At 33.3% G+C, this 144,179-nt stretch overlaps 9 protein-coding genes and 1 long non-coding RNA gene across 15 annotated transcripts in view; 6 read left to right on the plus strand and 4 right to left on the minus strand.

Annotated features, from left to right (window-relative positions):
• The first annotated feature begins 2,556 nt into the window (after positions 1–2,556).
• On the plus strand, positions 2,557–3,303 carry LOC142635828 (F-box protein At2g21930-like). Its single transcript, XM_075809898.1, has one exon. The coding sequence runs from the start codon at positions 2,557–2,559 to the stop codon at positions 3,301–3,303; it is 747 nt and encodes a 248-aa protein (XP_075666013.1).
• A 16,553-nt stretch (positions 3,304–19,856) lies between these two features.
• LOC142636196 (F-box protein At3g07870-like) lies at positions 19,857–27,649 on the plus strand. 2 transcript variants are annotated; one of them, XR_012844269.1, is made up of 3 exons: positions 19,857–19,984; positions 20,099–20,160; positions 24,219–24,309. XR_012844269.1 is itself a non-coding variant. In XM_075810325.1 (3 exons), the coding sequence occupies exon 3, from the start codon at positions 26,396–26,398 to the stop codon at positions 27,560–27,562; it is 1,167 nt and encodes a 388-aa protein (XP_075666440.1). In that variant the 5' UTR covers positions 19,857–19,984; positions 20,099–20,160; positions 26,373–26,395; the 3' UTR covers positions 27,563–27,649. The 2 variants fall into 2 exon arrangements, 1 of the variants encoding a protein (XP_075666440.1); XM_075810325.1 differs by lacking the exon at positions 24,219–24,309 and adding an exon at positions 26,373–27,649.
• Positions 27,650–45,287: 17,638 nt separating this feature from the next.
• LOC142636195 (sphingosine kinase 1) lies at positions 45,288–52,160 on the plus strand. Its single transcript, XM_075810324.1, has 10 exons — positions 45,288–45,805; positions 46,689–46,811; positions 46,921–47,021; positions 47,918–47,990; positions 48,709–48,795; positions 48,905–48,982; positions 49,280–49,350; positions 50,240–50,536; positions 51,020–51,142; positions 51,685–52,160. The coding sequence occupies exons 1-10, from the start codon at positions 45,472–45,474 to the stop codon at positions 51,874–51,876; spliced, it is 1,479 nt and encodes a 492-aa protein (XP_075666439.1). The 5' UTR covers positions 45,288–45,471; the 3' UTR covers positions 51,877–52,160.
• Positions 52,161–64,678: 12,518 nt separating this feature from the next.
• Positions 64,679–82,946, plus strand: LOC142634332 (B3 domain-containing protein Os07g0563300-like). 3 transcript variants are annotated; one of them, XM_075808629.1, is made up of 16 exons: positions 64,721–65,100; positions 68,527–68,605; positions 74,309–74,390; positions 74,527–74,625; positions 75,929–76,265; positions 76,451–76,584; positions 76,681–76,784; positions 77,026–77,122; positions 77,919–78,093; positions 78,476–78,555; positions 78,958–79,005; positions 79,102–79,365; positions 80,284–80,333; positions 80,824–80,937; positions 81,474–81,544; positions 81,793–82,946. In XM_075808629.1, exons 1-16 carry the CDS (start codon positions 65,067–65,069, stop codon positions 82,578–82,580), a joined length of 2,556 nt encoding a protein of 851 aa, XP_075664744.1. In that variant the 5' UTR covers positions 64,721–65,066; the 3' UTR covers positions 82,581–82,946. The 3 variants fall into 3 exon arrangements, with proteins under 3 accessions (XP_075664743.1, XP_075664744.1, XP_075664742.1); XM_075808627.1 differs by having other exon boundaries at positions 64,976–65,100; positions 68,478–68,605; XM_075808628.1 differs by lacking the exon at positions 68,527–68,605 and having other exon boundaries at positions 64,679–65,100.
• A 2,471-nt stretch (positions 82,947–85,417) lies between these two features.
• On the minus strand, positions 85,418–87,500 carry LOC142636321 (vacuolar protein sorting-associated protein 28 homolog 2-like). 2 transcript variants are annotated; one of them, XM_075810502.1, is made up of 2 exons: positions 87,336–87,500; positions 85,418–86,436 (listed from the first exon to the last, which is right to left on the minus strand). In XM_075810502.1, exon 2 carries the CDS (start codon positions 86,304–86,306, stop codon positions 85,683–85,685), a length of 624 nt encoding a protein of 207 aa, XP_075666617.1. In that variant the 5' UTR covers positions 86,307–86,436; positions 87,336–87,500; the 3' UTR covers positions 85,418–85,682. The 2 variants fall into 2 exon arrangements, with proteins under 2 accessions (XP_075666617.1, XP_075666618.1); XM_075810503.1 differs by having other exon boundaries at positions 87,232–87,373.
• A 14,142-nt stretch (positions 87,501–101,642) lies between these two features.
• On the plus strand, positions 101,643–107,661 carry LOC142636340 (uncharacterized). The gene is made up of 5 exons (XM_075810529.1): positions 101,643–103,249; positions 103,835–104,019; positions 104,120–104,290; positions 106,091–106,543; positions 106,990–107,661. The coding sequence occupies exons 1-5, from the start codon at positions 101,719–101,721 to the stop codon at positions 107,443–107,445; spliced, it is 2,796 nt and encodes a 931-aa protein (XP_075666644.1). The 5' UTR covers positions 101,643–101,718; the 3' UTR covers positions 107,446–107,661.
• A 144-nt stretch (positions 107,662–107,805) lies between these two features.
• LOC142635829 (uncharacterized) lies at positions 107,806–109,103 on the minus strand. The gene is made up of 3 exons (XM_075809899.1): positions 109,028–109,103; positions 108,668–108,929; positions 107,806–108,583 (listed from the first exon to the last, which is right to left on the minus strand). The coding sequence occupies exons 1-3, from the start codon at positions 109,101–109,103 to the stop codon at positions 107,806–107,808; spliced, it is 1,116 nt and encodes a 371-aa protein (XP_075666014.1).
• An 883-nt stretch (positions 109,104–109,986) lies between these two features.
• LOC142633910 (uncharacterized) lies at positions 109,987–115,548 on the plus strand. Its single transcript, XR_012843989.1, has 5 exons — positions 109,987–110,175; positions 111,791–111,915; positions 112,379–112,472; positions 114,894–114,947; positions 115,038–115,548. It is a non-coding gene; the product is annotated as an uncharacterized LOC142633910 (long non-coding RNA).
• Positions 115,549–131,618: 16,070 nt separating this feature from the next.
• LOC142634080 (uncharacterized) lies at positions 131,619–133,812 on the minus strand. Its single transcript, XM_075808357.1, has 2 exons — positions 133,178–133,812; positions 131,619–132,401 (listed from the first exon to the last, which is right to left on the minus strand). The coding sequence occupies exons 1-2, from the start codon at positions 133,707–133,709 to the stop codon at positions 131,989–131,991; spliced, it is 945 nt and encodes a 314-aa protein (XP_075664472.1). The 5' UTR covers positions 133,710–133,812; the 3' UTR covers positions 131,619–131,988.
• Positions 133,813–143,454: 9,642 nt separating this feature from the next.
• Positions 143,455–144,179, minus strand: part of LOC142636599 (ADP-ribosylation factor GTPase-activating protein AGD5-like) — a 6,489-nt gene continuing 5,764 nt past the window's right edge. For both annotated transcript variants that reach the window (XM_075810866.1, XM_075810867.1), the window contains exons 9-11: positions 144,178–144,179; positions 144,031–144,086; positions 143,455–143,788 (exon numbers count right to left, since the gene is read on the minus strand). The exon at positions 144,178–144,179 is cut by the window's right edge and continues 226 nt beyond it. In XM_075810866.1, the coding sequence (XP_075666981.1) occupies positions 143,629–143,788; positions 144,031–144,086; positions 144,178–144,179 (218 nt within the window). In that variant the 3' untranslated portion in view covers positions 143,455–143,628. The remainder of the gene's footprint in view (positions 143,789–144,030; positions 144,087–144,177) is intronic.

The raw sequence follows: 144,179 nt of genomic DNA on the forward strand, positions 1-144,179 counted from the left end.
AAAGCACTATATGTCTATTTTCTGTGTGATCATCCATTCAACTAGACCTGTCTCCCTATCTTGAAGGGAAATTAAACCTAAACCTATTTCATAGGATTTTTTTTTTTTTTACACATCTATTCAAACTTTTGGTAAACCGTAAGTTAAACGAAAGATAGAAAATGCACAACTTCTAATGACCATCAATTTCAAATAATGTATGTTTTCAAAATTTGAGTCCTAAAAATTGTGAATGTGCCAAGTAACCATCTTCTCTAAAGAGATTATACTCTCATAAAGATAATTAACCTAAGATTAAACTCCATTATATCAAAATATCAAGTGACAAGTACTTGAGTAGTGTTATTGGCGCAACATTTTCATGACAAAACTTAAATGACATGCTATTACAAACCCAAATATGACCTGCTTTTATTTGCAAGACACCAAAAACGCAAATGATTTAACAAGCAAGTATATGTTTTCTAAATTAAATAAATAAACAAAAACAAAGACCATGGTTTCTTCATTTTCAAACATACCATTGTTCTATTAATTTTAGACCCCGCTTGTTTCAAACCCCTAATGTATTATAATCAAGGGAAGGCATGAAGGAGCCCTTGACCATTATCATCAAGACTTTTGAGTTGATGCCATCATTGAGGAGACCAAGAAGGATGGAGGGATAGGGGATTGTACAAGGATTTCTATAACCAATAATTGAAACTCGATTTGCAAAATTAGAGAAATCATTGTCCGGCTTACAATATTTCTTCAACCTGATTTGCCTTTCTTTGGATCAAGCACAACGGACGTTGATCTTGAGGGGCCGAGGCATGGTACAAATAAAGATAATGATCAGTGACCAAGAGATAATGTGCAGCCACCAAACTCAAAGGATTATTATAATCACATTCAAGTGGAAGAGATAAGATCACGTACTGAAGCTAAATCCTATACATTATATCTGTTGATTTTTTTTTTTTTTTGGTTGAATTTAAATTCTAAAATCTGTACAATAACTGTTTTGTTGTAATTTGAAATTCACGTTGACGTATACAAAATAGCTTCGTACCTTTTGGTACGGTTGAACAATACTCTATTATATATCTTCATTTATTTACAATGGTGAAGTGAGTTAACAATTTTTTTTTGTTAATTTTATTAGTGCTCTTTATCGGTACTGCTTTTATATTTGAACCCAATTGCATTGTTGATTTGGGCATTATCCATGCCTATTATTAAGATGCCTTATTTTCTTCTGTCTGTTTGTTGAGAAAATGTTTCGGACGAGAAGGTAACAATTATACTTATTTTTTAAGAAAAATAAACCAATGGAACCAGTTATCACAGTATGTTGTTAAAATTATTTATGGCAATTGTTATTAGAGATTTGGACTTTGGATACTGAAAAAAAATTATAAAAAAAAAAAAAGAATTACTGGGCTTGTGATTGCTTTAATTTCGCAATAAATGAGACCATGAGACATTGCTTTGACATGCTGTGGAAAATACATCGGGATTACTTAGGCTGAAAGTTTCATACTTAAGTGTGTGACAAATCTAATCTTTGTGAGAGAACTACACCAGATTCTATTTCTAGAATTCAGTCTCCAATTTCTTCACGAGAATTATTTGATTCACGAATTATATATATGTTACCTGATTATTACAATCGATTACAATAGTATGAGAACAAGAATAACAAAATATTCCTTCTTCAAGAAAAGCTCACTAGTGATGTTACTTTGTTGCTATTGTTGTTGCCGACTATCTTTGTTTTTGAGAGCCCTCTTCCTTAATTCTTATATGACGGCCTTGGGGCCGTGTGAGCTGAACTGCCTCCTCTTCAATTTCTTCCACCATTGCAGCTTCTCAAGGACATAGCACTAGCTGTTGATTGTTGTGTGGTTTTTTACTTTGCAGAGTTTGTGGTTAATAGGCTGGTTCGGGTTTTCTTGGGTGGGTATTGGTAATGGCGTATTTGGTCCAGCCCAAAATAATTAAATGGGTTTTTTTATGGGTTATAAAAATTAAGCGTCCATTTATTTAGAGATTTTTAGTATTGTTATTCAGTTTTTAGTATTGTAAAAATATATATTTGAGTGTTATATAAATACTTATCAGAAGTGTTATTGTTATTTAAACATTGAAAGAGAAGCGCTACGTCTACAACATTTTTACAATAAATTATAGGTGGTTAGTTGTTATTGGTTCAAATTTGAATTTAATAGTGAGATTACTTTTTTAACCTTACAATAACAACTAGTAACAACTGTTGTAAAAATGTTGTGGACATATCATTTCTCAACACTGAAAACTGTTGTTTAAACATCGATACCAAACAACCCTTAAGACTTTGAAATATGCTATGCGCCTATGCCACCACTAAAGTTTTAGCTAAATATAAATGATAAGAGTGTTTTTTTTTTTTTTAGAAGAATAAATTATGAGAGTTTGAGGTGGGTTTTACTTTGTAGACCCAAACATTATTACGTGCTACTCTTGCTAAGCCAACTATATAAACGAACCCTAATATGCACCATCTCTCATCTTCTCCCAAAAAGAAAAAGAAAAATGCAGCATCTTTCAGATTTGTCAAACTATTTGCCCCTAGAGGTAATTGAAGAAATTCTTGTAAGACTATCGGCGAAGTCATTGCTGAGATTCAGGTCCGTTTGCAAGAAATGGTATTCTCTCATCTCTAACTCTCGCTTTGCCACCACTCACCTCGATCGCAACAACCAACGCCCATCACTCTATTTTTTATTTGGGCGTGGTTACGACAGAAAACAACGTTTAACTTTGCACAGCAACCCAGCCATAGACTCATCTGATTTCATTGAGTTCCACTGTCCGTATGAGCATGGATGGACCAACTTCAAAATAGTCAGTTCAGTCAATGGACTAATTTGTCTGGTTAACAATACAAAATTTATTCTTTGGAACCCTTCTATTAATAGATCCGTGCAGCTTCCAAATCTCCATAGTAGGCGATATATTTATTGTCATGGATTTGGATATCATGCCCCAACTAAAGAATACAAAGCGGTGAGAATTACATATCTGGAGGTACATGAGCCCGTGGCTGAGATTTATAATTATACTCTTAATAATGGTGAATGTCACCTTTTTACTCTCTCATCAAGTGCTCACTTTTTTGTTCAACACGAGACTGTCTCGGTTTCTATGAATGGGGCATTGCACTGGCTTGCTGCTACGAAGAGTCAAAATCCCGAGCAGCATGCTTATCACAATTTTATTTTGTCTTTCAATTTGGGTGATGAGAATGTTTTTCATGAAGTGCTTGTGTCTAAGGCCTAGTTTGGGAGGAGGGAACAGAATAGAATGGAAATGAATGAAAAAAATAATTTTAGAATATTCTTCCCTTATATTGTTTGAGAGTTTTAATAAAAGGAATAGAATGCTCATTCCATTGTTTGATAGTTTAAGTGGGAGGGAATATAATGGGTGATGAGAATGTTTTATTCCATTCCCGAGCAGCATGCTTATCACAATTTTATTTTGTCTTTCAATTTGGGTGATGAGAATGTTTTTCATGAAGTGCCTGTGTCTAAGGCCTAGTTTGGGAGGAGGGAATGAAATAGAATGGAACTGAATGAAAAGAATAATTTTAGAATATTCTTCCCTTATCTTGTTTGGGAGTTTTAATAAAGGGAATGGAAGGCTCATTCCATTGTTTGAGAGTTTAAGTGGGAGGGAATGGAATGGGCAGAAGGGAATATTCATTCCTCTCTATTCTCTACTCATTCCTCTCTATTCCCTTAAAACCTCAAATTTTTATTCCCCCAAAATTGGGAAGAATGTGAGGGAATAAAATTAGATTTAATGATTTTTTTTTTTACTAAAACTCTCAAAATACCCCTATATTTTCAACCCTTTATTTTAAAATAGGGGTCTAATAGTAATATTGTTATAAAATGATTTCATTTCATTCCCTCCATATTGCTCCTAAACAAGATTACATTCCATTCATTTTCATTCATTTTTTTAAACATCCAATCAAGGTTACTTAATTCCATTCTATTACATTTTTTTCATTTCCCTTACTTAAATACACTCTATTCCATTCCATTAAATTCCTTTCCATTCCCTTATGATAATTCTATTTCATTCTTTTATAAACTCCCAAACGGAGCCTAAGGTTTTAGAAATAGAAAAAATATCATATTTATTTTAATACTCATTTGTGTGATTTGATGATATCAATTACCCCTTAATGTCAGATACATTGATTGCTAAATTTTGAAATTCAAATATAATTCAAAATTTGAATAGCTATTGTCAATGGTTTTATTTGGGAAAATTTCTGAAAATTAATGTAATTTTTAATACCATATATTGACAAAGACACCAATTAATTTTTGGTGTAGGCGAGGATTGAACTCCAAATCTCTTATTCAACCATCAGAATAATTATACAACTATACATTTATATAATTTACTTTTGATGGTTTATAGCATTATAACTTGCTTTCCATTCTTGGTTGTAATAATTATTTTGTATAGTCAAAGTATCAAGGGAGAATATTAATTGATATCTAAAAGTCAGCCACGTTATGGGCTGTTATTTTGTTTTCAATAGCATTATGACACTAAAAGACAAACTTGATTTTGGCTATTAACTTGCCTCAACGTATATATGTTGGCAAAAAACTTTTGACCGGTTTATAAAATATATATATATATATATATATATATATATATAAAAGAAACCTTTTGATCATATATTGTTTTGAACAACTTTATGGCCATTTAAAGTTAGCAAACGTTTTTATTCTTTGGCTAAGAACAAGCTACATGTCCGGCTCTATCTATATGGAAAGAAATAAAAGTTTCTAAGACACATTATTTATGAATTACAAAAGTAACAGACTTTCAAAAACAATTTTTATTATTGTTCTAAACACTTACCATCTACTACTTCTTACTATTCACAAAATATATTTTTTACTAAATTTTTTGGAAAAAGAAAGTATTATAGAGAACTTATATTCTACGAGCAGTGTAGGATCGCAAGGATAATCAACAAAGGTGGCTAGGCTGTTGTATCATGGGACAATGTACAGAAACTATTTGTCTAACTACATCGGATGTACCGTAGACAGCACGATTTGTCTCAAGACAGTGACTTGGTCCACGCCTCATCTCCGCCACCTCTTTTGGTAAAATCATATTGTGTAATTTCAAGAAAAAATTAGGTAATATCTCTCCCAACACTATGTTTCAATGGGAAAAAAGCATGATGTGTGGGTGATGAAAGAGTATGGAGTTGTGGAATCTTGAACTAAGCTATACGTTATTGATCCTAGTGAAAGATTGGGAAGGGTGATAGGTTTCAAGAAAAATGGTGAAGTTCTAGTAACTATGCCACATAGACGTCCATCTTGTAGAAGAGACTTGTCTTTGTATGAACCATACAATCGAAGAAATATATGGGATCTTCCAATCAATGGCGTATCAAGTTGTTTCTATTTGGATAATTATGTGGAAAACCTAGTTCTATTGGATTCTGGTTCCTAAGAACAAGAAGAATATGAAGTAGAGATACCTTATACAAGTCTTGTACGTGCCTTGAAAATCCATAAAACACATTAATGAAACACATTATGTTTCATTAATTTTATTTTTATTTTTATTTTTATAGTTACTTATTTTATATTGTTAAAGGATTCTTTACACATTAAGTGTAGTTTGGGTACAGCTTATAAATTATCTTTTGATTTTTAGCTTTTATGTTCATCTATTCAAACTTTTGGTACACCCGTAAATTAAACAAAGGAGAGAATGCACAACTTAGTTTACCAAATAATGAAGTTACTCCAAATTACAATTTACCAAGTAATTTAATTTCCAAAACCATGATCCTCAAGGAGGAAATTCTTGTATATTTTCAAAACTAGGTCCTAAAAATTGTGGTTGTGCTGGTGTGAAACTGCCAAGTGACCATCTCTCTAAAGAGACTATACTCTCATAAAGATAGTTTGCCTAAGATTAAACTCTATTATATCAAAATATCAAGTGACAAGTACCCGAGTTGTCCTACAGGCACAACATTTTTATAACAAATTGTCACCTCTGCTTTTATTTGCGTGACACCAAAGGTGCAAATGATTTAACTTGCAAGTATATTTTATAAATTGAATAAATAAATGAACAAAAACAAAAACTTCGATTTCATCATTTTCAAACATACCATTGGTTTATTAATTTAGGACCCAACTCATCTTGTTTCAAACCCTAATGTATTATAATGGACCCAATTATTTCTTCAACCCGGTTTGCCTTGCTTCAGATCAAGCTCAGTGGACGTTGAGCTTAAGGGGGCGTGTTACAAATAAATTAAGATAATGTGCAGCCACCAGACCAAACTCAAGGGACAAAGGATTACAATCACATAATGTGCAAACATACCATTATCTCTGTTGATTTTTTTTTTTTATTTAAATTCTACAATCGGTACAGTAACCATTTTGTTGTAATTTGAAATTCATGTTGAAGTATAAATATACAAAATAGGCCCATATTTTTTATAAGGTTGAACAATACTCTACTATTATATCTTCCTCTATTATGGTTAAGGACAATTCAGGTTACAAGTAAAAACTTTCCCAAGATCACTCCAATGTGGAACAGACCCCATAAAAACATCCAAATCAAATCCCGGCCGAACTAGTAAACTTTACATATATAACATATCTTCTTTTCCTCCATGTTGAAGAGGATTGTACAAAAAGTGTGCAACTTTTTTTAAGTTTCAGACATGAATGGCCAGTTTCAGATATGAATGGCTAAAAAAAAAAGATTTGAATGACCATCCCATATTGCAAGGAAAATAACTTATCTGCAGAGCTTCGACAACCCCATCTATTATATCAGGTTCCTTGAATGTTAACAACAATTTCAACTTTCTTTTGAAGCTTTTGAATTGCCTCATTGCAGCTTTCGGTTCCTACCAATCAAGCAATTAAGTCAACCTTATGAGTCTATTCAAGTAATATATAAATGTGACTTATAAGGTTGAACCACTGGCGTCTACATTTTGGCATGATTCAAAGTCATTATTGCATCAGCTTCAAGTCCAAGACAGATTACTGCTATGCTCTCATCATTGGTGGCCGCAATTTATAGTAGAGAGAACTAGATATTATAAATTGAGAGACAGAGTTTACTTTTAATAAAATTTTCATGATGATGTATGCTTAAGGCATGTGCTAAACAAGAAGGTACCTAGGCTGTGTTTGTTTCGGCAGTAAATAGTTTCCGGGTGTAAAATGATTTCAGCTGAAAACATTTTCGGGAAAAGAAAATATTTTTAGGTGTTTGGTAACATTTGAAAAAATACTTTGAAATTTTTTTTCAGGTGTTTGGTTGTCATCTTGAAAATATTATAGAAAATGCATTTTGTATTTGTTGCTCACATTTTCTCACATTTTCTTAGCTTCCAATCAATATATAAAAATATTTTCTGAGATAAACACAGAACAAACAAAACCAAAAAAAAAAAAAATCATCAACTTTGGGAGAGAAGTAGGAAGAGAGAGAGAGAGAGAGGAGAGATCGTGCGATCGAAGGCGGCGGAGGCTTCGATCGCGCGATCGAAGGCGAGACACATGGCGGAGGTTCGATCGTGCGATCGACGGCGAAGGCGAGACACGTGGCGAAGGTTCGATCGCGCGATGGACGGCGAAGGCGAGATCGCGCGGTGGAGGCTTCGGTCTTTGCTTGATCGCGCGGTGCGAGGCACGGCTCGGACGGCGAGATTGTGCGGCGTTTGGGCTGGCCGGAGCTTGGCTGGCTGGCCGGAGTTTGGCTGAGGTGAGCTTGGAGATGAGTTTTGGATTGTGTGAGGAGCTCTCTCTTCAGTGTGATTTTCGGAAATGGTTTGAAGGTAAAATCAAAGTGGAAATGATTTTCCATTGGAAAGGGCTGATTTTCCGGTCAAACTGTAAATGGTTTTCCGTTGACCGAATTTTCCGTGGCTGCCAAACATAAGAAAACGCGGAAAATGATTTCCTGAAACTATTTTCAGTCCAAACAAACGCAGCCTTAGTATCAAATGATGCCATGTCAGCAATATCAAAATTCAATAAGTGTGAGATATGCTAACAAAATATAACTACCTCACTAACAAATGAAAGACATGTGTTAGTATAGATAATTATTTTTACACACGTTTCTCATTTATTGGATTTTGATACAGATAACGTGGTATCATTTGATACAAAATACTTTTTCTGTACTAAACAGTCATCATTTCAAAACGATTCAACTATTTTAATTCGTTCATCACTAGATTAATCCTATATTTGATGCTTAAAATAGGTTCCCTTGCCACAAGTGAGAAGAAACATAGAGTGTAACTAGTCAACCAAATTTGCTAACATTAGAGCATTCTCATCAAGAATGCTATAAAATATAGCATTCAGCATCTCAAAAAGTTAGTTTATTCATTTTAACACCTCACTTTACAATACACCCAACATCAAAGATTCTATTATTTTACCACTTCATTTAAATATTCTTTTTTTATTCTTTATTCATTTAAATCAATAATTACATCCATTCTGATATGAAGTGGTCAACAAGCATGGAACAATTGTAGTAGTGAAACACCATGAAACTAACCAGTTATTTTGGCTGGAAAAATCATGGAATTTTGCATATATCCACCTGCAAAAACACAAGCATGGGAACAGAAAAGTGTTGTCCCTCATTTGGGACGTGCTTTTCATTTCCTGAAATATCACGCAATAGAATATTTACATCATTTTATAATTGTCACAGAAACCTATCCACTCGATCTAGTCGACCATGACAATGTAAATCATAAAATCTCAGATTCAGACTCACTGCAGCAGCAGTGCAAGTTAAATGCAAGAATTATTCCCTTGTTATCAAATCACATATCGTTTGTTCATCAAATTACATCATACAGATATCAAGATAAACCTTCTATAAGTAAATTTTATTTATTAAATTATCCATACTTGACTACCGGATCAAGAATCATTGGTAGACAAAATCTTTTTTTTAAAACAAATAATTTTTTTTTAACATCTTGCTAGAGTGGGCTGCTAGAGATAGCAGCCCACTGTAACTAGATGTCAAAATTAATAACATCTAGCACCATTGATGGAGTGTGTTTTTTTAAAAATTTGATGTTAAAAAAAAGCATTTATAGCATTTAGCATTCTCATTGATGGAGTGTGTTTTTTTAAAAATTGATATTAAAAAAAAAACATTTATAACATTTAGCATTCTTGATGAGAAGGCTCTTATTCATTTTGTAACGGATTGCCATTTAAAACTTAAGATAAAGTCATAAATAATGTGATTTATAATGTAATCACTACTACGGCATTCAAGCCTAATGCTGCCCTTGATCTAGAGCAGGGACAACATTGGTAATTTATGATGAGACACAATGCAAATCTCAGTAGCCTTAGCACTGCATCAAGGAGACATAAAATGAAAATGCACTTCGACCTGAGTATCCACTTAAGGAATTTTTTTCTGAATGGTCATTAAGAAACTTGAATTATAAAAATCTGATAAAAATACGACTTTATATATTGTCAAAAAAAAAAAAACACGCAAATGCATAAGTTTTTCCAATTTTTAGAAAATTTTATATTTTGAAATTGTTACATGATAATTTTGTTATCAATGTTGCAAGCTACATTATTTCAATGTACAAAACCAAACAATCATTCATCCACTGATTGTGTAATTCATTCTTTATATATTTTATATCTGAAAATTTTCTTTCTATTATTGCAGTCGCAATAGAAATGGTCAAAACTAACTTCACAAACAAATAAACTAATGGAAATATGATATGCTTATGCGTCTCCACTAACTATGTTGGAGCATTTTAATATTAAATAATTAAAATGAATAAATTTTATAACATAAATGTAAAGATGTGGTAGTGAATGTGGAAGATGAGGAGTTAGTGAAAAATGTTTAATCCCACATTGAAAATGAGATAGACTATTTTGTTCTTTTTAATTGTAGCGATTAATGGGCTAATATGAATTGTTTCAAATATTGGGCCAGATACGTGCGCAAGGGGGAGGTGAAGGGTGGAGGTGTCAAATTTGGAAATGAATCAGCACCTTGGATCCTCCTACTTGACAGCCCGTTCAGAGTAATTACCATATTCGTTGGTGAGTAAATGACCCGAATTAATATTCCATTTTTATTATGGAAAATAATGAGCCATTAACCCACTTAATGGACTATCCGTTTGGGCCTTTCATTATTCAGAAGACTCCTTATCTCACCATTAATTGTGTAACTCTAGCCCATCAGAATAATATCCAACAATTAATCTTGTAACACCCACTATATCAGAATAATGGACCTAATTAATCAGATTAATTTGGGTAGTAATTTCGTGAGGCCTATTGAGCCTATAAATAGACTCATTCAGACACAATCCAATGTGACTGCAATATACACTAAAAAAAAATAGAGAGAGAGCGAGTGTCGCGCCTCAGTCCAAATAATGTTGTGTAATCTCTTTCTTTAAACTAATAAAAAATAAGAAGTATTATTCAGTTTCTCTTCGTGTTATTTCCATTATCATTGTGTTTGCACCAACAATTTTAAGGAGAATCAACACATGGAGCCTACACAAGAGAAACCAAATGAGCCTGTTGGAGATCTCAACAAGCCCTTTCGCTTTAAGAGAGCCCACTTCAAGAGGTGGAAAGGAAAGGTCCTCTTCTACTTAAGCCTTCTCAAAGTTGCCTACATCCTCACTGAGAAGAATCTGTCAAAGGTTCCTACCGGTGAGATGAGTGACGAAGAATATATTCTTCATCAAGAAAAAATAGATAAGTATACAAAAGATAAATATAATTGTCGCTTTTATCTATTGAATTGTCTTGCCGATCATTTCTATGATTATTATGATACAACTTACAAGTCTGCTAAAAAAATTTGGAAAGCTTTACAAAGCAAGTATGATACCGAGGAGGCAGGTGCAAAGAAGTATGCTGCTAGTAGATTTTTCCCTTACCAAATGGTGGATGGAAAATCGGTAGTAGATCAAGCACAAGACTTCCAAATGATTGTAGCAGGGTTGAGATCCGAAAGCATTAAGATCGGAGACAATTTGGTGGTAGCTAGCATAATTGACAAACTGCTACAATCTTGAAGGGAGTTCCAAAAGACTTTGCGGCACAAACAAAAAGAGACATCCTTAGAGACCTTGATCACACACATCCGTGTGGAGGAGGAGGCTAGAGGACAAGATGCACTCATGACACAAGAGAGCAATAGTAATTCCACCACAAAGGTAAACCTTATTTCATCTAATAATAATATGCTCAAAAATCATTTTCCTAGAAATGGTCAATTGAAGCCAAAAAAGAAAGCCTTTAAAAACAATAATAGATCACCTCAAGGAAGGGGAAACCCGAATAAAAATTACAATAAGAACCAAGGACCCCCTTCACAAGATCAATTTAATAGATCCTGTTTTGTCTGTGGCAAGAGTGGGCATATTGCTCGATTTTGCAAATTTCGAAAACGTGAATCTGTCTCGCAGGCTAACGTAACCGAAGAGCCTTTAGTGGCTATGATTACAGACATCAATATGGTGTAATATGTTGAAGGGTGGTGGGCAGATTCTGGTGCTAATAGGCACGTCTGCTATGACAAAAATTGGTTCAAATTGTACACTCCTTTTGAAGAAGAAAAACTGTTATGCTTGGTGACTCTAGCAAAACCAAGGTTCTTGGGAGTGGTGAGGTTGAATTGAAATTCACTTCTGGACGTGTGCTAACATTGAAAGATGTACTTTACACTCCGTCCATGAGGAAGAATTTGATGCCAAGTTTTTTGCTTGACAAGGTTGGCTTCAAGCAAACTATGGAATTTGATAATTATGTAATCACTAAAAAGGGATTATTTGTGGGAAAGGGTTATGCTTGTGATGGAATGTTTAAATTGAATGTTGAGAATAATAAAGCATCTACCAATTCAGTTTATATGCTTTCTTCTATTAATTTTTGGCATGCTCGTTTGTGTCATATAAATAGTAGATATGTGGGAATCATGAGTAGTTTAGGATTAATTCCAAGACTGTCAAAAGATTTTGAAAAATTTGAAACTTGTAGTCAAACTAAGATTACAAAAATGCCTCATAAAAGTGTTGTAAGAAATACCGAATTGCTTGAGTTAATTCACTCCGATTTATGTGAATTTGAAGGAATTTTAACTCGTGGAGGAAATAGATATATTATCACTTTTATTGATGATTTCTCAAAATATACAACTATTTATTTGTTGAAAAATAAAAGTGATGCTTTTGAAAAATTTCAAGATTTTTTTAAAAAAGTTGAAAATCAATTCGGTAGAAAAATAAAAAGAATAAGAAGTGATAGAGACCGTGAGTATGAATCAAGTGCATTCAACTCATTTGTTCAGTCTTTAGGAATTATCTATGAAACTACTGCACCATATTCACCTGCTTCTAATGGTGTGGCTGAAAGAAAAAATAGAACTTTAATTGAGTTAACAAATGCCATGTTAATTGAATATGGCACACCTTTACATTTTTGGGGTGAAGTTATTTTAACTACATGTCATGTTTTAAATAGAGTGCCACATAAAAAGTCACACAACACACCTTTTGAAATGTGGAAAGGACATAAACCAAATTTGGGATATTTGAGAGTATGGGACTGTCTTGCTTATGTAAGGCTTACTGACCCTAAAATACCTAAATTAGGTATAAGAGCTACTACCTGTGCTTTTCTTGGTTATGCATTTAATAGTGTAGCCTATAGATTTTTTGATCTTGAAAACAAAATAATGTTTGAATCCGGTGATGCAATTTTTCATGAAAAAAAATTTCCTTTTAAATTGAAAAATAGTGGGGGTAAAGAAAATATTTTGTCACAACCTAATTCTTCTACTTCACATCTACAAAATCAAGAAAATGTTGATATGGAACCTAGAAGAAGTAAAAGAGCTAGAGTTGAAAAGGATTTTAGTCCTGATTATTATGTTTTTAACATTGATGAAAATCCCCAAAATTTAAAAGAGGCCATAACATCACCTGATGCAATATTTTGGAAAGAGGCTGTAAATGATGAGATGGAATCTCTAATTTCTAATAAAACTTGAAAATTAGTAGATCTTCCACCGGGTTGTAAGACCATAGGTTGTAAATGGGTCCTTAGAAAAAAGTTGAAACCGGATGGATCAATAGATAAGTTTAAAGCTAGACTTGTTGCAAAAGGCTTTAAACAAAAAGCTGATCTTGATTTCTTTGATACTTTTTCTCCGGTAACGAGAATTACATCTATTAGATTGTTAATTACTATTACTGCAATTTTTGATTTGAAAATTCATCAAATGGATGTAAAAACTGCTTTTCTAAATGGGGACCTAGAGGAAGAGATTTATATGGATCAACCCGAAGGCTTTGTAGAGTCTAGACAAGAAAGTAAGGTATGTAAGCTAACTAAATCCCTATATGGCTTAAAACAAGCACCTAAACAGTGGCAATGATTGAGAATGGTTATAAATCAAATGAATGTGATAAATGTATTTATTCTAAATTATGGAATAATTTACATGTTATTATTAGCCTTTATGTGGATAATATGTTGATTTTTGGCTCAAATATGCATGTTATAAATGAGACAAAAAATATGCTTAAAAGCCATTTTGATATGAAAGATCTTGGTGAGGCTAGTTTTATTTTGGGCATGAAAATTACAAAAACATGTGATGGAATATATCTTGATCAATCACATTATGTTGATAAAATATTGAGAAAATATAATTTTCATGATCACAAAAGTGTAGCTACTCCTTTTGATTCTAGTGTTCATTTATTTCCTATGAATAATGATGATGAGATTTTTAATCAAAATGATTATGCTAGTATCATTGGTAGTTTGCGTTATGCTACTGATTGTACTAGACCTGACATTGCATATGCAGTAGAAGTGCTAAGCAAATTTACTAGCAAGCCTAGAAAAGATCATTGACTAGCTATTGAGCGAGTCATGAGATATTTAATTGGTACCAAAAGTTATGGCTTATTTTATAAAAAATACCCTGCTGTGATTGAAGGTTTTAGTGATGCCGATTGGAATACTTTGTCAGGTGATTCTCTCTCTACCACTGGTTATATTTTTACCTTAGGTAGTGGTGCCATTTGTTGGAAATCTAAAAAGCAAACAATAATTGCTAATTCAACAATGGAAGCTGAATTAATAGCATTAGCTTTAGCTAGTAAAGAGGCAAATTGACTTAGAGATTTGTTATATGAAATTCCACTTTGGGAAAAGCCAATTCCACCTATATTAATTCATTGTGATAGCACTGCTGCAATTGGTAGACTTAAAATCGTTATTACAATGGTAAATCCAGATCTATAAGAAGAAAGCACAATACCGTGCGATCTTATTTGAGTAATGGCATCATAACTGTGGATTATATTAAATCTAATGATAATCTTGCAGATCTATTTACCAAGGCCTTGGCAAAAGATAGAGTCTGGAATACATCGAGGGGGATGGGACTAAAGTCCATAGAATCATGAGCTATGTATGAGGATACCCAACCCAAAGACCAGAGATCCTGAGAATTGGGTTCAATGGGAAAAACAAATCATACGATGGTCGTAAGAAATGCACAATTTATTTTTTTAATTATTTATTTTGTAAATAATTTTTTAATTGTTCATCCCTATGATGTAAGTGCATTTATCCTGTATTGTGGAGAGATTGAGTAAAAAACTCTTAATGAAATTTGTACCTCGTATGAGTGAGGTGTTAGAATTACAGGAGTACCCTTGACAAAATTTCACCTATGTGAGTGTGGGGGTAGGGCCGCTCCCTATGAGATTTGGACTTAATCTCAAATATACTCATGAAACTGGGATCAGCACATGGCCGTAAAGTGCTAGCTATAAAAGCTCATGTCAACACCTGGGTTGTTATGTGTAAACAGTGACTTAATTTCCCTAAAGCAGTCCTAGTTCAAGTCGGAGACCACTATGACTCTGGAGTTGAGATCGCTGTTTTACTAAGTGAAGGTTCAATGCAGAGCACACCTTCATGATGCATAGTGACCCATCTTTGCCTAGTAATCTCTCTTTAACTAAAAATTTAATATTAAAATGAATGGGGGATTGTTGGAGCATTTTAATATTAAATAATTAAAATGAATAAATTTTATAACATAAATGTAAAGATGTGGGAGTGAATGTGGAAGATGAGGAGTTAGTGAAAAATGTTTAATCTCACATTGAAAAGGAGATAGACTATTTTGTTCTTTTTAATTGTGGTGATTAATGGGCTAACATGAATTGTCTCAAATATTGGGCTAGATATGTGCGCAAGGGGGAGGTGAAGGGTGGAGGTGTCAAATTTGGAAATGAATCAGCACCTTGGATCCTCCTACTTGACAGCATGTTCAGAGTAATTACCATATCCGTTGGTGAGTAAATGTCCCGAATTAATATTGCATTTTTATTATAGAAAATAATGAGCCATTAACCCACTTAATGGACTATCCGTTTGGGCCTTTCATTATTCAGAAAACTCATTATCTCACCATTAATTGTGTAACTCTAGCCCATCAGAATAATATCCAACAATTAATCTTGTAACACCCACTATATCAGAATAATGGACCTAATTAATCAGATTAATTTGGGTAGTAATTTCGTGAGGCCCATTGAGCCTATAAATAGACCCATTCAGACACAATCCAATGTGACTGCAATATACACTAAAAAAAAATAGAGAGATTCTTGGCAAGGAAGTGTGTTCTTTCTGGTGGAGCTTTGGGCTTGAACACTTTGTGCAAAGGTTGTTCTAGCCATACGACACTTGTTGGGCTGTTGTATCCTGGGGGAGACAAGTTAGAGACGGTCTGCACCGGCTACAAAGTTTAGCCAATCAAGGGCTTGAATCTCCTTAAAGAGAGCGAGTGCCGCGCCTCAGTCCAAATAGTGTTGTGTAATCTCTTCTTTAAACTAATAAAAAATAAGAAGTATTATTCAGTTTCTCCTCGTGTTATTTCCATTATCATTGTGTTTGCACCAACAAACTATATATTTAGCAAGGTAACCAATTCATTTAAGCTCTACAAACGAGTCGTTGTGAATATCAAAAATGTAATTTTGAAGATAACAATGTCAAGAAATTTTCCTTGGAAATATCAAATAGATAGAACTCTGTTTGTTAGACTTTTTTTTTTCTTTTTTTGGAAAGGGTCTCATCTATATATACAAAACCAAAGCCTCTAAAACTCCCACAATTTTCACGTCACCACTATTTTTTTTTTCTTTTTCTTTTAGGTTTTATATCTTATATATTTATTATTTCTCTTTAGCATGTAATTATCTTATTAAGTGTTACAATAGTTTAGATTAAGTAAAACTCTATTAGATATATGTTTCAAGAGCTTGAAAATTCTACTTCAACTAAAATTCTATAACAAAAATTTTAACAAATATAAACCCCTGCCAAGGTTGAAATCCTTCATTCTCACTCAAATTTTCACAACGAAAACACACAACAAATTAAAGCCATGGTAGGAAGCATGAAGGTTCAAAAGAAACAGAGAATTTAACGAGATGATGACAAAGACAAAGACAAAGACAAAGACAAAGACAAAGACGACATCAGAATAAAACTTCTACAACATCATATCATACTTTTAGTTTCTCGAAAATTGTGTCAAGGATCTTTACTCTTTGCAATACAGTTCCCAATCTTGCGCCTATACAAGAGTTGCACATCCGTTGGCACAAAAATTGTCTTCCACTCCATGTTGACACATGGACCCATGCAACCTTTCGGCATGGTGTGAAAGAGCTTGACATCTCTTTTTAATACTCATCCTAATCAACCTTTGGAGTTGCCCCGGAGTTCCCAAGCCTCATGATTATGGGCCTTCTAAATGTTAGTTATGCAAACTCTAACTCTCTTTCTCTCTCGTCTCCTCACTGCCTGCCCTGTCCTCCAACATTTGCACCTAGCTACAAATTTGGACATAATTATACTCATACCTACGGTAATAACATTAACTTTAAGTGCATGTCGTTTGTCAAACATAGTCCATATCAATGCCCCAGCTCTTGAATTCTTTTATTTTTATGGTTATTTGGGCAAGGATGTTGTGTTGGAAAACCTTCCCAACTTGGTTAAAATAGCCCTTTCCAATGAGATAAAACGTGACAACAGTATTGAAGATTTTGCAAAGAGGGTACGGGACTTCATGAGACCATTTTGTAACGTTGTATCCAAGGAATTGCTCATAGTAAATGCAGAGGTAAGGACATGTTGTCATCTTTCATGCTCTAACTCTCTATGATTACTACTTTATAATGTTGTTATTGTTGTGACCTGTGAGTGAATTTTGACTTTGTGACATTTGTGATTCTTATATTGTTGTGCAGATCCTCTTCCATGCTTCTAATCATGATGATATTTCCATGTTTCATCATTTATCTTTCTTGGGTTTAATTGGCTTTCTTCGTGAGTGGCATCTTATACAACTCTTGCTTCATCGAACTCCAAAGCTACAAATGCTTGTCTTTAGATTGGTTTCCTATGATGGTGAAAGATCTACAATTGATGGTTGCTTGAAGAAGCCACGAGATGTTCCTAAATGTCTATCATCACAGCTTACAACCTGCTATTTTGAAGGATTTTCAGAGAGGAAGGTTGAGATGAAACTTGTACATGTATAAAACCGAAACCTTTGACTTTTTATTGATCTCTCCAGAACTTGCCACATCATTATCATTTTTTTTAAATAAAATTATTTTTGTTTAGTCCAAACTTAACAAAGAGTGAACTCTATCTCTCTAACAAGTCCAACTTAAACTCAAACTCATCATTATCATTATTTAAAAAAAATAATATGCTTAGTCCAAACTTAACAAGGAGTGAAATTCTATTTCTCTAACAAGTCCAACTTAAACTTAAACTTAAACTCAAACATTGTTAATTTATCTCCAAATTTGCGAAATTAATCATAAACACTATATAAGCAATACAAACCCCAAATTTTTCTTTTTTTTTTAAGCTGAGTCGAGGTATAAGCTCTTCTTCTCTTATTTTCTTCTCCTCTACTTTACTAAAAAAAAAAATTATTTTATAGTTTTTTATGTATTATTTAAAAAGTAATTTTCATACATGAACCACCAAATTCTCTTTAACTGTTTTTTACAAGATAAAAAAGCTTGCAATAATTGAAATTTAAGGTTGCTGCTACTGCATATGTCTTTGCTCAACATTGTTTAGCGTGGGCCATATGCTGATAAGGTTTGTTGAAAGTTTAAATACGCTAAAATTTAAAACTTATTGCTTTATGGGTTTGTGTACTTTTTTCTTTTTCTTATATTTCTCTTTTGAATAGTCATATATTTTTTGAATTGTTTCAATATTACTTATTCTTTAATTATATATCTTTTTTGGCATTTTAGAAGTTTTAAAATCTAAATTTGTGTAGTCACACACACACACACACATAATTTGTAGGCTCTAAATCTTTTAATTCCTTTCAATAGTTATAGTCATGGATTATTCTTTTGAATGTAACTCATCTTTCTCTTATATTATTGTTTAGTCATATATATTTTGTTTTATTTCAATAATTTCTAAGCAGTGAATCATCTGATTCTTTAATATTTTTGGTCTTTCAAAAGTTTTAATATCTTAATTTTTGAGTTATTTTGTTGCAGTATCTGAAACTGTTTGATAAATTTTTTGTAAGTCATATGCACGTCCAAACAATGACTTCTTCACCAAATTATAACACAAATCATGCATTGGTGTAATTTCTTAATCAATTTAAGATTTTATAAAATTATTTTAGTTTACCTCATAAATAGGTAGATTCTCTTGCATAGCATGGGCTAGCGACTAGTATATATATATATTCTAAGTCAGGGTCTGGAGATCACCTTGCCTTCAATGTGGAGTCGCTTAACCTAATAAAATCTTGAGGCTTCATAATTTCATTAGCTATATAAATGAGTTTTGCTTCATTGTCTTTAAAGTTCATCCAAATTTAGTCAGATATTGAAATGGATAGTAACATTATAAACTAATTGCCTTTTTATTTCTTTGGGTAAGTAACCTAAATGTCAAACCTACATGTCTACATCAAAAGACTATTCTCCCTTTAGTAACAACATATGGTGTCAACCATCTTTGGAACAGAAAATAAACAAATATGAAGCTCAATTGCATGACATAAAAATTAACAAGTTTGTTTTATGTGATTGCAAGTTTTGCTCTTTCCATGCTCTCTGCCAAGCACAAGATATAGTCAACAAAGTCCATAAAATATGGTAGACCTGTGTAGGGCATATAAGATTTAAAGACACACTGGTTGAAATAGGAACAAAATGAGATTACAGGGAAAAAACACTTTTCCATGATCGTAAATGAATACACAGAATTTTGTGTAACTTTCGCTAAGTTTTCGGGGGTGTTTGGTAGAGTAGTTTGAGTCGAGATTTTTATAGTTTTTTGAAATACATGTGGATGAAAAAATGTGTGAAAATGTGTGAAAATGTGTGTAATGTTGTTTAAAATGTAAAAATGTGAATTTGAGATGGGAAAACAAATGGGCGCCTCATTTCCCACAGTTTTGTCCCTCCTTTTTCCTTTTTTTTTTCCTTTTTCTTTTTCTTCACGTTTCTTTCATTCTTTTCTTTCTTTTCATTCTTTTCTTTATGTTCATTGTGTCCCACTTCTCCCTTTTGTCCCACTTCTATATTCTTCCCCCCATTTCACTTCTTCACACCTCTTCTATATTCTTCCCCCATATCACTTCTTCACACCTTGCTGCCGCCAGCGCTTGCCACCCATAGCCACTGCCCTTGCCGCCGCCAACCAACCGATCTACGAGCTCTTCCCTCTCTAGTTACCACCCACTGCCACCACCATACTTTTTTCCCTCTTTTTTGGTGTTCAAGTTTCTTTAAAGTGTAAGTCTTTATGTTTTGGCTTTATGGGTTTGCTTTGATTTGGTTTTTCTTTAATGGGTCATGGAACTTTTGTACTAATTTTTGTTGTTTGCTTGTTTTGGTTGGATTTTGCAGAAAGCTCTTATTCAAATTTGGCTTTTTGAGCAAGAAGACCTAAGCATCAAGGTTGAATCATTGTAAGTTTATGTACAAGTTTGTAAATCTTGTATTTTTTTTTTTTTGACAAGAGATTTATTGTGATTTCTATGACAAGTGATTTTTTGTTTGATTTATTGTTTGGCAACCATGTGAGTTGGGTTTCTTGAGAAATCATTTGGGTTTTTCATTTATATGGGAGATTGGGTTTAATTTTTTAAAGAGAGTTTCCTTGCATTTTGAAACGTCTTTGGCATATGTGGTTGTGATTGTGGTGTTAACTATAAATTTGTGCAAGTAATGTGAGCATATGTCTTTTGCTTACCAAGTTTTTGATAAATTGCCTATATGAGTTATGGGATTGAATTTCTTGACTTACGTTATGATGATTGTTATATGAGGTTATGGGTTGTAATCCTAGTTGTTTATATATGCTAACACATGTAGCTTTAAGGTTTAATCAAGACACCATGCCAAAGCATGGTGTTAAAATTATAGTATTTTTTTGTGACTTTAAATCTGTCAGGGACAGATTTGAGTCAGATGCACTACGTGATTTTTAATAAATTATAAAAAAAATATATATTTTGAGCTGAATATTTTATGGTACATACTAGACATATAAGGGCTTCTCCATATTTAATTTCAAGCTTTTTGGATAACACTAAGTGAACCAAACAAATTTTTGAAAAGAGCTAACCTGTTGCAAATTTAATCAGAAATTATGATTAGAATTTTGAGACTATAAGGAATTTACTACAAGCTTTTGTTGTGTGGTTTATCTTGTAAGTTCATATGTGCTTTACTTTGGCTAATTTTATCATGGTTTGGTAATGACATGCTTTGTATTAAGTTGGTAAATGCACATTGTTTGTGGTAGGGAAATAAAATGTTTTGGTTGTGTTATAGCCTATGAGTTTCTTGTATTCTTGTTTGGTTCCTGTTTGGGTAGGGGTGCTCGTCTTAGGATGGTAAAGCTAGGCTTTAGGGCCTTAGGTTTGGTTGAGTTATATTTGTTGATTACCTTTATTTTTTCAATATTTGTAAGCATTCTTAAACATTTTATATTATGATGTTGATAATTGTGTTGAGGTGGATTGTTGGGTTGGAGCAAGTAGGTGGCTTGTATGGTGTTATAAGGTGGTTTCAATTGTTATTGGGAGTGTTTATTGTTTTTTGAAAATTTGGATATATGTTGTTGAGTTATATTTGTTTGATTATTTCATTTCTTTCACATGTCGAACATGCAAACTAAGTGAGACTTTCAAGAGATATTGGTTAGTTACCATGGTTTTTGCTTATTTCTTAAGAGTTTCAAGACTTAGTCCATTTGTGTGAATGAAGAAATGGATAGACTTGATATGGTTTGTTTATTAAATTTAGGGTTGTGTCATCTTATTTGTATGTTTATGTAAGTGGTTATGAAGTTGTTGTGTCTTAAATCCCTAAGTTTATGTGTGATCCTATTTCCATGGTTTTTGCTTATTTCTTAAGAGTTTCAAGACTTAGTTCATTTGTGTGAATGAAGATATGGATAGATTTGAAGATATGGATAGACTTAGTTGTATAGTACAATGAGGCCTATGAATAATACCAAAAAAAAACTAAAAACTCAAATAAGTTGAAGCAAATAAGTACATCCCAAACAGGCTCTAATAGTACTTTACATACTGAAAAAGAAAAAGAAAAAGATATTGAACAGGACATCGTAATCATATAGCTCATGCTTGGTGGGTTCTAACTAGGGGTGTCAATGTTAACACAACACAAGCTTTTATTGGTTAAGGTTGGGCCTTAGCTATTTCCAGTCATAAACAAGTCAACCTAAAAGATACACAATAAAATAAATAAATAAAAAAACGTGTCATAAGTGGGTCAACCCATGTGACTCGCAATTGACACGTGTAACATGTCAACTTATTCATGTCAACCTGAAATAACTCATTTAACACAACTTGTTTAACTCATATAACAAATAAATATTTATTTTATTTTAGATTTGTCATATACCTTTTATATCCAATATATATTTTAAACTTGAAAGGAAAGTAAGTGATTACAAAAACTTATACATGATATGATTGTAAGTTGCAATTTTACAAATTCTAAAGAATATATGGATGATACTCATAGTCATAGTCATAGTCATGATTAGTCTAGCTACTGGTTGCTCCAACTCTTTCAACATTGATACTTAACATTTGATGAGTTATGCGGATGTTACATTTTTGTTGAACTACATTATTTTGAATTTGGGTTAAAGTGTATGCACTTCTTTTGGAATATAAAGAACTTATTTATAGATGGATGTTATATTTTTGTTAAACTATGTATGTTATTTTGATTTGGATATTAAATAAATAAAACTCATTTTTTGACTAATAGATAAGATTTAACAATAATCACATTTTTTATTTTGTTTTTTTCCCTCAAGTTGCATGATTTAACAATAATTTAAAACAAATTTAAATTCTATTGAAACTAAAAGTCTATTATAAAAAAAATTTCAACTTAAATCCCTCACAACACACGCTTTTGTATCTTATTAAATTAATATTTTATTAGGATATTAAGCTACAAAGCTCTTGATTAAGGATAAGATTTAACAATTGTTTAATTTAGATAAAGTTTTATAATCTACTTTTGAGAAACTTAAATTCTACTTCAACTAAAAGTCTATTATCAAAAAATTTAGAACCTATATATATTCAGCCATAGTTTTCATGGTTGTATCAAGTGGCTACTCTTAACATATCTGATTCCCTAGTATAATTTGCAACCAAATATGGAAATCATTAAACATTCATGGGAATCATAAAACATTCCCACATACTAAACGCCATGTTTTTCGATTTTTTTCCCTCAGGTTGAATGATTTAACAATAATTTAAAACAGATTTAAAGTCTATTCAAACTAAAAGCTCTTTCTAAAAAATTTCTAAACTTAAATCTCACACAACCCATGCTTTTGTTTTTGTTTTGTTCCTCAAGTTGTATCTTATTAAATTAATATTTTATTAGAATATTAAACTACAAAGCTCTTGACTAAGAGATAATATTTAACAATAATTTAATAGTTAAAGTTTAGATACAAATTTGGTTGTAGTCTAAAGCTACAATTTATTTAAAAATTACTACATATTTTGAAAATTAAACTGTTAGACAGAATGTTCTTTATGCTCTTGATACACATGTCAAATTTGTGTCAATTAAATATTATTTACTATATGAATTATAATCTTATATTTTATACATAATTTAAAACTAACCTTAATCTATGTATCTATATATAAAACCAATGTCTCTGAAGCTCCAACAATTTTTCATATCAACATTTTTTTTTCTATTTTTTAAACTTGATTTAAAAATAAATCTCATTCCCCCCCACCCCCCAAAAAAAATACATGTTACAAAACCCAATACCTCTTTAAAACCAAAAAACAAAAAAAATCTCTCATCTTCTCACACGCTAACATCTCATTCCCCTAAACCTAACTCACCCTTTCCTTCCTCCATAATCAAAACCCAAAACTCAGATTCTCCCGCCGCCATCGCCTCCATGGATTGCCACCACCATGGATCACCACCACTGCATCTTTTGGTTTTCCTTTCTGTATTATGCGACTCATTTTCTGTCTGTTATTATTTTCAATTGAAAATCAAGATCCATACCCAAAGCCTAGGTACGCTTGCTTTCCACTTTCTCTGAATTTAAGTATTTCAATTGAAACCAAATAGAGGAAAGGCAACCTACTAAATGAGGGAAACAGAGGAGATAGTATCAATTTAATGGTTTTTTTTTGTTTGTGTGTTTTTGAAAGGCCTAAGAGTCAGCCTGGAGATTAATATATTTGGCTGAAAAATTATTTTATATTGATGTAGATTGTGGTTTCAAAATTTTCAGTGATATATATGGGCTATTTGTTGCAGATAGTTTTGTTTATGGGGTTCAATAAAAAAATTTGGCACATTTGATTTTATGCTAAATAGTTATTGGGTTTTGTTTTAGAAAATCTTTTGATTTTTAATGTTATTTTGATTGACTTTTTTTTTCTTCTTTCGGTTGATGCTGACTACTATCTTGATTTAATTGATGAAGTCTTGAAACACACATATTATTACTCAGTGAGGTGTTACACTGATAGCATATATTATTGATAAAGCACTGGAGCTTGCAGCACGATCTAGAGATAATAATGGTCAATGGGTTAACGTTGTGGGGTAACTGCCAATACTTGGACCTTTAAGGAAGCCTTTGAGTTGACTGCACTGAAACAAGCAGATATTGCTATCATCGATAATGCAGATCTGATATGTAACATGATTGACCTTTTTCAGTTTCCCTTTTTAAGTAATTTTGCTTCAATGGACATTGCTCATTTTGATCAACATGTATTTAGCTACTTGAATTCTGTTAGATGCAAACTTACATTTAAAACATAATTGGTATGCTATTGAAATAATTAAGGTTGAAGTTTAATCTTGGGTTTGAGACAGTTTCATATCTATGCAAATATTCTTTTACTCTACTTTTTTTTCCCCCTAATAATGAAGCAGCATTTTTGCAGTTTTGCATATGTAAATTTTAGGTTTTTTATGATGGATAAGATTTAAAAATCTAGTTGTCATTGATCTGAGCATTTATTTGATATGAGCAGGAGGTTTAAAATTTTAGAACTTTTACCCTGGCCTTTTCATAATTTTGCTTGGAGTCAAAGTGGTGTGCAGTTACTTTTGAGAATATTATTTCCTTAGGAATTTCTTGATATTGATTTGAAAGCCATTTTAGTAGTTGTGTCTCTATTTAATGCTACTTTTATTTGCTTATATCCCACTTTGAACACCATTTTTAAGAAAAATTATTAGTTTATTACATACCTTGTGTTGGTTTTAAAACTAACGCTTGACAGTTAGTTTTTTGTCATTAGTGTGTTAGCTATGCTTTTGATGATAGATGTGTCTATTTCTACTAACAATTTCTAATGGATTACAAAGTATACTTGGATTAGCAACTATATACTTCTCTTTATATTGTTGTGATTGGTGACATTAAGTAACAACCATATCTTAACGTCAATTATATAGTATTTTGTTCTACCAAATAAATTACTAATTTGAGTTGTCTTTCTTTGTCATAGGGTTAGTTAATCTATTGATTGGCTGTCATTATGTCACTATTGAAACCAAACTAAAGGTCATATATTCTTTCTGGTATTTTTCTTTAATTTAAAATTTTGTGCATCAAATATTGTTAAATATAGGATATATTTTCTTTAACAAATATGATCTAGGTTTGGGTATTTTCTTGGGATAGATTATGATTTAGGCTTTTGGATTAGATAAAGGTATAAAGGTTAGATTTGGTTATGTTTTAGATATTTATTTGTGTTAGATTTTGTTTGGTTAACTAAACCGTGTGACTTGCTTCAAAATTGTACTTACCGTGTGTAATGCAATTGAGGAGGATGCATATTAAGTCAACTTTACATACATACTAAACAAATAGTAGGTATGGAAATAAACATTACCTTTATGAACTGTAAGTGCAATAGAGATATTTATCATTGCAATAAACATTACCATTACTTGTGTTGCCTTTGGTTCCATCTGGAACTCAATGATTTTTTGTAGATAAGCTTTGGCTTTGCAGAAAAAATTTTCAACTGATAAAATGGTCCAACCTGATATGATCTTTTGTACTAATTTCTTAAACAAGTGATTGTGTCTAATGTTTCACCAAATTATTTGACCCATGGAAGACTGGACCTATATCAGATCTCTATGTTGGTGTTTCAACTTTGCATAAAGCTGCAAGCAAGTTCACTTTATAGATATCATATCATATGCCAAGGCTTTGCATCTTCAAGGGATTTTTTTTTCCTGTTAAATCTAAATGCAAAAAATGTATTATTGCATAGTTATATTTCTTTTCCACTTGATGTAGTGTGCATATATTGCACATTTTTATTTGAAATTGTTGCTGCATTCTAGGCAAAGATTTTTGTATGGTTTTGATTCAAGAAGTGGTACAAATTGAAAATATTGTTATCTTCTTTTAGCAGGTTACGTATAGCTATATTTTTACTTAATTTTATTTATTTTCAAATAAATGTACTTTCAAATAAAATAATTATATTTAATTTTTATTTAGTAATCCCGTGCATAGCACGAGTTAACGACTAGTTAATATATAAGCGTAAGCCGTAACACAACCTTAACCTTAATTAATCCGCACCATCTCTAATATTTTCAGACGCAGAGAAACAAAGAAAAAACATGTCAGACTATTTGTCCCCAGAGGTGATTGGAGAAATTCTTCTAGAACTACCGGCAAAGTCAGTGCTGAGGTTTAGGTCAGTTTGCAAGACATGGTACTCTCTCATCTCTAACTCTCACTTTGCCAACGCTTACCTCGCTCGCAGCAATCAACGCTCATCACCCTATTTTCTATTTGGACGTCGTGAAAACGAAAAGGTATGTTTCAGTTTGCATAGCAATCCAGCCATGGACTCATCAGATTTCATTGAGTTCCACCCTCCTTATGAGAATTATGGTCCTAATATGACTTATGGCTATGGGCATTTGTGTGGCTGGAGTTGGAGTTGGAACGACGTCTTCCAAATAGTCGGCTCAGTCAATGGACTAATTTGTCTAGTTGATAGTCATTATAAACTATATGAAAAATATTTTCTTTGGAATCCTTCTATTAATAGAACCGTGCAACTTCCATTTGTTAAAAATCTCTTACCTGAAGAATGTAATTATTGCCATGGCTTTGGATATCACGCCCCAACTAATGAGTACAAAGTGGCGAGAATTATGCATTTTGATGACTATATTGCTGTGGTTGAGATTTGTGCTCTTAACAGTTCTAGGGAATGGCATTCTTTCAAATTAAGAGCTGACTTTTATCTTCAAGGAGGAGAGACCTCGGTTTTTATGAATGGGAGATTGCATTGGCTTGCTCAGAAGTACCACACGCGGGAGGATTATACCCGTCTCAATTTTATTCTTTCTTTTGATTTGGGTTATGAGATTGGTGATGAGAATATTGTTTATCATGAAGTGCCTATTCCTAAGGTCTTTGAAATAAAAGAGGATCAATATTCATTAGATGGGGCACATATTGCAATGCTTAATGGATTACTTGCTCTTTACGGATGGTTAGATGAAACGTATGATGTGTGGGTGATGAAAGAGTATGGAGTTGTGGAATCTTGGACTAAGTTATACATTATTGATCATGGAATAATATTGGGAAGAGTGATAGGTTTTAAGAAAAATGGTGAAGTTTTAGTAACTAGGAATGATAGAGACTTGCTTTTGTATGAACCAAATAGCCAAAGAATCATATGGGATCTTCAAAAAAATTACGTATCAAGTTATTTCTATTTAGATAATTATGTGGAAAGTCTAGTTCTATTTGATACAGATGGAGTTTAAGAACAAGAAGAATAAGAAGTGAAGGTAGAATATGAAGTAAAGTTATTTTAAATTTAAGTTGAAATGTATGCACTTCTTTTGGGATGTAAAGAACGAATTTATAGATGGATATTATATTGTTGTTGAACTATATTTGTTATTTTGATTTGGGTTGAAGTGTATGCACTTTTTTTAAGATGTAAAGAACTTATTTCTAGATGGATGATACTACATTATAAACTTAATATTATTTATTAAGTACTTTGATGTTATTTAAACTTTTGGACAATATGATTTTAAGTAATATTTGATGTTATTATTATTTTTCAAATCATATGCTTAATAGGTATTTTGATGTTATAAGTTTATATTAAATTTATTGTTTATTAAATTTATAATAATATTAATCAAGAGCTTTTTTGAAACGGGTTAAATTGATTGAATTTATGACAACCTAGCATGTTTAATATTAGGCAGGTTGAAATGGGTCGTGTCACATTCGTGTCAACCAAACACTACCCATTAATTAAGCTTGTCAAATGTGTGTCAATCTACTTTATTAACAAGTTATATTAGGGTTGAAGGTTCATGACATGATTATTAAATGGATTAAGTTTGGGTTCGAATACTCTTACCTCAACATGACTCGAACACGACACAATAACCAAAATTGACACCCCTGTTCTAATTAATTTAATTGATAAAAATCTTTTCCTATAAAATAAAAATCAATTGGTACCTCAGTGAGATGATAAATCACAATCATTATAAAACGAATATTATAAATTGAAATTTTATTGTATTTATTTTTAAAAAATCTCTTTTAAGGCAACTGTTGGTGGATATGATTTTCCCCTAAATAATTCATATTTTTAGGCTTTTTTTTTTTTTTTTGTCTCTTTCCTTTTTCAATCATCTAAAAAGGAAGGATGAATTATATATAAAATAAAAAAATAAAAATAAAAATTGAGCCTCCGTTGCCAACGGGATAAATGGATGAATGAAAGTATGAACCCACCTATATATGTTTTGGTCTGGTTCAGATAGAATAAAAGGGCTGAGCCCAAATTACACTTCTGGCTGATCTGCTTGTAGTTTTCTACAATCTACACGTATCTACTTCAACTCCGAGTAGGACTAGGACTCATACTCCCATAGCGTCGTAGTATTATAAACCGTAACACAACCAACCCCAATCCGCACCATCTCTCATATTTTTCAGACGCAGAGAAACAAAGGAAAAAACATGTCAGACTATTTGCCCGCAGAGGTGATTGAAGAAATTCTTCTAGAACTACCGGCAAAGCCAGTGCTGAGGTTTAGATCAGTTTGCAAGACATGGTACTCTCTCATCTCTAACTCTCGCTTTGCCAAAGCTTACCTCGCTCGCAACAACCAACGCTCTTCACCCTATTTTCTATTTGGACGTTTTGAGTACCAAAAAGTTTGCATAGCAATCCAGCCATAGATGACTCATCAGATTTCATTGAGTTCGACCCTCCTTATGACACTTGGGATACCTGGTGCTGGACCTACAAAATAGTCGGTTCAGTCAATGGGTTAATTTGTCTAGTTGATAGTCATCATCATGCTTATGAAAAATATTTTCTTTGGAACCCTTCTGTTAATAGATTCGTGAGACTTCCATTGGTTACAAATCTCGATCAATCACCATATGTATATTGTCTTGGCTTTGGATATCACGCCCCAACTAATGAGTACAAAGTGGTGAGAATTATGTAGTTGGATTATGATACTCCTTTGGCTGAGATTTATGCTCTTAATGTTGGTTATATTTCAATAATTTAAGCATGATGATGACAAAACACAGATGTAAGAATAGTGAATAAGCAATAAACAAATAGAAATACAAGACAAAAGTAATAAACAAATAGTGAATATATATAAAGAGAAATTTGCAAATAATTAATAACTCACAAACCAAATACGTGAATAATAAACAATTCAAATCAAGTCTTGTGTTTGACACAATCTCCTTAAAGCAAACAGCACGAAAACGAAGCGCACACAGTCATGCTCTGCAAACTACTCAACGTTTCTTGCTCTCTCTTTGACACAGAATGAATACACAAAATAAAAACTTATATATGCCAAAAGCTCAACCTAATGCCCAACTCATGAGCATATAAACTCATATATTATCTCTTTCCTTTTTCATGTAGGACTCAGGATTTTTACCACTTTTAATAGTATCTTCAAGTGAACATAGAAATATTAATTTTTTATTCACTCCATGCTATTTTTCCAACACTTAACACTAGGGAATGGCACCGTTTTACTTTCCCACCAAGTGCTAGCTTCATTGTTCAACAAGCGACTGTCTCGGTTTCTATGAATGGGGTATTGCACTGGCTTTCTTGGAACCCACGCAGGATACCTATCACAATTTTATTCTTTCTTTCGATTTGGGTGATGAGATTGTTTATAATGAAGTGCCTGTTCCTAAGGTTTTAGAAATAGAAGGGGGTCAATATTCATTAGAGGGGAGACAGATTGCAATGCTTAATGGATTACTTGCTCTATACGGAGGGTTTTGTAACTACTATGAGTGTTTTGAGATAAGTATGATGTGTGGGTGATGAAAGAGTATGGAGTTGTGGAATATTGGACTAAGTTATGCTCTATTGATTTCGGTGTAAGATTGGGAAGGGTGAAGGTGATAGGTTTTAAGAAAAATGGTGAATTTCTAATAATAACTTCGAATGATAAAGACTTGCTTTTGTATGAATCAAATAGCCAAAGTATCATATGGGTTCTTCAAAAGAATGACATATCAAGCTGTTTCTATTTAGATAATTATGTGGAAAGTCTAGTTTTATTTGATGCAGCGAATGGAGTTTACGAACAAGAAAAATATGATGTAAAGGTAGGATGTGCCTTGAAAATCTGTAAAATGCATAATTCTAAGTTTTTTTTAAAAATAATTTTTAGAGTTACAACTATATAGGTCAGTCATACAACTATGAACTTTTGGTCACAGTTGTCACCATTGTACCCACAAATGTAAGTTATACTTCATAGATTTTGTTTATATTTTTATAGTTACTTATTTTATGTAGTTGAAGGATTCTCTAAACAATCAATCACTATATGTCAATTTTCCTTGTGGCCATCCGTTCAAACTAGGCCTATTCCATAGGCATATTTTTTTACATCTATTCAAACTTTCGGTACGCCCATAAGTTAAATTAAACGAAAGAGAAAAAATGCACAATTTTTGAAGGCTATCAGCCTATCACTGGTGAATTTGGTCCAGACTAAATAATTAAATGGGTTTTGTAATGGGCTATAGAAACCAAGATTTTGTGATGCTAAGCACCACTAAAACTAGCCCAATATTAATGATCGAGTTTGAGGTGGGTTTTACTTTGTAGACCTATATCTAAATCTTGACAACCCATTCAAAATGTATCATCTTCCCTTATCCTGTCCTAGGGTAGACTAGGAATTTTCAGTTAGGGGCTGATGTGTGTTGAAATACTAATATTAATTTTGTAATACTACACTACTACAGCATGTTTATAAACATATTAAATACAAAATTCTCAACTTTTACATACACACAAGATCATCTTTTTTATATATAGATATGATAGGCATGTTAAAAATTCAAATCTCGAAAATAAAATTTATCTGCTAAGCTAACTAGAATCTAGAATTTACATAAAATCTCGCATGCTCCATAACAAATACATATATAAAAAATAAATAAAAATAAAAAAACCTCACATGTTATTATTGCAACTCTCTTTTGCCATTATCATATGTTGTCGAATCTATCAAGCATGACCAAACCCAGCCCAAATGTCAAATGATTAAAAAAACATGAGCTTGGATAACATATATAATACCCAGTACATATCTAAACATTTATGATTAGAAGGGAAGGGGGGGGGGGTAAATTGCAGACAGATTCACACTTCCCATCTTATATTCACCAAGTCAGCATAGAGAATTTAGCAACCAAAAAAAAAGAAATTCAGCATAGAGGGAAAAAAAAAATTTCCCCTTAAAGTCAAAAGCCTCCATAAGGGAATCAGAGGAGGCATCAAATTATTCATGTCTGACCCTCCTAGTATTAAATTAACATCCTGATCTAGGAATACTTGGAAATTATCTTGATCGAGTCACATACATAACACTAATATAAAATATATATAAAAAAAAAATGACAAAATTTAGTTACAAAATTAGTTGTATTTTTATACTACAACCTTATTCAGTATATTTTTGGCTAAAATGCAAAATTGATCATCTACTTTTCTTTAAATTTCATTTCAGTTCTTTAACTTTGTTTTCATTCATTTCAATTCTCTAAGTTTCAGATTTATTCAATTAAGGCCTTTCCGTTAACTTTTGTTAAAATTTTTTGAAAAAAAAAATCTAGAAAATATTTTTCAATCATTAATTGAATTTTTTAATTAAAAAATTTTGAAGAAAAATTTATAAAATTGAATAAACAAAAGTTGATGGAAAAGTTTTAATTGAATAAACTTGAAAGTTAGAGGACTAAAATGAACAAAGGCAAAGTTAAAGGACTGAAATGAAATCTGAAGAAACTTAGAGGGTCAGTTTTGCATTTTACCCTATATTTTTTATTGAAAGTTAATTTTGACAAATATCCACTATTGGATTATATCTTCTTCTTATACACTCTATGCTTGTAAAATTTTTAGAAAATTGAATATCATTAACTGTGTCATCAATAAATTGTTTAAATTATAAATTTTTGTAATTTAAAATTCTACATAAAATATAATAAAATTAACAACTAATAATTGTACGAATTAAATAAGCTAATCTATATATAATAATAATAGGTGAAACTGAGAGAAAATACAATTAAATTCTAAATTGAAGTTTAATTTTATGCCACGTGTCTTATCTAATTTTAAATTTATGTGTCAAGTGAATTATTAGGTGCAAAAATCAAAGAGTCTAAATTCAATTAGATTCTAAATTGAATTTTAATTGAAATTCAATTTTGTGCCATGTGCCCCATTTAATTTTTTAATTTTTGTGACAAGTAAATTATTGGGTACAAAAATCAAAGAGTCTAGATCTAATTAGATTATAAATCATGTCTAGTCAAAGGTGTTCCCACGAATTTAGACTAAAACTTGTATAGTTTTATTATTACCTCAGCCTACAATAGGAAAAAGGAGAAACAAAATAAATAGATGAAAAGGGCTAGGTTTATTGGCTTAGCCTTGTAGTTGTGGGGTACCCTACTCAACAAAGAAACCCAGCACAACCTACTCAATGAGCTTCCTCTTTCTTTTTCCTTTACTCATTTTCTTTTTCTTTTTTTTCTTTTTTTTGGCTTGAATCTAAAACATTTTTCTCTGCGTTTTCTTTTCAGCCAAATACCAACAGAAGAAACCAACACAGCCAGCAATAATCAAAGCAAAGAGAACCAAAAAAAAAAAAAAACAAACAAACAAACATGGCATCAACTGGGTAAACCCGAAATTCCTCTTTTCATTTTTCTATAGCTCTATTTACACTTTTTGTACACAATACACACACCATCACGGAGTCACAGCACCCACATTCTACTTCTAATCTACTCACACATACATGCGCGATACTCACCTGGACACAACACAATAGCACAAAAAGGTCCATAGCTTACCCCCTGTTTAAGATTATGGGTTTGAGATAGTAACTTTTGGTTCGGGTTAAGAGAGAGAGATGGTGAGAGTAGGTGCAACCACCGTCTGTGGTGGTGATGAAGATCGAAGATGGAGGACGCTTGAGCTTCAGCCAATGGGTTTTTGCAGAGAGAACTCGGGTTGAAAGACTGGTTTAGGGAGAAGGAATATAGGAAACGAGCCGAGTCAGACAAGACCCAATGTTGTGGGGTTCCTTACTTATTTAGACTTATGTAGGATTTGCTCCAACCCAGCTCAATGGGCTTCTCTCAAGTGAGATTAATCCCACCCAACCAGGCCATTAGCTCTAGAGCCTTAGGCCCATTCTGTTTTAGCCCAATCCGAAGATAACTCTAATAGGCATCCAGCCCCAGCCCATCACTCCTTTAATGTTAGCCCAGATCCGAACATACACGGGGCCTAGGCCCTTACACTTTGGATATATGCCCATATCACTTTTTAATACATGTTTCAGCCCACCTTTCGGATAAAAAGGGTCCATCTGCGTGTTTTCCTTTTAATTAATAAAATGCCATCATGTTGTCATATTTGCATATTGGTCCATATGTTGTCATATTTGCATGGTGTTATATGGCAGTTGAGTTGATATTGGGAGTGTTGATTTCTTTGTATATATTTTCTAAGTTTTGAAGTATATCTAGAATTGAATACATAAAGTATTTATCAATTTTTAAACTTTTAATTCTTTTTGGACTAAAAATAAAGGATTGTATGAATGAAATTGTGACTCTTGATATAATGTGTCACTCCAAAGTATATTGGAGGTTTAGATGTTAGAAAACGTTATGTATGACATTTCATTATCTTGATGACTTAACATTCACCTTGTATGTGTGGTCAGATATGGATAATAGTTGGATGACACTTGGTAAGACACCTAGAGATAGACTAAGTCAACAATATATTGATGGGGTGAATTCATTTCTTACTTTTGCAATGACTGTTGTGGACCAAAGTGGAATAATTTTGTGCCCATGTATTGACTGTTTGAATTGCTATCAACAATCTACTCACATTGTGCAAATTCATTTGCTTCATCATGGGATTATGCAAGATTATACTAAGTGGTACTATCATGGAGAACCCTGTGAATTAAATGAGCACATTGATGATGAAGAAATGCCAGACAATGATCATCTGAATGGTATTGACGCCTTGGTGTAGGATCAAATTAGAGGGGAACCAAGAGATACAACCCAGCAAGAGGAGGAAGTGCGTAATTTTGATAAAATTTTTAGTGATTCAAAGCATGAGCTGTATCCAGGTTGCACAGATTACACTCTTTTGAAGTTTGTCATTGAGATGCTAAATGTGAAGGTAACAACCAACTTGAGTAATAAGGGACTTGACATGATACTAGACTTGTTGAGTAAGCTTTTACCGAAAGGTAACTTGGTTTCAAGGTCAACTTATGAAGCAAAGAAGATATTACATGACTTAGGATTATCATATGAGCACATTCATGCATGTAAAAATGATTGTGCTCTCTTTTGGAAGGAAAATGAAAACCTTGATAAATGTTCGGTGTGTCCGATGCCTAGATAGAAGGATAATAGAACAGGTGGTAAGAAGCTTGCTCAAAAAGTATTGCTCTACTTCCCATTGACTCTGAGGTTGGGAGATTATACATGTCTAGAAAAAGAGCTGAAGACATGAGATGGTACATAGAAAAACGTGTGAATAATGGGATATTAAGGCATCTAGCTGATAGTCAGGAGTGAAAGGCATTTGATTTGAAACATCATGAATTGGCCCTAGAACCTCGCAATGTGAGGCTAGGGATGGCTACAGATAGTTTTAACCCTTTTGGGAATATGAACAATAACTATAATATGTGACCTGTCATACTCATTCCCTATAACCTACCGCCTTGGTTAGTATGAAAGAACCTTATTTTATGATGTCCTTACTTATTCCTAGACCCAATCAACCAAGAAATGAGTTTGATGTTTTCTTGAGGCTATTGGTTGATGAGTTGAAGGAGTTGTGGGAAAAGGGTGCACGCACTTACGATGCATCTTGTGGTATGCATTTTCAGATGTGTGTCGCTTTGTTGTGGACAATACATGACTATCTTGGATTTGATAATGTGTTTGGGTGGAGGACAATGGGTTATCATGCTTGTTGCACTTGCAATGATGAACCATATTCGGAGACATTGGAAAGTAAAATTGAATACACTAACCATCGAGCCTACTTGCCTATGGACCACCCTTGGCGAAGGAGTTGTTCCTTCAATGGTAAAATTAAGAAACGGATGAGATCATTGGAGTTACCGGTGAAAAAGATAAATGAGCAATTAGACCGAATGCCAAATACAATTTTGGGAAAGAATCCAAACAACAAGAAAGCATCCAATTATTGGGGAACCGAATTGGTCAAAGGAAAGTATCCTATACAAGCTACCATACTGGAGGAATAAGAAGCTTAAACACAACATTAATGTCATGCATGTTGAGAAAATATTAGTGAGAGTACATTCGGAACATTGTTGGGAATTGAGGGGAAAAACAAGGACATAGACAAGGCACGTAAGGACTTGAAAAATATGGGCATAAGGAGCGTTTTGCACCTCCAAGAATGTCCTGATGGATCATTTGACAAGCCTCATGCCTTCTTGTATCCTGAAGAAAGGGATAGTTTTTATGAATTTTTGAAATCAGTCAAATATCCAGATGGCTATGCAGCAAACATATCAAGGTCGGTGAACACAAGAAATGATAGACTATTAAATCTGAAAAGTCATGACTGTCATGTGCTATTATAGCGGATTCTTCCAATTGGGATCCGGGGTTTTGCTAATAAGGACATTTGTACGGTATTATTTGAGTTGGACAGTTTCTTTCAAGACTTATGCTCTAAAACCCTAAGGAAGAGCGATTTGGAGAAATTAGAAGGACGTATACTTCTCATACTATGCAAACTCGAGAAGTACTTTCCTCCCTCCTTCTTTGATGTAATGGTTCATCTTGCTGTTCACCTACCTCGTGAAGCCATTCTTGGAGGACCAGTGCAATATAGATGGATGTATCCCATTGAAAGGTAACTCTCTCCATCCATTAATTATTAGTTTGCCGAATGTTTTTTTTAAGCAAATTATATTGCGTATGTAGTCATACTCCCAATTTATTTTTCCTTGAAGGTTTCTTGGAACGTTGAAAGAATACATTTCCAACCGAGCTCGACCAGAAGGTTCAATTGCAGAGGCTTACATTCTTAAAGAGTGTATTACTTTCTCATCATTATATCTTGATGGAGCTGAAACATGCTTGAATTGTCTTTAATATTATTTGCATTTCTTAGCTGAATATAAATCACTTGTTTTGAATAGTGAACACAAAAACACATTACATAATCCAATTGGAGAAGACATAACTCAAATACAACAACGAAAGTTTCCTAAGCGGTTCAAAAAACGTGTAAGAAATTTTGAATCTTGTGACACATTAAATAGTATTAAGCTGCTTGATAGTTTTTTTACTACTAATGTCTCATGTTGCATGTCATTATAGATCTATAGATTGAAAGAGAACGACTCATCAGAAGTTACAAAACAAATGTGGTCATTAACAAATGGTCCTAAGTTGTTAATGAAAGAATACTCGGTCTGCATAGTCAATGGCGTAAGGTTCCATACAAAAGACTTGGACAATCGTCGTGTAGCCCAAAATAGCAGTGTATCTACAGAAGGGGACTATGATGGACAAATACATGACTTCTATGGTCATGTATGCAAATTTGGGAATTGAAGTATATGTATCAATATAAAGTTATTTTGTTTCAGTGTGAATGGTACAATACTGGTAATAAGACCAGTCGAATGAGAATGATACGAATTGAGACACATTGCACAAGTATCAATGTGCAAAGTCGGTGGTATCAAAATGATCCTTTCATATTACCTAGTCAGGCGAAACAAGTTTTCTACCTTCGTGATACCAAATGGGGTGAACCTTGGCATGTTGTGCAATGCGTACAATATAGAGGAGTGTTTAATGTGCCAGAAGTAGGTGATGGAGAATCTAATGATCAAACAGAAGCTATTGAAGCATTCCAACAATAAGCCATTAGCGATGTTGTCCCTATCGATGTTGAAGATAATGTTCAATATTGTAAGGGTAGTATTGAAGTTAAGAATATTCCAGAAGGTTTGGGAGAGCAAGGGGATAACAATGAAGATGAAGTGCATAACATTCCTGATTCTGATATGGATCTTAATATAGATTATGATATGTAGATTTCATTTTTTCTCCTTTGTATATGGAAACGAGTGTTTAATAATTTTTGATTCCCTATTATTTGTTCATGTATATTTCTATTTGATGTTCCAATTTATGTTTCGTACTTAGGAAGAATTTATAATGAATAGACATTATATTTTATTTTATATGTAAATTTATAGTTGCAGAAATGGCCAAAAAGCGCAAAAATATTTATAATATAATAACAAAATATGAGATGGAAAGAGCACAAAGAATCAAGCAAAACCAAGAGAGAATAAATGCTTTGGGATTGAAGCATCTATCAACTTTTCTGCCTAAATCTGGAAATGTGGGAAGAAAGAGAGTAAGTGTTCAGGTAGATGATGACGACTATGTATTAGCTATTGGTGATGAAGAGTTATCTAGTTCTTTAAATAATGAGATACTATATATATGATTTGGTGTATGCAATACTTCGTACTTTGTAATATTGTAATGAAATAACTTGTTTTTTTTTATGAATTTAAAAATCTATACATATTTTGGGATGACACAGATGGCACCAGGACGTAGCACTCGTTCATGCGGTGAGAAATTTACCCCAACAGTCCAGCATAAGGGTCCATTATCGAGCCTGCTTCTTGGTGGAGATTCTGAGGTACTATATACATAATTTGGTGCCTAAGATACTTTGTAATATTGTGTTTGGAATGATCAATGAAAATCATCGATTGAAGATATTTTAAATGATAAAATAACTTGTTTATATCTTAACTTGAATGAATTTAGATATCTTTATATACTTTTGCATGATACAGGTGACTCGTTATAAGCGTAAGAAATTTACCCCAGCAGTCCAGCATACCGGTCCATCATCAAGCACGCATCTTAGTGGAGATTCTTTTGCCCAAATTTCTACTAATGTTGAGGCACAGCTTGTGGGCACACCGTCTACCACAGATGGTGAGATATTTAAGTTCCATTACTTGATTTCATAATCACACTATATTTGGTTCACTTGTTGATTTAATTTGTATTATGTCTTGATAGCATCGACTTGTAGACGTGCTCGTGGCATGACGCGTGGATTAGGGGTACGAGGACTTGTTGAGTAACATGGGAAGCTACCGGTCCGCATTGCCGTAGAGTTTTGTGCTCCTGTTGGTGAACATGCAGGGAAGTTTGCTAGCCAAATTGGTGTACAAGTCCGTATGAACTTGTCCACTATGAATGTTTATAGTTGGAAGAATGTTGATAGCAATGAAAAAGAGGCGATCATTCAAAATGTAGCGGTATTTTAAATGTTTATAGTTGCCCATGAGTTTGATTTTGTTGTTTTAATTACATTGCTTTATACTTTATGTTGTATTTTATAGTGTATTATTGATGTTGTCACTAAGCATATTGAATTTAAGGAATGATATTTTCTTTATACATACCTCACTTTGCAGGATCAATTTAATATACAAGGAGAATCTGTACTTGTGAACAAATCTCTAAATACAAAGTGTGGTAGATTATTGAGCAGCCACTACAACAGGTTGTTTGCAAAATATAAAAAACTTGTGAATGATGAAGGAAGCACATATGCAAGAAACCACCTACCAAAAAATGTCACGCGAGAAAAATGGATTGAACTAATTGATAGAAAGTGAGGTGATGAAGATTGGCTGGTAATTAATACTTTGAAAATTTTAATTACAAGTGAAGTATGTTCTCACCTTTCACCTAGATAATCTCTACCTATATATGCATTGGATTAATGTTTTATGTAGATCTTATTATGGTGTCATGTCTACTAGATTATTCGTTCTATCAAATTTGTTTGATTAATATTTATTTGGAAGGTGGAGTAGATTAATATTGTAATATATATATATATAACTTAAGTCAAAACTCTAATATTTTCTTGGTCTTTATTCTTTATAGAAAGTCTCAACAAGAAATGCTAGAAACAGAAATAAAGAGGGAACGGTTTACAAAAACATTTATAGATGTGGAAACAAGTCGCTTGCAGTTAGGATGGATGAGGCGGTGTGTTATTTCAATTTTTCAAAAGCTTAGTATATTACTTGTTGTAATTAATTAACTTGTCTTCTAACATTGAAAAGGATATAATCAGATATGGAAAAATGGAGGTCATATTCCTAAATTGGCACAAGTCTACTATGATACCCACTTCAATTTAAAGACAAAATAGTGGGTACACCCTGATTGCGAACATACATATGTATGTATATCAGTACATGCCTTGAGTTTGCAAAACTAGAATATATGTATTTTTATTCTATATATGTTTGCAAAACTAGAACATATATATTTTTGATGGTTTCTATTATTTGAAATGACAACAAGAGATGTTGAGAGTGCAAGATGAGCATTGTAGCACTCCTGAAGCACAGCCTTTGACCGAAGAGGAGATATCTATGATGGTTCTTAAGCCGAGATCTGGCTATGTAAAGGGACTTGACATGAGACCTTCCTCATCTCTTAGGACTCCTGCCTCATCTTCCTCAACTCAGTATACTCAACAACTCGAAGGTCGAGTAGAAGAGCTCCAAGATGCAAACTACAGGCTGGAGGGTCAAGTAGAAGAGCTCCAGGATGCAAACTTCAGGCTGAAGAAGAAGATGGATTGCATCATACAATATTTGAGGAGTAAGGATGACAGTGACATTTGTGGCAGTGGGGGGAGCTCATCTACTAATTAGAACACATCTTGGTTAGTGTTTTATTTGCCTACCTAAGAGCATTAGTTTTGGGGCTTGTATATGGTATATGTTGCTATATTTTAGCATAAAAACACAAAAACAAGTATTATTCGATCTCTCAATTGTAAACATTTTTACAACTGTGCTATAGTAACCTCTTATATGTATGAGGATACAGTAGCACAATTGTGTTATAATTGTGTTTTTTGTTTAATGATGGTGGTGGGTTTTTGTTTGTGGTGGTAGTTGGATTTTTTTATTTAATGGTGGTGGTGGGTTTTGTGTTAATAATGGTGGCTGGATTTTTTGTTTATTGTGTGGTTGGGTTTTTGTGTTTATGGGGTGGTTGGGTTTTTTGTTTAATGTTGGTGGTGGGTTATTTGTTTATTGTGATGGCTGGGTTTTTTTTGTTTATGGTAGTAACTATGATTTTGTGTTAATGGTGGTGACTGTGTTTTTTGTTTAATGGTGGTGGTGGGTTTTTTTGTTTATAGTGGTGGCTGAGTTTTTTGTTTAATGTTGGTGATGACTTTTTTGTTTATTATGATGGTTGGGTTTTTTGTTTCTAGCAGTGGCTGAGTTTTTGTGTTAATGGTAGTGGCTGTGTTTTTTGTTTAATGGTGGTGGTGAGTTTTTTGTTTATAGTAGTGGCTAGGTTTTTGTGTTAATGGTGGTGACTGTTCTTTTCTTTTTAATGGTGGTGGTTGGGTTTTTTGTTTATGATAGTAGCTGAGTTTTTGTGCTAATGGTGGCGGCTGTGTTTTTTGTTTAATAGTGGTGGTGGGTTTTTTGTTTGTGATGGTGGTTGAGTTTTTTGTTTATTGTGATGACTAAGTTTTTTGTTTATGGTAGTGGCTGGGTGTTTGTGTTAATCGTGGTGGCTGTGTTTTTTGTTTAATGGTGGTGGTGAGTTTTTTGTTAATAGTGATGGCTGTGGTTTTTGTTTAATGCTAGTTTTTTTTTAATAGCGTTGGCTAGATTTTTTATTCGTTGTGGTTGGTGGGTTTGTGTTTATGATGGTGGCTAAATTTTTGTTTTGGATTTCACTTTATTTGTTTTGTTTTAAATTGGAATTTTTCTGCATTCTTTATGATTTCTCCGTAGTTTGTAATGTAGGTATGGTTCTTATTTGATAAGAATGTTGTGGGTCTTCTTTCATTGATAGTTTGGCTTCATATGATGTTGCATTATGATTATTTTGTCAAGTTTGCTATTGGGTATTCTATGAACATTTTTTGCATTGTCTTACTAATATTAATCTTTTTGTTGTTGTTGTAGTACATCTTATTAGGGACATAGGTTTGCAGTCTAGTTTGCTATTAATGTATTTTCCTTTACATTTGTGCAGATATGGGATTGGTGGCAAAAGGATAGCTTTTGTGGGACTACTTGAACTCAAATAATTTTCTGTAAAGTTTGGAAGCTAAGACATTATTTGTATGTAAATGGTTGTAATTACTTTGTGAACATCTTTATTGCATTTTTAGATTATATGGATTTTATTTATGGATTTAGTTAGAAATGAATGAATTTTTTTTTTATGGATTTGGTTAGAAATTAATGGATTTTTTTTTAATATTAATGGATTTGGTTAGAAATGTACAGGTTAATGTAATGGCAAGTAAATGTAAAGAATATTAAAAATAAAATAAAATTGGTGACGATAATTTTTGTCGCATATTTGACTATAAGCAGAAATTGGTGACGAAATAATTTGTCACCTAATCTATTGAAATTATAAATAAATAATTAAAAACAATCAGTGACGCAAAACTTTGTCACCTGATCTATTGAAATTGGAAAAAAAAACATTTGGTGACGAAATATTCCATCACTGGAAATAAGGTTTAGTGATGAAAATATTAGGTGATGAAAAACTTTTGTCACCTATCATTTTTTATTGGTGACGAAATTTTTTCGTCACCTATCATTTTTTTATTAGTGATGAAACATTTTCGTCACCAATACATTCTATGACAGAGCTAAGATGACGAATGTTATTTCGTCACCGTATGTATTCGGTGACGAAATAAGGACATATTGTGACAAAAGGTTTCATCACCATAGTATACTTTTGTTGTAGTGTTATTAGGTGCAAAAATCAAAGAGTTTAAATTCAATTAGATTCTAAATTGAATTTTAATTGAAGTTCAATATTGTGCCATGTGTCCTATCTAATTTTTTAATTTTTATGGCAAGTGAATTATTAGATGCAAAAACTGAAGAGTTTAGATCCAATTAGATTTCAAATCATATATATATATATATATATATATATATATATATATATATATATATATATATATATATATATAATTGTGATTGGTTTTAAATGTACCTGTGCATATGCACAGAGTTACATGCTAGTAAAATTAAAACCAAATATACCATCAAAATTACAAATGAAATATTAGAAATTACTATATATTCAAAAAATACCATCTTCCCTTATCCTGCAGGGAAAAAGTAATAAATTTAGTTGGGGGCCGAGCTATTGAATTAATACACCAATATATACATTAGAACACATATATGGGCTGGTATGTGTAGTGATACAAAATTATTACAGATATCAATTTTGTAATACTAATTACTAAATTAAGTATGTCAAATTCCCCTTCCCTTATATATGTGTGTGTGTGTGTTTCTCAAAAAAAAAAAAAGTATGTCAAATTCTATGAACCCATGTATAAAAAATTATTGAATTTTAGATACACAATATTATTTTTAAGAGAACTTATAATATTATCTTCCTAGATTTTTGTGGGTGTAAAAAACAAACACTATTCCGATTAAAATGATTAAGTAGTTGACTTCACAATTTATTTATAAGAAATATAAAATAGAACTTCCACAATGGAAAATCTAAACAACTGATTAAAGGGAATGAGGGATGATAAGATTATCTATTGATGTATAAATCGTTTTCCTGAGGTACAAAGAGTTGAACAGAAAAGTAAAAACTCTTATCTCTTTTGAACTATTACAATTTTCTCTCTCTCTTGTTCTCCCTTAATTTTTTCTCTCTCGATGGTGGTGGTTAACTTGGATCTCCACAAGATCTCCTTCGGAGAGCTACTCTTTACATCACAAGCCTCTTCACTCCCACCCTCACCTATGGGCCAGACGCATCTTCTAAAGTTCTAACGCTTGATTTGCTAGGCTTTTGGCCTTTGGCGCTCCCCTCTACAATTTTAATGAGCATACTAAAGTTGTATGGTTTTATAAACAATATAATACAATAAACTTAAAGTAGGTTTTTTTGTGCCTTAAAAAAAAAGTAGTTTTTTTTTTTAGTTACACAATTTTATTTATAAGATAACTTATAATATTATCTTCCTAGATTTTAATGAGCATGCTAAAGTTGGGTAGTTTTATAAACAATATAGTACAATAAACTTAAAGTAGGGTTTTTTTGTGCCTTAAAAAAAGTAGTTTTTTTTTGGGGGAAAAAAAGCTTTTTTTCCTCCTCTATGTTTGGGGTGATTCATAATTTCCCTCCTCATCTTTAAAATCAACTAATTTCCCCCTTTATTTTTGGAAAATGAACAAATACCTTCCATCCGTCACTTTTTTAGAGAAATTACAATAATTACAAATGCAATTTAAGAAAACAATAGTACAATCTTCAACTTTTTCTCTTCCTTGTGGTGTGCAACTAATCATTTTTAAAAAAATTTTTGTTATGTTTAATTGAGAAATAAGTAACAAATTGGGGGTATTTGCTCATTTTCCAAACATAAATGGGCAAATTAGTTGATTTCCAAGATAGAGGGGGAATTGTGAACTAGTCAAACTTTTTTTTTTTTTTTTTTGAAAAATGAGTGAACTACTCAAACTTAAAAGGGTATAAAAATGTTTTTTCCCAATTTTTTTTTTTCATTATACAATAAAGTAGAATAAGAAAACAAACTTAGCATCTTCCATCAATCATAATTCATGTTATACAATCAAAGTAAATCTCGATTTCTTGAATCATCATTTCCTACGTCAACATTTTTGTTAGTTTTTTTATAGGCAACATTTTTATATTAGTTAATATCGTATGCGATTACAAAGACATTTTAAAATATAAGAGACGTTTCCAATTAAATTCTAAAAATTTGATTATCAAATACATAAATTTCAAATATTCTTTTCAAAATTTGAATATTCCATAGGATAAAAACTTAGATCCATACTTAAGGTGCACTACATTAAGTTCTTCAATTAAATCAAACATTTGCATTAATCAATAAAATAAAATAGTGTTATTTTTTATGAGAATAATTCAACTACCTAAGTGCTTAAATTATAAAGATATTTTAAAATATAAGTACAGTTGTGAAATAAATGCTATAAATTCGAGGATCAAATACATGAGTTTAAAATTTCATTTTAAAATTTGAATATTTTTAAAGGTTAAAAACTTAGGTATGTAGGTTCAATACATTAGTCTCTCTTTAATTAAATTCAAATATTTTATTTTGTCAAAAAAATTCAAATATTTTTTTACATTAACCAATAAAAAAAAATTATATTTTATAAGGATAATTAAATTCAATCATTTGAATTTAACTATATTTCAAAACCCACCCATTATGTTTCACTAAAATTAATTTCAATTCTCTGACTTTGCTATCGTTTATTTTAGTCCTTCAACTTTCAAATTTATTCATTTAAGACATTTCTATAAAAAAATTTTATATATTGCGGTTAATTTTCCAATTTTTTTAAATTTTTCTTCAAAAATTTTAAATTAAAAAAATTCAATTAATGATTAAGAAGTATTTTTTAGATTTTTTTTTAAAAAAAAATTAACAAAAGTTAACAGAAAGAGTTTAATTAAATAAATACGAAACTTAGATAATAAAAATGAACGAAAACAAAATTAGATAACTAAAATAAATTCTAAAAAAATTGAAAGGATGAGTTTTCATTTTAGCCAAAACCTAATATAAAAGCTATCTTACCCAAATTTTACCCGAAAAGAAAATCAAAAACAAATTAGGAATTAAATTTCAAAATTGGATGTATAAAAAACAGGAGACTTCTCCGTTATCCACATCCGGCAAAAGCGCGTGACGTGACTGACTAAACAACCAAACTGAAAATACAAAACTAAAAACAAAAAAGTAAAAACAAAACTCACATACACACCAATCACCTGTCTCCCCTGCTTACAAGTGCAATTCAGAGTCAAACATCATTGTTAAATACGAACTCTCATTCACATTCAAAGTACATACACAAAAAACCCGGTTCAAACAAACAAAAACCAGGTTTTCTACCAACCTGGTTTCTGTTACACTCACAGTTTTTGTTTTTTTTTTTGGTTCGATATGGAGCAACCCGAGAACCCGGCGGAGGAGCCCATAGTGTCTGACCGGGTCATCATCAACGGGAGCGAGGCGCCGTTAACTCTAACGGCGGATGGGAAGCTGAGGATGAGGGAGAGAGGTCAACGTTGCTTGACGGTGGAGAAAGAGGTGCTCGGTTTCGTGACGGAGGGCTCGAAGATTAGAATCAGAGCCGTCGTTGAAGGCGGAGGAGCTGGAATCTGCTGTGTCGCGAGCAAAGGAGCTTTGGTGAGGAAGGACTTCGTGTTTCAACCCTTGTCTAATGACTCTCTTAACCTCTGGTCTCAAAAGCTCCGTCAATACATAGACTCGCTCGGTAAAAATTTTTTTTTTTAAATTTAAATTTTTTTTTTTTTTGTGTGGCCTGTTTGGATGGTTGGAAAATGCAGGAAAGGAAAATTATTTATGATTAATTGTGGATGTCGGTTGGCCGTTGTTTATGGTTTAATTTTGAAGCGTCAATAAAATAATGCCACTTATGCAAATGTACGGGTAGATTTCTATTAAGTACAATAACTAAATTTTTTTTTTTTTTTTTAAAACTACTTCATATAACATTTGCATAAATAACAGCATTTTAATAATGAGAAGGAGAAGGACCAGGAGGGTCTTATATTTTCTCCCAGTTTTGGTATTTAGAAGTGTTTAATTCAGTTTTTGGGTATGGATGGTTCTGTTCAGTTATGAATTATGATTTAATATGCATTTTAAATAAAACTTGAATGGTAATGTAAATTAATTTTTAATGGGTTTTTTTTTTTTTTTTTTTTTTGGGCACAAGTTAAGGTTAATGCGGTTTTTATTTTTAAGTGTAAATGTAAACTTGTGATGAAAGAGAAGAACTGAGAGGAAGAAAAAACATGCATTGTAGCTGATATCAAGCATTGAATGAATTTCCTTAGACTTGTACTCTTTGGGCACATATTAATTTGGTTTTAGGATCTGTTTGAGGTTTTAGCTTGTTTTTATGTAATTGGAAAGGATTCTGTATGATTAACCAGTTGTGAGGAATGAAGCAAATTTTGAAAATTTCTGCAGTTAGTGTGAACCCCATTTAAAGAATCATCAAATTTCCTTTCTTGGTTTTCAGCAGACAAATTGGAGCTTAATGTCATCATTGTATTGTTGAATTTCAACTGGTTGACTGGTCATGTTGTTCCTTGATGATTCTCGGCGTAATCGGTTTCTCTTTTTAACAGGTCGGCCTAAACGGCTATTTGTTTTTGTGAACCCATTTGGTGGAAAAAAATCTGCATCCAAGATTTTTGTTGATCATGTGAAACCTCTTTTTGATGACGCCGATGTCCATATTACACTGCAAGGTTTGGATTCTTTCAAAAAAACTGTGTTCATTGATCATTAAGTTTTCCAAATTATAGGATTGTTTCTCATGCTTTTTTGAATTTTCCCTCCCTTTAATTTTTCTCTCAGAAACTCAATATCAGCTTCATGCAAAAGAAGTAGCTAGTTCACTTGATCTGTCCAAGTATGATGGCATTGTCTGTGTTAGTGGGGATGGAATCTTGGTTGAGGTAGGCTTACTTTGCTTAATTGCTACAAAAATGTACTATATGTTTTAGTTGTGACAATGATAAATACATGGAATACCATTAAATGTTTGGTGGAAAGATACCCTAGCAGGAATGACTTACCATGGTTACCAGATCTCTTTCCAAAGGTATATTTAAGATTTAACCCTAGGAAAAAAGCTGCAAGTGGACAGCTAGTTTGTGAATTCATCTGAACACTTAATTATTTAAGGCATTAAGATCTTCCATTTTTGGAATATATAGTTAATTCAATTAGGACTACAATCTTTAATCTCAAAAAATTGATTGTTGAAGTTCTTTATGTTTAAAAAAAATGAAGAAGAAGAAGATATGCTATAACTATTAAATGCATTCAATTTCTTTTTTCTTTTTTATAAATTAAGGACTCTAATTTTACATGGTTCTGGTGCCAATGAGGTTCTGTTCTTGAGGATTGTATTCATGAATTGAAGTGAAGGTTCACTATCCCATCTTAAAATTCTTCTGTACCTGGTCATCAGTTCTATGCTTTACTCCTTGACTGTTAGCGAAATAAATTAATAGAAAACTATAACTAACTGTATTAGTTTTAACTTTCAATTTTAGAATTCTGCTGGGGTTTGACCTTTTGAATTTTTTAGGCTATGCCCAAAAGACCCAAATGCATGTCATAAGGTATTGCTGCTATCGTTATATTGTTACTTTCATGTCACATGGTCTATATATTACTAGTTATTTTGGCCTTCAATGAAAACTATGAAATTTGTGGCTTAAATGTGTAGTTTATGAAAACCACTGTTATTTACTGAATCGAGTTTACTATCAAACACTTCTGGTAGTGGCATCTTTTTGACCTCTTTTCCTTTTCTTGCTCTTACAAGAATTGCATTATTTACTAGGTAATAAATGGACTGCTTGAAAGAGAGGATTGGGAGGCTGCAATAAAAATGCCTATTGGAGTAGTTCCTGCAGGTTTGTTACTATCTTTTTATGTTATTGATATTTTTAGTTGGCATTACGGGGATTGTGGTAGGTATGCTTGAGTAGATAAGCATCATCTAATGAATGGAATAATTGGTTCATGCTAAGGTTTTTTTTCCCCTTCCCCTCTTCCTCCTCTTCTCCCTTTGGGTTAAACATTAATGGCACTGATGTATTAGTCTGCATTTCAATAATATGCAATCATGATAATCTATTTGCAGGAAAAACTTTGACACTTGCTCCTTTTGGTAGGATATGGTTGAGGTTTGAAACCTTAACCAGTTACGGATGTTCGGGACATTGGGTTGTAGTTGTGAAGTTGTTCAGGACTTTGCTTCTTCATTGTCATGGACTTTTATATGTAAATGAACATTTTCATGTGTGCTAATTATGAAAGTGGGCCATTTATCTTTCGTTGAATTTTCTTGTCCAAATACCAAGATGATTATTTCTAAGTTATATTATAATTTGGACACTAATCATTTTAACAGTACTTTGAAGGGTAATATTATGTGGTGATTAGCTTAATTATGAATATGCAGGAGCGATGTAAAGTTGCATAGTATTACCTTCCACCAAGTTATTCTCCCATTCCATTTTCATTGTTGTTGATGGCGAAGGAGGGCCTGGTGGTTGTTTCTTTATTATAGTGAACATTTTTAATGCCTTGAATTAATTTTGATATTGACAATAAATTTTTTTCTTGTAGGGACAGGAAATGGCATGGTAAAGTCCCTTCTGGATTCAGCTGGCTACCCTTGTACAGCACCTAATGCTGTTCTTGCCATTATCCGAGGTTACAAATGGTGTCTGCCAGTATTTCAATTCACCTTTCCTTTTGCCATTATTTTAATGGTATTATTTTGATTAAAGAATTTTCTGCTGTTTGCTTTTATTATTGATAGGTCATAAGCGCTCGCTGGATGTAGCTACAATTTTGCAAAGAGAGACAAAATATTTTAGTATATTGATGCTTGCATGGGGTACGCTTGGTTTTACTTGCATGGGTACTCTACCAGAAAGTTTTTAAAATCCTAACCTTACATTGTCAAATAAATGGTTTAGATTTTTCCATGCCAATAACATTTAAACAAAAAATGGTTGGCAGTATTTTCTCATCTATTTAAGTTATTGATGTTGTGGAAAAATCTAATCACTATTTCAATGATAAAAATTAGGATTTTAAGAACTCTATGGTGGAGTTAACCCAGGAACAACTCTAGAGGTCTCATTCCATAATATTTCCATTATTTCTCTTAGAAAACCTCATTCTATTTCAGGTCTGGTTGCGGATATCGACATTGAATCTGAAAAGTATAGGTGGATGGGAAGTGCTCGCATAGATTTCTATGTATGTTTTTAAGAATGTCTCATTTATCATTTTCATTGAAGCTACTTCAGATTTGTGTGTATGTATTTGTATATGACTTGTAATCCCATTATTTCTTTAGTTACAACACTTAATCTTCTTTCTTTTTTTTTTTTCGAGGAACAGTTACAACACTTAATCTAGTTCTGTAATCTAAAGTTACAAGTAGAGTGAACAGAATAAATATTATGTTGTATTAGTTGCATTATAATTTCTAAGATCCTGATAGTATCTTCAAAGACTCATCATTACATAGAACAAGAACCAGAGCTCTGCTATGATGGTGGTAGTAGTTATGACAGAGCAGTACTTAATAAGGCTTTGGGGGTAAAATGGATTATGTGTCACTATTGTTATTTATGTTTAGCAGATTGGGAAAATTGAGCTTTTGTTTGAATTCCTTGTTGAATGCAGGTTAGAGGTTTGTATTTGTGTTGGCTATTAGAAAGGCTATAGATAAGCTAGAGTTTAATTTTAATAGGAAAATAATAAATAAAATTTACTTGTATTATACACTTGCATACACTTTAGTATTTCTCATTTAATACTTGACTTGTTTTTATCAATTCCACCTTCCTTTTCTATAACTCGGGAATATACATGCAAGACTGCAAAACATAAGCATTAGTTGTAGAATTTGTATCATCATATCCATCAGCAATAAAGGTGAAAAAATGCTCGCAATAAACAGTGTCTTGCACCTAGTTGAGTAAAATGTGACAGCTTTGACAATGCTGATTTCCCAGTGATCTTTTTTGCTTATTTCTTTGAGTTGCACCTAATTTGAATAATGGCTGGGTTGGAGTCATATGTTGCTGTTTTAATAGTAGTCTGCATCAAGGCAATGATGCTAATTATTTCTTTTCTTTAGGGTCTTCAACGAATTTTACATTTGAGGCAATACAATGGACGTGTTTCTTTTGTGCCTGCACCTGGCTTTGAAACCTATGGAGAGCCAACTAGCTACCCCAACAAATCTATTGGCAAGCCTGATAGCTGCAGTCCAAGTGAAGAGGAGTCTATTAAGGCTCGGCATCATGGTTACCAGGGACCTAATATTGACTTGGAGAATTTAGAGTGGAGAACTATCAGTGGACCATTTGTCTCAGTCTGGCTTCATAACGTACCTTGGGGAAGTGAGGGCACATTGGCAGCCCCAGATGCTAAGGTAAAGTGACGTTCAGCATGAATGTTTTAGTTTGTTTCTTTCACCCATTGTAATTCTTGGTATGTTGCAAGATATCAATTCTGCTGAAACCATATGGCTATGTTGGGTTTGCACTGTGGCCCTCTGCCTATTTCGCAAAATAAAAATTTAAAAATCCCTTTGCAAACGACTTTGTTCAGCTGTTATTTTTTACAAAAATTGTAAGAGGGAGGTGAAAAAAGTTTAATGGTCCCCCTGCCCTCCTCCCTCTGCCAGTGCTCCCCATGGGGGTGTTCAGTGTTTACAAAAGAGTGGCAGTTTTGGAGCCTAACAGCTTGATTAGAAATTATTTTCTCTTCATTTCAGCTTTGAAGTTTCTCTTCATCTGCTAGAATCTCTGCTAAATTATCAATAGGGCATATTTGTGTCAAATTCAAATAATTTGTCGGTCAATTATGAGCCTAATTGACATTTCTGTGTTCTCTTTTGCCTGTTGATGTGCAGTTCTCAGATGGTTATCTAGACTTGATCATTATGAGGGATTGCCCTCAGTTAGATTTATTGTCATTGATGACGGGATTGAACGATGGAAGTCATGTCAAATCACCACATGTCGCATACCTCAAGGTAAGTCACCAAATTTAATAAGACAATCTGTTTTTCATTATCTTCTTTCTTACCCTTTAGCAGCAGTTATGAGATGGAGAAGAAATCTCCATAGTTGCTTAACTTGCAGAGAGAATGTTTTTGGGGTTAATTGTGCTCCCCCTAAACTATAAAATCAGATTCAATCCCCTCATTAACCCCTGTATTAATTGATAACTATTTTGTTAAAAATTTCTGCCAATTTCAAAATTTCAATGGAAAATTTGCATACAAAGGGGAGAGATTCGCTTTGGGGACATTGCTAAATTTTAGAATTTTCCATTAAAATTTTGAAATTGACAGAAATTGTTTACCGTGAGGCCATTTTGCCTATTTTCAATAGGGACATTGCTCAATCTCATAGTAAAGTAGGGAGATTGAATTTGACACCTATATTTTAGGGGGGGGACAAATTGTAATGACCTAAGCTTTTGGCAATATATGTATATGTATATGTATATGTATGTATAAAGTACTTTGGTTTTCTGTTAACTGTTTTTTCTGTATCCTGCAACAAACTACAGGTGAAAGCATTCGTCTTGGAACCTGGTCCCCGAACCAAGGAACCAACAAAGGAAGGGATCATAGATTCAGATGGTGAGGTCCTGGCTAGAGGGAAAGGAACTTACAATTGTGACCAAAAGGCACCCATGGCCTATGATAAACTTCAAATGGCCGTGCATCAAGGTTTAGCTACCTTGTTTTCTCCTTTATAGAGAGTTGATTCAATTTCATTTGATGGTCCCTCTGATATTGAAATTCAATGGGTTTGTTCATTTTATTCTGCCTGTATAGAGCCACAAAGGGTAAATAACTCAATAAGACAAAAGAAAAGTAGAAACGTTCTTTAACAAGTTGTTGCTGTCAATTTATTGCCTTTGGTGAGTAAATTTAGCAAAGAAAAAAAAAGGATTACTATCAAGGCAATGTGCAGTTCATTTGCTGCATCAAAATTACTTTCTATAAAGTTGCTTGAAGATGATTATGAATGGTTCCTACTCATTGTAGACTAATCATTGTAGTCTAACATACCATTATAGTGTTTATACCATTATGCTGGTAACTGGTGAGAGTCTGAAAATGGACTTGGCTAACTTAACTGAAATGCTTGCTTGGGCAACTTCTCAACCTACTATTGTTGGTGACTTTATTTTATTTTTAGACGCACAAGCCAAGTTAAGGCTTAAGGCTAACTTATGAAAAAACTTATGCAATAGCAATCACAAATGCACACTCCAATGAGATTTTGTTATATGCTCTAACAGGTTTTGGACACCCAATAATGTGTTAAACCAACACCTTCACTTTGAAGAGGAAAGGTTCAACCATATGGCTACATTGAAATACAATTGATATGTTACTAAGTTTAGTGCACCTTACTTGTGGGGAGTTCAATCATTTAACCGAGCAACCGAAAATGAAAAGAAAATTTTCATTTTTGTGTGAATATTCACTAATAAAACACTATAGTTAAAAGTGTTGTCTTCTAGTCTCTCCTTCTTGTTAAGTGAAAAGCTTAAACCTTTTGGGTTTGTTTCTATTAAGGATTTTGAGACACAACTCTCATGTTGGGTTGGTATGCGTCAGTGTCATGTTAAATGTGTTAATAGCCTCTACATAAACTTAAAAAAGAATATAATCGTGAAAGAATGAAACAAAGTGTGAACTTGATGCAAGTTAAGGCGCCACTTCTGGGAAGTCGGTCACACCTTACTCATGATTTCGAATAAGGTTTGCTGTCCTTGTAGTGCTTTCTATTTTGTGGTGATACTTGCACTCCACGAAATTTTGCATGTGAAAAACTACTATTTTCAATTCCCTCTTTCACGGCTTAAAGTTTCTTAATTAGTTCAAATTCTGTTTTTCTTTTTATAAGCATTGGCATGATACTTTTGTTTTCATCGCATAGGTCAAATAAACTAGCCATGTGGTTTGTAATGGATGGTATGCATCATTAGGTGGTTAAATACATTTTACTAGATATCTAGAATAAAGGGGGTTTTAATTTTTCCTTAACTAGATTAACGTACTTTTTGGCATATACTTTTATGTGGGTGTGTTGTGTTTTAGTTTCGTAAAACAAATGCAATTATCCGGAGCAGATTTCATATAAAACTCTCTTTAAAAAAAAGTTCAGCAAAACAAATGTCAAATCCTTTTCAATTATCTTAAACTAAAGGACAAGCAATCAAGTAACCATGATGAAAAACAAGACCGAAATTCTAGATGTTAGAAATTGCAAGATTTTTTTGTAGTTGTCATGATTATTTTTTGCATACTATTTAAGAAATTAGTCCACATAGACCACGTGGTCCACGTCAATGCCAAGTCTTATGTCCTCTGCACAGAATGTCTATGATTTAAACTCTAGAAGCAAAGTGTCCATGGTGGGAAAGATTTAGAGAATTTTATTTTACCATTGAATTGGGGTGGAAAAACGTAGAGAAACAACGCACAAAACAACAACAAAAAAACAGAAAAGTGGCCATGAATAAGTGGGGGTCATAATAGTCGGAGATTCCTGAACACGTTATTCACATGCACAAGCACAGTACACGACGGAAAGTGTAGGTTAGTACATGGTACATACTCGTGTTTTGACTAATCAGCCTGTTGTCTTTGTCTTTGTTGTGTGGAAATTGCCAACCACTGAATTGTTTGGGCGTTATGACTACGGTGGTCATTGTATATGGTAAATATATAATAATCAGGAGGATACAAGTCCACTGCTAAAAGCTAAAAGGACACCACTGAATTTGAAGTTCTGCAACGACCTTATTGCTGGCCATAATAGAGAATGATTACATTTCATAATTCATATACTGAATGTAACAGGTAATTACTGATTTGTTGATTGTGGGCTGTGAGCTGTGGTGACTCTTGGAGCCAGGGGAATTTTCTGGTTTCAAATACGTGCAATATACCTTTCACAATATATATTTGAATCCCACTAGATGCTGGATACATGCAACGACCCTATCACAACAATTAGATGCTATAGACTATTGCGAGAGATTCAAAACATATATTCAAAATAAATTATATTTATTCTTTTGGAGCGAACCAAGTCTTTTCTTTTTAATAGTTAAATAAGTACTTTATTGTTCAACCTGAAACAGGGGGAGAAAAAGAAACAACCAGACTTGGCCCCCCATCTCTATCGAAGGCCTGAAACACATGGAGAGGTGGATTGAAGATGGGAACTGACCTATATTAGTTTACAAGGACTGCCCATTGGGCTAGCAGATGGGTAGAGACATTACCTTTTTGCATACAAAAGAAAATATTACATTTCTAAAAGAATTAGCAAAATATGTAATGTCTTAAAAAATAGATCTAGTACCTGTTTGGGTATTGATGAAAAGGCTAGTGTTTTGCGTTTTGGCTTTTTTTTTTTTTTTTTGAGAAGAGCGTTAACTGAGTTCTAGTGGGTCATGTGCACTGTTCACAGAACTCACAAACCTATTTTTTCAACAAAGCTTTTATTAAAAATGGATCATATAGTACTATTCACACATTTAAAAATTATTTTGCTACAATGTTTTCAGCAGTATCCAAACAGACCCATAATATTCTAACCGTGAGCAACTTCTAGATTTCTCAACGGCTTGATGACATTCCAAGCATCTCCCACAAGGATTCTATTAGGACATATGCTAATCATGTTAGGAACATATATCAATATTTTATGTAATTAGTTAATCTTTTGACCAAATGCACTTTATTTGTAATTTAGTAGATTTAGGATGTGTTTAATGATTCAAGAAACAAAGTTTCAAGTTCAATTGTTAAAGCCATGCAAGTTTGTCCAAGAATCAAGTGAAAAAGTGTTGTTCATTAAAGCTCAACAGCTAGTATATATCAAGACTTAAAAAGCTGTTTCAGCCAGAGGCTTGATAGCTGTTTGATAGATAGGGTATCTATCGAGCTTTATGAAAAACAGATTTCAAGTTATGATTTTCATCCAATCTGTGAATGTATATTTGAACTTTCTTTTCTCACAACCCTAAACATATATAAGTATTATTTTAAGAGTCTTCATAGTGAGCACGATTGCACAAGTGTGAAGCAAAGTGTTGTTCATGCAAATTGTGACCGGAAACCTAGTTTGTCTTAGTTCATCTTGAAGAAGTTGCTGTGTTTGAACATCGTAGGGTTTTGTGACCAAGCAATTTCGTGATCTTTATCTTATGATGAACTGATGAACTTTGCAATCAACATCCTTCTCAAGTTGACGATCAAGTCGCGTACTGAGATCCGCGCATCTTTTGGTTTGTTACGTACTGGGAGCCGTGCAATACTAGGAGATATTGTAACTACATAATAAGTCCAATTAGGTATTGGGGTAAAGGTTCAACTGTAGGTTGGTATAAGGTATTGAGATTCATTTACTTGTAATCACTTGTTGTGATAATAGTGAATTATCGGGAGTGATGACCTTAAAATAACCCGGTGGAGTTTTTGTCTCAAAGGTTTTTCCCATTTGTAAACAAATCACCGTGTTAAATTTATTTTCTGTTGCACTATATTTTAGTTGGTGATTTGTTTGTGTTGCCACGTACATTGCATGTTAATTTGATTAATTAATAAACTTGGGTAATTAATCAATTAATTCATCACAAGGGGTCAATACATTCTTGGCCTATCAGATTCTATTTTCAATCTCAAATCCTTCATTAGCTAGGTTTTGAATGGCACTTCAAGCTGCTCTCTCATTTCCCCCTGCAAGGAATTGCCAAGCTCGAGTTGATCTAATCATTTAACCTTGCCAACAAAAGATTACAGGATGCATCACTTCCCATAACTACAATTGAGATTTTCTCTTCACAGATTGCAGAATCAAAGTTTAACTTGATCTAGTTCCTGAGAGGTGGAGACCAAACTACATCGATATCTTTGGTTGGGCTCCCAGATTGCTCCTTCCAAGAGCGAACCAAGACTTAAGTTGCACACATGTCTATGGTGAATTTTAACTTATGGAGTATTTTGGATCTATGGTGCACATAACAAAATGAATTTGAAGCATTTCAATACTTTTTTTTTTTTCCTCAATTTTTTCCCTTGTTTATCTAATATTTTTTTCGTTTCAATATATTATAATCAACCTATCTTTCTTCAGACATAGGTTAATTAAAATAAGTTTAGAGACACTCTAAATTTCACATAATGTTAAAGTAGTCAATTGTAAATGATAGATGATTTCTACTCACTAAATTTTTTTCATAAACTCACAAATTTTTTTCTACCACCTGCAATTGACTATTTGTTAACAAGTTGTTGAAATTAGTATATCTGTTATATTATTAAAAGGGTTTGGTTAAGTATTTATTTTCAAAAAAAATTTATAAGAAATTGAAAGAGCCGTTAAACTTGTTAGTTACTTTTTTATTTTTCCAGAAAAAGTTTTTTAAAATGATTTACTAACATATGCCCTTAAGGTAGTAAAACTCTTATTCAAATAATTAAGGCTCATTTGGTAATATTATTCTAATAATATTGTTTAAATATTATAAAAATACACATAAATTAAAAAGTATTTTAAAAATACATGTAGGATTATTTAAATAACAAAAACTGTATTTTAATCTACACAACCAAACACCCCTTCTCAAGTTATTAAAATGAAATTGGGTGTGTCCCTTCTTTTAAGAAGCACTGGATCAGAATTTGGATGGAGTGGGTCCCATAATCAACAGCGTAACAATGACGGCACGAATTACTGTTTCTCATTGCTGAAAATATCACTTCACCTGAATATCAACTTCAGTGTGGTATGGCCTCCCATACTTTCCAACATATCGCCTATATTCAAGTGTACAGTACACCATAGAAAATAGTGAAACTTAGGATGTTGACCCTGCACGTACGGCCATATTTTTCTTGTCAGGGACTCAGGATCACCTTTATTTATTTATTTTTTTTTTTTTAGTTTTTTTGCGTTTTTTGTTGACTCTTGTTCTATTGAGTACAATGAGTAGTACCAAAACAGAACCAAGGATTATTAAGGGGCATTTGATACGCGTCTTTAAACAAAAATTTTTAATTTTTAAATAATATTATATGTATTTTTACATATATTCTTACCCACATGTATTTTCATAAATATTTTTAAATAATAATTTTTAATTTTTAAACACATATACCAAACGAACCTTTAGTGTCTGTTTGACATTGTTTTAACTTGTAAGAGCATCAACAACCCGAAATGCCATCTTATCCTATTTTACCATCCCAAAAAGTTATTTTATTAATTATACCATACTATTTTATAATTCAACCAACATCCAGAAACTCTATTTTTTTCTCATTTTATTTAAATATTCTTTTTTAATTATTTTTTTACTATTTCTCTTTTTCTCTTCCTTTTCCTCTCTTTCTCCCTTAACCTCTAGCACTGGCCTCAACCTCTAGTAAACCCATACCCAGCAAAATCACAAGCTGCAAATCACAACAAAAAAATCACCCAAATCAACAGAAACTTAACCGACCATAAAAAAATCACTCACATCCATGTCGATCTTGCTACCACAACAACTACCAGACAACCACTGACCTAGTCTTCAAACCGCTGCTACCGCCACCATCGTCATCCCCTACTTTTGCCATAGCCCGTTGCCGTCTCTATTCATCCTAAACCCATCTGTTCTCACCAACTCTTCCTCATCCTCATCATTATCATCATCATCTTTATCGAAACCCACTACCAAACAAACCCAGCAAACATTGAAATCCACCAGCAAACCCATTGGAACAAATCCCCTAACCCATCGGAAAAAATCACAACCACCAGACCTACATCCAACCTCCCAAATGCCAACCCAAACACCACCTAAATGCCACCCAAATCTGACCCAAACGCTAGAAACGCATGAACAAACTCACGACCTCCACCACAGAAGCTGATCGAGCCTCCATGCCATTGCCTTCATGCCGTTGAAGAAAAGAGAGCAAGAAGAAAGAGAGAGAAAGATAATGAAAATTATAAAATAACGAGAGAGGAGAGAGAAGAACCAAACCGATTAAAAAACAATTTTTGTTTATATCATTGTACTACAGTGCCGTCCTACCTTTAGGACGGTACTGTAGCACTATTGCAATTTTTTTTAAAAGTATACACGTTTAGCCGTTCCATTGTTGAGAGTTATTGGGTCTAAATGCTAAAATAAACTTACATTTGATATATAGCCTCTCCATTGCTGATGCTCTAAGAGCATTCCCATCTGATAATTTCATCATATTCTATTTTACCATCTCAAAAAGCTACTTTATTAATTATACAATACCATTTTACAATACACTCAACATCCTAACTTTTATTTTACCATATTACACATTAAAATAATATATTTACACAATAAAATAATATATATACATAATAAAATAATATATTATGAAGAGAGAGAGAAAATAAGATAGTAGAAAGAGGAGGCAGATTTTTGTAGGTAAAATAAAATAATAATTTTTGGATTTAGAATGTTGCTATAGTACCATCACAAATTTGCGATGGTCCTGTAGCAGTATTGCAAATTTTTGTAGCTTTAGCAGACCAGTTGTTGACTTTTTTTATTTTGAAATGGTAAATCTTGATAAGATATGGCATGTACCATGCCAACTACGAATGCTCTTACTCTTAATTTTTTAGCTATTTAATAAGTTTTGGTTTTTGCAAAATAAAGTTATAATAAAAATTTCCTTAATTTTTTAAGTTTTTGGTAAATTATAATTAATAGTGCTTTAAAGTTTTAGATTTATAAAATATATGAACTATAAATTATTATTTTTTCTTAAACGCTCTTAAGTTTAAAATTAGTCTCATAATACTATGACGTTTTTAATGAAAACAAAAATTTAAGATAAAAATTCTTCTCATCCTTAATTATTGGTATAGAGATTAAAAAAAAAGAAATATATGAAAGTCGGTGGTGCTTTTTGAATGGCTGAACAAGAATTTTATTATACGGATGAAAAAAGTCTTCAAAAAGAACAAAGCATATTAAAGCTGTTCAATTTTTGTATCAAGCCACATCGATCCCATTAATTTCATGTTTCCTTTTGTTTGTATGCATGTTTCGTTTTCGTCTCTTCTCAACCACGCATCGCCACACGTTTTTGGTTATATCTATATCTAAATGCATGTTTTTATCATGTTGGTACGTTTTTCTACTCGCTTCATACCAAGTCACGCGGATAAGAAATTCTTAAGCACTTACTTTTGAAGTACAAAAAAAAATATTTATTCTTTTCAAATTCATAATTAGATCTTAACCATATGTTTAACAAGTGGACTTAGCCAAGATTGTGAGATAAAAAATTGCTATTTTTCGTAGTCCAAAAATACTATGAATTACTCAGCATCACCTATTTGGTTCAAATAAATGCATGTTTTTAATGATGTTAAAGTTAATAATTGTCTTCCATAATTAAACTCCAGCAAGTGACAATAATTAATAATTATGAAAAATATACATGTGGCTGTCCGCCACCGATCGCTATCATTAATTGCAAAGCTTTGTTATGAGCTTTCTCCTATGAACGAAACAACGAGGAAAACAACGTTGTTATAGATGTGGTCGAGATTCAATTCAATTCCATATATGCACGAGTTATCAGTTTATAGCATTTATCATATTATTATAAGACAAAATTTATCTTATATTCGTGACCGTGTTTGTCTTTTTAGTCTTTGCATTTCGCTCCCTTGCGTGCTCTCTAGCGTATTCCAAGATCGATTTTGTTCAATAGTTGCATAAACATAAAGCAAACCAACAATTCTGATTTTTAATCAATGAATATCTTTTACCTTGCGCCAAACATACTCCCTATTTAAAGGCTAGATATTTTTTTGTCGTGTGTATCCTCCTAACATGAAAATATGCCCTCTCGTTTTGGTGTCATGACAATTTAATTTAATATAGTAACTAGTTTTATCACATGCACTTCACATGTATAGCAAAAAAAGAAAAAAAAACTGTCTTTATTTTTTAAATATAATTTTTATTTTGAGAATTTAATTTATAAATTGATAAAATAATTTGAAAATTAACAGAAGAATGGCCATATTTTAGGCAATGTTTAAGTGGGAGTTAGAGTTATATTTTTACCGAATTATCATTTAATTTTGTCTCTACAGAAACATAGGAGTGTAGGGACATTTTTAGAAAAAAAATGAGGATCCCAAATAACAGAAGCCACTTAAATAATAGTATAGATAATAGAAAAATAATACGTTTCACAACTTTTAATACGATTTATTGTAATTGATGCATAACAAAAAGTTATGAAAGAACTGTGTGAAAGTGATAATACTCCAAAATTACATAAAAAAATGTTATGAAAAATATTGTATGCCTAAGCTCGCTGATTACAAAATAAAAGAGACTTAAACAATAATCAAACTTTAAGTATTTAATGATGAAAAAGATGATAAGGTAGAGAAATAAGGATAACTAAAAGGTGTTTAAGATATTTTATGAAGTGGAATAAATTTTACAAAAAAATTGCAGTAAATGATATTTATTTTTGTTATGAGTTTGACACTTTAATTACTATGAAAGAGAGTCAATTAAATAAGAAACTTTTTGGACATTATTTTTTTGCCACAACTCTAATATGGTTGATTGTGAATAATGAAAAAAAGAAAGATGAGTTCATGTAAAAGTAATATACAACCACTCATAGTTGATTACATAAAAATGATAGTAAAAATTGTACAAGAGAAGTTTTGATCGTAAAAGAATAAAGTTAACGAAGGTCTTAGAGATATTAATTTAAGAAATATTTTTAGAAACTTTTTATAAAAAAATTAATATTTTAAACTATTTTTTAATATTTTTTATTAAAATATTATTAAAATAGTTTACTAATAATTGTCCTAATTAAAAATACCCATTAATCTAATCCAAGGTAGGCAAATTAGTTTATCAAAAAAAGATCAAAAAAAAAAGGCAAATTAAATTGACTGTTGAAAAAGAAAAAAGAAAAAAGAAAAAGGTATTGCTGAAAATAACATAGAGTAGACAATTTCTACGACGCAGCTGACCGTTTTTGGACCCCGCAAAAAGCTTTTTACATTTTCTATTTCTTATCCCACCGTAACCATAGCCGACTACTTCAGTTAAGGAAGCAAAACCAAATCCACAAGCCATTAACAAAAAATCTAATAACTCAACTCAACTATATTGAAATCCTTTGGTTTATTTGATAAAATCTAAAATGTGACCAATTCCTGTACTTTCTGCTCAGTAAGTGGTAGCCAACCAGAAATATTAAAAAAGTCGCCCTATACGTCATATTCCACTATATAATAACTCTTTTAAAAGGTTCTAACTTGTTGAACACTTACATGGCAGCTTAATCCTCATCTAAATCTGAAAATTTAGACCAAAAAAAGGTACACAGAAGAGTGATTTGAGTAATAGCTCAAATAAGATCAGTGCAATACATGTGATATTATTTATTATTGTTACATGATATGGGTTGATAAGTCTACATTAAATACTTATTTTGTATTCAGAAAAAGAAAAAAAGAAAAGAAAAGTTCTAACACAACCAAACTAGTAAGCCAGTGTGATACACGTGATATTAGCCATTATCATCAATGGTATGGGTAGATGAGTCCACACCGAAAATCCATTTTTTTTATTAAAAAAAAAAAACCAACACAACCAGAAAAAGAAAAAGAAAAAGAAAAAGAAAAAGGATTTTTTTTTGTTTTTGTTTTTGGGGTAGTTTGAAGTTTGAACTGTGTAAGAGCGAAAGACAGTTTTGTCAAAACAAAAGCGCGTGTTTGGAACACAGAAGTAAGGGTTACGTGATTGCATGACCCATGGATGGGCCATGCATGATAATAAATTATAGTAAATTCACTTACTTTACAAAAGCCTACTCTCGCGCCGTACACAAATTATTTACACTCGCCATATATATATTTTTTATTCACGTGGGTTATTATCGTAAATTACTGAGTCCAACACAAGTCAATTTTTTTAGCCTAAAATTTATAACATTCACTCGTTCCCCATATGTGCATGTTTTGATTGTTTTCTATTCTGTGTTTTTTTATTTGAATAAACTTTTTAGAGATGGTTTGACAGACCTTAAAACACTCACATTAGTCATTAGTAGTTGTATAATATATAATAAGGGATAAATTTTGTACGTCCAACTCTCAAAATCATCAACATCCATGTATACACGGTTATTATTTACATATAAATCTAATTTTTAATATTTATTCATTCATATACAGAAATAGAAAGCAGTGATTTGAGAGAGCGATACAAATTTTGATAAAAAAAATAATATACTAATGAAATATAGTATAAAATAGATAATTATATGTGAGTGTTTTTGAAAAGTGAGCGTGTAAAATATAAAAATTAGATTTTTTTATAATTAAAATAGACATAAATTTTTGCATGAACTATAATTTCAATGTCATTATACCCAAAAAAAAAAAAAAAGCTCAAAATTGAAAATTGATCACTGCTTGTCTAAAATCCGATTAAAACTATTTTTAGTTAACATGGAGTTCACGCAAATATCAAATTTGAAATTTGTTCAGGGGGGAATGTATATGTGCAAACAGTTTTATTCTTAGCTTTGGGATGGAGGGGTGTCCTGGGTTTGGGTGCTGTCTAACAAAGTATATATTCTTTCTATAAAACGACCATTTTTTGAATAATAATAATTTAATCGGATTCTATAAGGGAATATTTTTTGTTCTGGTTTTTAACTAGTTTTTTTTTACAAAAAAAAAAAAAAAACTGAAGCTGTGCTGGAGGGCGATTCTTTACTGGTGATGTCAGCATTGAAAACCAAGAATCCTGGGTTAGCCCCCTTTGGTTTACTGATTCAGGACTCCCTAACCCTCTCTTCATGTTTTTCCAAATTGTCCTACTCTCACATTAAGAGAGGGCAATATAGTTACACACAGCTTGACTCAGTTAGTAGATAATTTTCCAAACTGTGTAATATAGATGGAAGAGGTTCCATTGGTTGTATTGTCTTCATACCAAGTTGATTTAGCTGGTATTTCGTAATCAATGCATCACAATGCTGTTTCTCAAAAAAAAAAAAAAAAAAAAAACTAATTTATCTATAAAGCACTTTGCCGTTATTTATTACTGATGGACTTGACTTTGGCAATAGCCTGCTATTTGATTTTTGTTGACAACATTCTGTTGAATGGTGGTTAAGGATGATTGTAACTAGAAAAAGTGATACTTTAAGAAATGAAAGACTAATGACAAATAGACTCTACACTAAGAGAATGCTACAAATACTACTAGTTTTATTACAAAAACTTAATAAACAGTTGTGACAGAATATTTAAATTCTAGATATTTCTATTAAAAATATTATGAGATGTAAGTACACAACTTTATAATAAAGTTATTGCAGTAAAATTTATAATATTTATAGTATCATTAGTTGGTTTTTTTTGTTGAGACATTATTAATGCTGTATTAAATATTTTAATAATCATTAGTTGTTTAAATCATCATTTATTAACCAAATAAAAAATGCTAAGACTATTACTAATTTTACGAAAAATAATAATAAATGTAAGTGATATAAATTTAATAATATAATAAATAAATGAAAGTCAGTAGGTTTAAAATCATAAATTATTCCAAATTTTTTTTGCCATAACTCGGATGTGGCAGAATATGAGTGATTAAACATCACTTACATATGAATAAGAACGAAGCCAGAACTTAGAGTTAGGGGAGTGACTTTGCTATTGGTTGTGTGTAGTGACTCTGACCTCCGACTTTGTTGCTACTTAGACACTTAGCTGCTAGTTATTTAAATTTTTTTAAAGGATCAAATGTTTGTTTTAGGTAAAATTGGCTAACTAGACTTTTTTTTTTTGTTTTACTATTGGTAATTTTTGTTGTTGTACTAATTTTTTTGGGCTTGTATATTTCTTTCTTAGATTTTAGACTTATAAATATTTTTTAATGGTCTTTAAAATGAGAAAAATGTTTGAACTACAAACCTATTTACAAATTGTCGATAATGTAAGTGATGGACCCAAATGCGAACCAATAAAAATTAACTACATTAGCAGTTTATAAAAATATTGTAAAAAAATTTATGACTATAACAATACACTTAGAAGAATTAATGCTACTTTTTAGGGAGCAAAAATGTAATTTTATAATACAAAATTACTAAAATGGTGGGTTTATGTTGAATTTGCCTGTCAACATAAACCCACAATTTTTTCACCAATCACAGACAGCATGTCGCATGACTTATGTGACTTCTGAAATTTTTTGTGTGGTTATGGACTTTTCCCTGCATTAAAATCCACACACACATAAAGGAAAAACACTGTACTATTTTGAGAGGAAGGGAGAAAAGTCTTTATGAAAAAAAAAAAAAAATCGAAAACGACAACGCTAGAAAAAGATCGAAAAGGAAAGAGAAGCGAAAAACAGAAAAGCAAAGCAAAGCTCCGCTCAGGAGAGTCGACGTGTTTTTAAAGCTTCTCTCTATGTACAAATAGAAACACACATTTTACTTTTTCTCACACTTCAAAAACACCATTCTCTCTCTAAAACCCTCTCTCTCTCTCTCTCTAAAACCCTTTCTCTCTCTCTCCATTTCATTTCCAAAACTCTCTTTCCCTCTCTCTCTCTCTCTCTCTCTCTCTCTATCTCTTATATGATTACAGATCAGACCGCGATTTCCATTTCGTTTTTCGAACTTTCTCTCTCTAAAACTCCATGGAATTTCTAGGGTTTGTGTGAGCATTTTCCTTGGCTCTGGTTACCGTTTACTTTTTTTTTATTCTTCTTTTCGATGTCGTCGGCTTCGTCGTCGGCCAAGGTGTGTTACAATTCGGAGTGCAAGGAATTGAAATCGGAGCGAGCTAGGAAGGGCTGGAAGCTCCGAAATGGCGACTTCGCCGAGCTCTGTGATCGATGCGCGTAAGCAAAACACTTCTATTTTTGTCTTTGTTTCACTGTTTTGTTGACTGGTACAGTGGGTTTTGCACTTTCTTTGCTTTGCTTTGCTCTTTTTTTTTGCTCTTTTTTTTTGTTTTTTTGTTAGGGATTTGGTTGCTTAATTTGGCGTGAACTTGAAGTTTTGTAGTGTGGCTGATTAGTTTTAACTTCGAGTTTGGTGAATGCTGCCATGGTTGATGTTAAGCTTGTTAGAAAGTTAGTTTGGTAAATTAGGTGCGGGTTTTGATGTTTTTGTTGCTGTGAAGTTTGATTGAGGAAGCTTAATGATTGATTTTTGCGTTTGCTAGAGTTGCCTTCTTCTGAAATGGGAGTTGAAGAATATGAAAATATCATTTGAGCGTTTTTTTCTTTTACGTAGAATTTGTCTGTATTAGCGGGAAAGAGTTCTTGGATGCAACACTCATGACTTCACCACCCTGGAGGTTTTGAGGGTAACACAAAATATGAACACATGAGAAATTCAACTTTTGTTTTCACGGATGTTTAACGGTTTCCTGTCTACATATAGGACAAGACCACAAGTGTAAATGTTAGACTTAAAACTTAAGTGGGTTTTGTGTTTATTTCCCTAAATTTTAATTCCGTGGACTTTTTGATGTGCTATTTATTTGGAAAATAATCTTGATGTCTATGATTTGGTATGGGGGAAAACTTTTTTCCTGTGAGTCTATGTATATACTTTCATTCTGAATTTCTCGCTGGAACCCCAGTTAAAAAAAAAATTGGACCCTTTATTGCATATTTCACATCTTGTAAAATTTAATAGGTGGCTGTTTGCTTTGCTTGCTCTTGCCTAATTGCAAGTGCGAATTAATTAATGTGTGTGCGACTGTAAAGTTCTGCAGCCTGCCGGGTTAAGTTTGGTCTTGAAGCTCCATATTAGTTCATTATGTGAGGTACAGTGACTTGAGGATCTAAATCATTGCCTTATGTATTGGTCCAGTTCTCGTATGATTAATAATTGCCTCAACCATTCACATTCTAATTCTGAGTTTGGCATGTGCTTTTTGCTGGTCTTTTTTTCTTTCCTGCTTGGGTGATTCTGCAGCAGAGTTGTATTTGGAAGGTCACCGTAAAGATTTTTAACGTTGTGAATGAGGTTCCCCATCTTAACCATTGAAAGAGTTCTTCAAATCCAGCTGATTGTGAAGGAATGTCATACTAAACAAATATTTACATTAGTTTTAACTTTTTATTAGGGCATAGGTAGTCCTCTGCTTCTGATTTCCTAGTTGTTCTTCTCCAATACCTGGGGATAAACAAAAACTTTCCAGCATATTGTAATTGTAATTAATTTTCTGATCATTTTTACAGTCAAGACATCATTCCTCTAAGAATCCACTTCTTTCTATTGTGCACTTTTCCTTCTTTTTTTTTTTGGGGGGGGGGGGTGTGCCTGTCTATTTCTTAGACAAAAATTGATGTAGGAGTAGGAAGTGGCTGGAATTATTAGAATAATTGATCTTGTAGTGGAAATCCAAACCTTATGTATTGCTGAGGATATAAATGTATGGAGCACAATTATAGGTGGTGTTCCTTGATGAGTAGATTCAGTTCTTGTTGGTTTGGATGCTGGAATTTGGTGTTTGAGGGTTTTGGGATTTTAGGTATCTAAGGTTCTTGATGATGGAAATATAAATGTTGTTGTCTAGAGAATGCTAGGGTTTTGGTTGGTAGACTTTGCATAAGTGATGAATTGCATGCACACGATGAGTGATTGAATGGCTTGTGACATTTTTGAAAGAGTCATCTTCTCCAAGCATGATTTTTATTATACAACTAGTGTGAAAACTAATTTCAAAGGCAACTTGATTATTATTGTTATTACACATGATTTCAAATGAGTGTTACATCTTTTCAAAAAAAATGAATGCTACATGTCTATATTTATACACCTCATGATCTAATTCAATTGGCTATGCATGGTTAACCCCTATTGGCACTCTAATTTGGCATGTGCTCCCAAGAATTGACCTATGTCATAAATGTCTTACATGCGCTTGAGCTCTAACTAACTCAATCCACTGGTAACTAACGAACGAATATCTAACTCTAACCCTTACCAGCTCTTGGACATGTGCCCAATTATCTTCTGACATAGATTACAACTTTAGTTCAAGCCTTAAACTGATTGCCTAGATGTCTCCACGTGCAGGAGAGTCCTGGACTTGGCTTGGTTTGAGTTTGGATGCATTTTGGTCAAGGTTGTCACAAAGTGCTATTTAGAGGCCTTGAACCATTTTGAGTTCCTAATATGATCCTAACAATATGTTAGAAAATAACTATATGTTCCTTGACCTTCTAGTCTATTTTTTGCCGCACATGTGTGAGGGAGAGAGGGAGCTATTAGGTGACCTCTTGGTCAAGAATGCGGGTTAGATGCTGACATGGCCAATTGCTATTGTGGTGGATGATAGGGGCTGATGTGGCAGTGCTCTAGAGAAGGGGGATTTTCTTACTAAAGATGAAAAGTTATCCCAAATAGATTCTGAATAACAGATTGGACTTGAAAAACGTTTAGTTGATTATAGCTTATCTATAATATTTAATATATATAAAACTAAACTTTGACTTTGGTTAGCTTCTTCTAATGTTGTCAGATAAGTTTTTGAAAGCACACATTTTTTCCACGTCATCATTTTAATATATAGATGTGTGTATTAATTAAGTTAAAATTCTATAATGATTATGCATAAAAATTATTATATTTATGCCATTTATTAAAAACTTTTCATATCATATTGTGTGTGTGTGTGTGTGTGTGTATTAAATGGTATCATAAATAATTCCATATATATGCAATGATAATAAATGCCCGTTTATCATTACCAAAATTATTAAATTTTATATTTAGACAACAGATAAAACAAAGAGAAAAAAAAATCATATTTTGTTAAAATTGTGTGTGCATTGCATGAGTTTCTGACTAGTATTACATGGTTGGTAATAATTCTCCAAACTGGTTGCAAGGAAAACTTAATACTATCAGAGAATATGGTAATTTTGGAACAAACGGAGAAAAGTCTAACTAGAAAAAGAAAACTGACAATGCTCGAAAATATGGATAGATTCAAAGAACAGAAAAGCTCATGAGTTGACGTGTTTATAAACGCTTGTTTATATAATAGGATATAATGTAGAAAGTAGCGTTACTTTTTCTCTCTCACTCCAGAAATACCATTCTCTCTCTCTCTCTCTAAAACCCTCCCCAACTCTTTTCCTCTCTCGTATAGATCAGGCCATCGCGATTATCATTTCAATTTTTGCACTCTCTCTACAACTCTTTGGGTCTTTGAATTTCTAGGCTTTGTGTAAGCATTTTGCTCTGCTACTGTTAGTTTTCGATGTCGCCAGCTTCGTCATCAACCAAGGTGTGTTACAATTCAGAGTGCGTGGAATTGAAACTGGCCAGGAAGGTCTGCAGGCTCCGAAATGGCGAGTACGTTGAGTTCTGTGATCGATGCGCGTAAGCAATACTTTTATGTTTCTTTGTTCTGTTTTACTGTTTTATTGACTGGTACAGAGGATTTTGCTCTTTCTTTGTTTTAAGCCTTTTTTTGTTTGGGGGGGGGGGGTGATTTGGTGGTTTAATTTGGCGTGTATTTGAGGTTTTGTAGTGTGGCTGATTGGTTTGAGTTCTAGTTTGTTGTGTGATGCCATGGTTTTTTAGCTTAGTTGTATTGGGGATTTTTGCTAAAATTTTGGTTGTGGAGCTGGATATTGTCTTGTTAGAAGGCTTATTTGGGAAATTGGATTTGGGCTTTGATGTGTTTGCTTATGTGAAGTTTGATTGAGGAAGCTGAATAATTGATTATTTTCATTTCTGAAATGGGTGTTGACGGATATGGAAGTTCTTTTGAGCATTTTTTATTGTAGAATGTGTTTTTGATGTGCTATTTATTTGGAAAAAAAATCATGATTTCTGTGATTTGGTATGGAGGGAACATTTTCCCTGACTGTACATGTGTATTACTTTCACCCAGAATTATTTCTCTGTGAGTGTACATGTTTTTATTTATTAAATTGTACCTTTAAATCGCACATTTCCCATTTTGTTAAATTGTAATTAATAGTCGGCTGTTTGCTTTGCTTGATCTTGCCTAATTCCAAGTGGGAAATAATTAATGCAAGTGCAAATGTAAAGTTCTGCAGCTTGTGAGTTAAGTTTGGTTTGAAGCTCCACGTTAGTTAATTATTTGATGAACAGAGACTAAAGGGTGCTAAATTGTTGCATTATGTATGGGTCCAATTATCCTATGATCATTCATTGCCTTAACCATTGACAATCTGCCTGTGTTTGGCATGTGCTTTTGCTGGTTTTTTGGTTGCTTGGGTAATTATGGGTTCAGAATTGTGTTTTGAAGGTCAGTGTAAAGATTTTGAAAGTTGTGGAGGAGGTTCCCTGTTGTAATCCTTGAGAGGGTTTGTTGAATCCAGCTGATTGTGAAGGGACTGTTAAACCAAACAAATATTTACATCACCTCAGACTTTTTCTATCTTGAAAGCCTACGACAGACTTTGCCTTTTCAATTACTCAATTGCTAAGTTACAACTTTTTAATAGGGCCAAGTTAGTCCTTTGCTTCTTATCATCTAGTTGTTTTTTCTCCAATTTTTGGGGATAACAAAATCTTTGTACTCTCCAGCATATTCTGCTTGTGTGAGAAATTTTTTTTTTTTGATAGGAATGATAATATTAAAATACTTGAGTTGTTACATCGTGGAAAAGAGCTTGCTCTAAAAAGCAAGGCGTCTCTTCAATCCATGCAATAAAATCAACAATACCAAGAGCATGTTTTGCTAGTGCGTGAGCGGGCCTATTCCCTTGTCTTTTGATGTGCGAAAATTCCACCCTACGGAAGCTCATGCTGGGGTCCAAAATACCTTGTACAACTGCCGAGACCGCAAATGGTGGAACAGATTTTCCATTCAGAGCTTGGACCAAGATTAAAGAGTCACTCTCCACGACTATGTCCTGGATGCCGATATCTTGTGCGAACAGCAACCCAGCCTCAATAGCCTTGGATTTGGTCTCAATGGCACCTAAAGGGGCATTCAAATTCCTGCACATCGTGGCCTCCTCCCTACCCAACTCATCTCTAACAATCACACCAACACCCGCCTTCTTTGTTGCTGTAGCTACCGCACCATCAACATTTATTTTAAACAAAGACCATGGTGGTGGGTACCATACTGCGGCTCTCTGTGTGATAGGCTCCAAGTTTGTTTGTGCTGCAGTGGCAGCACTATATTCCTCTATGTAGGTTGCCGCCCATCTTACCAACACGTTACCTGGTTTCCTCTGTGCTCCCAGTCTAACTTCATTCCTATTGTGCCACATTGCCAATGCTAAGGTGACCACCCGAGCCACCTTGGTCCACCATAAGCATCTTCCATATTAGATCATAAAAGGAGGTCAAAGAGAAAGCTCCACGCCTCCACCTAGCAACACAGTTTTTGAACAAGGTCACACCTCACGTGCCCTTGGGCAAGTGATGAAGCATGACCCGTTGTTTCAACTTCCTACCTACAACCATCATAGAGGCTGTCCTGCACTACCTTTCGCTTTAGAAGTTTATCTTGGTGGGCAGTATGTCGCAGCAAGCTCGCCATGTGAAGTGTCTAGTCTTGTGTGGGAGGGGAAGGGCCCATAACCTGTTCCAAAATTGCCGACCTAGACCCATATCCGAGCTAGCGCCTCTATTGGGGTGTAATGAGTCTTGTTGCTACTGCATATGCACTGCGAACACTGAACTTTCCATCTGGTGACTCGGCCCACACTAGCTTATCTTCCGGAAGACGGGAACTTAGGGGTATACTCTGTATGATGTCGACCTCATACGGAAGAAATAAGGCAGCCAGGACATCTAATTTCCATCTGACATTTTCTTGGTCTATGAGCTCCCCCACTACTATGTCCGGGTGCAGAAATAACCTGGGAGAAGCCACTTTGTGAGTTGGGGCTGAAGCCAGCCACTTGTCCTCCCCATATTCGGATATTTCTACCATTGCCAACCCTCCATTTGATCCCTTCCCTAACCACGGGCTGAGCAGCCATGATGCTCCGCCATGTATATGACGGGTTGTTTCCCATAGATGCCTTAATAAACTCACAGTGGGAAAGTATTTGGCCTTGAGTACCCTATAGACCAAGGAGGAGTGATTCGTTTGCAGCCTCCACCCTTGCTTGGCAAGGAGGGCCAAGTTGAATTGTTTCAGCTTCTTAAAACCCATGCCTCCATTGGATTTTGGTTCGCACATTTTCTCCTAGCTTAGCCAAGCAATCTTCTTCTCATCCGCTTTTTGACCCCACCAGAAATTCCTTATCATGTTGATTAGGTCGTCACAAAGGGCATCTAGAATTTTGAAGCAGCTCATTGTGTAGGTGGGGATTGCTTAAGCCGGTGCCTTAATCAAGACTTCCTTGCCCACCTTGGATTGCATCTTCTCCTTCCAGCCTGCTAGCTTCTTACCCAGTTTTACCTTAATGTCATTGAAAGAGCTAAGCTTGTTTCTGTCCACTAAGGAAGGTAAGCCTAAGTACTTCTCATGCTATTTGATCACTTGTGCTACAAATTGCCCTTTGATGTCTTCCTTGATAGTGGAAGGGGTGTTGCTGCTGAAAAAGAGGGAGGTTTTTACTCTGTTTAGTTGTTGCCCTGAAGCTTTCTCATACACTTGTAGGACCTTTTGAAGTGCATCACATTTGGCCAAGGAAGCTTTACAAAATATGAGACTGTCACCTGCAAAAAATAGGTGAGATAAATTGGGACCCCCTCGGCACATCAAAACTCCTTTCATGTTGCCACAAGCCACTGCAGTTTTTAAAAGAGCTGAAAGCCCCTCTGCACACAACAAGAAGAGATATGGAGATAAAGGGTCTCCTTGACGGATGCCCCTTGAAGGAATAATATGACCCCTAGGGCTACCATTGATTTTGATAGAATACGTGACAGTCCTCACACATCTCACGACCAGCCCCCTCCACCTCTCATCAAAGCCTAGCTTCTCCATAATTTTCTCCAAGCACCCCATTCTACCCTATCATATGCTTTACTCATATCCAGTTTAAACGCTATCTCCCCCACTTTTCCTGTCTTCTTATTGCTAATGTGGTGCATAGTTTCAAAAGCAACGAGTACATTGTCAGTGATTAACCTACCGTGCATGAAAGCACTTTGGGTTTCACTGATGATAGAGGGAAGGATCTTTTTCAGCTTATTTGCAATAACTTTTGATACAATCTTATAAACGACATTGCACAGGCTTATAGGCCTATAATCAGTCACTCTTTTAGGTTTATTGACCTTAGGAATTAATACAATATGAGTTTCATTAAAGTTGGGAGGAGAAATACCTTGGTTTAAGAAGTCCAGTACTGTTTTAGAGACCACATTCCCACAGGTAGGCCAAAAATGCTAGAAAAACAGGGGAGGCATCCCATCCGGGCCTTGTGCTTTAAGTGCATACATTTGCTTTAGAGCAGCCCTCACCTCCTTCTCACTGTATTCTTTGGTGAGCTGTTAATTTATGGCAGGGGTTACCTTTCTTTGGATGGCTGCGAGTAGCTTCGTGAATTTTGTGGGGTTGTTTGTCTGGAAAAGGTTTTGGTAGTATCCCACTACAATTTCCTCAACCTCATCTCCTCCTCTTGTCACACATCCTCTTCATCAAACATACCTGTAATGAGATTCTTCTTTTGCAGAGAGGAAGCCTTCGCATGAAAAAAGCTTGTGTTCCTATCCCCAGCTTGGAACCAATTAAGTCTTGACCGTTGTCTCCACATTTCATCCTTCTTGTCAAACCAACTATTTAGTTCGGACCTAGTACTTCTCAAGACTTGGTTAATCTCAGTTGATGAAGGTTGAAACTCTAACCATTCTACTTTATTTTGAAGCTCAGCCACCTTTTTACCCACATGTCCAAAAACCTTTTTGTTCCAATCATCCAGACTAGACCTGCACTGATCCAGGCAGTTCTGTAATGTATTGCCTTCCACTAAACCCAACCCTTTTTGCCATGCATCATTCACCACCTGCTCACATCCTTGGTCTTTAAACCACATCGATTCAAACTGGAATATTTTCTTCTGTCTTCTACCCCTTGGCTTTGGGGCCATATGTAACACTAGGGGAGCATGATCTGACATCGATGATGATAAGTGGCATAACTTTGCCAATGGAAACAACCTGACCCACTCGGGGGTTGCTAGTGCTCTATCCAGCCTCTCACGTATCCGCACACCGTCTGCCCTCTCGTAGTTCCAAGTAAACTTAGGACCATTGTACCCTAAATCTTGACGACCATAGGAATTTATAGTCTTATTGAAATTCACCATCTGTTGTCTTAGTCTGTCGCTGCCTCCCTTCTTTCTATTGTGCTCTTTTCCTTCTTTTTTTTTTTGGGGGGGGGGGGGGGTTGGTTCTAGTACAAAAATTGACATCGGAAGTGGCTGGCATTATTAAAATAATTGATCTTGTAGTGGAGACCCAAACCTTATGCGTGGGTAAGGATTTCAATTAGAAAATACCTATATGTTCATTGAGCTCCTTGTCTATTTTTGCTACGTGTGTGTGTGTGTGTGTGTGTGAAAGAGAGAGAGAGAGAGAGAGAGAGAGAGAGACCTCCTTGTATCATTGCTGCATGTGGGTGTTCATGCCCTTGTGTTCCTGTATATAACTGATTGTACCTGCCTTTTCTGTCTGTATTTTTATTTCTTAGGGGTGGATGCATAATCTAAATGGCTACAATTTATATCTTGTCTGTTCAAAACAAAATTAGCTCTTAGGATAATTCTGTGGCCTGAAAAGAAAAGCTCAGTTGGTTCTGACTTAGCATGGACATAGCTTTTGACTGTGGAAATGAATAATTATTATTTTATTAAAGAAATTAGGAGTTTTTAGATATTTTACTCTGTATTTTTTTAACTGGATGATATATTGAATTGAAAAGAAGCCTTTAGCCTATCTAACGTTTTGCCATGTTGCTTCCTGTATGCTTGAGTGACTAATTTTTATGGTTTGAATATAATTTTCCATTACTTATTAAAAAAAAAAAGTTTTGTCTTGTTGCTAATCCAATAGCATAAAGAACCGTTAATCTGTTTTGTGATAATTTTATTCTAACTCTTTAGTTATACAAAATCTGACTCTAGTTTTATTTGACATTAGTTCTGTTTATGAGGAAGGAAGATTCTGTGAGACTTTCCACTTGAGTTCTACTGGTTGGAGGTGTTGTGAGACTTGTGGGAAGGTGAGCTGGATGTTTATTTCAGTTTATTAATCTCTTTTAAAGGTGTGATAGGTATCAAATAAGTAAGTTTTCATTTTCCCATTAAAAGTTTTTGTGGTTTCTAGTAGACGTTCTAATGGTTAATCTTCCTTTGCAGCAAGTTCATTGTGGATGTATTGTTTCAAGTCATGCATTTACATTGTTGGATCCTGGAGGCATTGAATGCATGACGTGTGTAAGGAAAAATCTCCCTTGGGTACGGTTCTATTTGGCTTTCCATTCTTGTATTCTTTTATATGCATTTTTTCTTTTGTTGTTTGTTGTGCCATTATATTGATTTTGGGCAATTGTTTGCCTTGGAATTCTTGCCAATTTACTACCAGTTGCTTTTGATTGAGAGTATTTCACTAATTTTCATTGGCTAGATCCTTAATTAGTGTTGTATGACTGTCAAGTTCGGAAAATTTTCTACTTAAATCAGTCAAATTTGATGCTTAGAGAATTGAAAGGTAAATGTTTTTGGTATTGCTTAGATTGAACTTGGTTACGCTCTTGAACTTCATACACTGCATGTTTGGTGTGAGCTTGAAACTCATAACTGTTTCTTCAATTCAATAAACTGTTCATTTACTCTTGAAGAAGGAAAAAAATTGCCTCATCTCAGGAGCTGGAGATATTGTTTTAAGGTTCTTTTACTGTTGCTAAATGTCAAATTGGGTAATCATAAAATAATATGTTTAACTTGCATAAAGTTATTTATAGAGGAGGATTTTTAGCCCCATTCTGTTTGACTAGACAAGACTCTGTAGAAACGTGAGCATTTTGCACCGGGTATGATCTTTATTTTTTCTAACAATAATTGTCAAATGAATTCACACTGTTTGGTCCATATACTCTAAAGGCAACCTTTAGTGAAAATCATTTACTCATTAAAAAAAACGAAGTGAAATGTCATGGCATCTCATAAATCATAATTGATGCATTTTCTTACATTACATTGTCCACTGATCCCTCCTGTCCTCTTGCTTGACTTTTTCTTAAAATTTTTGTTATAAATAAGTAAAATTGGATCATATGATAGTGCATCAATCTGTTTCTCTATTCTACTCATAATGTTTTTCCAGATATTTAGTAATAAGTAAATTATTATTATTATTTTTTTGTTTGAGAATCCAATAAGTAAATTATTGAGATACTATTTTGTCATGGTTTTCTTGCTTTGAATTTTCCCTTGCTTCTTGCTTTTACCCTTCTTTTTCCATAGTTATTTGTTAATCTAATGTTTATCTGATTTTTTCATCCTGGCAAAATCTTATCATCCATATATTATGAGAAACCACTTAAGGTCTTTTTCCTCTCTCTAGTTATTGCAACATAGCATTCTACGACTCTTTATGGGATATTTTTGAACAGTTTAAACTTATGACAAGCAGATAAGTTTCTCATATGATCGAGCAAAGGAATTACTTGCATTTGAAGTGATATTTAATATGTGCAAGTCTTGCATTTTATGTACTATTGATTTTGTTATAACTGTGTTTCTATATACGGCATTTCAGACATCAAATCCAGCATGGCCACCACCTCTATGTTTTCATCCACCTTTACAAGAGAGACTCAAAGACCTATCTGTCAAAAATTGGAATCAGTTGGCTGGATCAGGTCCTGTACCATGGCGGCAGGCTCCGAGTTTGTTTAATTCTTCTATACCTGCATCAGAACAGTCAAGATTTCCCTATGATTATGACATATCAGGTGGCATTAACAAACTTAATGCCAATGATAGATTATCTGCCTCTCCCTTAGAAAAAAAGAAAATTGAGGATCTTTCTGAAAGATTAATGAATGGAAACTTGAAACTTGGTGCACGGGAAATACTCGACAATGGGAATGCAGGTATGTGCTATGCACTTTATTGGATCATGATTTAAAAAAAAAAAAAAAAAAGAAGAATTAGAAAAAGGAAAAAAGAAAAAAAGGGGGAAAAGGGGGTTTGCTGATGACCTCCTGTATTACTGATTCCATGCTGGAGAATTTTCCTGCAGAAATAACAGGTGGAATGGCTGCTAACTTTGTTGCAGGCATTAAGTCTGAAGAAAACCACAGTTCATGTTTATCTCAACAGTCTTCCTCCTTAAAGGAGGATCCATCTACCCCACAATTTGGTTTGACTGCACCTCATGCATCTCCAAATGAAACAAATGCCCAAATCGGGGTTAGTAGAACTCATTTGTAAACAACTCCTACACCTCTTCCAAAGCAGTTTCATGGTAATTTACATAATAGAGTTGACTTGTCTGGTGAAGCTCAGGTCCGCAATGGAAGGCCTCGAGTGGATGCACGAGGAAGAAGTCTATTACTTCCTCGGTACTGGCCCAGGTTTACTGATCAAGAGCTACAGCAAATATCTGGAGAGTATCCTTTGATTAAATAACATGTTCTTTATATTTGAAAGTTTTGAAGTCAATTTAAAATATTCAGTTTTCTAATTGGGCATCATTGTAAATAGGAATTTTTATTTCTTATCAGAATTTCTGCAAAACCTAATTTGATTTATGTTAATGAGCAAGGATTTGCTTTATTTGGTTTTTGATGCAAGACTGTCTACGCATTCTATTTATAAATCATCATTGTGTAAGCCTTAACCACATGGAAGTTCAAATTCTGTGATCACTCCTTTATTTGAGAAAATGTTAAGTCATAGTGATGCTGGGCGGATTGGGCGTTTAGTGCTTCCAAAAAAGTGTGCAGAGGTGAGTCTGATGGTGCCTCAGTTTTCAATTTTAAATTCTTTCAGCATTTCTGTTCTCTAATCTCTCTAGTTAAAAAAATTATTCCTAATTTTCTCATTTAATGATCATTAATGTTGATGCACTCATAGGAAGAAAAATTCAGTCAACCACACCATGTCATAAGAAATGACATGTCTTAGTTCTCCTTTTCCGATATCTAGTTTGCTTAGCAGCATATAAAGTGATGTAAAAAGCAGTTGTAATGGTGGGTCTGTGGACAATGATTGACTGTTTAAGACGCTGATAATTTACAAAAAAAAACTAGGTTTGTTTTGTTATCAAAGGAAGAAAACATGACTTGGTTATAGAAATTTATATCTTTACTGGCTAAAATGGCAGAACAACTGTCAATAGTGAATTTAGTTATACTTTTCTAGCTATTATATACTGCAATATATAACAGCTATACTAGGTTATAGAAGTTCCATGTCATACTGTTGGTAACCTGAATGACTTTCGTGGCTGTCATTCCAGGTCCCTTGTTTCTTAGATTAATTTATTTTGTCAAATTGTTTGCATTCTGTTTAGTGTAAGTGCAGTTTTGACTCTAATGGAATCTTCTCCTTGGCATGAGATTTCTATGGCTGTGTATTTATGACATTGCTTAATGACCATTGATATTTCTTAAAGATCTTATCTTAATTTGGTGTAAATATTTCTAGAAGATCTTATCTTAAATTGGTGTATTAGTTTTAGTTTGTTACAACTTCCTATGGTGATAATCCTTGTATAACACTATTCATTCACCACGAGACAGGCCTACTTTCCACCAATTTCTCAGCCTGAAGGACTACCTCTTAAAGTCCAGGATGCAAAAGGCAAGGAGTGGATATTTCAGTTTCGCTTCTGGCCCAATAATAATAGCAGAATGTATGTTTTGGAGGGTGTTACCCCTTGCATACAGTCCATGCAATTGCAAGCAGGAGATATAGGTAACGAAATCAAATATCAATAGAGAGCTTTTGGACATTGTGGTTGATTAAATTTTCTATACAGGTAGAATGGCAACTTTTTCATGCTCAGCTCAGTATGCCTGTTCCTACCACTGGTTTTCTATTTTGTAGCTCTCTAGACTTGGTTTTGTGGTGCTTACTAATACTTGACTGTTGTACATTTCAAGCATGGTTTTGAGTTATTGTCAAGCAATTAAGTGCTGAATGTTGCCTGTTAATTTGCGTTGGCCTTCTAAATGCCTTTATCTTGAGTTTTGGTTTAATGCTTTTATCTTTTAAGTCATCTTCCTAGTACATGTGGTACTATCGAGAATTCATATTTTTCTTGTTTTGGAACTGATGATTAATTTTATTTTCTCAGTAACATTTAGTCGATTAGAGCCAGAAGGAAAATTGGTTATGGGATTCAGAAAGGCTTCAAATGCTCCGCCATCTGATCAGGTTTTGCCTTATACAATAGCTTAGCACCTTAATCTTACTGTACATCTGTATTTGTAAGTGTGTAAGACAATGGGTTTTTCAAGTGTTTATTTCTACTGCCTAGGTTTCATCTTGATGGTTTTTTGGAATTCATTTTGCTAAAATGTTTTACTTAGCAATTGGAAGTGACTGCTTTATGCTCTAAGGACTGTATTGTTGCTCCTGACTTTATGTGGGAGGATTAGTTAATTGCAGATTTCTTCATCATGATAACCAAATTCCACAATTCAATTGTGATATCAGTTGCTTTGTTGCATAATTTTTTTAGTGCAATAGTTTGTAGCCTTTTAACATCTGGTTTGCAGAAGGTTAACAGGTTTAGCTTACAATCTACATCACTTTTATGCATATATCTGTTGACAGGACCATGACTCTAATAAGACTATGAATGGAGTTTCTACCCATGGAGATGTAAGTATTAAATAAACTGGAATTGTTCAAATTGATTTTAATTTTCATCAATTAAAAGATAGTTCAGAATCACCTGTCTTTTCATCAATCGAACAGGCTGAATTGGCCGATCCTAGTTCATGGTCAAAAGTTGATAAGTCAGGATACATAGCAAAAGAAGTACTCGGAGCTAAATCATCAATCTCTAGGAAGAAAAAGAACAGCACCTTGCGTGCAAAGAGCAAGCGTGTAAGAATTGAAAATGAGGACCTGATACAACTGAAGATAACATGGGAAGAAGCTCAAGTATTACTCCGCCCCTCTCCTAACCATCTTCCTAGTGTAGTGGTGATTGAAGGCTTTGAGTTTGAGGAGTATGAGGTACTCTAGTTAATGTTTGTTTCGTGTGAAAAAGATTGAACTGCTAATGATTGCTTGTACATTTTTTCAGCCAAATGTAAGATTTATGTATGATTGTCAATGATCTGCTTTTGCTCCCGGTCACAATTTTGGAGGTGGTTGTATTCCATAACTCCAATGTTATGACCATATTCTTTTCCTTTTTCCACACTGTAATAGCGTAAACTGCATTGTGCTAATTTGCCATGACTTGTGACATGTTATGCTGAGCCTGATAATTGGGTGGTATACGATCTCTGTAGTTTGGTGATACCCACAGAGTGTCTTTCCAGTTGTAAGAAGAACTGACAAATTAAGAGGGCTGGATTGATTGGGAACTTTTGTTGATTTTGTTCTATTCCAGGATCAATTTCAATAGTTATAGTTAGAAGTGTAGCTACTTTGTTCTAGTAATGCTACTAATCTGCCTTGATGATCTAAAATTTGTAAATAAACACTGCTAATGTGGACACGACAATGACAAAGGGAAAGACTTCTCCTTGGAACGCTTTAGTGTTGCTACCATTGATCCTACCAATTTTCATTTGGATTAAAGAATATATCATGATCTGGCATTCATCACACTCATTTTAAAGTATTGTTTATTGTCACAATAAGAGTACTTTTTTCTTGCCAAACAGCAAAGTGGGTGACCCCGCCCCCCCTCTCTCTTTTTTCTCCTCTTTTCCCAAGAAAAACAACACTTGCTAAATGTTGAATCCAAACCTTCCTTTATTGATGAGGGATAATTCTAGAGGCCAGTGGTATGTCTTCTGTTGTATGTTTGTTGTCTTATGAATTGCCACTTTTCTTCGGTGTTTTCTTCTGTAATTGATTAACAAGTGAAATGTTTTCCTGGTAAGTACCCTCCATTTTGATTGCTGTCGTCTATTATTACAGGATGCACCAATACTTGGAAAGCCAACCATTTTTGCTGCCAACAATTTGGGGTAAATCACTTACCTTTCAGTGCTCAGTCTTGTATTGAGATTCTGTGTTTTTTTTTTTCCCCTGTTCGTAGTTGTGAGTTAATTCTTAAGTTCAAGCATGCTCAGTGTGTTTCTATTTTTGGGGTATCTTGTTTGAAATTGTTTTTCCTTGGTAAAAATGGTGTCTAAAATTTTGCTATGCAAAACGATGATTTATTTTTTCTAAATAAAAAATCTCATACTTATCTTGTTTCAAAAATGTTTTGCCAGGGTTAAAATGGTTTCTAATTTCTACTGTAGAAAGCAGTGTAGAAAATACGCGTTTACGTAACTTTGTATTCTGTGTTGGGTTTTGTATTATTGCACACTCTATTATACCTATATTGAAATGGATATATATATATATATATATATATATATCCATTTTTCAGTTTTGAGCTTTCTCTGTATTATAATAGACATGGACTGATTATCCTTGTCTTTTTCCAACACTGCGTTCCATCTATGTCAGTGAAAAGATTCAGTGGGTTCAATGTGAAGACTGTTTTAAGTGGCGCAAATTGCCAGCCAATGCACTTCTTCCATCAAAGTGGACCTGTACTGAAAATTCATGGGACCCAGAAAGGTAGACCGTCATCAATTTCTATATCTGAAACATGGGCTTTTCATCCCATCTACTTCATTTGAGTGTCTTATACCATCTTTTAGCCTATATGGGCATTCAAGATGAATATGCTTTACTTAAACGAAGAATTTACTTCATTCATGTTATTGGATGGCTGCTCCATGATGCACATGTTGGGATGAAACTATATTTGATGGAATTCAGGCTCAGTTTGTTGGCCAAATTGCTTGAACATTTGTTAATACACAAACATAGAAAAGAATTAGACCTTTCTTGCCATAGCCGGGGTTTTTGTGTCTAAATTTACTCTCTGCATGAACCGTTACTACCTTTATGATACTAGGAGACAACTTTTCTTTGTTATTCCCTTGCTTCTCATCTAGCCAACATCCTGCAAATCTGAAAAGCTACATGGAAACACACCCAAGGGGGAAAAAGGACAACCTATGGGTACTTTGTGTGTGTGTGTGTGTGTGTGTGTATTATTTGACATCTCTGGCATTCCTTTGATATGTTTGTATCCTCTCTGCTACCAGATCTGTGTGTTCCGCAGCTCAAGAATTGACAGCAGAGCAGCTTGAAGATTTGCTGCCTCACTGCAATTTAGGTATGAGTTGCTATAAACAAAATATATGTGTCCTATATCCGGAGCTCATCAACCATTTATGATTCATGAGGACTCCAAGTAGGCTTATGGTCGAGCATAGTACTAAAGTACTCTGGTTTCTAGACTTTACTACTATTTCTCTCTTCTCTCTCTGTACCTGTGTGTGCACGCACGTGTGGGTGTTCTGGTAGTGAACTGCCTTCCATTGCCAATCATCAAATCTGCTACTTGTCATTGTGTTTGGGCAGGTGCTTCCAGGAAAATGAAGGCTACTAAACGGGACCCAGATAATGTTGAAGCTTTGGAGGGGCTTGACACTCTTGCGAACCTAGCTATCTTGGGAGAGGGTGAGACACTCCCAGCATCATCCCAAGCAACAACAAAACACCCCCGACATAGACCTGGCTGCTCGTGTATTGTGTGCATTCAGCCCCCTAGTGGGAAGGGCCCAAAACACAAGCAGTCTTGCACCTGTAATGTCTGCCAGACAGTGAAGCGCCGTTTCCGCACCCTAATGATGCGGCGTGAGAAGAAACAATCAGAGAAAGAAGCTGAAACAATACGCAAAAAGCAACACCAGCAGCAGCCACGGCAGCTGCCAGTGCCTGAGAAATTGCAGGATGATGATTCCCTGCTATATAATAATACAGGAAATAGTAGTCCGAAGCAGATCAGAGAGATCAACGAGGTTTCTGACGATGAACCTAACAAGATGAAGTCGTCTTCTTCTCCTTTTAAAGGTCAAATTGATCTGAATATTCAACCGGAGCGGGAGGAAGAGCTATCGCCTGGTTCTGATTCTGGCAGCATGATGAAGTTGCTACAAGATGCTACTGAGAGGTATCTCAAACAGCAGAGATTATCAAGCTCTGGGGGAAATTCATCAGCCAATCAGTCACATCCAAGTGGAGATGTAGCAGGGGGAGAAAAGCTCACCAATATTATCAACCTTGGAAGCAATCATTCTGTTGCTGATGAAGACCATCCTGTAACTCTATCAATAAAAGCATCAGCTTCCACTCCGACCGCCGGATAGATTAACTTCTACATGTATACATGTTGATCAACAGCTATGTGGGGACTGTTGGTATTGATTAGGGCAGTTTCTGTTGTACATCCCATATTGGCTTCATGCATCTTCAGGTCTGTACATAAAGAAGAGCGGACACATGGTTGAGAAACCCATCAGGTGCTTTGATGTCCTCTCTACAGTAATATAAATTGACACCAAAATGTTCAAGTAGGGAGATAATATATAATTGCAACTGAAGTGGGTACTAGGTTGAAGCTATATAGTTTCTTTTTAGTAGCTCACCTTGCTACCCTCATCCAGAAATATTGAGGATGTAATTTTACTGTGTTTTTTCGGCCCAGTATAAAAGAAATTGCTTTTTTGGTAAAATTAATTCCTTTGTTTTTGGTAATTATTGGCATTTAAATTCACATGATCAGTGAGACTGACAGGAAAAAGCCGGATTCTATTCAAGTTATTATTGTTTAATCTCAAGTTTGTAGGGAAAAATGTTGGGAGCTAACATGTATGGATACTGATAGTTGTTATGGCTATAATACACGTTCACGGTGGTTGAAATCTTAGTGTAGAGGGTAAGAGCACCGCACTCAATGTCGAGATATGCGGGTAGAGAGTTCTCATTACATTGATACTTCGCACTCATGAACTGAGTAAATTTATGATTGTTCATTTAAATTTATATTCAACTTAAGTCAAGCTCGAGTTAAGTACCAAATAAGGTTACATTTTAAAGCTTGAATCATTGTTTTGTCAAATAAACTCATTGTTCATGAGTTAATTAACTAATTCATTTATCATATTTAGTAAACATTTATGAACTTATAAATTAGATTTACCAACCTTGTATTATAATTATAATTTTACTATAAATGAACTATTTATATTATAATTTGATGTATTTTGAATCTTTTTACTAACTTATGTATTCAAAGCTGTTTAATTGGTTTGTTTGAGTAATTTTTTTAAGAACAGGGTTTCTCTCCAAACTCCCTTTATATCTTTGTATTGGATATGATTTTATTATCTCTTCTATGTTTACAAAATTTCAAAAAAATCAAAGATCAATAACTATGTCTTCAATCTAATGTTTAAATTTTAAATTTTTGTAGTCTTAGATTATGCATAAAAAATAAGTTAATGGATGTTAACAATATAAAAAATAAGTTAGAAAACATATGATTTAAACAAAATTTGACATGCATATTGACAAAAAAAATATATATAATTCAACGATTAAAATTTTAAAATATTGTTGAATTTTCAAAACATGTAATTTTAATTTTAAAAATTTTTTTATAGGGAGTTTGTAGAGTTTTCTTATAAACTAGTATGTAGAAAAAGTGACCAAATCAAAACTCATCTTCCAGTGTTTTGTTAGTTTTTTATTTTATTTTTTTATTTTATTAAATTACAATAAATAAATAAAAAAGGTTAGAGAGTTTGTGAAACTTTTATTTTACATGATAAAAAATACCGTTTGCCAGGTCAAAAATTGTAATCAAAGAAAAGATCATAATGAAAAGAAAAAAAAAAAAAAAACCGAACCGAACACGAAGCACATCGCAAGCGCATAAATTGTAAAATAAAACAACGATTGTTTTGGCCAAAGAAAACGAGGCCATGCTGAAAATAAACCAATCATGAAGCACATAGCAGGCGCATAAATTGTATATACAAAAAGCAGATAGTAAGAGGGTAGCCATTAATGAAGTCAGGGCTTATTGGAAGACAAACTGCAGTCACACAAATAGAAAGTAATGAATAGTAATAGGAAAAAGTGCATTGGTTTAGAAAATAATTTAGAAACTTTTTATAAGAAAAAAAAAAGCAATTGACTTTTATTGAAGTGGAACAATTTATGGTCCAAAAAAGTCTTACTCTATTTAAGGATTGATTTGGGAGAGACTAATTCCCAAACTTGAGGACTCATTATGCATGAGGATCTTTAAAAAAGTATTATTCATGACTTGAAAAAGACAATCAGATAAAAACTTTAAAAAGAAAACTTAACTATCAAAAGCAAGAAAAAGATGCAAGTCTTCATAGGACAGCACCAGGTATTTAAGAACTCACAAGGTACTAGGCAAACTTTCACAGAGAACCCTACCAGAAAACTATTCACAAATAAGACAGAAATAGGTGATGAAGTAGACACCAAAAGTTGGAAGGGAAACATTTTCAAATACAAGCAATAAGGCAACAATGCAAAAAGTGGCATCTCTTCCAAGCATTTTGTTAAGGCTGCTTTTATTCAGAAAAGACACCCTTGTACAGATTGTTTATTCACACAGAACTCCAATCCCCATCCACTCCTCCCACTCCCCTTTTCATCAGAAAGACAATTAAAAGACTAACATGTAAAATAAACAGCTATGTCCAGGAAGATATAGCCTTAACGGACTACTTTCTGACACTATAGTTTGAATGAAACCAGAACCTAAAACCAACATTCAAACAGCAGATTCTTCCAAATTATATCACACAAAATACTTTTAACACCCAATGAATGTAATTTTCAGTCTTGGATGACTTATACGCCTGCTTATCCTCCACTAAAGTTTATAGCTCAAAAGAAGCCACTATACTTTTTAAATGCAAGAAGATTGACAATAACCTTGTTGCCCCAAAACGTGTTTCAACAATTCTGTAATCAGGGCAGTCATTAACGAACTGTGTTTGATAAGTTATTAAAACTTTACTACAAAATAGAATCAACTAAATATTTCAGCTCCTGGAATTTCATGACCCATCAACTATCAACAGCAAACCACATCACTTGATATGAGCAAGCAACTAGGAACTCATGCTTTCATCAAGATAAAGGACCAACCCCCACCACAAAGAACAACAAGGAACTGAATATAATGAACAAAAAAACCATATCGAGTATTTTCACATTATCATAAAAATACCATATCTTTAAAGCACGAATCAACATTCAGAACCAATAGACAGCCATTCTAAATGTATAAGCAGTCACAAATATGGAGCTCTTACAATCATCACCGAGGATCTACCAAGAGAAGTTGCAAAATGCACAAAATACTTCGTCTAATTACTGAAACAAAAGAACTTCACCCTTATTTACATGCTTACCAAATTCAATCAAGTACCAGAATTAGGCAAAGCTGCCATAAATGAATTGAATGATGAATCCAGATCGAAAAGGAGCTGCCTAGCCTGCTGCTCTGTCAACTCATCTGCTGCACTCATCTTCGACAACCTAGAAAGCCACTCCCTCATCTTCGTTTTCCCCTCAAAATCTGGTGGAAGAACAGCAAACTTATTAAGCGAAGCCGAGAGTTCTGAGAGCACAGGGTGCACCTGATCAACTGCCACCATATTCAACTTCAACACGTCCATTGCAGTAATGAAATTTGTGGTACATTCTGCCACAATTTTAGGGTCTGCCATGGTGGCCGCAGCAGCACGGTGCTCCACTGTGGCAGGCACCCCAGAGATCACCAGGCGGTTTATAGCTGCTGGGCAATCCATTTTATAAGTATCTGCAAACCTCTCAATGCTTGGGACCGTATCTTTGAGTGCAGAAGCTAAGGTCTTAAAATGGGCAATGAGTTTTTGGCATTCTGTTTCATATTCAGATGGGGATATTATATCACGAACATAAGCCTTTTCAAGCTTCTCAGTGGCCTTAATTATTGCATAAAGCTCGGCAAAGTTATCATACATTTCTCTCTCACGCTTGTCATTCCATAGCTTAACCTCCATTTGGGTATGTATTCTAATATGATATAAATATAAAATAAGGGTCTTTTTTTTTTTTTTTAAAACTTTTTGGATGAGTTTGGAGGATTGGAGAAGAGAACGGGACACGCGCAACGAGATCAAATTTTCTTCACTGAAACACAAATCACAGAATAAGACAAAACATAGTAAGAACTCTAATCCTTTTAATTTTCTATATGTCATCAAACAGTGAAACAAAACATTGTAAAACGAAATGGATCAGCTTGTTCAACAATCAGCATAGAAATCCTAAACAAAAATAGAGGTTCAGTTTTTTGTTGCAGAGAATTTAAGAGAGCAAAAATTTACAAGTTTGAAGCATAAAGTTCTGGCGAAAACATAGTATGAAATCTAATAACTTTTTACTTTCCTATATTTCATCAAACAGTCAAACAAATCATTGTAACACTACAAATGGATAAGCTTGTTCAACAATCAGGCATAGAAAGTATAAACCCTAAAAACTTCGAAGCATAAAGTTTTACTTATATTATCCCAATGAAACTTTGAAGACTCCAATCAAGCAAGCATAATCCCTCCGTATTCTCAGCAACCAAACAGGCCAAGAAGCTTAAAGTGTGAACATTAAAAGCAGGCAAATAAAAAGCAAAAATTTATAAAAATAAAAAACCCAGATCGAAACCCAATACCAGAAAATAAATAAATACTCAAATTACAGAACTCTGAAGACCCCAATCAAACAAGCATAACTTCCCTGTTTTTTCTCAGCAACCAAACAGACCAAGAAGCATAAAGCTTGAACCTTAAAAGCAGACAAGTAATATGCAAATATTTACAAGAATCAAAAACCCAGATCAAAACCCAATACTATGAATCAAGACAAGAAAAAAAAACTATGGGCAATAAAAACACACACACAAAAAACACCCAAATTACAAAACTTTACCATCAAGTCTAAGTTTTGAAAAATCAGCATCTGGGACATGCAAATTGGCGTCTCTACATGAGTTTTTGTAAGAGAGAGAGAGAGAGAGAGAGAGAGAGACTTACAGAAAGCTAGACGCGTTGTTTTGAAAAATGTGAAGAGGGGTTGTGTGTAATGTGTCGGAGGAGGTGATGAAGAAGCGAGAGGTTGCGTGTGGGCTCGCACATATTATTATTGCTGCTTACGGCAGCGACGTGTAGCAGTTGGAAAGCCCAAAAAAAAAAAAAAAACATGAGCCAGGCAATACTATGCAAAACAGGACCTTTTTCGGTTCTTCTATCCTGTACTGCCGGCTCATTGGTTGCCAATGTTGATGCAGTACCATTATTTGTATTTTTTGAAAATACACGTGAGTAAAAAAATATGTATTGTTATTTAAAAACTAAAAATTGTTGTTTAAATGCATGTATCAAATGGGTCCTGAGTTTCATGACTTGCATAGTCACATACCAATCCATTGGTTGGAAAAAAAAACACAACACAACACGTGTAATAGTGTATGAAGAATATATAATATGAATAAGATTTAGTTATGGTATTTAGGTGTTATCCTTTAGATTCTCTTTTTAAAATTTTGTCATGTGAATTTTTTCTCATAAGATGAAAGTGTATGTTTTAATTAAGTAGTCACATAACTGTATCTTAAGAGGGAAACCTAAAAAACAGTACCTAAGTTTTGTTTATATAATAAAGGAAGGACCAATATTTTTGTCGGTCCATCCTGATGTTTATCAGTCACATGACTGATAAGTTTATCAATAACGAATTGATGTTTATCACTTTGTTTAAATTCAATTATTTTTGTTTGAGATTTTAAAAAATCGTGATTTTAAGAGGAGAATTTTTTTTTTTGACATTTTTTTTCTTTCCTTTCTTTAAAGTGACTCAACATACTTTTGAAAATACGTTAGTGAGAGTTTGCGTTTGAATTGTTATTAAAAAAAGTACAAAGTTTAAGTATAAAATTGGTTGTAACCTAAGGCCACAACTATACTCAATAAAATAAACACTAGCCTCTTTGAGGCTCTTCTATTTTTTTTGGAAAGTTAAAAATTTGTATTTATTATAATTTGAAATTACTATATTTTTCAATCACAAAAAAACAGAGGGTGTGATGAGTATTATGAGTTTGCAGGTGAAATAATTTTTCATCACACTTCTAAGTTTTTTTGTGATTGAAAAATGTAGTAATCCTAAATTATAATAAATGCTCTAAATTAACTTTTATCCAAAAGATAGAAGAGCCTCTGAGCACGTGCTCGGAGGCTAGTATAATATTATTGTGCAAGGACTGAAATTCTAACATCAATTATTGCGATTTGGGATTGGGGCTAATAGAAGTGCATCCCCAACAACAATAAAATAAAAAAATCTCATGAGATGACAATATTTATTTAATGTGGTTCGATGAACTTAACTCCATGACTACATTCACATCAACCAAAATAATCTAAAGTATAGGTAATAAATTTTTGGTGAAATTACATTTCTACTACTTGGATTGTTTTCATTTTTTTTTTAAACAAACAGAGGTATCCACACATACCAAGTTATTATAGGGATGGTTTTTGATTCGCTTAAAAGTTTGAAGATTTTCATTTCCATTCCTCAAATTTGATTTTATTTTCAAATTACACTTCTACCACTTGGATTGTTTTCATTTTGGGCTTCATTGTGAATCTCTTTTGGCCATGTTGATCTCAAGTTAGAAATTGCAGCTCACTTCCCATGTAGCCTCAAAAGTTCATCAACCACCTTATTTTTTTTCGTCTCGATTTGTATTGAGTCTTGTAATCAAAGCCCATAAAACTTCACTATTCCCGGCTGTTGATCCATTATAGAGATTCGTTGCCATTTATACATCAAATTGCGATAATCTATTCTGCCATTTATTTATTTTTTTGAGAAGATTCTACCATTTATTAACACAATGAATAATAGCCATTATTTCCATCTTGCATTCTTATCTTCTCACCCTTGAGTTCCACTATTATGGGCTAAAGAGTTGTTGTCCATGTCTTGTTGATTTGAATTCTGAACCTTGAAGTGTTTATAAAATTTCCCTAGACTAGATCTAAATCTTTTGTTGATTAGTGATGACAACATGTTTGTATTCAATGACATAGAGATGAAATGATAGTTTAAAATTAGTGTTTATAAAGTGTTCGAATAATTAAAAAAAAAAAGTTAACCCTAACCGTTCAATCCATTTTATCGTATTTAAAATTTTGTTTTTGTTTTTAAAATGTTTGGATGTTGATTGCATGACATAACCATGACCACTATGATCTAAAAGGCAAATTTATCGGTTGGAGTAGGTGGGTGCCTAACACCTTTCCTTTTTTGTAACTTAACCTCTGATAATGGTTCTTAAATTAGGTCTTATTCATATAATTTTAATTTTTTAGGAAGTCAAAAGCCATGTAAATTTTAAACAGTATCTAGGAATTGAAGCTTTGCAATTTTATTTTTATTTTTGATCAATTGTAAATATTCAATTCAATTAATGGAATGAGGCATTTCTTTTATCATTTTTTTGTTTAAATAAAATAAAATAAGTGGCTACTCTATGTAAAACTCTTGATCTAGGGGGACAAATGACTATAGTTGAACTATGCATTTTAAGATATACGTTTAACACGATCTCACCCATTCACATGGATCTTGACTCAAACCAAACTCAAAGTTCACCCAATTTCACAATCTCTCACAAGTGGAACTTCAAGTATTTTTGGTTTGATCAATTTTAATTATCATAATATAAAAAAATTTGCGATTACTCTTCACATTTTCATGTGGACAGCCTTACAAGTTGAGATGACTTTGTTTAGGAAAAATATTGTACTATATTGCATTTTGCCTTACATAAAGATTAAATCAATGCCTTTACTTTCATTCAAAGTCACTTATCTTTACTTGACCAAGTTTATTTATTCTAGTGGCCAAAAGTTAATTGTCTCATCATAAATTGCAGCAATCCGTTTTTTCCAATAAGTTTTTTTTTTTCTTCCTTTTCTACAATTGCATGTTTTGGGTAGAAAATTATGCATATAACTCTAACCATATATGTTGTCTTTTCATTAATGAGTAGTAGGATGAATTGAAATCTGAAAACTCAAGTATCACTTGCTTATCACACTTTTCAAGCCAATATATATTGGTTAAAATCAAGCCAATATTTTCCTCTAAAAGGTGCGTTTTATCTAATATATTATGACTGTATTACCTTTTCATCTCGCATGTTCATTTGAAACTAAACTAATTGTACTCTTATGTGCCTACTTGACTTTTGTCAAAAACCGTGTGTTAACATAATAACTATTATGAAGTTTATGACTATAGCCAATAGGCATTATTTGAGCTGGAAGTCACTTAGGGGTCTGTTTGGAATCCGTTTATTTTGCTGAAATTGAAGACTTTTTGCTAAAAGTATTATAGATAATGTAAAAGTTAGCTGAAGTAGTATAATGAGATTCATAAATAGTAGGGCTGTCCAGAAGGATCCGGTAACTCGATCCACCCGAAGAACCGACCAGATCCGACCCAAATCCGGCCGACCCGACTGCTCCGGCGGGTCGACGGCGGGTCTTCACCACCAGAAACCGATTTCCGGCGGGTCGGTTTTGGTTTTCCTCCCCTAAAACCCAAAAAAACAGAACCGACCGAGAGATTTCCAGATCCCGGCGAAATTTCCAGAATCCGACAAGTTTTTTCCAGACAATCGGCGAATTTTTTCCAGAATCCGGCGAAAAACCCAGATTCCGGCGATATATTTCCTTAGATCTGGTGAGATTTTGACTGGATCTGGCGAAATCTCATCAAATCCGGTGAGATTTTCGTCGGATCTTGCGAAATCTCACCGGATCTAAGACAAATATCGCCGGTATCTGGAAAATTTCGCCAGAATCTGGGTTTCTTCGCCGGATCTGTGTGTTTTTTCACCGATTACTCGTCATCTTCTCAGATCTATGATTCCGACCGACCCGCCCGCCACCCGTTGATGATCTGAACCGCCCGACTCGATTACTCCGGCGGGTCGGCGGCGGGTGCGTTTTTTCTCCACCCGATTCCGGCGGGTCGGTTCCGGGTTGGGCACAAACCCGACCCGGACCGACCCGTGGACAGCTCTAATAAATAGTACCAAAAAGTGCAGTGGGGCCCATAAATAGTAACAAAAATAAGTTGAATAGCAAAATAAACTGGTTTTTTAATTTGGAGCCAGACACACACGAGCCAGACACACACTAAGAATGCTTAAGAAGTCACTTAACATGATAACATTTATTTGTACAAAAATATTTCAATAATGAGTCATGTTATATATTAAATTATCATTATTCCAAATGTGTCTAATAATTCAATTGTATATAACTAATATAAGGCATTAGAGTTTGAGAAATGGTTATAATTCTAAACATAAATTTAAAATAGAAATTTTCTATAGGGGAAAATTTTATGACTTGGAATAATATGAGAAAATTTTTGGTGATGATAATCGATGTAATTATCTGTATTCTTGTTGAAGTGCAAGGCAATGAACTTTCCTCTACCTTTTTCCATCACTCTTCACTTCGATTCTGGCTTCCTTTCGCAGAACTTGATAGTGATCATGGAACAATTTATCATTGCCTTGAAGAAAATTATACAATTTGTGAAGAAAAGAAAAAAGGAGGGCATGATGTGCTCTTTAGAACTTGTATTTTAAAGAGTACTGTAAATTGCATGGGGGAGAAGAATAAAGACGACCCAATATTGGAGATAGTAAAGCTTGAATGTCAACGTTGCTTAAAAAAGTATAATATTGATTTTCATGTTGCAAAATGTTTGCTTAATTGGCATCAAAATATTAAAAAGCACTAAGATTCCAATTATACATGGAATCCAAAGAGTTGTCTTCAATATTATATTGGGTAAGTAGTTTTTAACCATTTTCTGGATAAAAATGCATATATACATGAGAAATATGCCTATAAGTAGCCAACACATTTTTAAGAGATGCATTTTCTTCTACATCCATCATAATTCTCATTATTTATTAAGTTATGTTTCACATTTTTATGTGTTATAATTTCAGATTCAATCGAAGGAATCTCAAGGTTGGTGCAAGAGCAAGGCTTGTTATTTGTTTATTTTTTTCAATTGTCACCGCCCCTCTCAAGTTGTGTAATTCAAGGATGTTGTACACCTAATTATATATTTGTATTTAAGACTTAAAGATACTTGGATTGAGGCATTCCAACAAAAATAAATGTCATGTGATGCTAGTTTGAGAGTTAAATTTTATATAAAACTTTATTGGCTTGAATCTAGTTTGAGTAGATAATCTTTTAAAATGGGCTTGTGATGCTAGATTGTATCCTTCATGCTAAAAAAATACTTATTTTTAGACAAATATTGTAATTTGAAAGCAATACCATTGTCTGTTAATATTTTGTTTGGACTTCTAGTTTGCTAGTTTTTTCTATTACATTTACGAGAATATATGTAGTCAAAGGCCTTATAACTCAATAGACACATTTCCATATACAAAGTTTTTGGAGGTCTAGGGGGAAAAGATTCAATTAAATATTTACTAGATTAAACATAAACCATCAAGATTGCTTTATATTGAGTGATTTACTTTAATTCTTATATTTTTCATTAACATTTAATGATATTTTAGGAAAAGTATTGAGGACCATTTTGGGTGAATGCCATATTCTTATAAATTCCGACCATTAGCTAGACATGCTACTGCCTTAATCCTAGGATAGAAAGGTTTCCCACATCAGTTCTACTGACAAAAGGTAGCCTAAGCCTATATACACCCCATTTGCAACAAGGAATCAGTTCACCAATTAAGGATAAAATGATAGTTTTAACCATTAAAGGGTAGAAACATGATTTGAACTATTAGATGAACAAATGCTTGATTGTAAAATACATGCTTATAATGATCAAAACAATATGGTAAGCCTTAGTGCACAAATCATAAAACTGAATCAAAATATTAAGCCACATTAAGTTTTTAATGATTGAGATATGTATCTTGAAAAATAGAGGTTTGATTCATGTGATTGATTTAGTTTGAAGACAATGATGTAATAAAATGCATGAGATAAATCGTTTTGTATGTTTACAACTAGCCCAAACAGACCCATAATCTTAGAGGGAGGATGATTGGGACTTGGCCTACACTCCATGGGTTTTGATAGGAGCATTCATAACGGATTCTTCAAATTAGAATTTTAGCTAAAATAACCAATATTGTAGCTCCTACATCTAATTGTACAATTTGGGTTTCAATTAGTTGTAAGGTTTGTTGTGGTCAAATAAGATATATGAGATTTAGACCTCGGCTGCACTTAAAAAACAATTGGCATCTTGGCTTGATGATATAGTGATAAAGAATAACTATCATGGAAATAAAAAGTTATGTGTTGAAATACTATCCTATCTTTTTGAAAAAAAATTAAAAATAAATACACCCCATTGTAAAATGATAGTTACAATTTCTTAGACGTGGTTACGACAATATGATTTTAATTAGTTGGACTCTTTAGTAATGTGAGAAGTGAAAACTATAGAGTTGAGAATTGAGAATGACTCAAATTCTTATTCATGAAAAGACTCTGATGCATATGCATGGTGCAATTAAAAACAATCACGATTACATACATATATGAGTTCAAATTATACTTGGTTTAAAAGTTACAATTTATAGATTATATAATATTTTTAAAATATGTAATAGTTTAGCATTATATATATAATTTAAAATTTAATTAGATTTGGGTTTTTCAATTTTGCATCCAATAATTCACTTACTACAAAAAAAATTAAAAAATTAGATGGCTATATATCCCCAAATTGGATTCAACTTTAAACATATTGGTATGAGGAAAAATGGAAGAGAAAAACGCGACCTTTTTCGGTTCTTCCATCTTGTACTGCCGGCACATAGGTTGCTAATGATGTTCTAGTATCATTATTTGGATTTTTTAAAAATACACGTGAGTAAAAAAGTGTGTAAAAATATGTGTATTATTGTTTAAAAATTAAAAACTGTTGTTTAAGTGCATGTACCAAACGGGTCCTGAGTTTCATGGCCTGCATGGTCACATACCAATCCATTGGTTGGGAAAAAAAATAAAAAAACACTACACAACAGGTGTAATAGTGTATGAAGAATATATAATATGAACAAGATTTAATTATAGTATTTAGGTGTTATTCTTTAGATTCTCTTTTTAAAATTTTGTTATGTGGATTTTTTCTCATGGGATGAAAGTGTATGTTTTAATTAAGTAGCGACATGACTGTATCTTAAGAGGGGAACCTAAAAAACAGTACCTAAGTTTTGTTTATATAATAAAGGAAGGACCAAGACCGAATTCAAATAGAAAATATACTTATCCACGTGTATCATTTTTTTTTTGCTTATCTTTTCCTTTTGTGTGGATATTTTCAAATTTTCACTCAAACACAAACTCTTTTTAAAGGATTTGAATCTGATAAGTTTATCAATAACGAATTGATGTTTATCACTTTGTTTAAATTCAATTATTTTTGTTTGAGAATTTAAAAAATTGTGATTTTGAGGGGAGAATTTTTTTTTTTTTACATTTTTTTTCTTTCTTTTCTTTAAAGTGACTCAACATACTTTTGAAAATACATTAGTGAGAGTTTGTGTTTGAATTGCTATTAAAAAAAGCACAAAGTTTAAGTATAAATTTGGTTGTAACCTAAGGCCACAACTATACTCAATAAAATAAACACTAGCCTCTTTGAGGCTCTTCTATTTTTTTGGAAAGTTAATAATTTGTATTTATTATAATTTGAAATTACTACATTTTTCAATCACAAAAAAATTTGGGGGTGTGATGAGTATTATGAGTTTGCAGGTGAAATAATATTTCATCACACTTCTAAGTTTTTTGTGATTGAAAAATGTAGTAATTCTAAATTATAATAAATGCTCTAAATTAACTTTTACTCAAAAAATAGAAGAGTCTCTGAGCATGCACGTAAGCGTGTACTCATAGGCTAGTATAATATTATTGTGCAAGGACCGAAATTCTAACATCAATTATTGCGATTTGGGATTGGGGCTAATAGAAGTGCATCCCCAACAACAATAAAATAAAACAATCTCATGAGATGACAATATTATTCAATGTGGTTCGATGAACTTAACTCCATGACTATATTCACATCAACCAAAATAATCTAAAGTATAGGTAATAAATTTTTGGTGAAATTACATTTCTACTACTTGGATTGTTTTCATTTTTTTTTTTAACAAACAGAGGTATCCACACACACCAACTTATTATAGGGATGATTTTTGATTCGCTTAAAAGTTTGAAGATTTTCATTTCCATTCCTCAAATTTGATTTTATTTTCAAATTACACTTCTACCACTTGGATTGTTTTCATTTTGGGCTTCACTGTGAATCTCTTCTAGCCATGTTGATCTCAAGTTAGAAATTGCAGCCCACTTCCCATGTAGCCTCAAAAGTTCATCGACCACCTTATTTTTTTCGTCTCGATCTGTATTGAGTCTTGTAATCAAAGCCCATAAAACTTCACTATTCCCGGCTGTTGATCCATTATAGAGATCAGCTGCCATTTATATATCAAATTGCGATAATCTATTCTGCCATTTATTTATTTTTTTGAGAAGATTCTACCATTTATTAACACAATGAATAATAGCCATTATTTCCATCTTGCATTCTTATCTTCTCACCCTTGAGTTCCACTAGTATGGGCTAGGGAGTTGTTGTCCATGTCTTGTTGATCTGAATTCTGAACCTTGAAGTAGTGTTTATAAAATTTCCCTAGACTAGATCTAAATCTTTGTTGATTAGTGATGACAACGTGTTTGTATTCAATGATATGAGATGAAATGATAGTTTAAAATTAGTGTTTATAAAGTGTTCAAATAATTAAAAAAAAAAACTTTAACCCTAACCGTTCACTCCATTTTATTGTATTTAAAATTTTGTTTTTGTTTTTAAAATGTTTGGATGTTGATTGCATGACATAACCATGACCACTATAATTTAAAAGGTAGACTTATCGGTTGGAGTAGGTGGGTGCCTAACACCTTTCCTTTTTTGTAACTTAAACTTTGATAATGGTTCTTAAATTAGGTCTTATCCATATAATTTTAATTTTTTAGGAAGTCAAAAGCCATGTAAATTTTAAACAGTATCTAGGAATTGAAGCTTTGCAATTTTATTTTTATTTTTGATCAATTGTAAATATTCAATTCAATTAATGGAATGAGGCATTTCTTCTATCATTTTTTTGTTCAAATAAAATAAAATAAGTGGCTACTCTATGTAAAACTCTTGATCTAGGGGAATAAATGACTATAGTTGAACTATGCATTTTAAGATATGTTTAACATGATCTCAGCCATTCACATGGATCTTGACTCGAACCAAACTCAAAGTTCACCCAATTTCACAATCTCTCACAAGTGGAGCTTCAAGTATTTTTGGTTTGAGTGGTCAATTTTAATTATCATAATATAAAAAAAATTTGCGATTACTCTTCACATTTTCATGCGGACAGCCTTACAAGTTGAGATGACTTTGTTTAGGAAAAATATTGTACTATATTGCATTTTGCCTTACATAAAGATTAAATCAATGCCTTTACTTTCATTCAAAGTCACTTATCTTAACTTGACCAAGTTTATTTATTCTAGTGGCCAAAAGTTAATTGTCTCATCATATATTGCAGCAATCCATTTTTTCCAATAAGTTTTTTTTTTCTTTCCCCTTTTCTACAATTGCATGTTTTGGGTAGAAAATTATGCATATAACTCTAACCATATATGTTGTCTTTTCATTAATGAGTAGTAGGATGAATTGAAATCTGAAACCTCAAGTATCACTTGCTTATCACACTTTTCAAGCCAATATATATCGGTTAAAATCAAGCCAATATTTTCCTCTAAAAGGTGCGGTTTATCTAATATATTATGACCGTATTACCTTTTCATCTCGCACGTTCATTTGAAACTAAACTACGCTCTGTTTGTTGCAGCAATGACGTTTTCTAGAAAACGAGTCATTTTTCAAAAAGTATTTTCTATAAAACTATCTCATTTTCTAATGTTTGGTAACAACTTTAAATGAGTTGAAAAACAACCTCCTAACTTCCCTTATTTAGTTTACTGTGAGATATAATTGTTTTCCAAAAAAATTTAATGGAAAACAATCTCTAAAAATAAACTATACTTTTTATGTTAACCAAAGATAGTTTTCCTTTTATTCATATTTTTTTATGCTACCAAACACTAGAAAACATGAAAAACTATCTTTACACAAAGTTTTCCATCGAAACAAACGGAGCGTAATTGTACTCTTATGTGTCTACTTGACTTTTGTCAAAAACCACGTGTTAACATAATAACTATTATGAAGTTTATGACTATAGCCAATAGGCATTATTTGAGTTGGAAGTCACTTAAAGGTCTGTTTGGAATCCGTTTATTTTACTGAAATTGAAGACTTTTTGCTAAAAGTACTGTAGATAAATGTAAAAGTTAGCTGAAGTAGTACTGAGACCCATGAATAGTACTAAAAAGTACCGTAGGGCCCATGAAAAGTAACAAAAATAAGTTGAATAGTAAAATAAACTGGTTTTTTAATTTGGAGCCAAACACACACTAAGAATGCTTAAGAAGTCACTTAACATAATAACATTTATTTGTACAAAAATATTTCAATAATAAGTCATGTTATATATTAAATTATCATTATTCCAAATGTGTCTAATAATTCAATTGTATATAACTAATATAAGGCATTAGAGTTTGAGAAATGGTTATAGTTCTAAACATAAATTTAAAATAGAAATTTTCTGTAGGGAAAAATTTGATGACTTGGAATAATATGAGAAAATTTTTGGTGGTGATAATCGATGTAATTATCTGTATTCTTGTTGAAGTGCAAGGCAATGAACTTTACCTTTTTCCATCACTCTTCACTTCCATTCTGGCTTCCTTTCGCAGAACTTGATAGTGATCGTGGAACAATTTATAATTGCCTTGAAGAAAATTATGCAATTTGTGAAGAAAAGCAAAAAGGAGGGCATGAAGTGCTCTTTAGAACTTGTATTTTAAAGAGTACTTTAAATTGCATGGGGGAGAAGAATAAAGACGACCCAATATTGGAGACAGTAAAGCTTGAATATCAACGTTGCTTAAAAAAGTATAATATTGATTTTCATGTTGCAAAATGTTTGTTTAATTGGCATCAAAATATTAAAAGCACTAAGATTCCAATTATACATGGAATCCAAAGAGTTGTCTTCAATATTATATTGGGTAAGTAGTTTTTAACCTCTTTCTGGATAAAAATGCAGATATACATGAGAAATATGCCTATAAGTAGCCAACACATTTAAGAGATGCATTTTCTTTTACATCCATCATAATTCTCATTATTTATTAAGTTATGTTTCACATTTTTATGTGTTATAATTTCAGATTCAATCGAAGGAATCTCAAGGTTGGTGCAAGAGCAAGGCTTGTTATTTGTTTATTTTTTTCAATTGTCACCGCCCCTCTCAAGTTGTGTAATTCAAGGATGTTGTACCCCTAATTATATATTTGTATTTAAGACTTAAAGATACTTGGATTGAGGCATTCCAACAAAAATAAATGTCATGTGATGCTAGTTTGAGAGTTAAATTTTATATAAAACTTTATTGGCTTAAATCTTGTTTGAGTAGATAATCTTTTAAAATGGGCTTGTGATGCTAGATTGTATCCTTCATGCTAAAAAAATGCTTATTTTTAGACAAATATTGTAATTTGAAAGCAATACCATTGTCTGATAATATTTTGTTTGGACTTCTAGTTTGCTAGTTTTTCTATTACATTTACGAGAATATATGTAGTCAAAGGCCTTATAGCTCAATAGACACATTCCCATATACAAAGTTTTTGGAGGTCTAGGGGGAAAAGATTCAATTAAATATTTACTAAATTAAACATAAACCATCAAGATTGCTTTATATTGAGTGATTTACTTTAATTCTTATATTTTTCATTAACATTTAATGATATTTTAGGAAAAGTATTGAGGACCATTTTGGGCGAATGCCATATTCTTATAAATTCTGACCATTAGCTAGACATGCTACTTCCTTAATCCTAGGATAGCAAGGTTTCCCACATCAGTTCTACTGACAAAAGGTAGCCTAAGCCTATATACACCCCATTTGCAACAAGGAGTCAGTCCACCAATTAAGGATAAAATGATAGTTTTAACCATTAAAGGGTAGACACATGATTTGAACAATTAGATGAACAAATGCTTGATTGTAAAATACATGCTTATAATGATCAAAACAATATGGTAAGCCTAAGTGCAAAAATCATAAAACTGAATCAAAATATTAAGCCACATTAAGTTTTTAATGATTGAGATATGTATCTTGAAAAATAGGGGTTTGATCCATGTGATTGATTTAGTTTGAAGACAATGATGTTATAAAATGCATGAGATAAATCGTTTTGTATGTTTACAACTAGCCCAAACAGACCCATAATCTTAGAGGGAGGATGATTAGGACTTGGCCTACACTCCATGGGTTTTGATAGGAGCATTCACAACGGATTCTTCAAATTAGAATTTTAGCTAAAATAACCAATATTGTAGCTCCTACATCTAATTGTACAATTTGGGTTTCAATTAGTTGTAAGGTTTGGTGTGGTCAAATAAGATATATGAGATTTAGACCTCGACTGCACTAAAAAAACAATTGGCATCTTGGCTTTGATGATATAGTGATATAGAATAACTATCATGGAAATAAAAGTTATGTGTTGAAATACTATCCTATCTTTTTGAAAAAAATAAAAAATAAATACACCCCATTGTAAAATGATAGTTACAATTTCTTAGCCGCAGTTATGACAATATGATTTTAATTAGTTGGACTCTTTAGTAATGTGAGAAGTGAAAACTATAGAGTTGAGAATTGAAAATGACTCAAATTCTTATTCATGAAAAAACTCTGATGCATATGCATGGTGCAATTAAAAACAATCACGATTACACACATATATGAGTTCAAATTATACTTGGTTTAAAAGTTACAATTTACAGATTATTTAATATTTTTAAAATATGTAATGGTTTATCATTATATATATAATTTAGAATTTAATTAGATTTGGGTATTTCAGTTTTACACTCAATAATTCACTTACTACAAAAAAAATTTAAAAAATTAGATGGATATATAGCCCCAAATTGGATTCAACTTTAAACATATTAGTACGAGGAAAAATAGAAGAGAGTTGTTTTCGAGGTATCTGCACTATATGAAGGAATATTGGGAAGCTTTAATGATTTCATTGAAGCATTCTCAATCTCTAGAATCAAAATGGTCTTCTCTGCTGACGCCTTTCTATGGTAAATGTTGATGGGGCTGTCTTTGTGAACCAAAAAGAAATTGGTGTTGGGGTTGTTATTAAAGAGCAAGAGGGGAACTTTATTGCAGGTTTGAGCAAGAAGTTTAAAGCTCCTTTGGGTGCTATAGAAGTGGAAGCAAAGGCTTTTGAAATAGGTATTACTTTTGCAAAGGAAATAGGTATCCTGGAATTTGTGTTAGAAGGTGATTCACTGATCATTGTCAACGCCTTGCGTGAGAATACTCCCAACACCCTCCTCGGTGGCATCTTTAATTTATGGGATACAAGTTGGTTCAAATGAATTAAGGAATGTATATTTCTCTCATGTTTGTAGGAGTGAGAATTTGTCTGCTTACCAGTTAGCTAAGTATGTTTTAGGCATTAGTAACTATTTTGCTTAGATTGAAGAGAGTCATTGTTTTCTAGAACAAGCTCTTATCCAAAATGTACCATATGCTTTGATTAAATAAAGTTTGTGTGTTTTATAAAATAAAAAAAAAAAATTTTTAGTAACATATTAATTTAATCCCTGTTGTTATCTTTTTGATGGAAATTATTAAAATGTGTAAAATGACAAAAATAAAAAAATTAGTTTATTACCACATTAATGGAAACTAATTATTATTTTGGCTGTTAGCCATGTCAATAATTTTCATTCAAGAAATAATAGTAAGGACTAAATTAACACAACACTGAAAGATTATGAATTAAATTAACACAATTGAATTGGTATATACCAAATTAGAATATACTATAAACGATAAAAATAAATAAATAGTTCACTCTACATTGTTTTTTTTTTCTTTTTTCAAATAAAAGTAGATTTTTTTTTTCTAATAGAAATTCTATTCCCTGTGGTTATTAATAAAAGTTTATTTAGGAGATTTTTTTTTTTTCAAATTTCTTTTGGCAACTAGTCTTGTAGAAATTAGGTTTTGCAGAAAGAATTGTACTAAAATTTTACGGCTACGCTACTTCATCACACTCTCTCTCTCTCTCCCCTTACTCTCTCTCACATCCATCCATGGAGAAAGAGTTCTACCCATCCCAAGACGACCTCCTCTACGAAGAAGAAGTCCTCCGCAACCCTTTCAGCCTCAAGCTATGGTGGCGCTACCTCATCGCTCGATCCGACGCCCCTTTCAAAAAACGCTTCATCATCTACGAGCGAGCTCTCAAGGCTCTCCCTGGCAGCTACAAGCTATGGCACGCCTATCTCCGCGAGCGCCTCGACCTCGTTCGAAACCTTCCCATCTCTCACTCCCAATACAACACCCTCAACAACACCTTCGAGCGAGCCCTCGTCACCATGCACAAAATGCCTCGGATTTGGATCATGTACCTCCAAACCCTAACTCACCAGAAGCTCGTCACCCAGACTCGCCGCACTTTCGATCGAGCTCTGTGCGCTTTGCCGGTCACGCAGCACGAACGGGTTTGGGAGCCCTATTTGATCTTCGCGAGCCAGAAGGGCGTCCCAATCGAAACCTCGCTTCGCGTTTATCGCAGGTATTTGAAATACGACCCTTCTCATATCGAAGAATTCATTGAATTTTTAGTTAATTCTAGTCTTTGGCAAGAGGCTTCGGAAAGATTAGCTTCGGTGTTGAATGATGATGGGTTTTATTCGATTAAGGGGAAAACTAAGCATAGGTTGTGGTTAGAGTTGTGTGATTTGTTAACTAAGCATGCTAATGAGGTTTCGGGGTTGAATGTGGATGCAATTATTAGGGGTGGGATTAGGAAGTTTACTGATGAGGTAGGAAGGTTGTGGACCTCGCTTGCAGAGTATTATATTAGGCGTAATTTGCACGAGAAGGCGAGGGATGTGTTTGAGGAGGGGATTATGAGTGTGGTTACTGTTAGAGATTTTAGTGTAATTTTTGACTCGTATACGCAGTTTGAAGAGAGTATGTTAACGTTTAAGATAGAGAGTATGAGTTCGAGTGACGAGGAGGATGAGGAGGAGGAGGAGGGAGAGGGTGGAAAAGAAAACGGTGTTGAGGGGAAGAGAATGGATGATGAAGATGAAGATGAGGATGTTCGGTTAGATGTGAATTTATCGATGGCTAAGCTTGAGAAGAAGATTCTTAATGGGTTTTGGTTACATGATGATAAGGATGTGGATTTGAGGATTGCCCGATTGGATTATCTTATAAATAGGAGACCGGAGTTGGCTAATAGTGTGTTGTTACGACAGAATCCTCATAATGTGGAACAGTGGCATCGAAGGGTGAAGTTGTTTGAGGGTGATCCCAAGAAGCAGATTTTGACTTACACTGAGGCAGTGAGGACAATTGATCCTATGAAAGCTGTGGGGAAACCTCATACATTGTGGGTTAACTTCGCTAGGCTTTATGAGAAGCACAGTGATCTTGTCAATGCCAGAGTTATATTCGATAAAGCAGTTCAAGTCAACTACAAGGCTGTGGATCATCTGGCTAGTGTTTGGTGTGAGTGGGCAGAGATGGAATTGAGGCATCAAAATTTCAAAGGAGCATTAGAATTGATGAGGCGAGCCACAGCAGAGCCGTCGGTGGAGGTCAAACGAAGAGGTAATTCTAACCCTTCCTCATTTAATGCTTCATTCCTTTTGTTACTGTATATTTCACATTTTGTAGTTATTGGATAGAGCACGCAATTGTTTTTGGGCTTATATATTATTGCTTTGGTTCTATTTAAGTTCATTGAGCATATAGAGTTTAGTTTTTGGACCAATTTAACATTGGTGTTGTTATTTTGGGCCCATGTTTATAGTCCATAAAATCTTTATGACTCTTGATTCTTCTGATTTTATGATCCTATAAACATATCATTTTTGTGATGGTTTGAATTGTATAAATGATTTCAGCTCGTAGGGGTTCCAAGTCATAGCCAAATCGTAATGGAATTCTTTGTTGTGCCCCATGTCTGTGATTCGAAGTTCAAAGCCTCTCTTCCCCACTATCTACCTATAAAAAAATAATGAATTTTAGATTTTATGATCCCAGTTTTAACAACCATGCTTACATTCTATACTGGTGACTTCATCCAACACTTTTAATGTTCGCACAAGAGAAAAGAAACGAAAAGAAAAAATTGTAGCCGCAGGGTATTGTGGAAGCTAACTTATATTTGAGCTTGTTTGTTTTCATTTGCAGTGGCTGCTGATGGGAATGAACCAGTGCAGATTAAGCTGTACAGATCCTTGAAACTCTGGACCTTCTACGTTGACTTAGAAGAGAGCCTGGGTACCTTGGAGTCCACAAGGACAGTGTATGAGCGGATATTGGATCTAAGAATAGCCACGCCTCAAATTATTCTCAATTATGCATTTCTATTGGAGGTATGGGAATTCCACCAATATTTCTGCTGTTATGTTCCTTTAGTTTTTACTTTTAGTGGTTTCAATCAATTAACAAAGTTTTTCTGGTTGATGTGTGCAGGAACATAAATACTTTGAAGATGCATTCAAGGTATATGAAAGAGGTGTGAAGATTTTTAAGTATCCACATGTCAAAGACATATGGGTCACATACCTCTCAAAGTTCGTAAAGAGATATGGAAAGGCAAAACTTGAACGGGCAAGAGAGCTGTTTGAGCATGCTGTTGATATGGTATGCATCTATTATGAGTTCAGATTAGGTTTATTCTGGTAAATATTCATTGGTTGGGTGTTGAACTGAGTTAATGATCATGTCTGTATTCAATTACCAATTTGCTAAATAATGATGATGGGCTGGAGGAATAAAATTGGATCAAGAACAAAAATTTGGGAGCAGAGAGGTTAGTTTATTTATTTATTTTTTTTTTTGGGTTAAAAGGAAAGTTCATTCAACTAGAACAAAACAGCATCAACATCAGTGTTAGGACAAAGCCTAACAAGGTACAGACCATACAAATCCGACAGATAACAGTCATGCAAACAGGGAGGGGGGCAATTATAATACATTATATCAGCATCAAGCTGTTGGTTTCCTACTCTAGCAAGACCATCAGCACAATGGTTTGCTTCCCGGTAGCAATGCGTCACTTTAACTTGCGGAACTTGGGAAATTAGGAGTCTGCAGTCAGCCACCATAGCAGAATTTACAGTGTTAGTATTGCTGCAATCACTCATCAAATTAGCAATAATTTTTGCCTCCAATTCAATTTCTAGAGCATTGATATGGAGATTTTGACACATGATCAGACCATCCCTCAAGGCCCAAAGTTCAGCTAGGAAACTTGTGGTTCCAATGTGCCTAGAAAAAGCATGAACCCATAAACCTGCATCATTTCGGAGTATACCCCCACCACCTGACATACCAGGATTGCCTAGCGGTGAACCATCAGTATTGAGTTTAAACCAGCCCCTTTGAGGTATCTCCCATCTGATGAGCTTTTCAATTCGAAGCTTGTTGGCAGCCACGTTCTGAGCACAGGAAAAAAATACTTAGCTGCTCTTTGGATGATTTCTTTGTGGATTGCTTGACTAGTGGGTAGATTTTTGAAGACCACCCTGTTTCGATGCTGCCATAATATCCATATTCCATAGGCAAATCAAATGTTCCAAGGGATTTGAAGGTATCCAATCCTTTTCTCTAGCTTGCAATTTTTTTCCAACCAAAAACTAGTATTTAGAGAGAAAAAATCAGAACTGAGGTCTCCTCCCAAATTCTGCCAACAGTTGGCGGCAAAGCCACAATCCCTAAGGAGATGTAAGATTGATTCAGAATTTCGCTGACATATTGGACAGATTGTAGAAACAGGAATACCTCTTGAGGCAAGACACTCCCGAGTGGCTAAGCTGTTTGGGAACACAGCCAAATGAAGGATTGAACCCTCGGCAGCACCGTAAGCTTCCAGATCCATTTGCCATTAAATGAGGATCGATGATCAATCTGATTGCTTGTGCAGAGGGGTTAGTTATGATCATCAAAATTGTTACAGCTTATTGACTTTAAGTTATTTTTGAAATGCTTAGAGGGATTCTTTTAAGGAATGTAGACTGCATGACATCCTGTTATTAGAAGGAGTTTCTTTTAATAAATGCAATATTAGTTTTGAGTTAGGGAAGTTAATCTAGCTCATAGGGGGTTTGGATCAATCTATAACAAAAATCTACATGTGCATTTTTAATGATTTTTTTTTTCTGAGACAAGAAATAGATTAAAATACTAGATGATGTGAAAAAATATCCTTCCTTGGATTTATGTATGACAATACCTGTTTCGAGGGATTGTTTAAATATGGATTGTTTATTCTTTCTTCTTGCCACTTTTGGATCATGCCTCCTGGATCACTGATGTTATGCCTCTTATATATTGGGTAATGAATATAGTTTATATTAGTTTGAATGGTGCTAAAATGTGGTCTATCATAATTAACTTAGTTTGATTCTGACCTTTATCATGTTCTTTGATTTTGAATATCAGGCACCTGCTGATGCAGTAAAGCCTTTGTATCTTCAATATGCAAAGCTGGAGGAGGATTATGGTCTGGCCAAGCGAGCTATGAAGGTCTATGATCAAGCAACTAAGGCTGTTCCAAACAATGAGAAATTGAGCATGTATGAAATATATATTGCTCGAGCAGCAGAGATATTTGGTGTCCCAAAAACTAGGGAAATATACGAGCAAGCAATAGAGTCTGGTCTTCCAGACAAAGATGTGAAGACCATGTGCTTGAAGTATGCTGAGCTTGAGAAGAGTCTAGGAGAAATTGATCGTGCTCGTGCAGTATATGTATTTGCGTCACAATTTGCAGATCCACGATCTGATGTGGATTTCTGGAATAAGTGGCATGAGTTTGAGGTGCAACATGGAAATGAAGACACTTTCAGAGAAATGCTTCGAATTAAAAGAAGTGTTTCTGCAAGCTATAGCCAGGTAATTCAATTATTTATTAATTCGCTTCACCCCACCCCATTTTACCTACACTAGTAGTGGCTTCAAATAGTGTTAGTTTTGCTAATATTTCTATTCACAAACAATATCACAAAATGAATTTTCCTCTAGACACACATTTGTCACTTGTCATAAATTGGATGAAATTCCTAGAGCAACAATCTATAGCTGGTGTCAGTAGACTTAGGAGTAGCTTTTTGATGGGGTAGTTACTGCATTGTGTTAGGAAATGGATAGATCTTCTGATTTAGCTCATTATTTCTTTGGTTTAATTAATTGATCCAGAGTCCCCTTTTCTTTTTACCGAAACATTCTTATTCGTTTAAAGAGGAAGTTGAAGGGGAGAGAGAAGATGGGAGGCAAGAGACATGTTCAATTTACACAAAAACACTAATAATTTTTATTTCTCACTTTGATCGTTTTTGCAGACACACTTTATCTTGCCTGAGTATCTGATGCAAAAGGATCAGAGATTGAACCTTGATGATGCAAGGGACAAATTGAAACAGGCTGGGGTTGCTGAAGATGAAATGGCTGCTCTCGAAAGGCAGTTAGCTCCTGTAGTTGACAATGGTGCTGCTAAAGATAACAACAGAAGAGTTGGCTTTGTCAGTGCAGGTGTGGAATCACAATCTGAAGGAGTTATTAAAGTTACTGCAAATAATGAAGACATTGAGCTACCAGAAGAAAGTGATTCAGACGATGATGACAAGGTTGAAATAGCCCAAAAAGATGTTCCTACAGCTGTTTTCGGAGGCTTGGTTCGTAAGAGAGATGAGGCTGACAATGATGCAGAAGCACAAGATGCCACTGCTACTAAAGAGAAGGATGGTGACAGCCGCCTTGGTGCCCTAGAGAGAATAAAGAGACTAAAGAAAGTGTGATTATTTATGGCCAGAAGGAATCAGTCTGCATTTAAAAATTTTGTAGCTTTAGTACTAAATTCCAATTTTATACTTGAGCCGTCCGTAAAAGAAAAATTAGTTGTTATCATCATGGATGAAATGTTTTTCCTGAAAAATATATGTTTGTAAATTGTGTATTCCCTACCAAACTTTTGTTTCTTTTATAAGAAGAAGAATAGGGTTGTTTTTCTCTCATCCTCCCTCTTTTTATTTTTTTTTTTGAAGATGAAGACTCTTCTTTTTTTTTTTTTTTTTTTTTGATAACATCAGAAGAAAAAGATTACAGAGTTTGTGAGATATCCCAGCTATAGTGTATAGGAGAGCTTGTAGCTAAGGCAGCTATGCTATTACGTTGTTAACAACAAAAGAGGGTACAAAAAGGTGCTTAAAGACTAAGCCAAGCTGTTTCAAAGAACACATGTCTGCAAAAAAGGTTCTTTCCTGCCAAGTTGGACTACTATCCCCATTGAACTGCTGGACAAGCCTTTTACTGCTGCTCAGGGCCAAAATGTGGCTGAAACCATATCTCCTAGCTAGGACTGCAGCTTCTACCAAAGCCTCCAGTAAGGCACCATAAGCGGATTTTGCAGCGCTGCTATGGCAGCCTCTAAACACAATGTTACCCTGGATGTTTTGAGCCTCATAAGAGTAAGCACTTCTCCTGACTTGTTTTTTCCTGACACCAGCAATCTTGATAATGAGATCCCATTGTCCAACCAATCTCTGATTCTGTGCCTGATGAGTACCATTTCTTCTGTCAGCATTGTTGTAATTAGCAAACGCTTCATGATACCCGCAAAAAAGAGCTTGAGAGGTTAAAATTACATTTAAAGGATCCGGTTTTAAACCCTCACACATCACTTTATTTCTGTGGTTCCATATAGACCAGATGAGAGTAAAGACAAGTTGCAGATATCTCGTATCTCCCTCCTCCAAACTGTTGTGATCTAGTCTACTAATCCACTGTTGGACAGAAACAGAACCAATTTCGGAGGACTGTATAGCTAGTTGGGATCCATACCAACAAGCCCTCGAGAATGAGCAATTAAGAAAGAGATGAGTGGATGAGTCTTCATCAGAATCACAAAGAGGGCACAGACCAACATTAACAATCCCCCTTATGTTTTAGAGTTAAGAAGGTAGGCAGGCTGTCATGCAAGAGTCTCCAAATACAATTGCAAATTTTTAAGGGCACATTGACCTTCCAAACTGTGTTCCACACATCCGGGGAGGGGAAAAGGGTAAATGGCTTGCAGGGAGATGTTGCTTTGCATCTTGCCGCAGAGCCTGGTAGGCTTGATGAACATTATAGTCCCCTGAACTGGAAAATTTCCACATAAGCTGATCTGAAACCACCCCAGTTTTGGACAAAGGAATACTCAAGATTTCATTGCACACAGGGGCTGGATAGAGGGTTTTGACTAAAACTGGTTTCCAAGAGCGAGTATTCTGATCTATTAAGTCTGCAACAGTGCCAGTAGTGAGGTTAGGATTGTTCAGATTCTGGGAGGAGTACCAAGCAGGGTGACTCAAAGGGATTTTGGATCCATTACCAACCTACCATCTACCTGCTCTAAATTTCTGGTTCTCATCTCATCCTCCTTTTGCTCTTGAAATTGGACATACATATTTACCATTTCCTCAAAAAAATAAAATAAAAGAAAGAGAAATGGGACAACAGTCAACAATACCATGAGTTAAGCTTTGTTCAGTTGTTATGAATATATCTCTGAACAAGTTTACAATATGAGCCATTTACTGTAATTTGTGTGTACCATGGTGGTCAAATTCACAATCTGGGCCTATCGAAAAAAAAAAAAAAAATCACAATCTGGTTCCCATAAAAAAAAAAAAAAAAAAAAAAATTCACAATCTGGTTACAAAGACCTAAATGATCATATTAATTTGGTTACATGACCAAAATGATTAGGATTGTATGTTTGGAAGGATCGTGTAGGATCATATAGAATCCTACTGATTCCACAGAAAATAATCATATTTAGTGTTTTAATTAAATTTTGATCATTATAGGCATGAATATATATTGTGAACATAAGATATTTGAATCTTGATCATCTCAAAGTTACAATTTCATATATCAATTAGTGTAAGAATTCATGTATCAGTCATTTATAAAAAAAATCTAATTCTTCTAAAGTTGCTTGTATTATATATATATATAATAACTAATAGTTGAAACGTTTGACTTTTTGTTGACCACTCTTCATTGCGCCACGTGACTACATAAAGTTGTGACACATTCACATTTTAAAATACCGAACAGTTGTATCTTTTCATTTTTCAATAAACACATTTTCAGTCAATAAACACTACCATTTAAAAAAAAAAAAACCGAGAAGTTTTCAATCTATGCTATTATTTAAGGAGCTTCTTTTATTTGGACCGGATATATATATATATTTTCCAAAATACCCTCAAATTCAACTGCCTACTAAGTGAAAATAATTGAGGACAGTAAAAAATGACTGATAAAATGGCTGCACTCTGCCATCAGTTTTCAAATTAAAACCAAAACATTCTGTTAGCTTCTTCAAATTAATTCCTATTAAAAAAAAAAAGGCTTCTTCAAGTTAAGTTTGTACTACGACTTTCAACCTAATCTATACCATTTGTGTCATCTTCTCTCAATTGGAAATTCAAGAAAAAAATACATACTTATTTCCCACGGCAACTGAAGAGTACAAACAGGTTTTGGCCCAAATCTCTACTTCCCCAAAATTCTCTTGCATACTTTCTTTACTTTAATCTACAATTTAAACCAATGCAATTTGTTTATCTTGATGAAGAATTAGTAATTGTTGTCAAACGTAACCAACAATATTGAGCCACCCAAAACATGTTTTTTCCCCGTGATCCACCCCTAAGATACATGTGTAATTCTAAGCTCTATCCTTTGACCCACTGATAAGAACAGTCAATATAGAAGGTTACTTTGAAATTGCAGAGAAGTACTAGTAAAAACGGTTCACAGAGTTGTCTCTTTCTCTATGACTATGATAGTTTTCTTTTTGTAAGAGGAATTGATTCTGAAATGTAAATTTTCATAATAGAGTTGTGAATTTATATCCTATGTTTTCATCATTTTCATGTTAATATTGATTAGTACTCCCTATAGTGTTTGATGAATCCCATAAGTTGTTTGATAAAATGTCTCATAGGAATATTTGAATTAGCAAATGTGATGTTATAGCTTTTGCAAAGTGAAATGCTTATACATCCATTTTGTATGATTAAGGGTGCGTTTGGATACCGTTTATTTTGCTAAAAATTGAAAACTAAAAAAAAAAATTTTTTTTTTTGGTTACTGTTCACAAATGAAAATACTGTTCATTTGTCTTAATATACCGTTCATGTCCCATGAATAGTGCAAAAGGTGCTGGTCAAAAAAAAAAAAGAAAAGGAAAAATGCTAAACGTGGATGTGTAGATGCAATCCAAATGCTACCTAACCATTTTTTTTAAATTTATTTATTTATTATATTGATAGATGCCTTTTTTAGATCTCACTAAACACGATTCATTAACCTTATTGTAACCGCAAAGAATGTATGGGGAGAGACAAAAAAATTTGGGATACAAGTGCCACCATCCAAATTCTACAAAGATTGTACCTGCTACTTATTGTTCCTTAGATGATTCAATTCATTTTCTCTATCAAAATTTTCTTTTATTTTATTTTTGAGGAATCTCTCTCATATTCATGGATGCATATATTGCATAAATATATAGGAAAAGAAAAAAAGGAAAGTGAACTTATAGGTGTACGTGTTTTTGGGTTGATTGGTGAGGAGGTATGGAAAATAGGGTATTCATTATTTAGTTTGTCATATTAATTTGTACTTAGCTTAGCCACAACTTTGCGCTCAGTTAGTATTGAAATGAATTAGAGAAAAGCAATGGAAAAAAAAAACGTTGAGAAACTTTGAGAAATAAGAAAACGTTTCCTTTGTTTTTTTTTTGTTTTTTTGTTTTTGCCATTGATTTCAGGATCAGGTACTAAGTTTTTGCCCTTTCTGATTGATTTGTCATAGTTCCAAAAATCCCCCTACAAAATTCTCTAAGCAGAAACCAATGGCTGTCTAATTGGGTATGTATTTCTTATTTGAATTGTGATTCTGGCAATTATTGTTGATTGAAGAGATTGACAGTAAAGATTGGGTTTATAGGGTCGTTTTTGAGAAAATCCAAATAAATTTTTTGGTGTGTTTGTTTGATTTGTTTCATGTGTTAACAATTAATGCTTTGGGATGTCATTTAAACTTCAAACTGATTTTTATTTTTTTGGTTTATGAATATTGATATAGGGGAATTTTTTTTTGACAATGAATAAGGGAGAGCAAGGCAGAGGTGACAGTAGTAAGAGTTGAGGCATTGTAACTTGCAAAGTCAGTTTGTGGATCACGGACTCATGGAGTGGCTAATGTAACAGGTATAATATGAAAACATTGAATAATTTACGATATTTAAAACAGTGAGAACTACTAGTGGAAGAAAATTACAGCATTATGAAATAAAATAATATCAAATGGAGACAAACTACTCATAGGAATTAGGAATATTAAAAGGCACAGACTTTAATGCTGTGTGAGATCGTGGCATATCGTATGTGAAATATGACATTCATGAGTGCCATAGCTACTTCTATGTTGCATTATAAAGTTATCATCATTAGTTTTGAGTTTGAGCAATTTGTTTTTATTGTGTTTTAACTTAGTTTTATTTTCAGATAATATTCGTCTCATATATTTATATTTTTATTGTTTAGGACTATATTTGATTCTAAAGTGATGGTTTCACTCTCTAATATTTGATGATTTTTTTAAAAAAGTTTAATTTTTTACCGTGGTCTCATACTGTTTTTCTCATTGTTCAATCAAAATGCAAAATTTCAGTTTCAGGGTCATCAAAGTTGTTGGTCAACATAACATACTCATGGGTCTATCCGTTGGGAACTAGATTGCTTGAATTGCTTGAAGGGATGAAACGGTAAGTGTTTTTTCTTGAATCATCTTTTTGGGTTGCTTTGAATTAACTTATTTTTTAGGTCTTCTTTTGGTGTTGCATGACACATGTTTGGTGAAATTCCTTTTGAATTTGATATGAGATCTTTGCATTCATTTTTTTTTTTCCATCCTCATGATGTGATGTCTGAGTAGCTATACCATGTTAAATTTTTAATGGAATTTATTAATTTGGTTATAATAGAAAATTTTCTTATAATTTTTTTAAAAAAATCTAAATTTCATGTTCTTTTGGTGTTACATGAATTATGTTCGATGAAATTCCTTTGGAATTTGATATATAATCCTCTCATTATATTCCCCCCCCATCATGTTGTTAAAAATCTGAGTATTTATATTTTATACTACAGCTGTTTAAATTCAATTTTTTTGGGAAATGAATAATTTGGTTATAAATATGGAGATTAACCCAAATATTAAAAAAGAAAACGAATTCTAGACAAAACATAAGAAAAAGAAGAAGATTAAACCAATTCTAGACAGAACATAATTTTTTTAGGATTATCTGTTTTGGTAGAAGAGATTGAAACAGTGTTGCATCACAGTATATTCTTCACCTTCTCCTACACGAATTACGATAATGGGTTCCTTACAAATACGATTTCTTTGTTTTTAGTCAACTAAAATATTTGAATGGCTGAATTTTTTATACCGAAGTAAGAGATTATATTAAGTTTTTAGAGTTAGGGCATCAAGTTAAATATATACAGTAATTGTTTTAATAAAATAATTCGAAAATGGGTAGGGTAGCAATTTATAATGTGAATGTTTGATGCTATGAAGCACGGACGCGGCAAAACGCCCGCCGCACCCGCGTCCGACGCGGCCTGACGCGGCGACGCGCGAGGGACGCGGCTGCCTGCGCGTCGGTGCCGCGCCCAGTTTTTTTTTTTTTTTTTTCGTTTCACGACTCGCGCCGACACGGCGCAGACTCGGCCCGACTCGCGCTGACGCGGCTCAGACTTGGCCAGACTCGTGTCGATTCGGGCCAAATCGGTTCGTATCGGCCGAAATCGCCGAAACACACCGTACCAGCAAAATGAAAACTGAACAAAAAATGGATAAAAACTTGTGATTGACTGTCTTTTGAGCCAGTGAAGATGGAGAGGAAAGAGGATAGTATTATTAGGAGAAGAAGAGAGAGAGTTGGGGAAGAAAAGAAAGTGAGACTCGTCGGAGATGAAAACTTAGAAAAGAAAGTCTCTGTGTCTCTCTGTGTGCTAACTGAAGGCAAAAGGTTTATCCAAACAAAGGTAACTGAGGGCAAAAAGGGAAAGAAAAAAAACTATTTTCAAACCCACGTGAAGGGCCAGAGGTTTGTGGGTAAGGCTGACAATTTTGGAGATATTTTTTTAGTCTAGAATTTGGTAGAACCCACGTGAGGTGGCTTTATTAAGTGGGTTATTAAGGATTTAATTTAATTTAATTTTATTTTATTTTATATTAAAAAAAGGGTATTAAGTGGGTTGTATTTAATTTATTAACATTATGTTTTAGTTATTTTCTACCATTACTTTTAAATTTGGTATATTTTTATATAATGTGAAAAAGATGCTTAGTAATATATTAAAAATATAAATAAAAATATTTTTAATAATTTTTTAATCGCCGCACCCCGCCGCACCCGCACCCTACTTTTTCAAAAATTGCCGAGTCCCGCACCCGTACCCGCACCCGCACCCGAATCCAAAAACGCACCCGTGCTTCATAGGTTTGATGTGAGATTTAATTTTGATGTATATTTGTGTTGTTAGTTCTATTATGTGTTTAATTTTTGGTTTTTTGGTTATGTAATGAACTCTGTTTCAAGATTTGCTTTTGTTATTGTCAGCTCTTTTATGGTTTTGAACGGACCTTTAAATTTGTTGTTTTTGGTTCTTTAAATCAGATTAGAACACTTTGGCTTTATGCCTCTTGATTTGAATGCATTTTTAGAGTTTTGATCTCATGATGGGTTAAAGTTATATGAAAAACTTAACCAGTGTTCTTAAAAAGTTGCAGGATATGAAAAAAAAAACACTACAATTGAGATAAATAAAGTAAAGCTGCCTGTGGGTAGAACCCATGGTTTCTCTTGATTTGAATTTATTGTCTATATAAAGAGGCAATTTACCCAATTCAATTTCTTAATGCTTTAGAATTTATGAAAAAGAAAATCTTAATGCTTTAATACTTTTGCCTTTTGTTGGATTCACAAAATCCTGTTGATCATAGGCGTTGAATTTTTGTGTATAAGGTTTTCGTTGTAATTGATTTTGGTTTGCAGCAATTTTGTTGCTTTTGGGCTTTATGCAAAACCAATCTTTTCTTTCCTGGTTTTCACAGCTTCCTTAAAATATATATTGTCATTATATGTCATTCTATTTATTTGTTTCTGCTAATATAGGCAGTGGCAACAGAACGGCAGGAGGTGAATGTGGTGACAGATTACATTCCAAAGGTAATAACAGCAAATTGTTGAATTGATTATGAAATTGTTTAGAAATTATCATTATAGTTCACTTTTATTCATTTTCCACATTGTTTTCAGGTTTTGGGATTGGACGTATGTGCAAATACCTTAGTTGAGAATCAAATGTTAAGGGGACTATCTGGAGGGCAAAGGAAATGAGTTACAACTGGTAAAGTCAAATTTGTAGTCCATATATACAGAATCATATTCTCTCTTCATCTGTATCAATAGTATCTAATACTAAAATTATAGGTTAGATGTTGGTTGGACCATCTAAAGTGTTGTTCATAGATGAAATATCTACTGGTTTGGATAGCTCAACAACTTTTTAGATTGTGAATTCAATCAAGCAATATGTTCACATTTTCAATGGAACTACTGTCATCTACCTCCTCCAGCCAGCACTAGAGACTTATAATCTTTTCGATGACATTATTCTCTTCTCTGATGGTCAGATTGTATACCAGGGTTCTCGTGAACAAGTGCTTGAATTTTTTGAATCAATGGGCTTTAAATGTCTTGAGAGGAAAGGGGTGGCAAACTTCTTGCAAGAAGTGAATTTGAATAAAGGTTTTTTTTTTTGGTCTCATATATGCTAATAGTGTTATTATCTTCTAAAGAGGTAAGCATTACAAGTTGAATCTCAATTTGGATTCATGTATAACCAAGGAAAGGTCAGGAGCAGTACTGGGCACAAAAAGACGAGCCCTACAATTTTGTAACAGTCAAGGAATTTCATGAGGAATTCCAATCTTACCATGTGGGGTGGAAACTCGAAGATGAACTTGCAACTCAGTTTGACAAGGCTAAAAGCCATCCAGCTGCTTTGACAACAAGAAAGTATGGTGTCAAAGAGGCAGAGTCGCTGAAAGCTTGCTTGTCAAGAGAATTCTTGCTCATGAATAGGAATTCGTTTGTCTACATCTTCAAGTTCATTCAAGTAAGATGAGCTTTATAGTATTTTTTATAACATATCAAATTTCATTATACCCAAATATGAGTAATATTGCATTTTCTTTTGTTTTCTTCTTTTGGCTTACAATAATGGCAATGATTGTTAAGACAACTTTCCTACGGACTGATATGCACCGAAATTCAATAACTGATATCCATGACCGTTGCAAAGCTTCATGTTTTCTACAAGCAAAGGAAGCTCCTATTCTATCCTCCATGGGCATATTGTAACGACCTAAGGAAAAGCGCTAGTTACATCTGCGCTATACCTCAAAATGATTAATCACAATTAAAGCTCCTTGAAGTTGTTAATAAAACCCAGATCTACCCAGTAAATACCCGATGTGGGACTCATCACACACCCACACACATCACACAATCAATCAAATTGGGGCATCACAATCTCCCCCACTTAAATCCCTAACGTCCTCTTTAGGGCCCACTTTGTGGGGTAGTGTCTCTGACCCCATACGGGGTTATCGGGCCGGCTTTAATACCATATGTACTGACCCAAGGAAAAGCGCTAACCACATTTGCGCTATACCTCAAAATGACTAGTCACTAGTGAGGCTCCTTGTAGTTGTTAATAAAGCCAAGATCTACCTAGTAAATACTTAATATGGGACTCATCACACACATCACACAATCAATCAAATTGGGGCATCACAGTGGGGGAGATGGACTGGTGTGTTGTGTCAAGACTTGTTTGTGTTTGTGGGTTTGTATACTGTGTAATTGTTTGTGGCTGTGGCTTTTTGTGATTGTGTGGACCAGTTAATTGGTTTTATTTATAAAGAATTAAAGAAATAAAGTGGGATCAGGTCAGTGACTTAGTGGGAAGTGAGTACTGAATATTTGATAATGAATTTGTGAGAGTTGTCTTTTGGTAGTCACTGTTTTGTCCTTTGTGAGTATTGTTAACTGTCAAGAGTAAAGACTAGTCTTTGCTAAGTCATAAATGATTTTTTTGTGAGACTAATTGACCAAGTCTTTTGGTATTATTTTGGTTTTATAAAAATTTTTGTCTTTATCTATATGACTAATATTAGTAATATATATATATATATATATATATATATATATATATATATATATATATATATATATAAGTGGAAGTCTCCCCACGGCTAGACATGGCTTAGACGGGCAGGCATACCTATCGTTCCAAGGCGCTGCCACCCCGCTTGGGCCACCATCAACACTGCCTTTAGGGCTCATGCCGACGGAGGATCTAACCTGGTAATCTACTACAACACGCATATGGGCGCTGGTCATACAAGAGCCATTCCTTAATCCCCGTCAGGGACGTGAGAACTCTGACCACGGGGAATATCCGGTGTAGTAGTAGCAACAAGATTACAGTGATCAACAGGTTAGTTAAACAGTACAAGGCTTGAAAGCTAATCTTGATTCCTAGTTACAAGCTTTGTGTATCAGTGAAATATCTTGATCTAAGGAAGTCCTAGAGAGAGTTCTAAGGGAAATCCTAGAAAAGATTCTGAGTTTTACAATACGAGACAACCCCCCTTATATAGGTAAATAAAGCAGTGAATAGTACAAAGTGAATAGTATTTTACTATTCATATCAGGACCCGTGAGGGGCATTAGCAGCGCAATATTTGGAAGGAATCAGATTAGCTTTTGAGATTGAAAGTAGTTTGGCATGTTGTGCCCAAAGTATCAGCAATTATGAAAGTAGCAGGTAAATAGCTTTATCTTTGGAAAAAGCTTCATCTTGGAAAGATAATAGAGGAAAGCTGCAGCAATGTTGGAATGTAGTAGTGGTACCAAAATGTGGTCAACAAAGGAATCATGGAAGCAGCAGTAAATGCTTTTACTCTTGAGTGAATATTATAGGCCAGAGGTGAATCAGGTAGAGTATTCTTCATCAGGTTCCCATTCAGGACAGGGATCCCATGGTGGATTATTATTGCATTCATGTTCATGATAAGTTGAATATTGGTTACAGAAACCATAATACATCAATGGTTCGTAAACAGGATCTCTTGTGAGAAATATTCTTGGATCATCATGTTCTGCCCATTGTAAATGTCGGACCGCAGAAACATAAGGTTTATTAACAAAAACAGAAATTCTGTCTGTACAACCAAAGAAATGGTAGTCTTTCCATAACTCTTCGGAGACATCAAGAATTCTATTATTAAAGTAATTTCTCTAGCATTCAGCAAGAGCATAAGGATGTTTATGTGAAACATAAGCATTTCCTTCATACCACTGTCCTTGGTGAGTGTATCCATTAATGAGAACAAGATGCTTGGAAGGGTGAACATTCATCCAATTATTCTTTTCCCATTTGGGCAAAGTACTCCAACATCGGATGGAAACATAAGGAGTTATTGCAACATCTGCAACAGCTCTTTGGATTATATCAGAAAATTGGTTAATTTGATCATAACTCGTCAATTTGATGAGTCTTACAAAACCAAATTCGAACATTTGAGAAAGCCAGAAAGGATCATTATCAGAACCATCTTCATAATTAATCAAAAGGTCAGGGAAAGGATGGGTTTTTTCATGTACTCTAAGATTGCTCCCAAAGTATTTTCCCTATTTCTTTTTCATGTAGCCTTTATTGGGGCCATCAGGTTCAACTATGGTAGGAGCAATTGAAACAAGGGTTTTGAAATATTTTAACCAAAGATCAAGATCTTTAGTCATAACCTTGCTTTCAAAAATACAAGATTGTACTTCTGGAGGCAAGTTAGCAATAGTACTTTTAAGCAAAGATTGGTTTTTTAGACTCAATCTAGCAAAATCAATACCCATTATAGTCTTTATATCCATTGAATGGATTTCCTCTTTGCCAAAGAGTTGACTAATCAGGTCTGATTCATCATGATGGTTGTGAGCGTTAACAAGGCAATTAAAAAGTTGGTCGGCAAAGGTTGTATTTTCAGTAGTAGGGTTAACAATTTGGGTAGTAAGGTTAACAAGGTGAATTTCAAGTGCTCTCATGGTTTTGTTGAATAGTTTGTGGTGGTTTGAAGAATGGGAACCTTGAAGGTTGTTAAGAATGAATTTAATGGAATATGGTAATTCACTATAGACTCCATTATGGAATTGCAAATCTTTGTTCAATACTTCTTGTAAGGTTAATATGATATCACTACTGGAATATGTCACCTCTGCCGGGAAAAATTCCTGAAGGGATGTTGCATTACTGGATTTTACTCCAAAGGATGCGCCTTCATGCATTACAAAAGGGTGTCCCGCTGGAAACCTTTCATCTTGAGAAAAGTCCTGTGCAGGTGCTTTCCCTTTGTCCCTCTTCTCTGCCGAAAAAGTCATAATATTCCACTTAGTAGTGGTAGTATTAAATCTTACTTTGTCTTGCCAAGTAAGGGAGAGGATGTTAAGCCAGTTGGTCATAATTAATAGTATAATGAGAGAATGTTTTTTGGGAAAATGGGAGTAAATAATATCAATAAAATTCTTTTGAAAAGTACGTTTCAAAAACCAAAGTATAATAGTAATATATATTAGTTGTGCAGGACAATAAGTTCTAGGATGACAATGATTAGTTTTGGGAATATTGGGGTAGGATGAAGACATGTTACGGACAAGTTTGGACCAACACAAAGACTTGGTCAAAAGCCTAGTGCAAAGAATCATTTTTTGAATTTTAGCATCCAAAGGACATTCTTTGGGGAAGATATGCTTTTCACTAGAGTTTTTGTCCTCATGCAAGTCAACAAGAAAGATATCAATATTGTCGGGGTAACTATCATTCATCAAGACTTTGTGATAAGTAGCAATTATTGTTGGCAACAAATGAGCAGAAAGTTGTCCACCAGTCTTCTTAGAGCTATCTTTTTGTTTAATGAATCTAAGATGTTTATTAGCATTATCAATATGAGTTTCACACTTTGAACAAAATTTGAATTTTACTTTCTGTCCAAAAGGATTAGTAGTAATTCCATCATCTTCAGTAAGAAAAGGGTACAAAGAATCAATAAAAGGCAAACCAAGAATAACTTTATCAGTCATGTTTTCAACAAGTACAGAGGGGATCTTAAAGCAAACATTATCATGACAAACGTGAGCATTGTTTAATTCATACTTGACTTTCATTTTAGTTCCATTAGCAGAAACTAATCTTTCAGTAGATTTTTCAAAATATTTAGAAGGAATCAGTCCTTCTTGAATACAATTAACATCAGCACCAGAATCAATCATAGCAACAACATCAAAAGCATAATCATGAGCAACAACATCAAAAGCATAATCATGAGCAACAACAATTTTGACTTTAGTGTACCATTTGGGCAGCATATGTTTAACAAGAGACAATTGATTATCAATCAAATTAATCAAGGTACGATCAGAAACATTACCAGAAGGAGAAGATTGTTGATCGGATTCATCTCCTTCTTTTTTCTCATCATCATCAGATTGGTGTTTATCCATAGTTTTATCAATCTTTAGAATTAACAATTCTTGTTTAAGATGTTCATTATCATGTTTAATAGTTTTAACATCATTTTTTAATTGGATTATTTCTTGTTTAACAGTTTTTATTTCATGTTGAAGATCATTAACAGTTATTTCTTTTGATTTATTTTTATTAAATATTTTCAGAGTTTCTTCAAAACTTATCGTAGAATTAGGTCTTTTAACCTTATCTTCTTTTGTTAAGTTTTTCAAAAACTTGTCAAGATAATCTTTCTGTAAATTAGGGTCTTCAATTTTACTTATCATTGTTAAAAGTAGATCATCATTCTCTTTACTTTTGGTTAACATTTTAACAGATTTAATCACATTATAAGAAGAATCTCTACAACCAAGTTTAATATTAGGAGATTTAGAAACATCACTATGGGAGTGATAATCAGAATCAGATGAGGAGGAAAAATCCTATTCAAAGGAATCAGTTGAAGCAGCAGATTCAAGAATCTGAAATAATTCATTTTGATCATTATTATTAATTTTTAATATGTTCAACTTATTTTTCAACTTACCAGGCTTTTGGTTACAGTCTTTACTGAAATGGCCAAATTTGCCACAGTTAAAGCATTTACCTTTACCTGATCTCTATTTATCATGTTTTCGGAAAGCAGATTTGTTTTTAGCATAAAAATCATAGGATTTAACAAAGTGGGTTCTGTGTCTTTTATGCTTTTTATGGGAATAACTTTTGTAAACTTTATCATGTTTACTTTTTCCTTTTTGCCTGGAAGGGGCAATAGGAGGTAAACCATATTGTTCACAGAAATTACCTATCTCATATTTAGCTTTCTTTTTTATCTTTTAACTGTTATTTTAACCATTTTTCATCATTGCACATATTAATTCCAAGTTTTTAATAGTGTTGAAAATATCACCATAAGTTAAATTATCAAAATCAATAGAATCATTTTTACCAATTAATTCATTTTTTACCTTATGAGCAAAGATAGGAGGTAGTCCGTCAATAAACCTCTCTTTCCAATAAGGCTTCGTAGACTCTTTTCTGAGCATGACTCTGGAAGTAAATACATCTTAGTACTATCTGTAATTAGACATAGTAGGACATCTCAAATTATTCAAATAATCAGAAATTCGAGCTGAAATATTAGATGGAGTACCAACAAAATGTTTAAGAATGGTGTAAACCAAAGTATTGACACTATTAGGAACACCACGGTTAATATTTTCATAAAAAATGGGCATACCATCAGTATCTCTTTTAATAGCATGTTTAATAGATTCTCTAGATTCTTCTATGAGATGTGAATCCCACCATCCTCGAAGACAACCAGTAAAACCAGATGCAAGCAAATCAACAATATTATGATGATCAAGATTGTCATGGTTATTTATGTATGCAATACCAACCATAGACATGTGAGCCATTTTGTTAATAATTTCTTGTTCGGACAAACCATCAATATTTCATTCATAAAGTTTATCAGTAGAAACAGAAAATTGAGTTTGAGAAGATCTTTCTTCAAATTGTACATCAGGAGGAATGGGTTTAGAATACCAATTTTTTGTAAAAGACGTGGGATTAGGTTTTCCAACAAATCTTTTAATTTCTGGTAAACTTATACCATCATCAAAATTATTTTTTAAAGAATCAGAAGATAATGAGTTAGAATTTGTGTCGTCATCAGAAACAATTTCTTTCTCATTTCTTGAAATAGCACAAGCAACGCTTCTAGAAGTAGAAGTTTGCTCGGTTTTAACTTTTAAATCAGCAAACATTTTTTCAATCTTTTCAACAGTTGATCCTTGGGAATTAACTAAATCAAAAGTCTTACTCTGAGAAGTTTTAAAATCAATATTTTTTCTTTGACTGGGTAAATCAATCAAAGGTTTCTTAGGCTTTGAAAAAGCAGGTTTTTTAATAATTTTTTCTTCAATACGGTCAAGCTGTTGACCAATAATATGCAAAGATTCATTAGTAAAATTGTTTTGTTCAATAATGGAAAAAACAGGAGTTTTATCATCAGCAATTTTGAAAGGGGAGGTTTTCACCTCAGTGCTTTCTTTTTCATTTTTGCAAGTAATCAAACAATTTCAAGGGGTGGATGACTGGATTTAACAACAGTTTTATCATGTTTAACAAAAGCAGATTTTTTTTATTACGTTCAAGTAATTGGTATGAACCTCATTTCTTGAAACAAAATAATTCTCAAGATAGTAAAAAAACAAAATATACTGTTTTAACAAATTCATTTTTTCTCTCCATTTCCTTTTGATTCTGTCTTTTTCAGACTGAGCAAAAGTACTTTGGTAATACTTTCTTTTATCACAGTTTGCTTTAGAAAAGAATTCATTACTTAAAGCAACTATATCAATTTGAAAAGCAGGGGTTTCAAAATCCATATCCATCAAATTTATCACATACAGATGTTTGAAAGGAGGAGGAGGTTCAATAGGTGGAAAATCAGATCCAGAAGGAGCCTCAGATTTTGCATCTTCTTCTTCTTCTTCTTGATCATCTTTTGAGAGAAACTCAAGTTTAGTTGAATAATAAGTATTGCTAACCTGGGAATTGTTGCTAGCAACTCCTTTTAGCTTTAAATCAAGTGGTTCAAAATTCTTTTTCAAAAATTCATCAACATCAGAATTTCTTTTAACAAAACTTTCAGATCTAGCAAAGGACTTTCTTCATTCATTGATTCTTAAAGGTTTGTTAGTAGGAAAACATTTGGTATCATCAAAGAATATTTTAACAGTTCCATCTATATACTGTGCAATTTTAGTAAGATCAAGTTCATCAAAAACAGGTTTAACCGGTGGTGCAACTTGTTCCAAAGTCCATTCTTTGGGAAGAGTAATATTTTGCCATTGAATCATTTTAGGGACTTGGATCTTAGCATCAGGGGTGGAACATTGAATCAACATAGTTTTTCCAGCAGGATCACGTCAAATGCTGATAAATTTCTTGATGAAATTATTGATAAAACTCAACTTCAAAGATTTCTTGGATCCTTAAATTATGTTGCTGATTTTTACAAGAATCTGAGAAAACAATGTAAGCCACTCTTTGATCGGTTACAAAGTAATCCTCCTCCTTGGTCTGATATTCATACTTCTCTTGTTAAACAGATCAAATCCCATGTTAAAACTTTGCCCTGTCTTGGTATCCCAACTGTTAATACCTTCAAAATTATTGAAACTGATGCCTTAGACATTGGTTATGGGGGCATTCTAAAAGAAAGAGTTTCACCTGATTCTTCTGAGCAAATTGTTCGCTTCTACTTTGGTGTTTGGAATGCGGCACAATTAAACTATAGCACTATAAAGAAAGAAATTTTATCTATAGTACTATGCATTTCAAAATTTCAAAGTGATTTGTTAAACCAAAAATTTTTATTAAGAATTGATTGTAAAAGTGCTAAATACGTTATTGAAAAAGATGTTGAGAATATTGCTTCCAAACATATTTTTGCAAGATGGCAAGCTATTTTAAGCGTTTTTTATTTTGATATTGAATATATTAAAGGTTCACAAAATTCTATTCCTGATTTTCTCACTCGTGAATTCCTGCAGTACCACAATGGCAAGTAGAGGATCCAAAGATAAAAGTCCTGCGGCCACACACGACCAAATTGTTAAACGAGAACCTGTCTCCCCAGGAGACATTGCTAACCATTTTACCACATTAGGATCAATCCCTAAGCCTAATTATTCCTCTGTTTTGGTTTCTACCTATGACCCTTATGCTTTAACCCCTGTTAACCAACCTGTCTGAACTGTTTACCCAAGAAAACTCAATGCCTCCCAATATGTTAAAAAACAATACTCCCAAAACCTATTTTTTGTTGAACCAAACCGAGCAGCAATTAAGAACCCTCTTCAGATTGCAAAAAGCTATTTCCCCTCCTTTATGTCACTGGGTTCCCGAACATGGTGCTAAAAAGTTAGAATTTTATTCTGACATTTTACGCCAAGAAGATGCTACTATTATGATGAATCAGACCTGATTAGTCAACTCTTTGGCAAAGAAGAAATCCATTCAATGGATAGAAAGACTATAATGGGTATTGATATTGCTAGATTGAGTCTAAAAACCAATCTTTGCTTAAAAGTGCTATTGCCAACTTGCCTCCAGAAGTACAATCTTGTATTTTTGAAAGCAAGGTTATGACTAAAGATCTTGATCTTTGGTTAAAACATTTCAAAACCCTTGTTTCAATTGCTCCTACCATAGTTGAACCTGATGGCCCCAATAAAGGCTACATGAAAAAGAAATGGGGAAAATACTTTGGGAGCAATCTTAGAGTACATGAAAAAACCCGTCATTTTCCTGGCCTTTTGATTAATTATGAAGATGGTTCTGATAATGATCCTTTCTGGCTTTCTTAAATGTTCGAATTTGGTTTTGTAAGACTCATCAAATTGACGAGTTACGATCAAATTAACCAATTTCCTGATATAATCCAAAGAGCTGTTGCAGATGTTGCAATAACTCCTTATGTTTCCATCCGATGTTGGAGTACTTTGCCCAAATGGGAAAAGAATAATTGGATGAATGTTCACCCTTCCAAGCATCTTATTCTCATTAATGGATATACTCACCAAGGACAGTGGTATGAAGGAAATACTTATGTTTCACATAAACATCCTTATGCTCTTGCTGAATGCTGGAGAAGTTACTTTAATAATAGAATTCTTGATGTCTCCGAAGAGTTATGGAAAGACTACCATTTCTTTGGTTGTACAGACAAAATTTCTGTTTTTGTTAATAAACCTTATGCTTCTGCAGTCCGACATTTACAATGGGCAGAACATGATGATCCAAGAATATTTCTCACAAGAGATCTTGTTTATGAACCATTGATGTATTGTGGTTTCTGTAACCAATATTCAACTTATCATGAATATGAATGCAATAATAATCCACCATGGGATCCCTGTCCTGAATGGGAACCTGATGAAAAATACTCTACCTGATTCACCTCTGGCCTATAATAGTCACTCAAGAGTAAAAACATTTACTGCTGCTTCCATGATTCCTTTGTTGACCGCATTTTGGTACCACTACTACATTACAACATTGTTGCAGCTTTCCTCTATTATTGACTTTCCAAGATGAAGCTTTTTCCAAAGATAAAGCTATTTACCTGCTACTTCCATAATTGCTGATACTTTGGGCACAATATGCCAAACTGATTTCGGTCTCAAAAGCTGACCTGATTCCTTCCAGATATTGCGTTGCTAATGCCCCTCACGGGTCCTGATATGAATAGTAAAATACTATTCACTTTGTACTATTCACTGATTTATTTACCTATATAAGGGAGGTTGTCCCTTATTGTAAAACTCAGAATCTTTTTTAGGATTTCCCTTAGAACTCTCTCTAGGACTTCCTTAGATCAAAATATCTCATTGATACACAAAACTTGTAATTAGGAACCAGGACTAGCTTTCAAGCCTTGTACTGTTTAACCAACCTGTTGATTATTGTAATCTTGTTGCTACTACTACTACTACTACTACTACTACTGTAAGTGTTTGATGTACATTCAATAAACACTTCTGTTTTCAATACTTTGAATTATTTTGATATACAATTGCTTGGCTGGTTCTACCACCTGACTTTCAATTATTTTGATGTACAACTGCTTGGCTGGTTCTACCGCCTTACTTTCAATTATCATTTACTTTGAATTATTCTATATATCTGTTATCTGTTGTGCTTCCGCCTTCTGCGCTGTTGTCCTTCCCCCTTTATGGTATCATATATATATATATGAACTTGTGATTATTTTGGTTTTAGATTTTTTTTTTTTTGTTGAGAAGTTCCTTTTTTTTAGTTGGTGTATAGAACTATGAAATATGAAAATAATGAAAGATGATTTTCTAATAAATTCTATGATTTTGTACATTGAGAAGGAGATTGTTGCAAAATTTGGTACAGAATCAATCATAGACGACTTTTGAGACTTAAAAGAGCGTCGAGTTTTATTTTAATAAATATGTTGAAATGTTTAAAAAACACTTATTTTATATGTTATACTTTGTCGACATTTTTATAATATCAAATGTTTAAAAAACATTTATTTTATATGTAGTATTTTATTGAATATGAAATAGGTGTTAGTTTTTATTTTTATATATATAAAAAAATTGTTTTAAGCTTTGCCCCCCAAGTTCAAATCCTGGTTCCGTCCCTGGGTTGTTACACATGGTATCAGAGCCAGGTTTAATAACCCCGTGTGGGCTCGGAGACACTACCCCACAAAGCGAGCCCTAACGAGGACGTTAGAGATTTAAGTGGGGGAAATTGTGATGCCCTAATTTGATTGATTGTGTGATGTGTGTGGGTGTGTGATGAGTCCCACATTGAGTATTTATTGGGTAGATCTGGGCTTTATTAACAATTGCAAGAAGTCTCAATAGTGACTAGTCATTTTGAGGTATAGTGCAGATGTGGTTAGCGCTTTTCCTTGGGTCGTTACACATATTCTCTCCCTGCATGGATCATCAAGATTCCAATCACGTTTGTAGAAGTTGCTGTACGGGTATTCATCACTTACTATGTCATTGGCTTTGATCCAAGTGCTGGAAGGTAAAAGATAGAATAAATAAATAAAATCATGCTACTTTTTTGTCAACATACAAAGATATGTTTCACTTTTTCTTTTTTTTTTTCTTTTTCTATTTCAAATTATATATTTTCTCATGTTCATATTTAAGGTTTTTTAGGCAGTACCTTCTGCTTTTACTTCTTAACTAGATGGCTTATGCATTATTTCGCTTTATTGGGGCAATTGGTAGGGGGGACCTGATTCTTGCCAACACATTTGGATCATTTGCACTGGTCATGCTATTTGCTTTGGGTGGCTTTGTCCTGTCAAGAGGTATAATTTAATTAGTGTCTTTTCTTTTATAATTGGGCAAAATCATTTCTATTACTTCTTATTTGATTGTGTCCTCCCACAGAGAACATAAAGAAATGGTGGATATGGGATTACTGGATGTAAACTACATGTCTAGCCTACTGTATTTGTTGCAGAGTACAATTTTGGGTGTTGGTCCATTTCTTGAAGACAATGCATGGGGTTGTCTTGATCTAACTCATTGTAAAGGTCAAAAACCTTAAGTTCATGAATTGCACTTCATAAGTTGCAAAAAACAAAATATATTTTTAACATTGTCTTAGAACTTGCTAATTCATGGCTGATTATAATTTAAAATGCAGTTTCCTTCATACTGATGATCCATTATCAACACATGACCACATATACATGGCTGTGGAACTTGACTAATTGCTAATGATTGTCTTTCTAATTTTTTTTTTTTACTTTAAACTGTTGATACCATTTTTGATATTTGGTTGTGTTATGATTGGACTAATAATCAATATATATATAAAAGCAAAGACCTAATGCGAGAGAGCATGAGGTTCTGCCATGTGACGTACTCTATGAAGAGAATTGAGATACCCTTAAGCCAATTAGAGATAAGAACAAATTTAAAAGTGGAGACTCTTTATTTCCCATTGGTTCAATATTTCAAGACTAATTTTTGTTACATTTTGTATTCAATGTTTTAAGACTACTATTTATTTTATTTGGTTTAATGTTTCAAGACCTTCCAACTCTCACACAAACTCTTTATTTCCCATTGGTTCAATGTTTCAAGACTAATTTTTGTTACATTTTGTATTCAATGTTTTAATACTACTATTTATTTTATTTGGTTCAATGTTTCAAGACCTTCTGACTCTCACACACACAAAAACTCTTTGCATTTCCATTTATCATTTTCACTTTTACTCCTTTACATACACATGTCCATAGCATTTCATATCATCCTATCTCAAATACACTTAGAAAAAAATGATGTCATTTAGCTTCAACATTTCAATGACACCTACATAACTTCAACGTTGCAATATCATTTGATTGTAACCCGTATGAGTAGGTTATGACCAAGGAAGGGAGCTTGCATTTTTTAATCAATGACGGTAGCTTACGGTTTTGATGTTAAAGTCAGACATTGTAGATTTTGTGAAGGTTGTAATTCGCTTGGAGTCTTTGAGTGTTTAAGATTTTGGTTTGGGAAAGTTATAAATGTATTTTATTTTAGAACTAAAGAAAAAGAAACATTCTAATTGATTATTTATGAAGTTATCTTTTATATATATATATATATATATATATATATATAAAATTTTGTGTTAGAATTGATAATTTTTAGGTTTCTTTGTATGTAGCTATAGTGGTAAAAACAAAAATCGATGGTGACTTAAAAGTATTTTTCGCTTTTTTTAAAAGGATACAAAAGTCCAACTAAAGTCAATTGAATTTTGTTAAATGAAAGTGTTTTTACCAAATTTCTCTTTATTTAATCACGTTCTCTTTATGTTGATACTTACAAATGATTTTTTGAATTCCATTTAGATAATTAATTGGGTGTTTATGATCAAGGTCTCCATATTTTGTTGTGAAAATAGAGTGATTGAGAAAGTGTTTGGTGAGTTACTTAAATTTATGTAATTTTAGGATATAAAAGTATTTTATATTTTGAATTCTTATTTGTAGATTTTGAAAACATTTAATCACTTTGAAAAATAAAATCTACTTTTAACGGTAAATATTATAATATATTATAATCTTACAATATTATACAATTTTTTTATAATAGATTATGAATTAAAAAAAATCAAGTTTCAAAGTATTTAACAATATTGTGGGCAAACATAAATATTATACAACAAAATAAGTATTAAGTATTATAAATTTTAATATACATAAAAATAATTTTAAATGGAATTGTAAAGTAGTCTGCGCATTGCACGGAATATCATCTAGTTGTTCTAATAGTTGGTGCATGTTAACAATTAATTGATTAGTTTTCTACAACATGTGAGAGTTGGTCATGGTATTATTAGAAGGGGAAAAAAATTTAAAAGGTAGATCATCTAAAGTGCGATTGACAGATTTGCTTGAAAACATTAATTCTTTGTAGATGTAGTTCTTTTATTGACGAGCTTTGGTTTCAAATTAAAATATCAGTTTTGATTAAGGCAAAGAGGAAGATTTTGTCTTTAATAGTAGGCCATTTAGCATTTACCATGAATTCGAGATAAGCATTGTTTAAAACATATACCTTTCTAAATTAGAAATACCTAGAATTTACAGTCAACAAAAAAGAAACTGCAACACCTCTCTACTTTTATTTTTATTAGGGGTGAATAAGGTGAATTACATTTGGTCACTTGTATCTGGAAGTACACTAAAATTATTAAAATGATATAAATTCTTATATCATTCATTTATTCTTGCATTACATTTGTTTTTTTTTTTCCCTTCTTTATTTATTGGTAAATTTAGGGGTCCAAAATTGAGGTAGATTTCATGTATAGGTTTTTAGTTTTGATATAATTCTCACTTTGTGGGCATGTTTACTATGTGTGCATTTGGCAACACTTATTTTTGTCAACTTATTTTACTATTCAGTTTATTTTTGTTACTATTCATGGGTCTCACTGCCCTTTTTTGTATAATTCATGAGTCTTACTGTAATATTTCAGCTAACTTTTATCTTTATCTACAGTACTTTCAGCAAAAAATTTTCAGTTTTAGCAAAATAAGCAAATCCTAAACAGACCTTACATACTAAGGTTATATTTGGTAACATGTTTTGTTTTCTATTTTCAAAAACTTGTTTTTGGAAATATAAAGAAAAAAAAAATTTTCTTGTATTTTTGAAATAAAAAACATGTTTGATTAGTTGAAATTAAAAAAAAATAGTTTTTTGAAGAAAAAAATAGTTTTTTGAAGAAAAAAATAGAAAATATTAAAATATGCTGTTACTAGGATTTTAACTTTAATGCTAATTCATTAAATGACACAGATTCATTAAATTAAATACTTATTTTCATTAATTTTTGAAAATTAGTCATTGAAAACAGTCTTTTGCATGTTTTCAGTTTCCTTCACAAATTGAGTTTTGAGAACAATTTTTGTTTTCTATCCATTTTAAATTGCCAAACAAGTTTTTTAGTTTAAAAAATAAAAAATTATTTTTGAAAATAGAAAATAAGGGAAAAAAATAGTTATCAATCATACCCTAAGGTTTTTCAGTTTTTCATTCCCTCCGTTAAAACTCCCAAACAAGAGGGAGTGAAGAATATTCTAAAAATATTCTTTTCATTCCATTCCATTCCCTCCTCCCAAGCGGAGCCTAAGCAAAAACATATGAAGCAAAGAAACAAACACTATCATATAATTATGAGAAGATAAATTTAGTATTTGTGCACATAAACAAAAACCTCACGGCTCTCAATAAATTAAGATGCAATCTTTGTAACATCAAATGCGGAAAGGATCTTCACTGCCCAGTTAAGATCTCAAAAGTGGGTTTGGATTTTGGGTTTTGGTAGCGTTAACTTCTTTGCTTAATATGTTTTTGCTTAATGGAATTCAATAGTTTGACAAGTGAAAGTTTCTTCATATGCCACATGTCCTAATAGTTCCATTTATTCGAAGAGTTGACTTCCTTAAAAGTGAGTTTGTATTTTTGGTTCTGGTTTTGTGGTTTTTGTCATTTTTTTTTAATACAACATTTCTTATTTAGTGTTTTTATTATTGCATGAGTTTGAACATGAGAAATGAGATTATTGTAATTGCATATAATTTAAATGTGTTATAATATAATATATATATAATTTGCAAAACTTTCCCGTGTATCGCACATGTTATAGACTAATATATATATATATATATATATATATATATAAGTTTTTATTGTTTGTATATTAGAGGGAAAATATTGAGAATTTAACTAATGTAGTCGGTTATGGTGTCCACTCTTAATGATGCTTATTATTATCGGACCAAAACGCCAATCAATTTTTGGTGTAGGTGAAAATTGAATCCCAAATATCTTATTTAGATTTTGCCAATTGAGTTAATTGGAATCCACGATTAAAATCTCTTGTAAACCTTTGATATTTTTGTTAATATGTTTAATATGTTTAATACTCTTTAATATTTGGTTAAGAAAATTGTATGAATCTATTTATACAAGGAAAATTGCACTGACCTCTCTTATTTGAAAAAAAAAACACCATGTATCAAATTGCAAATACATGAGTCCTCCATCTATCTATTGTATTTGGTGCATATAAAATGGATAGTCGGACAGTAACAGGAATTGTAGAAAGACCCGTTACATAATTTGCAACCACATGATTTCACAAATAACAATTAATAAACAACTCCCTAAAAAAAAAATAATAATAATAAACAAACAACCATATCAATCATTCATTCATACTTTAATAAAAGAATATGTTTTAAGTTTCATCCTTCCTTTATAGGCATAAAACTTTTCCTGTCAAATTAAAATATAATAATTCCTTTCCTTTCCCAAAACAAAAAAACCATAATCATTTTAAGCTTTCAATAAGCCCAACCTTTAACCTGCCCAAAAAAAAAAAAAAAAAAAAACCAAAACAAACCTCCAATCTTTAACCTATGGAGAAAGCCTTTTTTACAAAATTAACTTTCTATTTCTCCTTCAAATTCCTTCCCCCCAAAAAAAAAAAAAAAAAAAAAAATATATATATATATATATATATATATATATATATATATTTTTACTGATGGGTTAGTTAATGGGCCCCACGGTTAATCATTTCCATGTACTGATTCAGTGACTCTTGCCTTTGCAGCCTCATTTCCTCATTGAACTTATTGATAAAAGCCTCCACTCGCCGATTCAACTCGTCCTGACTCAGCGACGGCTCTTTCCTTAGAAGAACAGGCTTCACAGGCCCAAGCCCAGGCCCAGTGGACAAAGCCAACGCCTCCGGTGCTGCCAGGTTGGTACGATCCTTAAACGTCTCTGATTTCTTCACAAGGCCACCCAGCGAGTCCACGTGGATATCACGGCCGTGATTCTCCCACGTGTCAGACTTCTTCATGTGCCTACTCAGTGGCATTGCTCTCCCTTCCGTTATCGCCTTCCACGTGTTCTCCAATGTCTCGTGCCGTTTTGGCTTTGCTACTCTCAATGCTCTTGCACCTGAAAAATCAAAATGAAAAAAAACTAATCTCAATTAACCATATTAATTACATGACTAAGGTAACACTACTATAATTAGAATTTGAAAACACAATTTCATAAAATTATAATTGAAAAAAAAAAATATATATTTCAACTGTATGTTTCATTGTACGACTCTCACCAGTCTTTTCTAATGAGAAATTTTGCTGAAGTTTTTTTTGGCTAAACTATTTCATTCGAGATGGAATTTGACTTGAGTATAGTACTATAACCAGTCTTTTCTAGTGAAGAAATTTTGTTAGAGTTATTTTTGGCCAAACCATTTCATTCGAGATAGGATTTGACTTGGATTTAGAATTCTAAATGTATTGGACCATAAGGAAAGTTTAATCACGCATATCATTGTACTTATGGATCTAATACACTAAAGCACTAAACCTAACGAAATTTAAGACTTTCGAATTTATAACACGAAATTATTTACCCTCACTAAATTCTGTCACCATACCCTCTTTTGTTGTAGTGTCATGAAGGAAAATAGTAGAATTAAACAACCTTTTCACTCCGACAAAAAAAAGAAGTAGGTATATTTCTAGAGTTTTTCTCTTTCACTGTGGAAATTGGAAATGTAGCTGAACATATGGAAGTGAAAGACGGCATATTTGAAAGCTGTTTTGTCCGATAGGAAAGTAAACAAAACGAAATGACCTCTTAAATTTCCAAGAAAACACAAATGATTAAGAGACAAGAATTAAAGACAAAAAGAATAGTATTTATTAGTAAATATATAGTACCTTCGGGACTGGCCCTCGCCGGTTTCCGGTGACCGAACCTTTCAGAAACCAGAGGTTTCTCCGCCGGAGAAAGATACTCCGACGAGATCGCCACCTCCTTCTCCGGTGTCCACGTGGCACTCGGAGCCACGTACTCTTCCTCTTCATTCACCACCACCACCGCAGCAATATTCTTCACTTCCGGAACCACGGTCGAGTCCTCCAGAACGGCAAAGTCCTCCGGCGGAATATCCGCCGAAGAAGGCGTCGGATAGGCATGGTGAGGGTCGGCGGAGGAGGCTGCGGCTGAGCTGCTGCTGTGGTGGTGGCGGCGGTGGAAGCGCGAAGAGACGGCGATGGTGATGATGATACCGTTGATGATCACATAGACATAAGGTGGCTTGAGCCAAGAGAGAAGCGAAGCCCACGTGACAGGCACGTGAGAAGTTGAGAACTCCATCACCATTGGAACTGAAGCTTTCAAACCCAGTCCCATAAAAACAACCCCTGTCGAAATCAAAATAGCCTTCATCGAAAACATCATCGAACCCATTTAAAGACTGAGAATGTCTTTTTGAGCTACAGTGAGGTTGAAGCTTAAAAAAGTGTGTGCTTTTTTTTTTTGAGTGGTGGTTTGTGGTGGCTAAGGAGCTGAGTTTGAATGAATATTTATAGAGAGAGAGTGGGAGAGACTTTGATTGACTTAAAGTTAAGGGGACGCGGTTTTGTGATGGAATGTGAGCCGTTTGATGTGAGGAAGAGAGGAATGGAGGGTTGAGATTAAGAGATGAGTTTGCATGTGTGATGTGGGGTAGGGGTGGCGGTGTAGCCTTGTGTTGTGGGGGTGTGGCCTGTTGGTGTCGGAGCTTCCATGCTACCTCTTTAGAATATACATGTTGGCCCCCACTTACTTTTAAAAGTGTCAATTTATTTTTTTGATGGGGGAAAGTGGCAATTTGTTTAAAGATAATGTGATTAACTATTGCTTATATTTAGTAATTCGTACGAGAGAGTGGGATTATTCATTACTACTTTACTAGTACTATTATTATTTTACTCTAATCCTAAGGCTTTTGTTAAGGTTAATCAACTTTCACTCTTACCTATTTAAGGCAAGTGAAATAAATAGGGCATGCGATCAAATGGGCGCAATGTTTTTATACAAGATAGAAATTTTATTCTAACATATTCTAAGTATATATGTGTGTGAAGACTCTTATCCCCTACATCTCATAAGTACTTGTAGAGTAACCATCGCATCGGGAAAAAAAAAATTAATTCTCAAAATTGTTGTCTCCCAAAAAAAAAAAAAAAAATAATCTCATTTGTTTGACCTATTCACTTAAAGAGCTATTTAGTTTGTTTTCTTATATCCTAATCTTCTTAATCTATTTAATTTAGTCTAGATCTATTTTAATGAGATTGTGAATTCACAAATCACTATAGGAGGGGATGCTAATACACAATAAATTATATATATATATATATATATATATATAATATTTAACATAGTTTGAGAGTCCCATGATTAATAAGATTATGCACATAACATTTTTTATGATTAAAATGTCTCACAAGCAAGGCTCATATTTTTCCGTTAGATCATCATTGGTTATTTTTACTTATTGACACTAGCGTGAGTAAAACCTATCATGGCCAAATCACCTTTTAAAGATAGCTACTCAATATTACTTTATCTTTTAAAAGAGGGGGTTTTATTATCAAGTCCCCTAAACAACCCTTCTTAAGGTAGCTAGAATTCCGGACGTAGTCGATCCACTTCAATTAAAAATAGTCCAAATATATATTAACTTTTATATATCAACGTTTATTATTTCCCAATATAAATGGAATTTATTATATTCTTTTTATCATTTGCCTTAAGAACACTAGTTAACATACCGAAATAAATACATTTTAATTTTAATTTTACTTTTTTAATGGGCAATTATTTTTTGAGCAGGATGCATCAATGGAAAAAATTATACCAAAGTACACACCTCATAATCCATCAACATTTGAATCATTACCCACTATAGGATAAAAACTGATTGAGTTCTTTTAGTACATTCCAATCTTTATTCTGGTGGGCCAATTTGGGTGATTAGACATAAAGAAGCTCGAGAAGCTTTCTCAAGTTGGTTTTTTATACTGCTGTAATCTTCCTAGAGAACGTAAAGAGAAACCACTTTTACAAGCAAGAATCCAACATTGCACAGTGGGTTGCAACATTTTCAATATTGAAAAGTTTTAAACGAGTCACTCTCTCACAACTCAAGTGCTCAACGGTCAAAAAATTGACCGTTACTCACGAAGATGTACCAAGAACCTGAAGCGCTGGTCCAGTGATTGCTGCGGTGGGGTTCAACCCTAGCATGCACGTGTGTGCACAAACATTAAGCTTGGGTGAATTAGCACCCACACTGACCGACCATATAGACCTTGCTCGAGTAGTAGTAGTACAACTGGTCTGGTCATTAAAAAAAGCTTTCTGCTTTCAGAAAGAAAAAAAAAAAGAAAAGAAAAGGGAAAATAAAGGTTGTGTTTACAGGTTGGCTATGCCCCATCTGCCTTGAGCGTAAAGATTTGCTCAAATGGTATCGACTTTTCTGGCCCCCCCTAATTTTCTTCCATTCTAATTGAGTTTTTTGGTCGTGGGACTGGCGATTACGACCCCGAACGATTGGTAAGGTGCTCCAAGATCGAGTTTTAAGCTCACAAAAGTTTTTTATCATGCAAGTTGTGTTTAAGCTCACAAAAGTTTTTTTTTTTTGAAGCCAAGCTCACAAAAGTTAAGCTTGAAAACTGACAAAATTCAAAATTCAAATGTGAATTATAGGCTTATTTTGTTAACAAGTGATACATATAAGTTAAGGGTGTATTTAGTATGAAAAGAAAATTAACAGATGTCTTAAGAGTATTTATTAGTAGTTCATTTAGTATTTCATTAGATATTGTCTTATACATTTTTATTTTATATTAAACAAAGTCAAATAGCACACAACTATTAAGAATAACATGCGTAAATACATTGAATTTATGCCTGTAAGCTGTAATTACTTATCAATTAGCACTTATTGAAAAACGGGGATAATTGTTTTTTTGGTTGGCCTAAACTACTTATAAATAATTCATTCACGAAATAATAATAATTTAGTCGGAAAATCCACTAAAATTTGTAATATGGTATTAGAGAGACGAGCACACCTCATCATCATCAATATTAACAAATGAATATGGGGATATCGGTATTATATAGATGACTGCTAAGTAACCCAATGGGAACCACATTACTTCCTCCAATTGACAAGGGGGGTAAGATCCCATTGCACGCAAAGGGAAAATTTTGGACTCAGAAATTAGTTTATAGTTAGTTCATATTAAATTGACATTCAATAAATTAATTTCTCTTTCTTGTTTAGTCAAAGATTCAAGGATTAGTTGAGAAGATATTAGACATTTCATATACTAATTTATATTTAATTACTTGGTGATGTTACACAAACATAATCGGAACAACATGACACACTTTGCACTAACATAGTAATTGAGGATTGATTGCTTTTAAGTTCAATACAGAAACAATTTGTGTCACAATTTGTTGAAGTGGTCGATGCGAGGAGTAAACAATTACGTTTACATAAATTTACCATATTTTCCCCTTACTATTCATAATCGAACATTTTAACAAATTACAATAAAAATTGTGCCGAAAGTCCCTAAACTTATTATTTTAGTTTATACTGTTTTGGAACTGATTATAATCACTCAGCCCACCTCATCCTATTGATTCCATCAATAAAAGGGATTTATCAGCCACAAAATAATATGGACTTGCACAACTAAAATAGTGTAAGTCATTACTCATTAGCAATATTTGGTCGTTCTATTTTTTTTTTTTGAAAAACAATATCTGGTAGTTGAAGAATCTACGTGTGGGCCATTTTTATTGGTCAGGATTCCCAAATTCAACAGACTAGGATTTCGATTTATTTTAAAATTAGGGGATGCATACATGATACATAGTCTTGCATCTTGCTTGGAGAGCAAGATAGGTGAACCATCTCAATCGTTCACTTAAATCCTTAATATATTATCATAAAAACAAAAACAAATAAAAGTAATCCTCATATCCATCAAAAAGATACAGTGTATTAAATCGTGTCCTATCATCCTACGCATGCGTTTGCATTGGACATTTGTAACAAGCTGATTTTGACACACCCACATCCAAGCTTTGACCTTTGGTCTTCTCAAGCTAAAATATTTCGTTTCGAAACTGCTTGGTAATTGTATAACATATGATGGAAGTGCACGGCAATTAATTTTTCTAATATAATTAACAAGATTGATTATAGATTATGAATAGAAAAATGTTAACAAATGTCCAAAAAATATTGATTGAGGATATATTTTTAGAAGTTTTTTTTTTAATGGGAAAAGATAAAAACAATTAAAATTTCTTAACAGAATTTAATTATAATTATTCTAAAGACACTAATTAACATGAATATATAAGCCGTAAGAGATAATATTTAATGGGTGGCCACTGATATAGGTGGGGTCAGTTTTATTGGTCATCATCCTTTTTCAACTATGAGCGTTTTGCTATCAATGGCATTATGGCAGTTTGGATCTACATGCAACTTCATGAAAGCTCAAGCAGTTTGAATAGTCATACATCACTGTATTCATTTCAGTTGGTGTGAACACTGAACTTGCCTAATCTAGTCCAAATACACATAATACATCCCAACAAGAAAAGGAAGGTTCAAGCCAAGCATTAAATTGTTTACAGTTGCGTGGCAAAATATATTAAATAATGGTAAGGCAGCCCCACAATAAGGATGGACATTTAGATATGTAGTACGTTTAAAGTAACTACCAGTCCATTGTGATTGGTCTATGTGTAGAAAAAGTGGCATGTAAAAAATAGCAGATAGAGCAAAATCTTGATGGTGAAGATAGTTTTGGATATTTCCAGAGAACCCGGATCATTATCCAGAAAACATTAAAGTTATAGCTTAATTAGTAAAGAGTCGATGATCTTTCTTATTAAGTTACTGATTCAAACTATTTGTTTATCCTAACCATTGGAAAGAAACAACGAAATTGAAAGAAAGGCTTTTGCCACTTTTTTTTTTTTGTTGAGAAACCAGGCTTTTGCCACTTAGTCAAATGGTTTGAATTAACTTTTTTTAAAGGTGGTAAGTTTTCAATTAGTAAACAATAAAATGGTGTCAATCAATGGCGGAGCTAAGATTTGGCACAGAAGGCAAAATTTGTAACTAATATCACATATTTTCGTACACCCGTAAACCAATATAGACATACATACACTGTACAATGGAATGTCTTTGTACGTGTATGTTTGTATATATTTAAGACCAATTCTGACAATAAAATTCCGTTCATATATGTGTGTGTGAATGCTAAGGGGCATTTTTAGTATTAGAAAACCCATAAAAATAACAAAATTATTACATAGTGACTTTAAACTCTTAACACTTTTGAAAGGTAACAGTATTTGCTTCTCTTCAATTAAATTTTTTTTATTCTTATTCTTATCAACCTTTTATTTATATATAATTCAATAGTTAAAATGAGAGGAAAGACATTTAAAACCTAAACATCTTTATTGAAAATTTCAAAAAGTGTCAATTGAGCTAAAACCTACCAAGCTTTTAGCATCACTATTCAACTTTTAAACATTAAAAGACTTTCCTTTAAATATGAAATACTTTCTTCGTTAGGTGCAAAATATAGAAAATAAAGTATTATAAGGAAAATTTTTGGTGGGACTAGGGGAGCAATTGCCACCACTTGATCCTCCATAACTCCCCCATTTGTGTTAGTAATGCGTTCGTAGCTTCCTTTGAACATCAATACTATATTTATCCCTTTAGTAGCCATGAAAAAAATTGTAAAAATTATCTGTAGCGTTAAACTTAATAAACCTTTTCTTTGCTTATTGAAAATTATGTTTTCACTAAAATTTTCTGATGTGTGAACATAAAGGCTATCAAATAGTTGGACCATTTGAGCGTGCTGAATGGGGAAAAACGAGTAGCGTTGGTATGAAGGACACCAATATTTCTGCAAAAGTGACAACACTACAACAACGTACGATGACATAAATTTTGTCAAGAAGACTAAGTATTGTGATGAAAAAGACAATACAGAGAGACTAGAAATCAAAAGATAAGGTAACGATTAAGTCCTTTTCTAAGTCAAATAGAACCTTCTTTTAGAATCTCTCATTGAAACAGTAACATCATAAAAAGCCATTTTCTAATGGCCCTCACGGAAAAAAGAAATAAATATAAAAATCCAAAGCTCTTTTTAGAGCACCGTCCATTTCTTTTGGAACATTATCTGCATGAATAATTAATATAATCTCTTCTTGTTATTAGTTTATAATTTCTTTTGCTACCAACTTTTATTTTTATAATCAACTTGGGCTAAAAGAAAGTTAAAGTAATGGATTCAAATTTAAACCTCGATATTTCCTAACCATTACTTGGGAGTTAAAGTTCAAAGGCATTCCCTCTCCTCATTTGTCAACCGAGAAAAGAGAAGTTACTTCATTTACTTCTTGATTAAGAATGCCTATAATCATGGATATTGTTAATTTAGTCAATTTTTTATTAATTCTTTTGAACTGCATTTGTTTTGCTAGTGCACTTTTTTCTTGGTTGCCGTCGTGCATATTCGAGAATTATTTTCTATGTCCGTAGGTGTTTCATAGTTTAAGCCATATACATGTGTAGAATTCACATGTTGTGAGATATCCACAATATAAAAATGATGTATAAAATATTTTTATTACATGTATATAAATTGAGCTCAGTCTAATTCAATAATTTTCTCATAAATTTGATATATACATCTTCTCATTAAGAACGAGGGAAATCAAATTATATAGGATTATATGTTTTGAGATGAGTGCATGATATCTATATCCGATAAGTGAGATATATTTTTAATTAATACAATGTAATAAATATCTAAAAAAATTATGTTAAGACCTATAATTTTAGGATTTAGATCCTCTAGAGTTCCTAGGGTACTCTACCAAGTAGAGTTCATTAAATCCTAACCACTCTTTAATGATTTAATGGTCTAGATTCTGCCATGTCAGCATTTCATTAACAATCATCTTAATTGTTTTGTTTACAACATTATTTTATTATTTTAAGAATATTATTAATGAAATGCTGACATGGCAGAATCTAAACCATTAAATCATTAAAGAGTGGTTAGGATTTAATGAACTCTACTTTGTAGAATACCTAGGAACTCTAGAGGATCTGAATTCATAATTTTAAGTCATGGCTAGGTCATTTCTATCCTTGATCGCATGAAGCATCACACCCATTTCGTGTGTTGTTTCTATTGGTTAATTAACTCACCAAAAGTCAACTGAGCAAAATATTGACCTTTACAGTAATGAAAGCATATTTAACATAGGCACATGGCCTCTTTACTATCATGTGGTATATGATAGATATGGTAAACATCTTAATCAACCCCATTTATAATATTCATTTCTTTCTTTCATTTTTTTTGTTTGGTTTTTTTTTAAAAGAAAATAAATTCCCATTTTTTTCCCTGGTTAATTAGACAAATTTATTTCTCAAATATTCATCCAAAATTAAATAAATTCTTCTTGTACCATGCAATACAAGATGGGTTTGCGTATAATTTCAAATATTGGTATCTATGAAAGAAAAGCTTTGTGATCTATTCTATTTTGTGTGTATAAAGAGAGACAAATGGTCGGTCCATTAAAGAAAGCAAAAAGAAATAAGACTTTGTGTAAACGATTAGAGTTAAGACTAGTATTAACTAATGAGTCCAAATCCTAGGAAACACGAAAACAAATCTATGGTAGTTGTCTATGTAATTGCGACGAAAGAGCACGACAATTGACAAAAGAATGTAACATGATATATAGTAATATGAACTTTATTCTAGTCATGCATGCTTAATAATCCAAATGGCAGTTTATCACTCATTCAACGAAAAAATGGCAGTTTTTGATGATTTCATATTGTGATGGGACGTATAGAAAGCTCTCTTAGAATTTTATTCGAATAACAAAGTATATAGAGTGTACAAGAAGCCTTAAGATAAGATTCTCAATTATGTTGTACCACATTTCAAAGTTTTACAAAAATTAATTTCACTTTATTATTGGCCAGATTTTATTCAGAAGTAACAACAAAAAAATCAACATTAGTCTAATGTAAGGATTCTAATTAATTGAAAGGAAGTAAATTTCAAAAATCACTATTTCTAACAATAAACAAATCCAACTCATAAAATAAAAGATTTGACTTGTGTTCAGTGTTCTGATGCACTAGATGCTACACGATACAGACATGTCTCTAAAATTGGTCATGTGTTTGCATGTCTTAACCAATGCACTCAAACATTAGACATTAATTTATCCCTAAAATAAAATTTTTAAAAAAAGAACAAATAAACAAAGCTCATGAATAGAAGGAAGTTTGACCAAAGAAATTGACCAAAATTTTATTTTCTGAAATTAACAATCTTAGCATGTTCATAAGGTATCAGGCCATGTTAGTAATGAAATTATAGACTATTGTAAAAAATCTAAGGATAAAGAGTTTAATTTGATAATTCAATAGTTACAACGGGAAGATATATTTGAACCATGAAGGTTTTTGTTAGAAATGTTAGGAGATGTCAATTAGTTAGGTTACAAGGCTTTCGACAATATTTTTCACAATTGTTGAGATAACACATTATGATCGGTGTACATTCTCAACAAGAAGTGAAAAAATTGTATCACTAACATTGCTCTACCTGATTTTCCCACTAATCTATTCATTTAAAAAGTGTTTATATGAGAATCTTCACCTACACCACAAGTCAACTCCAAAAACGTATTACATATTTCATCCCCATCACCAAAAATAACGTCCTAAACTACGCAATTAAGTTGTCCACCATTGGATTTGGATAGCCCATGTGCATGCACTAGCTTAACTCTTAAGCGTTTTCATCATTAATTAACAAATTGCAAGTTTGTTACACATTTTGTCCTTCAATTTTGTGGACGGTGGTATAGCAAAAAGTCAATAAATTGTAGTTTTGTGTTGGTTTTCACTATTGATCAGTGCTAATTTGCTTTAACTGAAGCAGCGTTTTGGCCACCCTAATACTTTTCTACTGGGAAGACTGGGATTTAGTACTTGTGTGACACATAATAATGGTCAACAACAACGAGTAAATAAATAGTGAAGCTATTTCTAAGAGGAAAAGAGAAAGAATAGATAAGGTCAAGGAAACGGTTTTGCTACTTTTCCAAGTCTAACAATTTTGTTGCTTAGCAGTTAGCACCGTCCAATTCTCAGATGACTGCCACATGTCTAAAACTTACAATGATTTTCCCCTTACCTCTATGTTTTGGTCTTATGTAAGTGATTCTCCCATTGTCTAAAATTGCAAGCAAAGTTCAATAGAGATTGGATAATTTTGATGGGCTTTGGCTGGGGTCTAAACAAAGATATTGAGACTCCTCAACCTTGGGCCCAACCAGAATTTTCAGATTGTGAACTCAAGCATCTCTGCTACCTGATGTACTTAAATTATTTGAGGGGAGGCAATGGTACTCATCAATTTCGTGGATTAAGAAAATACCCATGTAACATTATCACTGTACCATCTATGAGGATCTACATATTAGGAAGTGCAATTTGTATGGGGTTAGATAACGATTGCGTGAACCTACAGTATGGTGCGATGATACACTGATCATTTTCTAAGTTTCCACTGATAATTCTTCACATCCAAATACCAAAATTTATAGAAAAATGCTAAAAGCTAATAAAAATTTTACCATAAAAGTTTACAAATGGACATGTCAATGAATATGATTAGAGTCACAACGACAACATAATAGATAAATTTCTTTCATTTTTGTCGTGAGTTTAAAAATGGACACATTGGTTTGTAAAACTGTAATAAAATTTATAGTATACTAAGCATCACTCAAATTCATATTTCATTATCTTAATTTTGGGTAAGCAGCTTTGTTCCCAGGATGATAAAAAAAAATATTTTTGGGAAATCATAACTTGCTTCCATATATTAATTTCAGTAAGCACTAAGGAGCTTCATATGATTAAAGTGAACTGTAATGTGACAGAATAACTCTGGTTATGACAGCTGATTGAGAGCACCTGAACAGGTTTGCATTGTCCATGCAAGAAAAAATAGAATCACTATAGCAAGCTAAAACAGAGAACAAAAGGCAAACTAAAAAGTACTAAGCAATATGATGAACTCATTTTTATTGCGCCAGCATAATTCATGATACAATGAATCACCAACAAAGAGCTAACTGCTTTAAATATAAAGGAATATCCACCTCAAATGCTTTCCTATAATATAACTATTTCTGTTAATCACATCTATGAAATCACAACTTGACAAATTTCTCACGGTTTTGTATACATCCCTTGCATTAATGATGACAAATCGTATTCTTTTCCTGATTGAGTTGGAGTGACTGAAGGTACTGGTGATGCTGCAGGAGCCCCATTCACTCTCATGCTTGTCAAACCATAGGTTGGAGCTACTGGCCCTACCATATACATGCTGCAACATAAATGACAAAGACTATGTTAGGTACACCCTTGGATTCTTAGACTCCTGTAACAATCATGGTTGTTATTTTGAGTTTAGATGAACTAGATAAACAAGCAACTCATAGGTAAGCCAAGACATTAATTTCTGCATTGATTTTTCTCACATAAAACAACTCGTGGCTGTTTATATCTGTGTGTGTTTATGAAACCCAGTCATTTTCTAAATGATCACGCTGAACAAATTAGCCATACCTCCTTGAAAAGGGAACTGAATTCCCTGTCTGATACATGTGTTGGAGGTTTCCTATCTGGTACAAGAAAGCGACAAGTTAAAATTTGGAGTTATAATCTAAAAGTAATGGGATGTAAGCTTTATTTATATGAACCAAGCATCTAAACCT

This window comes from Castanea sativa, chromosome 5, assembly GCF_040712315.1.
Source record: "Castanea sativa cultivar Marrone di Chiusa Pesio chromosome 5, ASM4071231v1".
Classification (NCBI taxonomy): Eukaryota; Viridiplantae; Streptophyta; class Magnoliopsida; order Fagales; family Fagaceae; genus Castanea; species Castanea sativa.

Excerpts from the sequence above, each read along its gene's own strand:
- LOC142636340 (XM_075810529.1), top strand. The coding sequence starts at position 101,719 with ATGGAGAAAGAGTTCTACCCATCCCAAGACGACCTCCTCTACGAAGAA. Across the intron at positions 103,250-103,834 it reads GGTGGAGGTCAAACGAAGAG|TGGCTGCTGATGGGAATGAA; the intron begins GTAATTCTAACC and ends TTTCATTTGCAG. Across the intron at positions 104,020-104,119 it reads ATTATGCATTTCTATTGGAG|GAACATAAATACTTTGAAGA; the intron begins GTATGGGAATTC and ends TGATGTGTGCAG.
- LOC142636196 (XM_075810325.1), top strand. The coding sequence starts at position 26,396 with ATGTCAGACTATTTGTCCCCAGAGGTGATTGGAGAAATTCTTCTAGAA.
- LOC142635828 (XM_075809898.1), top strand. The coding sequence starts at position 2,557 with ATGCAGCATCTTTCAGATTTGTCAAACTATTTGCCCCTAGAGGTAATT.
- LOC142634332 (XM_075808627.1), top strand. Across the intron at positions 74,626-75,928 it reads TAAGGAAAAATCTCCCTTGG|ACATCAAATCCAGCATGGCC; the intron begins GTACGGTTCTAT and ends ACGGCATTTCAG. Across the intron at positions 80,334-80,823 it reads TTTGCTGCCAACAATTTGGG|TGAAAAGATTCAGTGGGTTC; the intron begins GTAAATCACTTA and ends CATCTATGTCAG.
- LOC142636321 (XM_075810502.1), bottom strand. The coding sequence starts at position 86,306 with ATGGAGGTTAAGCTATGGAATGACAAGCGTGAGAGAGAAATGTATGAT.
- LOC142635829 (XM_075809899.1), bottom strand. The coding sequence starts at position 109,103 with ATGGTAAATATGTATGTCCAATTTCAAGAGCAAAAGGAGGATGAGATG. Across the intron at positions 108,930-109,027 it reads AAATTTAGAGCAGGTAGATG|ACTTAATAGATCAGAATACT; the intron begins GTAGGTTGGTAA and ends GCACTGTTGCAG. Across the intron at positions 108,584-108,667 it reads TGTGGAACACAGTTTGGAAG|GGGGATTGTTAATGTTGGTC; the intron begins GTCAATGTGCCC and ends CTAAAACATAAG.
- LOC142636195 (XM_075810324.1), top strand. The coding sequence starts at position 45,472 with ATGGAGCAACCCGAGAACCCGGCGGAGGAGCCCATAGTGTCTGACCGG. Across the intron at positions 47,991-48,708 it reads TATTGGAGTAGTTCCTGCAG|GGACAGGAAATGGCATGGTA; the intron begins GTTTGTTACTAT and ends TTTTTCTTGTAG. Across the intron at positions 50,537-51,019 it reads TGGCAGCCCCAGATGCTAAG|TTCTCAGATGGTTATCTAGA; the intron begins GTAAAGTGACGT and ends GTTGATGTGCAG.
- LOC142634080 (XM_075808357.1), bottom strand. The coding sequence starts at position 133,709 with ATGGGTTCGATGATGTTTTCGATGAAGGCTATTTTGATTTCGACAGGG. Across the intron at positions 132,402-133,177 it reads GGCGAGGGCCAGTCCCGAAG|GTGCAAGAGCATTGAGAGTA; the intron begins GTACTATATATT and ends TTGATTTTTCAG.